At 34.2% G+C, this 144,179-nt stretch overlaps 11 protein-coding genes across 21 annotated transcripts; 4 read left to right on the top strand and 7 right to left on the bottom strand.

Moving 5' to 3' along the window:
• Positions 1–3,747: 3,747 nt before the first annotated feature.
• On the top strand, positions 3,748–7,038 carry LOC127110502 (ras-related protein Rab7). Its single transcript, XM_051046103.1, has 7 exons — positions 3,748–3,975; positions 4,208–4,234; positions 4,343–4,442; positions 5,449–5,595; positions 5,881–5,961; positions 6,115–6,260; positions 6,712–7,038. The coding sequence occupies exons 1-7, from the start codon at positions 3,923–3,925 to the stop codon at positions 6,779–6,781; spliced, it is 624 nt and encodes a 207-aa protein (XP_050902060.1). The 5' UTR covers positions 3,748–3,922; the 3' UTR covers positions 6,782–7,038.
• Positions 7,039–27,373: 20,335 nt separating this feature from the next.
• Positions 27,374–28,075, top strand: LOC127110501 (uncharacterized). The gene has a single exon (XM_051046102.1). It carries the CDS (start codon positions 27,492–27,494, stop codon positions 27,858–27,860), a length of 369 nt encoding a protein of 122 aa, XP_050902059.1. The 5' UTR covers positions 27,374–27,491; the 3' UTR covers positions 27,861–28,075.
• Positions 28,076–31,107: 3,032 nt separating this feature from the next.
• On the bottom strand, positions 31,108–34,025 carry LOC127110499 (glyoxylate/hydroxypyruvate/pyruvate reductase 2KGR). The gene is made up of 2 exons (XM_051046101.1): positions 33,443–34,025; positions 31,108–31,815 (listed from the first exon to the last, which is right to left on the bottom strand). The coding sequence occupies exons 1-2, from the start codon at positions 33,863–33,865 to the stop codon at positions 31,297–31,299; spliced, it is 942 nt and encodes a 313-aa protein (XP_050902058.1). The 5' UTR covers positions 33,866–34,025; the 3' UTR covers positions 31,108–31,296.
• Positions 34,026–37,492: 3,467 nt separating this feature from the next.
• Positions 37,493–38,159, bottom strand: LOC127110545 (uncharacterized mitochondrial protein AtMg00810-like). Its single transcript, XM_051046122.1, has 2 exons — positions 37,842–38,159; positions 37,493–37,738 (listed from the first exon to the last, which is right to left on the bottom strand). The coding sequence occupies exons 1-2, from the start codon at positions 38,157–38,159 to the stop codon at positions 37,493–37,495; spliced, it is 564 nt and encodes a 187-aa protein (XP_050902079.1).
• Positions 38,160–40,081: 1,922 nt separating this feature from the next.
• On the bottom strand, positions 40,082–40,648 carry LOC127110544 (uncharacterized). Its single transcript, XM_051046121.1, has one exon. It carries the CDS (start codon positions 40,646–40,648, stop codon positions 40,082–40,084), a length of 567 nt encoding a protein of 188 aa, XP_050902078.1.
• A 19,942-nt stretch (positions 40,649–60,590) lies between these two features.
• LOC127110497 (rop guanine nucleotide exchange factor 12) lies at positions 60,591–70,911 on the top strand. 4 transcript variants are annotated; one of them, XM_051046097.1, is made up of 8 exons: positions 60,591–61,201; positions 61,437–61,553; positions 61,711–61,865; positions 61,962–62,036; positions 62,134–62,403; positions 62,495–62,608; positions 69,940–70,146; positions 70,252–70,867. In XM_051046097.1, exons 1-8 carry the CDS (start codon positions 60,910–60,912, stop codon positions 70,498–70,500), a joined length of 1,479 nt encoding a protein of 492 aa, XP_050902054.1. In that variant the 5' UTR covers positions 60,591–60,909; the 3' UTR covers positions 70,501–70,867. The 4 variants fall into 4 exon arrangements, with proteins under 4 accessions (XP_050902054.1, XP_050902053.1, XP_050902055.1 ...); XM_051046096.1 differs by lacking the exon at positions 69,940–70,146 and adding an exon at positions 62,921–63,182 and having other exon boundaries at positions 60,592–61,201; positions 62,495–62,815; positions 70,514–70,867; XM_051046098.1 differs by lacking the exon at positions 69,940–70,146 and having other exon boundaries at positions 60,593–61,201; positions 62,495–62,815; positions 70,252–70,911.
• LOC127110498 (F-box/kelch-repeat protein At3g23880) lies at positions 63,472–72,652 on the bottom strand. 2 transcript variants are annotated; one of them, XM_051046100.1, is made up of 3 exons: positions 72,594–72,645; positions 64,010–65,232; positions 63,472–63,805 (listed from the first exon to the last, which is right to left on the bottom strand). In XM_051046100.1, the coding sequence occupies exons 1-2, from the start codon at positions 72,630–72,632 to the stop codon at positions 64,012–64,014; spliced, it is 1,260 nt and encodes a 419-aa protein (XP_050902057.1). In that variant the 5' UTR covers positions 72,633–72,645; the 3' UTR covers positions 63,472–63,805; positions 64,010–64,011. The 2 variants fall into 2 exon arrangements, with proteins under 2 accessions (XP_050902057.1, XP_050902056.1); XM_051046099.1 differs by lacking the exons at positions 63,472–63,805; positions 64,010–65,232 and adding an exon at positions 70,765–71,130 and having other exon boundaries at positions 71,335–72,652.
• Positions 72,653–81,915: 9,263 nt separating this feature from the next.
• LOC127110495 (F-box/kelch-repeat protein At3g23880) lies at positions 81,916–83,963 on the bottom strand. Of its 3 annotated transcripts, none has more exons than XR_007797305.1 (3): positions 82,983–83,963; positions 82,631–82,792; positions 81,916–82,359 (listed from the first exon to the last, which is right to left on the bottom strand). XR_007797305.1 is itself a non-coding variant. In XM_051046091.1 (3 exons), exons 1-2 carry the CDS (start codon positions 83,872–83,874, stop codon positions 82,633–82,635), a joined length of 1,017 nt encoding a protein of 338 aa, XP_050902048.1. In that variant the 5' UTR covers positions 83,875–83,963; the 3' UTR covers positions 81,916–82,359; positions 82,631–82,632. The 3 variants fall into 3 exon arrangements, 2 of the variants coding, with proteins under 2 accessions (XP_050902048.1, XP_050902047.1); XM_051046091.1 differs by having other exon boundaries at positions 82,631–83,535; positions 83,761–83,963; XM_051046090.1 differs by having other exon boundaries at positions 82,631–83,963.
• Positions 83,964–91,566: 7,603 nt separating this feature from the next.
• Positions 91,567–92,866, bottom strand: LOC127110543 (uncharacterized). Its single transcript, XM_051046120.1, has 3 exons — positions 92,684–92,866; positions 92,245–92,485; positions 91,567–92,144 (listed from the first exon to the last, which is right to left on the bottom strand). The coding sequence occupies exons 1-3, from the start codon at positions 92,864–92,866 to the stop codon at positions 91,567–91,569; spliced, it is 1,002 nt and encodes a 333-aa protein (XP_050902077.1).
• A 1,877-nt stretch (positions 92,867–94,743) lies between these two features.
• Positions 94,744–96,456, bottom strand: LOC127110496 (F-box/kelch-repeat protein At3g23880). 5 transcript variants are annotated; one of them, XR_007797308.1, is made up of 3 exons: positions 96,299–96,456; positions 95,181–95,342; positions 94,744–95,046 (listed from the first exon to the last, which is right to left on the bottom strand). XR_007797308.1 is itself a non-coding variant. In XM_051046092.1 (2 exons), exon 1 carries the CDS (start codon positions 96,410–96,412, stop codon positions 95,183–95,185), a length of 1,230 nt encoding a protein of 409 aa, XP_050902049.1. In that variant the 5' UTR covers positions 96,413–96,456; the 3' UTR covers positions 94,744–95,046; positions 95,181–95,182. The 5 variants fall into 5 exon arrangements, 2 of the variants coding, with proteins under 2 accessions (XP_050902049.1, XP_050902051.1); XR_007797306.1 differs by having other exon boundaries at positions 95,131–96,456; XR_007797307.1 differs by lacking the exon at positions 95,181–95,342.
• A 34,158-nt stretch (positions 96,457–130,614) lies between these two features.
• On the top strand, positions 130,615–133,829 carry LOC127110506 (protein CURVATURE THYLAKOID 1C, chloroplastic). The gene is made up of 7 exons (XM_051046108.1): positions 130,615–130,771; positions 130,909–131,028; positions 131,915–132,009; positions 132,111–132,197; positions 132,331–132,393; positions 132,604–132,641; positions 133,587–133,829. Exons 2-7 carry the CDS (start codon positions 130,926–130,928, stop codon positions 133,639–133,641), a joined length of 441 nt encoding a protein of 146 aa, XP_050902065.1. The 5' UTR covers positions 130,615–130,771; positions 130,909–130,925; the 3' UTR covers positions 133,642–133,829.
• The last annotated feature ends 10,350 nt before the right edge of the window (positions 133,830–144,179 follow it).

Raw genomic sequence — 144,179 nt, 5'->3', positions numbered from 1 at the left:
AAAATGTAAATAATGAATTCTTTTCTCACCCCCTCATTCTATTTTTAAAACAAACATCTAATACACATAAAAAGGGCTCCATAGGAGTACCTAGGACACTTTGGGTGCTAATATCTTCTCTTTGTGCAACCAACCCCCTTACCTATAATCTCTGACATTTTATTAGTTTTGATTTGAAAACTTCTTATCTTTGAGTTTTGTTCGCACTTTCTCCCATTTCCTTTGGAAATAATAAAAGCGCGGTGGCGACTCTAGTTTTATTGATGTTGAGTTAACCAATAGCTCAGTGATCATGAATTTACCGCTACAGATATGTAGGCCAGTAATCCTCTTTTGCTACCACTGAAAAGCTATTTTTGTAAATATTGAAGAGGCTTGTGACTTTGTAAACGTCGGATAGTAAGTAGGATGGATCCCGTCGAACCTTTGAACATGCCATTATAACATGGGAGTAGAGCATACGAAAGACTTGGAACTTTCCGCAGTCGCACCAACCTCTATCTAGTTCCACTATATATTGTCCCCTCGGCATGCCTTCCTTGTGATCCATGAACTCAACGACGCTGTACCAACCTTTAGTACGGTCAAACACCGTGATCACATGTGTGTTAGCTTTGACAACTTCCTCTTTAGTGAATTTCATTAAAGCATCACTGAACAATTGCCCAGATTATAATACTGAACTCCATTTGGAACGTCTGATCTCAAACAACGCCCCTAGCCTAAAATAGGTTGCTTGCACTAAAGCGGTTATAGGTAGGTTTCAGATGCCTTTGAAGACAAAGTTCATTGATTCCACAAGATTTATTGTCATGTGGCCCCATCGTTGACCGTTGTCGTATGCCGTAGTCCATTTCTCCAATGAAATATTATCGATCCACCTTACTACATCTGCGTTTGACAATCTGATGTCTTTGCGATAATGCTTGAAAGAAGGTTATATTAATATATACCATGTGTTGACAACCTTCTTCCACAATGTTTTATCTTTGATCTCCCGCATGAAATTTTGAGCGATATGTCTAATGCAGTAGACATGCGTCGAAGGAGGATCCTGCCAGCCATTATCAATATTTTTATAGGCACTCACAATTGAAGGGTGTCTGTCTGAGGTCAAACATAAGTTAGACTGAGGAGCAACGTGCAATCAGATATTTTTTAGGAAAAAACTTTATTCCTCAGCAGTCTCCCCTTCAACTAGTGCAAAGGCGATTGGAAAAATATTGTTGTTGCCATCTTGTGCCACTACCATTAGTAGCATTCCTTTATATTTCCCATACAACCATATACCATCAATTTGTATTATAGATTTACAGAAAGCAAAAACTTTGATGCATAATTGATATGTCACACTTGAGTGTACCATCACAGTTGAGGACGTCTACATGTTGTTAGGTCTACCTATCGATGGTAAGGCCGTAAATTCCAGAATTAACCAAGATAACTCTATATGCGAGGAATTGTTGGGTGCCCCTTTGTGTGAAGACACAACTACAAGACAAACTTCGGGTCAACCTAAGGGTCAAGGTATTAATTTAAAATATCTTAAACACTATTATTCTAGTATAACATTAAACGAAGAATCTACTGAGTATGAAAAGATTAATAAAGCTCGATGTTATATTATGATTCTATTTGATAATTTTTTATCTCCTGAAAGTACTGGTAATACGGTAAATACTATGTATTTGTCGTTGTTATGAAACATAAATAAAGTAGGCATATATAGTTGGGGTTCAACTATTTTGTTTCATCTATATAGTTCATTGTGTAAAAATGCCAAAAAAAGTACTTGTACATTTTATTCTTGCACTTATTTTCTACAAGCATGAGGTTGGTCAAGAATGTTGTCACTCATCCCGGTCAATGAGAAGCCATTCACATTCCCCTATGCAACAAAGTAAGTTTATCTTAAATCTTCTAATTTGTTAGCCTTTATATTACAACTAACTATAACTAATATATTTTCAATCTTTTCGTAACTAATATATTTTCAATCTTTTCGTAACTAATATATTTTCAATCTTTTCGATCTAGGTGGTCAGTTAAGGGGATGAGCTACAACAAGTGTCCCAAACACGCTGTAGTAGTCTATCTCGATCTTTTAGACCATATTGGACCAGACGAAGTATTACTACTAAACAACTCTACTTTTGATTTAAAAAAATTATCCAATTACATATCCTCTAATCATGTCAAATTCTTATACAGTTTATCTGAAGACCGTATCTGAGTATTAATCATCAGGTTAACCATGATGATGCTGCAGTTTGGACAACAAAAACACCAATCATCTGGTTCACTACTATGGAGATACACCAGAGTGACCATGTAAACCTGCAGTTCGACATGCAATAACAAATTCCAGAACCTCCGACGTGTTTAAGAGATTGGTATCAATAAAGAATCGATGGCCAATGAGATTATTCCGATTGGAGAGACTTCACAAAAGAGATGTGTTGTCATTGGAGGAATCAACGACAACACATCTTAAACAAACCAATCATACATGGTGCTAGACCAACTTAACATTGGCATGATTTAGGTCGGTTACAATGTCACTGTTTGTGTCTGAGTCAAGGTATTTGATTGATCCATGCCAACGAGTTTCGTTATCAAACACCCAACAACAAATCCCCGCCCAAGAACAATGTCAACCACCCAAATCCAACGACCAACCTCACACTATCACCCTACCATATACACCCAACCACACAACCAATTCATGTCACACACCCAAACTCAAAACCAGGAACCAAACCCTAACCACCAAAAACCATACACAACCACCTCAACTGTCTATAGCCCGAATGATTCATACAATTCAATCTCATCTCATCATAGCCCTCCACTTATGAACACCCAAATATCCCAACGCCACAACACTCAATCATTGTTTGACTTTATTACACCATAAGAACCATTGCTTCGTTTCCAAAACGATTCAATGTTCCAATTCGGGCAACAATATCGTCCATAAACCACCCAATTACAACGACTCAACTACGACAACATGGACACCTAACTTAATTACGGCAGCGCCGTTGGCGGCAACACCTCCAACTATTAGGGAGAAATGATGACAAATTTATCAAATACCGTTGGACCTTCCACCGGACCTTCACACCAGTCACCATTGCATCATGTCAGCACTCAAAGACCCCAAATACCTCAGGGAAATCGTGAGAGACCTCGAAGGCAGGCTAACACACCGAGATGTGAAACATGAGGGCGTTTCAATCGGGCGAGTCATTAATTTTCTTGTTAATTGTTATGTATTTTAACTATATATCATAATATTATTAAGTATTTTTTATTTACCTATTTATTTTATTTATTTATAAGTATAAAATAAAAAATAAAAAAAATACATAAAATTTGTACCACATGCAAAGACGCATGCACATGATAGATAGTAAGCATGTGTCAATTGCATTGGCTTCACTACATGCATGCATGCGTTAATGGTACTATCACTTCTGCTCAATAACAAAATACATGCGCCAAACTAACTGACGCATACTTTAAACGTATGCATGAAACATGTTTATTTTTATTATTTAAGAAATTAAATTGAAATAGTTGGTTATTTAAAAAAAATCAAACGATGAGAGATGTAAAAAGAAAATTAGAAATAATCAAGCATGGAAACTTCACTTAAAAGTCATTCAAAATTTAATTTATCAAACAATACATTAAACTTATAGAAACATAGTAACAAGTGAGGGCAATTTGGGAAATAAAAGAGTGATTGGAGTAGCATTCATTGTTTCGTAGGTAAGTACAAATTCAGTCTTCCTCCATCTGTCTTTCAAAACTTACTTTTCTTGCGCAAAAATCTCAACAACATCACAATTCTCTCTGTTCCAATCCAATTTTCTTCCTCTTTCTTTTTTTCACAAGATTTTGATTTTGATCTTCCATGGCTTCTCGCCGCCGCATGTTGTTAAAAGTCATAATCCTTGGAGATAGCGGGTAATATTCTCCTCCTCCTTCTTCTTAATTCAAATTCCCAATTTTCATTAATCGATTCTTGCTTAAAAGGGAATTATTAGGAAAAATAGAAACTATTAATGAGCATTTTGGATATTTATTGTGAAAAATTACTTTTTTATGTTATAGATTCAACAGATTTGCAATTTTCTTCCTATCATCAATTTTAGAGGCAAATTTATTGACTTTTTTTTTTTTAATTTGTGTTTTGCAGGGTTGGTAAAACATCATTGATGAATCAGTATGTAGAAATCTTGGATTTTGATTAGTAATTTCTTGAAATGTTTGACAATTTTTTTTATTGATTTGCATGATCATGATTGTTTTGTTTTTATTGATTTGCATTTAGGTATGTGAATCGGAAGTTTAGTAATCAGTATAAGGCTACCATTGGTGCTGATTTTCTCACCAAAGAAGTTCAATTTGAAGATAGGTTGTTCACATTGCAGGTGAGATATGCAAAAACACAATTTGATAGATTTCATTGCCACTTTTTATATAATCTAAGGTGAAATTTAGCTTAGAGAAGCCATGCGTGATCGCTTAAGACCCGTGTTCTTGGTTTCCATTTCCCCTGGTAATATAGTTAAATAAACATTAGAGAAGATATTATGGAAGTTTTTGGAAATGCATTTTTGAAATAGATTGGATGTTTATCAAAAATTTCAAAACATGTTTATAAGAGTTTTTCGGAAATTTATTCTCTCTAACAAAACAATTGAGCCCAAACCCCTATCTTGTAAGCCCTGTATTTGGAGTTGCTGGTAACTCCTACTCGTCGCATACCATCATAACTTTGTGGATGTTCTCCTTCGCTGCCGTAAGCACTGATGTGAAAGGATCGATTTTTCCTCAATGGAAATGGCAGAGATCTTCATCCGATTAAACCTTCAGCAGATCCAAATCCAGTTTTGCATATTGTGCTTCTAGCTGGGAGCTCTTTAGTTTTGGGAATTGAAATAAGTAATCATTGTCTTTTTGAAGAGCTAACCAACCTATTAGTTTGTTTGCTGCTTCAAATTCGGCTGATATGTTTTTATTTCCAGTTACAAAAGGTTTTGTTCTTCAGATTTCATGAATAGAGAGTTATGAATTTTGTCCACCTCTTCTGCTTTGATGGGAAAACTATCAGATTAGGATTTGTTGTCAATACTAACATATTATTGTCAAGGTTAGGCAAGTGAATGCAAAGAAATATCCTAGTTTTTTGTCGTAAAATTAATGTCATTATGTGTATGAACTATTAAATGACGTCCATTATGCATGATATTTGATGATGGTTGCAACTAGTTCACTTTCTACATGATGAAATATCAATGTATGTTTGGTTGTATCTTTTTTGCAATGATATTCTCAGATTTAATGTATGATATAAATTAATTTGTCTAAGATTGAAATCTTCTCTGATGTAAATAACATGTATTTATAATTTTTGTATTTCTATTGTACACGCAGATATGGGATACTGCTGGTCAAGAGCGGTTTCAGAGTCTTGGTGTAGCTTTCTACCGCGGTGCTGATTGCTGCGTCCTAGTTTATGATGTTAATGTCCTGAAATCTTTTGAAAACCTTAACCATTGGAGAGAAGAGTTTCTCATTCAGGTAATTTTGTTTAATCATTAGAGAAAAGGGGATATGCGCTGCCAATGTAAACTAGTTTTACACAACATCCAATGAGAATTCAGCATTTTGCAGTTACTTCTAAATTGCAGTTACAAAGTGGTCTTACGCAGCCATATCACGAGTTCTCATTGGATGTCACTGTTAAACTATTTTACACTGACCCTGTGACTCTGTTAAACTCAAATCAATACTAAGCTTTGTTGTATTTTCACATCTCTTTTACTAAAGAACATCAAGAAACTCTTGGATTTTTTTGATTTTCAGGCTAGTCCATCTGACCCCGAAAACTTCCCGTTTGTTGTGTTGGGAAACAAAATAGATGTTGATGGTGGGAACAGTAGAGTTGTAAGTTACTCTTATGATTTTAGAAAATGTTATATAGATATCACATTTTCTTAAACAAAACAAAAGCAAAACATGTTCTCTTAAATCAAACTATCTCTAAATTTTCTTCTACAGCTTCCAGAAGATGTGACATGACTATCTCTTTTTTTGCAGATTTCTGAGAAGAAAGCAAAGGCATGGTGTGCTTCAAAGGGAAACATACCATACTTTGAGACCTCTGCAAAAGAAGGATTTAATGTTGAAGCTGCTTTCCAGTGTATAGCTAAAAACGCACTCAAGAATGAACCTGAAGAAGAAATGTGAGTTTTCTTGAACCGGGTTTTTCTTTATGCATGCCATTCTTCGTTGGATTTGGCACCTCTAAAATGAGTAATTTACTTCAGAGGGTAAAGTAATCTCAACTGTTGATGAGAAAATCAGTTATTGATTTTACGGACACATGCATTACAAATCATGGATGTGTTTGAATTCCAATCACTGATTTTCTCATCAACAGTTGGGATAGAGTAACTAAATCCTTAATCATTAGTATATTATTTACAATTTCTTACTTTTAAAGCTTCATCTTTACTCATCAAAAGCATGGTTATCATGATTCAGTATCTTGCAATACATGCAATCGTATCTTAATTCGATACATAACTAAAATCCAATCGAGACAAATTTCTTATAGTCTCATAATTTTGCCATGTCACTTGCTTTTATATAAAATTGTCATATCTTTAAGGTGGCTTTTGTTGATTATACCAGGTATCTGCCCGACACAATCGATGTGGGCAATGGTGGACGACAGCAAAGATCTACCGGTTGTGAATGTTGAGTAGGGAGTTCTGTGATTGTTTGATGCCAACATAGAAGTGTCCCTCAATGATTAGCCAGCAGCTATTTTTATTAGCAATGGTAAAAGCAAGGACAAATTGCAAATTCTGTTTTGTATCTCAGTAGTGTGGGTTAGATGTTCATTTTTATTTGTCTTGATCTCTAATGTTTGTCAAAATATATACTGAATGAGGAAATGTATACTGGTGAATTTATTGCGTGCGTTTGGGAGTTATTTATTGCAATTGATGTTCATAATTTTTTGGCTTTGGGTTAGTAATGCGAATCCATATTAGATTTGTGATTGGTTGAGAGTGTATCAAAGGTTTCCATTTATTTATTTTTCTAGTAATAAGATGATGCAACACACCATTACAGAATATTCCTAACCCTCCTCCTCTTTATGATTTTCAAAATAAAGATGCCAAAGCATGTAGGATATTCCCAAATGTTTAACTGGATTCCACTTATTGGATGCATGGTTCTGCATTGATAAAAATTGATTTTGTAAAATTGATTTTATTTAAAAGTAACTGGAATATTAAGTGATCTATGTTTAAATATATTTATGTAAGATGAATTGAATAATAATTTTTATCATAAAAATTAATTAAAATTTAAAAGCTAAAAGTTCCAAGTTAAAATTAATTTTTTTAGTCTTTAGATGAAAGTTTCCAATTAAAATTAATGCATTTGTGGAGAGATGGTACTCGGAGACCTCGTCATTTCATCTCACGCATGGTGATATGTCTATCACACTCGACGATGTCTCGTGTTTGCTACATCTGATCAGGGGAAGACTTTTAGATCATGAGAGGATTACCAAAGACGAGACACTCGAGATGATGGTAGATTATCTAGGGGCTGACCCAAGGGAGGCGAATGAGGAGTTGGATAAAACCAGGAGTGCTCATGCTAGGTTTGAATACCTGAAAAAGATATATACAAATGAGATCCTGAGAACACAACAGGCTACAGGTGATGATGAGCGGGTGACGTTCCACGGATCGCATGCTATGAGAGCATACCTTATATATTTGGACGACACTTCGATTTTTGTGGCCAACAGTGCCACTTATACAAATGTCGTCTACCTACGGTACTTCGAGGATTTTGAGCGGATCCATGAGTACAACTGAGGGGTCGCTTGTTTGGTCTACCTGTACTCGAAGTTGAGTGAGGGTTGTATGTGGAAGACGAAGCAGTTCACAAGTAGCGTCACACTACTAACGATAATAATTATTGGTCTTTGAATGTTTCTTTGTCGTTTTTATTTCATCTTTGCAAAGCTAGCACTGATAATTCGTGTGTTTTAAACTTTTCATTTCAGGCTTGGATCCTCTAGCACTTCCCGTGCATCTCCAGCTGAGAGAGTGTTCTAACTTACACTGAGGATATGTCGTGTGCTACTTCTTTTTCCCCACTCCGAGGGAACCAAGCGACTGAGTCTTTCAGAGTCCATCTTGACTGCTTGGTTGCCGATGACATGCATTTCAACAACTATGTTGATCACCGTGAGATGCATTCATTTGATGAGATAGTGCTATACTCTAGATGGTTGCATCTCACTGCTCCTCATCTGCCCGAGCATGTCATACGGAAATTCGGCTACACTCAGACCATTCTTAGACACCATGTTGTCTCTGCTCCTTCTGCTTTGATACATAGACAGATAAATTACATGTTTGATGATTATAAGAGTCATATAATACCAAAGGAGGCACATAATACCATAGGTGAGAACGACTAGAGCTACATCAACAAGCATATCAGAAGGTTCTTCAGAGTGTCACATCCGTACATGATGCATGCTGCTCCAGGAGATTCTCCGAGGCCAGCTCATCAGAAGATACTAGCGGAGGAACAAACACAGTTAGATCATGCTGATGATGTCTTGCGTAGATGTTGCATAATGGAGATTGCGCATGCATGCATTGACACATGTATCTTCCATTATGGGTATGATGTGAGGCAGGTCCTAGATGCCATCATGACGGAGGCACGAAGGGCATTGATGTATCAGAGACAGCGCATGAGGACGAGGGTGATTGATGGACGAGGAGGTAGAGGAGGCATATGAGACTCCACAATATTTTAACATTCAATCAGAATTTGGTGCATCCGGAGATGCGTCTATGGAATATGGGGGCATTTAAGTATTTTCACATGGTGACTAAGAAACATAAAAGGTGCATCATATGTGTATTTTAATACACTATATTTTTCTTTCTACTAAGACTTTTATACGACTTCTCATATTTTTTAATTGATTTTAATAGGTTTTTGAAAGTTCAGTTGAGTTCTGCTTATTTTTTGAATAAGTGCTTATTTTCTGAATAAATAATTATTTGCACCATCTCGCTGTGTAGATCTTAAGTTGAGCGTCGCATTCTAATATGCCTTAGAAAGCTGAGAGGATAAGCTAAATTTTTTGTGTTGAAGTCAGAAGCAAATGCGGAGTTCAAAAGAGTTGCATAATTTGTTCTCAATTCAAACTTAAGAAAATAGAAGAAAATACTAGTTTTTTTGGCCGATTTTGTATTTCTTTCGGGTCGGTTGCTTTTAGGCCCGAATTCCCTTGCTCTATTGAAACAAATTAGTAGTTTTAAGACTATTATTTAGTATTCATGAAATAAGAAATAAGGATTACGAATTCTATGGAGATCTAATTCTCAAAGAGTTGATCTGCTGTATTCGGATTCCACTTTGAGATTTTTATAAATTTCAGTTTAATTTCGATTTCTTTTCAATTCTTTCTATAAACTCGTTTTCTTAATTAGATTATTTTCATTTGCTTAATTTGATTGTTTCTTATAGGACGGAGTTGATTAAATTCAATTGTTTGTATGATCCTTAACTATAATCATGTTAGCGTAGATTTTTCGTTATCGTGTTTGATTAAGTCATGTTTGTTTAATTCGCAATTGCTTAAATATGTTTGCTTAATTCAGAAATTAGAAACATGCAACATATAATACCAATTGCGCTTGTCAACGGGTATTGTAATAGAATAAGATCAAATTCGCTTATGGGATTGGAATTATAAGAATCGGTGATAAGTTGGAAATCGGTAAATAAAGGATGCCCCCCTAAAAATATGAAATTCCTTATTTTTCTTTTTCCGTTTTCATATTTTCAAAAAAATCAGAATTTTTTTTGGAGTCCTATTTTGATTTTATTTGATTTTTAGTGATATTTTCATATTTTATTTTATTTTATTTTCCATTTTTTCAATTGTTATTCTCATTAGGGACATTGTTGGTATTTTCATAATTGTTGCATTGCTGACTCATGATGCATGACTACTAGTGATTATGATTCTGTGTTCTCCCATAATTTGCTTGATTCTGATTTTGAGTTTGATTATTATAATATGTTTGAACAAATAACATTAAGAGAACCTGTTGCACCAAATGTAAATTATAATGCACTTCGTAATGAGTATCTTGAAGTTGTTACATATTTTGAATTGAAATCTGGTTTAATACACTTGTTGCCAAAGTTTAGTGGTCTTGTAGGTGAGGATCCGCATAAGCATCTAAAAGAATTCCAGGTTTTGTGTTCTACACCATTAAGGCCTCAAGGAATTACCGAAGATCATGTCAAGCTCAAAGCCTTTCCATTCTCACTACAAGGTGTTGCAAAAGATTGATTGTATTATCTTGAGCCAAATTCTGTTACAAGTTGGAATAACATGAAGAAAGTCTTCCTAGAAAGATTTTTCCTTGGTTCAAGAGCTGCTTCGATCAGAAAATAAATATGTGGTATTAGACAGGTTGACATGGAATCATTGGCCAAATACTGGGAGAGATTAAAGTAGTTAGTGTCGAGTTATCCTCACCACCATATTTCTGAACAATTGTTAATCCAATACTTTTATGAAGGACTGTTACCTATGGACAAAAATATCTTGGATGTTGCTAGTGGAAGAGCATTTGTTGATAAAACCCCAGCTGCAGGTAAAACCTTAATTGAAAACATGTCACTCAACTTCCAACAGTTCATAACCAGAAACAATCATGTGGTTCAGACAAAAGGAGTGCATGCAATTCAAGCTTCTTCTTCCAACAGAGCCCTAGAAAGCAGACTTGATGAGCTAACCTCAATTTTTAAACAATTAGCATCAAGTAAAGCTCAAACAGAAATGTTATGTGTTATTTGCACTTCTCCTGAACAACAAACTGATACGTGTCCTACCTTGCAAGAGGGTGTAAGTACTGATTTGCCTCAAGCATATGCAACAAGCGTCTACAATCCTCAGATCAATAATCATTATATATACCATTCAAACCTTTGATATGAGAATCCAACCACACAACAGCAACCTAGGCCGCCACCACCATGTGAGTTGGATTTTCCATTTAGAGGTGTTTTGTATGATGTCAAAATTAGGAGGAACTTTAGCATTTTTGTACATTGGACGATATCAACTGTGAAGACAAGCTTCCAAAATATTTGGATGAAGACAAGCTCATCGATAAAGACAAGCTAAACAATGATATGATCAAATAAGGAAAAAGAAAAAGTGCTTAAGACTTGACTTCACTTGCAATATTGGATTAATCAAACTTTTAGGTATATGAAATTCTTGACTAAAACAATCTTAGTGCTCAAGTTTTTTTAATCATGCATTAAAAATACATTTTTGATTTAGAACCTTGATAAAACATTTTTCAAAGATCATCTAATGTCTTGGTTATATCTCTAGATGATACATGATTTTGAATCAAATGTTTTAGCCAATTTTCATATTTTTTAATGACGAAAATCGACCGCACCTTGGTAACAACTGGTTGCATCATAAGCGTTTTGGCTACTGACTTAGGCAAAATTTCATTTTCCACTAATGACAATCGATTGCCATGTTTATGCAATCGGTTCTCACAAGCTAAATTTTTAAATTTTTTAATGTTGAAACTTGGTGCAACCGATTGTGATTCTGGTGCAATCGATTGCACATGTATGTTTTCTGAAAAATACCTTGTTTGAATGCACCTTTTCATCATATCCTTTCATGGCATCCCTTACATAATTTCTCTAATGAAATTTCAGAATTTCTCTAACCATTGCCATGACTTTTGAATGATTGCTTTCATCACTATAAATTCATTTCAAATTTTCATTTTTAACTTACCTCTTTCATATAAATCTTAAAATCTCTCTACATATCTTTCATCAGTGTCATACCCAAAATTTGTCCAGGTTTAAAAAAAATCATACATTTCTACTTTGTATCATCTGTATAGCATAATATATCCTTCATCATAAATAACACTCAAAATGTTGGCCTGAATAAAATTTCGGACATATAGACAGATCGGTTGAATCATTTATCAAATGTATGTAAAATAAGCGAAAATAAAGTTTTGAAATCGAGCTTGCAGACGTCAGTATCATTAATCTACGATCCACATAGTTTAACCTGACATACTCATTTTCATTTTTGACTACTTTTTCGGTCACATTTTGATCAGTCTGAGTCATTTAACCAATTATAATTTTTTTCAAAATCTAATCATTTTGACACAAACATTTTTCGATCAATTTATTTTCGTTTTCAATTCAAAATATTCATTAGAATTAATTAGAATCATTTCTGTGTTAATTTGATTTCAATTTGTTGTTTGGTTATTTATTGTAATTATCAAAATTTATTCAAAATAATAATAATTAGAGAAAAATAAAACCAAAAGAAGATGTGCTTGTCATTGGATTCTTAAAAAAAAAACTCCACAAAATATCAAAACCATAATTTATTATCTGCAAGCCGTAGACAGCTGTAGCAAAAAGAGAGGAAAATATTAACCCAATCACTAGTACACTCCAACGGTCACATGAAATTGCAAAAGAGAATCTTTTTCTCTCTCAAACGCGTGGAAGAAGGAGGCGTGGATAGATAGCATAAAGGAAAAAATAAAGAAATTGTTGCATGGAAGATGCTCCCTCCATTCACTAATAATCAATGTTTTAAAAACCAGACCGGAGATCGAACTAGTGAAACTTGCAACTTGGTTGACGTAACACCAACAATCTCAAGTAATGGGAGTTGGTACCTATAGGTTTTGTATTAGAACCAACAATCCCATAATCAAATTGTTTATCCTCCTTCTTGCCCATTTCTTGTATTAGAGCAAACAATAACAACAATAATACCATGTTGCCTTCCAATAAATTGTGTCCACGATAACACTTTGGTTCAAAAGGGAAATATATGTTAGTTAAAATGTGTAAGTAAAACCATGTAAGTAGGACCTATAGTGTGTTGAATTACTCGTAGATTCCATAATTCGATTAAATTTTTCAAAACTTCATATCAAATATGTAAGTAAAATATATAAAACCAATGGGTGAAGGATTGAGTAAAATCTTTAGGAGAACCATCACGTTGGAAGCATATAAGGAGAACATGCTCAATTGAACTACCTGATTTTTTAGGTGTGGAGAAATATCTGGTATATCAGATTTATAAATTTTTTGATAAATCTAAAACCCATACAAAATATTTTTAAAAAAACCGGTAAAAATTCATACTGATTTTTCAAAAATCCAATAAAAAACTCATTTTATTTTTTTAATAATCCGATAAAAATACATATTTTTTCTTTTGGATCAGTAAAAAACTATTGAAACACTTTTGAATAAGGTAAATAATAACAAAAGTAGTTTTTGTCATTATTGAAAAATATGAGGTGTCAGATAGACTTCTCATGCAACACTAATATAATATAAAGGCAATTTCTTTTTTCACCCTTAGATGTTCTTACAGACCCTTGGCAAAAAGTAAAAAATGCCCATAGTTTTTCAGAGATGCATCTCCGAACGCACTGTTTCTCCATTTTTCCAAAATTTAATTCAGAGATGCATCTTCATATTTGTTTTAGGATTTGCTCGTAGACACATCTCCGAATTGCATCCTTATTGGTTTTCGGAGATGCATATCCGAAACTTTCCTGCATGCTAACTAATGTATTTATCTCGTATTATTTCAGGAAAAATGGCTGCAATCAACGACGACAAAGTAAGACTCGACCATGAGACATAGCACGCGTCCGTTGGACGTGAGAGGGATAAACTTCATAGTGATCAAGAGAGAGTTAGGCGGGGAACCGTCTCTAGGCCTCATGAAGGGAATGATCTACTTCTAGGAGATACCAATCATAAGGGTCCTCATCCTAGTGGCATGTCTCTCCCGATCAGGTAGACCGGGAGGAAGCTCCTACTGCTGCATAAGGTGTTCCTCCACTTGCAGACCCTTTCTAGGAGGGCAATCTGACATCTCCTTACTGATATACTATATAGGTCATGTTGTTATGCATGTCGGTGCTGAGAGGTATTTTTGTTAACGATTGTTATTTATATATTTTAAACATTTTCCCTACGACTGATATTTTGTTTTTTTAGTATTTTAACAGAAGCACAATTGTTTGAAGTCTATTAACCATATCGGAAATATTCTAAAGCTTAATCAACCAAAGGATCATTAGTTATAGAGTGTCATACACTACTCTGGTCTTGCAGACCTGTGTTGCTCTAGTTACAAAACTATTAGCCATGACAAGCAATATGCTTTTGCTGAGAGATGACATAAGGAAACATCATATTTTCACTTCCCTATTGGTGAGATGACGATCACCCTGGATGATGTTGCTTGACTTTTACACCTTTCCATCAGGGGGATGTTACTTGATCATTCCAGGTTGTAAAGAGCACCAAGAGGGCATTTTTGAGAGCATTGTAAGCCATTGGAGACCAGTTCTTCAAGGATTTTTATATGCAATCTTCATCTTATTTGTTGGTATTTGATTGTATCATGATGAGTAGCTAAACACCTATAAGTTAGATTTTGTTTGATGAACTTATTTGGAACCTGTTGGGACATATGTTTAATTTGTAATTGCATGAATAATTGGAGTTATGTTTCTATTAAATTATTTCTTTTTCTTAATGCTTTTTATGTGAGATACTTTTTTAATCTGATCTTGGGCACATGGGGAATACTGACCATTATTCTATGTGTTGGAACTAGGGTAATTGTTGTACTTATGCTGGTTGAATATGGATAGGAGACCCAGAGTAGTGGCATTTAAATTAGCGTTCTATTGCATCACCTCATTTCACTTACACTGGTTGAATAAGGATAGGACACCCCAAGTGGGAATTAATGAGCTATACACCAAGGGATTAAGTATAATGGTTGTGTTAATTCGTCATGTAAATATAATAACTTTTTCATTCATATAATATATTAGACATCAACAGGGGAGCAATAAGGGATTCTATACAAAACTTGAGTGCTTTCACATTATTTTAGAACAAGTTTTATTTTTCTCATTCAAACCCAACCCCCCCCCCCCCCCCCCCCTCAATTGTTACTTTTTATACTTTCACAACTATTGTTTTGTTAAATAGCAGTCCCCATGGGATCAAATCTTTTTATTATTGCGATATTATTGATACACTTGCCGAGAAAGTCATCAGACACATATAAGGAGAACATGCTGAATTAAACTAACTTGTACTCAATTTCCAGATACCTCGGCTAGTAAGATTTGAGTAAAAAATTCCATTGTTTACTTTTCCTTCTTATGTGAGTATCCATACAATTTTTATTTTCTATAATTTGCACTATTTCTGATGTAATCTATTGGTTTGATGAATACACATTGAGACACTTGTTTATGGTAAACTATGATCCTTTTCAAACTAACCCTTATATTATGTTTATATCCTTTGCTAACCACTCTGAGTCTAAGCCCTTTCTTTCGGTGACATAGCCACATATATTAGCCAATTGACTTGAAAGATTAAATATTTCCACCCTCTCTTTGGAGTTAGGTAGAAAATTTAATTCCTTTGTCATATGAAGAAGAATAAGTTTGGGGTTGCTCTTGGAAGTGAGCAAAGTTTAAGTTTGGGGTTGAGGTACTAGAGAAAAAAATGGTCAAAAATTCAATTTTTTTTGAGAAAATAAGAAGTTAAAGATAACTTATTCAAAAAAAGGGAAAAAGAATGATAAGAAACATAGAATGTTAATCTCTAGTACAGTGGCGGAGTCAGATAAAAAAATTTGGGATGACTGATCCGCTGTCGCGCGCGGATCAAAACGAGTAATTTTGTAAAAACGTAATACAGCGACAATTAAACTCGGATATCGTCTCAAGGATTCTTGTTTGTAATAATTAAACGTAATCGAATGGGGGGGGGGTTGATTTGGTGTTCAATTACAAAAATGCATAAAATAAGTGATTATGAAAAGTGATTATTTGAATAAGCTGAAACGAATCAACCCACTATATCATCTTCCGACTTATCATTGATCCCTATAAAATTCCAATTCCCTAAACGAGTCTGATCCTATTCGATTACAAAAGCTACTGACAAGCGCAATAACAATTATACGAAGTATGCCCCTGAATTCCGAGTAAAGCAAACGGATTAAAACTATTGCGAATTAAGCAAACGCAATATGATCGAACGCGATAATGCAAAAGCTACACTAATCACGAAATTGATTCAAAAGCAGACAACAATCAAATTAAAGAATTCTATCATGTAAAAACAATTAAATTAAGCAAGTAATTGTGATTATAGATATAATTCAAAGGAACAGATTAATTGAAAATTATAAAAGAACCTCAAAGTGGCATCCGATTATAGTGAATTGATTCTTGGGAAATTAGTTCTCCATAGTCATTCTTTGCAAGCTCTCAAATTCGTACATGAATAGTGATTTTCCCGTCCCCCTCCAATGGTGTACGGCTACTAGGTATATGGAAAACAAGGAATTTGGTTTACAACCCAACTGGGTCGAAAATATAACCCAGACCCACAACATGATCCAACACTAAAATAAAATTCTAATGCTGTAACTTGAAACGAAATTCTGGAATTTTGAGCTCTGAATCTGACTTCGACTCCAACACGAAAGTCGTAGCTCTCTCTCTTAGCTTTCCGGCGATTTTTAGAACGCCTCAAACGGATTCCCGGAACTCCAGTTATGATCGTTTCCGCGCAGACTGCTAAAGCTGAAAAATAAGTGCGAAAATTAAATTAAACTAAAAATAAAATAAAATATGAAAACATAATAAAATATAAAAATAAACAAAATAAAATAAAGAAATGCCTAAGTAAAAAGTAGGAGAATTGTGCATAAATATGCACTTATCAAATTCCTCCGGACTTGAACTTTTGCACTCCGAGCAAAATTGAAATAAAACAAAGAAAACACACACACATCAATAACTACTCATTCCAGGCTACAAGTCTTTTTCGGTTAAGTTTGCATTGATAGGTACTAATCTTGCACACTAAGGATATTGTAAGAACACTAATCCACAGTTATGCAGACATAAACCTCCTGAATACACAAATCAACTCGAATCATATTATTATACTAAAGCCTAACTTACTCATCCTTCTTTTGCCCTTTTTCATTCAGGCGCAATCACATTAAGCCCGTTATCTCCACACACTCATAGCAAGGCGACCGGTTAGTGACTCTGATCCTTTTCTGCACGGGGTTCTGGTACTTAAGTGGCATAACCCTTTGCTTACTCACTTGTAGTTGCGGGGGCTCGGACCGTAATTCGTCCTACCAAGTTCAGCACCAAAAACCGCTGAACCAACTAACAACGAGTCAAAAACTTTTTTTTTGAAGGTTCTACAACCGTTGAGTTAAGTGACCGGGTGAGGGTCACCAAACTTAGAAGGTGCATTCCTTTATTTTTTTCTTTTTTTTTCTTTTTCGGAACACTCACTTATATTCATCGGCTTCCCTGCGTAGAGTGTGTGTGAGATGGTGTTGACTGCTGAAATAAACTACTCAAGAGCTGTCAGAGAATGAGAATTTAAGGCTAAAACATAATAAAAATTCAACTCAATTTCCATATGCAAGAGACTTACGGTGTTAAAACAATACCGATCTTGTGAATTTTTCTCAAGTCTCCGCAAACTCGACTCAAAGTAATCTATAGCCTAAAACTTTCAAGAAGATGCAATTTTTTTAGAAAGAAAACAAAAATAAAACAAAACAAAGAACAAAAACAAAGAAACTAAAGTATTCTCTCCCCCACACTTAAAATATGCATTGTCCTCAATGAAAGAAACAAACATAAAATAAGAGAGAGAAGAGAGAGGAAAGAACACACCCGAGTAGTCAAGGAGGATAGGTGATCACATAAGCAGCCTTTCCCAAAGAGATATATTCTACATTTTCTTCTTCCAAAGTGGGGTTGTCATGGACTAGCTTTGGGTAATGTCCATTGAACTTGAAATTTTTATTAGTATCTTCGCCTTTTATTCCAGGATCAAAGAATCTTCTAAAAGTAAAAGTGTCAAATGGACACGTGAAGGTGATATGACTTGGAATGTTAGCCAATGTCCAACCAAATATCTTTTTATGCTTTCTTAAAATCTGCAAAAGCTTATTTTCTTGATCGAAATCAAGGTTAGAAGAGATAATAACAGGGAGTTTCTCATTACTCTCCAAGTAAGCATATTTCAGGTTCTCAGGGAGCTCTTTTAGCTCTAAGGACGGGGGCTGCTCGGTGGATGGAGTGCTTGGGGCAGCCGGGAATGCAAGAGCATAAACTACAAAAACAAGTTTATTGGTAACAACTTCACTTGTCGGAAATGTATCAGCCTGTAAGGCAACATCAATCTCAGCATAGACAACACAAACGTTAGTGTCAGTACAATCAGAACATGAATAAATATCATCAAAACCAGAGAGAGATGGAAAATCAAGCGCAAATAGTTCAGAACTAGAGTCATCAACTAATTCAGAAATCAGCTCAATATGAAAAACGGAATGCTCCTCCAAAGGATGTTTCATGGCATCAAAAATGTTAAATTTTGCGATAATGTCGCCAAACTCCATGGACATGCTTCCATCATCAACATCAATTTTAGTTTTTGCCGTTTTCATGAATGGTCTTCCTAAAATGATTGGAGCTTTGCTGGACCTTGTTTCTCCCTCCATGTCAAGAATGTAAAAATCTGCAGGAAAAATTAAATCGTTAACTTGAACAAGGACATCTTCGACTATGCCGGCAGGGCGGGTGTTACTCTTGTTCGCCAACTGAATGATTAAACCTGTAGGCTGCAAAGGACCAAGACAAAGGTTATTATAAACAGAAGTAGGCATAACATTAATGCTCGCTCCTAAATCAAGCATGCAGTCATCGAATTTACTATTTCCGATGGTACAAGGGATAGCAAAAGTTCCCGGGTCCTTGCACTTTTGTGGCAAGACCAGAATAGTGAGGGCTGAAACATTCCCTTCGCCCGTAAATTTTTCAGATGAAGGTCGAGGCTGAATAAAGGAAGAAATATTCCTTCCCAAATTGACTCTCTCACTTCCCTTCATCCTCCTCTTGTTGGTGCACAAATCCTTCAGAAACTTAGCATACTTAGGAACCTGCTTAATCACATCAAGTAACGGGATGTTTACCGCAACTTTTCGGAAAACATCTAATATCTCTCTTTCTTTGTCTCCCTCCTCAATTCTCTTATTTTTCAGAACTCTATGTGGGAAGGGGACTAGTGGTACGTGCTCTTTTTCTTTAATTTTTTCAGTTTCGACCACAACAGAAGAAGGAGAAGGAGGTTCAACAGACAATTCAGAAGTAGGAAGTTCAGAAGTTACCTCAATAATTTTTTTATTTTTTTCAGGGGTTGATTTTGTAACTTTTCCGGATCTCAAAGAAATTGCACTCACATTAGCATTAGGACCATTTGGATTGATAACTGTTTGGGCTGGAAGTTGGTTCGACCCTTGGGCTTGCATGTTATTCATTTGAGTAGCAAGTTGTCCCATCTGCGTGTTCAAGTTCTGGATGCTAGCATCGGTCCTTTGTTGGAACTGAAGGTTGTTGACGGCCATTTGTTTAACAAGTTCCTCTAAAGAAGGTCCGGAAGGTGTAGGGGCAGCCACTTGAGGTGAGTTCTGTTGTAGGCTGGTTTGCGGGTTTCCATATCGAAGGTTGGGATGGTTCCTCCAATTGGGATGGTATTTGTTGATGGACAAGTCAGGAGTGTTGTTGTACCTGTTTTGATTGTAAAGGTTGGCTGCATAAGCTTGTGGCAACTCAGTAATGGACTCGTCTCTCAGAATAGGACAAGTATCGGTCGGGTGCTCAGGAGAAGTACGAATGCCACACACAGTTGCTGTTTGAGGTTTTGCTACTGCCAGTTGTTTGACTAAGGTGGTGAGTTCGTCAATTCTGGTCTCTAAAGCCTTGTTGGAAGAAACTTGAATTTGACTCACGCCTTTGCTGTGAACAAAATTATCTCTAGTAGTGAACTGTTGAGAATTAAGAGACATATTTTCAATAAGTGCTTTGGCAGAAGCTGGAGTTTTATCGACTAGTGCTCCACCACTAGCAGCATCAAGAATATTCCCGTCCATCGGTAACAACCCCTCATAAAAGTACTGGATGAGTAGTTGCTCTGTGATCTGGTGTTGAGGGCAGCTAGATACCAAGTGCTTGAATCTCTCCCAATACTCGGTCAACGACTCATTACCTTGTCTAATACCACAAATCTCCTTTCTTATTGAGGCAGCCCTGGAGGCAGGAAAGTATCTCTCTAGGAACACTTTTTTCAGGGCAGTCCAACTTGCAATTGAGTTTGGCTCGAGATAATAAATCCAATCCTTTGCTGCACCCTGCAATGAAAAAGGAAAAGCTCGAAGTTTGATATGGTCTTCAGTTATTCCTTCAGGCCTCAACGGTGTAGAGCACACAACCTGAAATTCTTTGAGATGTCTATGTGGATCTTCACCTGCAAGACCACTAAACTTTGGCAACAAGTGTATTAAACCCGATTTTAATTCAAAAGGAACAGCAGCAGCATCATATTCAATACACAAACCATTGTAATTCACATCGGGAGCAGCTAACTGCCTTAAGGTTCTATTATCAGCCATTGTCAAAAACAAACACAATGAAGGAAAACGATTAAAATAAATTTAGAAAAATAAACTAACACCGAAATTAATCTAATAACGTCATTTAAAATTTTTGAGAATTTTTTCGGAATTTTCTAAAACTATCAAAACAGAAAAAAAATCATAAAAAATAGAAAAATAAGGAATTTTGATTTTTTAGGGTGTCGTCCATTATTTAGTTCCTAAATAGAGGCTTTTGATCCTTGATTTTTTCCTAATAAATCGACAAAAAATAGGAATAATCTGACACGATTTTCCTAAAAACAGATTTTTTTCCTAAACCGCAAAAACACCCGAACGCAAGTTGGACGAAACTGTGGGGAAACTAGGACCTATACGCTTAGACACTAAACCTATGACTCTAAAAACGATTAAAAGAAACAAGAATCCCCGGCAACGGCGCCAATTTGATCCGCTGTCGCGCGCGGATCAAAACGAGTAATTTTGTAAAAACGTAATACAGCGACAATTAAACTCGGATATCGTCTCAAGGATTCTTGTTTGTAATAATTAAACGTAATCGAATGGGGGGGGGGGGGGGGGTTGATTTGGTGTTCAATTACAAAAATGCATAAAATAAGTGATTATGAAAAGTGATTATTTGAATAAGCTGAAACGAATCAACCCACTATATCATCTTCCGACTTATCATTGATCCCTATAAAATTCCAATTCCCTAAACGAGTCTGATCCTATTCGATTACAAAAGCTACTGACAAGCGCAATAACAATTATACGAAGTATGCCCCTGAATTCCGAGTAAAGCAAACGGATTAAAACTATTGCGAATTAAGCAAACGCAATATGATCGAACGCGATAATGCAAAAGCTACACTAATCACGAAATTGATTCAAAAGCAGACAACAATCAAATTAAAGAATTCTATCATGTAAAAACAATTAAATTAAGCAAGTAATTGTGATTATAGATATAATTCAAAGGAACAGATTAATTGAAAATTATAAAAGAACCTCAAAGTGGCATCCGATTACAGTGAATTGATTCTTGGGAAATTAGTTCTCCATAGTCATTCTTTGCAAGCTCTCAAATTCGTACATGAATAGTGATTTTCCCGTCCCCCTCCAATGGTGTACGGCTACTAGGTATATGGAAAACAAGGAATTTGGTTTACAACCCAACTGGGTCGAAAATATAACCCAGACCCACAACATGATCCAACACTAAAATAAAATTCTAATGCTGTAACTTGAAACGAAATTCTGAAATTTTGAGCTCTGAATCTGACTTCGACTCCAACACGAAAGTCGTAGCTCTCTCTCTTAGCTTTCCGGCGATTTTTAGAACGCCTCAAACGGATTCCCGGAACTCCAGTTATGATCGTTTCCGCGCAGACTGCTAAAGCTGAAAAATAAGTGCGAAAATTAAATTAAACTAAAAATAAAATAAAATATGAAAACATAATAAAATATAAAAATAAACAAAATAAAATAAAGAAATGCCTAAGTAAAAAGTAGGAGAATTGTGCATAAATATGCACTTATCAATGACCGCTAACGTAAAATAAAGATTATAAATAAAATGTAAATAGTATTTTAAATAAAACATTAAAGTTAAAATAAATACAAAGTTAATTACTAAAAATTTAAATTACATGACTTAAAACTACCTCAAAGTAATGCTTTACGCGTTCCGAGTGACTTGAAATCGTCAATAATTGACTCTGAACTAATGCTTGCACTAATCTCCTTTTCAATATATACTGTCATGCTATCTCCAAGAAATCCATCATCCATCTTGTTTCTCAACTTAGTCTTAATAATTTTCATTGCTGAAAAAGACCTCTAAGTTGTGGTCGTAGAAACGGGAATAGTCATGATAAGACGAAGTAGTCTATCAATCAAGAAGTAAGTTTCAGCCTGTCCAGATGCAACCAAACATGAACATAGTTCTTGAATAGTTGATAAATTATTCAAGTTTGATGCTTGACGAGCAACAAATAGAAAATGTTGGAGTTGAAATTGCAAATTATTCTTCTCTTGATTACTAAAATTCATAGGATAATATTTTTCAACTAAAGAACAAATAGTATCAATGCTAAAAGCTTTATATCCATCCTTAGGAGATAAAGAACAAGAAAGAGTTAACAAATCCATTGTCTGCTCATCAAGTGCAAAATAAATATAAAATCAAATGCCTTCAAGTAATTGTAACAACTATTTGCATCCCCACGTGTAACATAACTCCTTCTATCTTTTGAATTTTTTTTAAAAACTAAACAAGTTGCTTCATACATGTTTATCAAACTAGAAATTGAATCGTAATGTAATCCCCAACGAGTATCTCCAGCTCGTTTCAATGTACCAACTTGATTTGCACCTTTACCAGTTACAATCTCATCAATCTCTAACAAATAAGCAATTTCTTCTAATTGGGCAACTTGTAACTCATCATGACGCTTTGTAGAAGAACAAACAACATTCACAACAAAGATCAACTTCTCAAAAAATTTATGAACAGATTTGACTTCTCTTGATGATGTAACTAATGCAAGTTGCAATCGATGAGCAAAACAATGAACATAGTATGCATAAGGACAATCCTTCATAAAGAGGGCTTGTAAACCATTCCATTCTCCTCTCATATTGCTAGCACCATCATACCCTTGGCCACGAATGTTAGAAACATCAAGGTTATGTCGAGAAAGTATATCACATATTGCTTCCTTAAGAGTTAAAGACGTGGTGTCTTTAACATGTGCCACATCAAAAAATCCCTCTTGTATTAAACCAACTTTATCAACAAATCTTAATACAAGAGCCATTTGTTCCTTTTTTGACTCATCACGAGCTTCATCAACAACGATACAAAATTTGGAATCACCAATTTCCTCACGAATACTCTTTTTCACCCTACTAGAAAGAATTTGCAAGAGCTCTTTTTGAATTTGATGTGAAGTATACTAGCAATTTTATGGAGCATTTTCCAACACAACTTTTGCAACTTCATCATTGTAGGATGCTAAAAGTTTCAATAACTCAAGAAAGTTACCTTGATTTCTTGATTTGCTACTTTCGTCGTGACCCCTAAAAGCACAAGCTTGTAGTGTTAACCAACGAACAATGTCAATTGAAGTCTTGAGTCGTAACCGACTATTCATTCTTTGACTTGAACTTTGCACTTGAATAACATTTCTAATATGACCATCTTGATTCAACAAGTCTTGACAAGCTTTCATTGCATTGTTGTGTGGTGAGCAAGGATCCTTCCCTATGTGTTTAAGAAAGGAACAATGTTTTCCATTCCTAACTTTCTTCCAATTTCTAAAACTCAGAGAAATAAAGACAAGTGATCTGGGACATCCACTTAGTTTTTTGCTAAAAAGGTAACATGGTAAGCAATATGCAGCATCTTCAGATGGTGAATATTATAACCATGATGGAAATATGCTAAACCAAGTATGTTGAAACCTTCTCGGATGATCCTCGTTACCGGACAAATGATAGTTTTCTAAATGAATTTGATATGGACCCCATTTTAGATAAGCTCTTCGTATTGCATCCACTTGATTTGGTGGATATTGCCAAATCGGAGGACGCTTTCTAGGATCACGTTCCAAAGAATTTTCAAAACCATGATGCTTTTCAATTGTTTGATTCTCAAGAACTGTTTCAGATTCGGATGTAGGGATTATAATTTCTTCATCTCTCTCTTCTCTTTCAATTTCACATACTTTCCTTTTGAAAAAAGAATCAATTTTCCTATTATTCATCTTTACTCTTCCTATAATATCATATCAGATCCAAAAATCAATTTAGAGAACATAAAAATTAAAAGAGAAAAAAATTAATAAACTTAATTAATCAACTTTAATCCGTTTTCAAATACCGGCAACTTCACTATTAGAAATTAGCAGCAACAATGATTAAATAAACCTTATTACAGTGTATAACTATATTTGTAAATTACAGTGTTATGAATTGACTTAATAAACCTCATATAGATTATTTTAACACATCAAGAAAGAAGAACCCTAAAAATCTCAAAAACACAAATCAAGCAATCACTTAAATTTGTTACTTTTTATAAAAGAAGAATGAATAATTTTTTTTACCTGATAGATGCCGATCACTTTAATCTGTTCCGATTTCGGTGCCGGTAACAAACCCATATGAGAAAGAAAGGAAAGGTATGAACTTTTTACCTTATGTGTATTTTAACCTAACTTTGAATGAAAAATAAAAAATAAAAAATAATTTTAATTTAAAATAAGAATGTTTTAGTAATTTAATATATATGAATTAAAAAAAATAAAAAGTTTATATATATATATATATATATATATATATATATATATATATATATATATATATATATATATATATATATATATATATATATATATATATAATTTAATTGAAATGCACTGACAGTATTTTACAGTTAATTACAACCATTAATTTGTTAGAGAAGTTTGACTTTTATTACAATCACATATAAAGTAACACAAATAAATGATTGTAATGTATTGACCGTATATAAATTTTTACATTGACAATGTATAACAATTATATATATATATATATATATATATATATATATATATATATATATATATATATATATATATATATATATATATATATATATATATATATATATATATATATATATATATATATATATATATATAATTGAAATATACTGAGAGTGTAAAAGAATCAAGTCGTTGGATATTAAAACAAGTTTGACCTTTATTTTAAAAATTTATAAAATAATGTAAACAAGTGATGGTGATGAATCGTTAGTGTAAATTTTTTGACACCGATAATGTATAGTAATTAATCTCTCTATATATAATTAATGTTAACTTTTTAAATAAAAAAATAAATTCAATAAAAATATTAATACAAAAATATTTTATATTTATCTATATCAATATTTATATTAGTGTTTATTGATAATTATTTAATCAATCTTATCCGCGCATCGTGCAGAAAGACATCTAGTTTCTTTAAAATTTACCAAACTAAAATCAATTTTGTAAAAGTTTTAAAAATAATTTCACACAATTCATCCCACCCTTTTATGTATAAAGTCATTTGGTGAATAATATTTTATATTTACATTCCCACTATTTGGAGAGATCCATTAGGCTGTTGTTGGTCTAAACTCTTCGATCATGATGATGATTGACCCACATTGCTAACATGGACGGATCTATGTTAAGCGGCTGGGGGCTATTTCTCCACTATTTACTATTCGTTCTCATAATAGCACGTCAAGTCTAACTGATTCACTCTTGTGATTTTTTAATTATTATAAATAATTATTTTTTTTTAAATACATTATCATATTAAATGTTAAATATATAAAAAAACAAATTTATTTATTAGAGTAACCAGAGAATATATGGATTAATAAAATCCATATATGAAAATTACTCTAATATGAAAATCATCAACCATCATGTATAAAAATTATGTAAGATAAATAAATAAATAAATAAATAAATATATATATATATATATATATATATATATATATATATATATATATATATATATATATATATATATATATATATATATATATATATATATATATAAATTGATCACTTTCAAAATAATAGTTTGTATAAAATAATTATATTTTCTAGAAAAAAAAACCTATGTTCTATTTAGAACTATAATTTAAATATATAATGTTATTTATTATCTCTCATAATTAAATGTTCTTGGTTCCTCCTTGCTTGCGACTCTTATTGAAAGCATTTGCATAAGTTAAGTGTAGTCTTGAATTTTTTTCAGTGATTTTAGATATAATGTCTCACCGTACATGTTAAATTTGTCATGGAACTTAAGAGCTGATTAATCTCTTTAAATATGATTTGAATGTGGGATAACTAAATTAATAAATACATAAAAATATTGTAGAGAGGATAAAAATACTTAAAATAAGTTATTTATATGGATCTTTTAAATGATTTACAAATTATGGACTTGTGTTATTTATAAACAAAATTATCTTAATTGACCTATAGAAATGTTGTTTTATTAAACTATTTGATGTGTAACATGTGAATATTCATTCGATGAGGATACATGACGATACATTTAGCTCATTATCTTTTATTTTGTGGCATGTTTCATCGACCTTATCTCATATATGAGGCATTCTGTTGTTGTTTTGTAATATTTTAATTCTATAGTATCTGGTTCTATCAACAGAAAACATGATCGAAATGAACAATTGTCAAAATATATTGTATTTTGACCTACTCTTAAGTCTTGAATACCATGGTAAGTAATTGACTTGAGAAACAGTTTATACATTTAACTATTGAAAGATTTTCTCATTAACGAATCATATGCACATGAACGGGACAACTAATAAACTAGACAAAACAAAACCTCACCCCAATCTACCACCGCATCTTCTATTTTTCTTTGTAGAATGTATTATTATCACTTTATTATACGATTTATAATAATTGATTATAATCGAAAAACTTAACTTAAAAGTTAATCAGCTTTTCATCTCTTTAACTTAACTTAAAGTTAATCATCTTTTCATCTCTTTAACTTATACATTTTATTATCGTAACAAAACTTGTAGATTTAACTTTTAATCATTGATGTGTTTTTCTAATAAAATTGATATGTTTTTTATATTGAAATGGGTTATAAAAATTATAACGGGCCAAAAACTTAGAAGCCCAAAAAAGAAAAGCCCACACACCATCACCGCCTTTAACGGTGGTATATCAAAGCGAGTAACCAGGATTCATTCAAACCAAAAAAAATGGAGTCCACCGAAAACCAATCAGGTTTGCTGCACCAGATTATACCTCCTCGTCTAGAAGATGCAGGTCTCGAAGATCCCGCGCTTCCGCCAGAATTAATCCACGAAGCGTTTCTCAAAGCCGCCGCCGCGGTGAAATCAGGCGCCGCCTCAATATTCTCCGGCGACGATGATTGCCTCGACGATCCGACGCCCACCGAAGACGATGTCTCCGATGTTGTGGATGTGATCGAGCCGGAGAATGAAGCGCCGGGACCGTGTGTGGATGGATTGCAAGGGTTGGATATCAAAGAGGAAGAGAATTTGAAGGAAAGTGAAGAGAAAGAGAAAAATGAGAAGAAACCTATCTTGGTTGGAAGCTATGCTTGAAAGAAGATTAAATTTTGGCTTTTAGATTAATCTCTTTGTTTTATAATAATGTATGTATTTTATTTTGATGTGTTAAAGTAGTTTGGTGTATGAATAGGCAAAGTCTTAATGATTGTATCGTAAGTTGTAACTGGTTTCGTTTTGTATTTGTTTCTAAAATAATACAGTAATTTATATATTATTACAAAAAGAGGTGACAGACCATATGTCCGTTACGTGCTCCTGTATCAAAAAGAGTTCTTAACATTAATTATAAAACTACTTGAAAATAATTTATAATTTATATACAAGTAATTTATATTTTTTTATTTTGAAAATAATTTATATAAATTTATTTATAGGCATTTATTTTTTATGAACACTTATAATATAATTTATTATGATTGATTAATAGTATACATTATTTTTATATCCTCAATCTATTTCAATTGATATCAATAGAATATATCAAAATAATTTAAATAATTTAGTTTAATTAGACGAAATACATAATTATTATCGGTATATCATTTTTTTTATTTAAAAGTTTTATAATTAAAATTACTACTTTCTTTATGATGTATCCCATGATACTCATCCAATTTTATATGTTAAAAGTGATTAAGCAAAATGTGATAATACTAATAAAGAATGCTAACAGGATTGACATATGAGAGTCACATGTATAATAATGTCCAATTCTCACTATAAATCAAATGTGAAATTTAGATTCACGACGATGATGGCTTGTCGAAAATAGTTTGATATCGATGATGACTTAAGTTCAATATTTTTTTTTGGTATTGATGACTGATCAAGAGTCTCTTGTTGAGACTACCCTTACTTGAATATGTCTTATTGTCGATTGGTCAGGCAATATAGTTAATTTGTGAACATATTTGTTTTGGTTTTGATACATTTTTTACATTTGTGTCAACATCTCAAAGAATGTGTGACTCTTTACGATTACATTTTGATCTATGTTCTTTGTGTGTCTCGTATTATTGAGATTCCAACATCTTTAAGAACAAGTCATTGACCAAAATATAAATATTCATGTCCCTATCCCAACAAGCAATCTTCATATCAAAATGGAGGTGGAGTTATTACCTCAATAACGACGTGAATAGTTGAGAAGTGGGCATACACGAGAAGATGAATGGGGAGTCAAACTTGGTGAGGCTGCGGGTTGAAATTCTCACTCAACCAAGCATAATTATTTGGAGGGGGTCTGATTTGCTGAGAGCGAGGGTCAAAGTTATTGCTCAACCAAGTATAAGAACTTGGAGGGGTTCAAATTGTTGAGGTTGGGGGCCATAATTCTCACACAACCAAGTGTAAAAGTTTAGCAAAAAATTGACTTGTTGAAGTTGATGGATATAGTTCTCACTAAACTAATTGTAGGAACTTCAATGGGGAATCCAGCTAGATAAGGTTGAGAGCCGCTGAAATTCTTACTCAACCAAGTGTAGAAGCTTGTAGGGAGAATCCATATTGCAATCTTGTATAACCGAAACATGTAACATTTCCATATGAAAACTCATCAGCAAATATGTATATAAATTCATCGGAAGATATGGAATTAAACTGAACGAGGTCATTTAATTGGTTAAGTTGGTTGGACGAGAATTCATCTTAGTTATGGATCATTTGTCTTCATATAAGAGCCTTGAGAAATGGTTCCCCTACCACCTCTTGAACAACAAAAACAAAATACAACAAATATAAATTGAATATTATTAATTCGAAGAATTATGACTTAATTCAACTCATCTAAAGTGTCTGATATTTTTTCTAAAATATCAAGTGTCACGGATCTTCTCATCATAATCCATATGTATTTTTCTGAGTTGTCTAGACCCTACATACTTTAACTTAATGTAAAGGTCCATTACTTGATGTAATACAACTATATAAACCATTGCATATAAAATTAGATCTCATCCGCTAATTAACCATGTCTTTGATGTATTTTTTGCATAATTAATCATGACTTTAATGTTTCTTCATAGTAAAAACTATGTATGGAGATTTCATCATCTAATTAATCTTTATTTCAGAGTTTCCATACTTTTGAAATTGTTGTCTTTTATTTGCATCTTTTGGTCCCTTAAAATAATTTAAGATTCACCTGAGAGACTTGAAGTTCCCTCGGGTGGGACCCAACATATAAATCTCAGGCGCGATTGAGGTCTAACATAAGAGACTTAGTCTAATCTTGTCTAAGGGTTTGGTAGAAGTCTCACCTGAGACGTCTGATATCTCACCTGAGGGAATCCACGCCTAGTCAATCTGGTTAGTCACACTATATCACCAAAAAATTTAGGGCCTCAGGACTCTGATGCTCTATAGTCTAAAAGCATTGCGCCCTTTATAAAGTCCTTGTGCTTGAGAGATTGTGTAGTGATATATTTGTAAAAAATCTAGCAAAGGTGAGAGGGATGTAGCCCTTAAAAGGGACGAGGACCATATATCTTCCCCCTATGGGAATCACCTCTCTCTAATGTGTTTCTCACCCGTCCAATTATGGGAAACGTGGAGAAAGATGTTTATTGTACACAGAGAAGTCAGATTCAATGGTTGATCTACGTCTTCTTAGAAAGTATGAATTTAACGGTCCACCATTGACTAGTGGGTGATTATCATTCTCAAAGAAACTCTAATCCCAAGAGCCTCTATAAATACTTCTCCTCTAAACCAAAAATAGGAGATCACATTTTATCAAAGCCTAACACTTATACACAAAGCTCTTCCAACAACATGAGAGGAGATCACATTTAAACAATGCAAACTATTAACCAATGCAAATTTTTAACCCCATGTAAATCGTAGTGATAACTCTGAAAATGAAAAAGAAATTTAATTTTCACCATGTATTGACTCACATATGTAACACTTCATAACTTTCTTTAGAAAAAAAAGGTTATTTTAATAAATTTTCATCTTCCTTGTTATCTATTTCCAAATACGATAATTATAAAATCATTTTGAAATACAAGAGCAGAAATAAAAGATACCAGTAACTTATTAAGGAATAGTGTAAATTCGTAGTAACTTATTAAGCAAGTGTGTTGCTAACCTCATGAATTTTAACCAATAAAAAATGTGTTGCTAACTCATAAAAATATATCAATTGTATATGGATATTTATATCTAACCAATTTGTTCCATAATCACCATTTTTATTTCTAAGCAATAAAATTTAGAGCCAACATAATAACGTCAGCTATTTCACTAGATACTTTCTTGCCTAAAGGTCAGACAAATCTCATTAATAATCAGATTATGTGTTTATTATCGCAGCAAACCAAACGCATTTGAATCAAAGCAACAACTTGTATCCAAGGTCCAAACATACATTAAGATGTCACACAATTAAAATGTACTGGCTTATTCTTTAAAGCATCTATCGTAGCTGATGATGCAACTGAATGGCTAACAGATCGGGCATGAAGAATTAAACCAATGGACTTAACAGTGGCTTTCCAAGGAAATGAGCCTCCAGGTTTCCAAGAACAAGGTCGGCCATGGCAGTTCGAGTTTCTACTGTGGCGCTTCCAACATGAGGCAACAAGACAACATTGTCTAGCCCAAAAAGCTCTTCAGGAACATGAGGCTCGTTTTCAAAAACATCGAGTCCAGCTCCACCCAAACGACCTTCAAGCAATGCAGAGACAAGCTCTGGCTCATCAACATGCTTACCTCGGCCGATGTTAATTAGAAAACCCTTTGGACCAAGTGCATTGATGACCTCTCGGTTGATGATGTGATGGGTTTGCTCTGTAAGAGGGCAGGCAACGATCAGTATGTCGCTGTTGGATGCTAGCTCAACAACACTTGGATAGTACTTGTATTTTGACTCCTGCTTTTGAGTTCTGGAATAGTAGCTTATTGGACAATTAAAACCTTCAGCTCTCTTGGAAATTGCTGTGCCAATTCTTCCCAGCCCAATAATACCAACATTTTTCCCAGAGAACTGCAAGGAAAAAAACAGATGAAAAAAAATCAATTTCTTATTGGAAAATGGAGGGGGGAATTGTAAATATTGAAAAGTAGGATGTTTGTCAAACTCTAGAACCTGTACAACTACAAACTAGTTGAGTTTCTCCAGTATATACAAATATGACATTTTTAAGTAAAAGCACATGTCATATAGTCAAAAACATTTTGAAACCAAGTCGCATAACTCGGCCTGTTTCTAGGATGTACCCATTATTGAATTCATATCATGCAATTCAACGAGACTCACATCTCCCAACTCCATGCGTTTCAACGAATTGAATTGAGCATCAACGGATTCAATTGAGATTCACGCTGAGAGGTCCAGTAGAGATGCATTCACATTCTGATTTCACATCAAATCAAGAAGTTTGATTTCACATCAAATCAAGAAGCAAATTACATGAATCATAAGATGCTGGGGACACTGGTGAGAAAGGAACAATGTCAAAGACAGCTTCATTTAGCAGGGAGGCATTGAGAGGGATAAAAATGTAGAAACCCTACGGTGAAACATGTGATATTGGTTTCTAATGTTTGTTTTTTAATAAACTCACTTGAGTACAAATTAGCGAGTCTGAGCAAAAGTGTTACGTTTTTAATAAACTCACTTACTTGAGTATAAACTTGCGGGTCTGAGCAAAAGTATGAACGAGTTCATATAACTTCAACTGAGTTAGCTAAAACACGAGTTTGTACATAGTTGAACTCAATTTTTCTATCTTGAAGCATTAACTGATACATGTCAACTTGTGAGTGGAGATAAATGGATCCTAATAGCTTGCACTACTATAATCCAAACATTGATATTTCAAAAAATGCAGCCACAATTGTGACTGTGACGTCATGGCAAAGACCTCCAAGACTTTTTGTATTACGGCTGCAGTTGCGAGCCACAATTCAAAATTATGTTTCTAGTTCTACCTAAATCATTTATAGTGCAAGTTTGGATTGACGGTAAGATTTGTGGAATAACTGCAAGTTTCCAAAATTATATTAAAAATTATACATCAAAGTCTTAAGAAAACCATGGTACCCTGCGATTTCGCCAAATCAAGGTCAATCCAAATATACGATTAACATCGGTTTCACCAATACTACTCGTTTTCACGGTATTAAGAGTGGACCATAAAGACAACAAGACTTAAAACTGAAGCCATGGTTATTCATACAATCAGCATTCAATGTTGTAATTTCAACAAATCAAATTTGCTATTGTTCCCCAATAAGCTATTTAGTACAAAATATTGTCAAATAGCACTATCATAGACTTGTAGTTTATGAATCACAGACACCGGAAACCCGACACCAACCCTGTCAGACAGTAATAATTTGAAAAAAATGCAATTATAATTTGAAAAACAGAATAAATTAAATGTAATCACAAGTGTAGGGTGGATTTCAGACACCCAACACAGACAAACATTTTTTTCCAGAGGGGTTGGTGCTACAGAGCTTTAGTATTCTTGCATGGCATAATTTGAACAAATCTAATTTCCATGATTTAGGATTCACAATTGACAACATGATTGAATTAGACCGCAAATTTTCGCAATATGAATTCGAAAAACATCAACATAGAAACATGGCGATTAGAATTTTACCTTAGTAGTCAACTTATAATCACCACGCTTCCAATTTCCAGTTCTAACAAACCGGTCACACTCGCAAATCCTCCTCAAAAGCGCAAGGATCAAACCAATAGCCAAATCAGCCACCTCATCAGTCAACACATCAGGAGTATTCGTAACACGAATGCCTTTCTCCTTACACTTATTGAGGTCAATCTTATCAACACCAACGCTAAAGCTCGAAACAATTTCCAGCTTCGGTAGCGAGTCAATAAATTCAGAATCGGCACCGGCGCCGGAGCTTCCGACAACGGCACGGATCGACGCGGCGTGTTGAGTAAAGAGATTCGATTTTTGAGGGAAATCCCATACGCGGAGAAGGTTGTAGCGTTTGTTGAGTTCTTGTTCTAGGTATGGCAATACTTTAGCGACGAGGAGAACGGAAATTGATCCCATTACTGTTAGGGTTTAAGAAATGGTGTTGCGGAGGGTTCGATTGGGGAAGGCGCGTGTGGGTACTGTGAATAGAGGAAGGTTATGAAGATGGAGATTTGGTTTTTATGAGCCTCACGAAGATGCTGATTCAGATGATAACAAGATTTTAAAATTGCCATGACGATCATGAATTATTATTAGTATTATTTATTTATTTTGGTCAAATTATTACTATTATTTTTTAAGAGATTATTTCAATTAATCTCATTTTTTAAATAAACTAAAATATAAAATGATAACGAAATATTTTAACGTACCCTCTGCCATCTCTGTCATCCCAAGATTCCATAAATTTAAAATAAAATGTTTTGACGTACTCTATCACATGAATCAGAAGAAGATTAAAAAAAACATAAGTTAAAAGAAGAAAAATAAATAAAAAATATAATCAATGAAGATTTTAAAAACATAATATTATATGCAATTCACTCATCACATACACACGATCTTATTTGTAGCATACTCCTAGCAAAATACTACACCCCGCATAATCTAGAAAGGTTTAGTTGGCAATTTGAGTCATTATGTACTAATTGGAGCGTTAAAATGAACCATGTAGACATAAATTTAGGATGTTTAATAAAAGAGAATTACAAAGAAGTATCTTGACGAAGATTCGAAAGACTTTTAGTCTTTTATGTCAAAAAGTATGATGTTTTAGAGAAAAGAAAAAATATGGGTACATTAGTTTTAACACATATAATACATATGTATATATAAAATATACTAATTTTATTATTTTATTATTTTATTTTACTTAGCGTCGGTACAACCAACATTTTGTTTGTTGTAATATACGGTATGGCTACGATGTATGAAAAAAAGGAGGGTAAGAATAACACAACTCTTTAGAGAATATATAGTTTTTTTTGAGACTTTTGATAAAAAAGGAACCACGAGTACAATTGGTTGCGACCAACAAATAAATGGCTAATCAAAACATCAACATTATTGAACCGTAAATTCGTATTAGCTCGAAAACATACTCCCCAAAATAAATAAATAAACACAAGTTCCTACACGATATAACAAACCAGAAAGATTGGTTGGGATATCTGGTCCATGAGAGGGGGGAGCCTAGTTAGCCACTCCAATTTTGTATAGGATGATATATTTCACATTGAGTTTGAAGGACACTAAAATATCCTTTGATGGCTAAACATTTCTAGTGGTCTCGTGAGAAGTGATCTTTAGGGACGAAACTCGATCAATAATCACTAATCTTCTAAAACCAAAGAAATCATTGATGATAGTAGGATAGAAAGAAAATCAATGACCTTTAAACATGGACCTTTTAATAATATCTACTTTCAAAATTGTTGAAACCACTTTAAATATTTACAATAAATTACCTCACGCGATTATGATATTAAGGTATTATATTAATCAAAGTCTTCAACAATTGAACATCATTAAGGAGATCCAAGCAGACAGTACTCTTTTAGGATCCAATCTTTGATGATAGACAAACTTCTATTATGCAACACTTTCCTTAGAATGGATTTACACATTATCAAGAGGAACACATGGAATGTTCTTATGGAGCTTTTTCCCATCGATCAACATTTTCATAAATCTAGCATGCTTTATAACACACTCATCAATATACCCTTATTCTTCAATGTCACCTAAGATGTAAGACTTTAAGTCTTATTCTTCAATGACACTAGGAGGAGACTTCTTTCTTTTTACATACTTCGTAGTCTTATTTCTTTCTAGATCTCTTCTTCTTCTCAATACTTTTCTTCTTCTTTACAACATTATTTTTCTTCTTTTTTAGCACTCATATTCTTCTTTTCCATAATATTTTTCTTATTAGGAGTAGACTTCTTCTTTTTCTTCTTTGAACCAACTAAGGAAGACAAACGTTCATCTACCTCTAACACATTCCTCCATCTTCTAGAGGTTCTGAAAATAAGAGATATGTGGAACATTTCTTCATTAACATCTTTGTTGACATTCACATTGACATCTTCATTGACTTCCTAATTTCCATCTTCATTTATACCATCATTGAAATATTTATTGACGTCTTCATTCACATCCTAATTGACTTCATCATTGACATTCACATTGACATCTTCATTGATAGCTTCGTCAGACACATGGTTCCTAGATTGACATTCAGTGATGGGAACATCAACATCCAAAGTGAGTGGGTTAATAATAATCTCAATAGTGTTTCCACTAGGGGTTTATAACACTCCATAAAATGATTTATCATTTGATCCAAACTATCAGACTCATTTTGATTCTCAATAACCTCGTTTCTACCCTCAATTTGATATATTATATCATGATTCTTATTAACAAGAATCAAATTCTTGCTAGTAATAATAAATTTAGTGGGATTACATTGAACAATCCCGTGAGGGCCTTTGATTAAAGAAATGGATATTTTAATGTTGTTTGAAGCTAATGGAAGATCATTAATCACTCTAGGTTCCTTCCCAACTTCACCATATCCAAGGGGTTTAGAGACGTCAAGAGTTTGGTCAAACATGGATAATGGGATACAATCAACAACCTTCTCTAGGGACTTCTTTTTGAACTCTTTAGACTTGACGGGAGAAGAAGCACCTTTGTCAAGTTGTAAAGGGAAATTATGTTAATTGAAATAAATATTACTTAAAAAAAGTAGCGATATCCAAAAAATATGATATATGGATATATAATAAATATATAATATATTTAAAAAATTAAACACTAAAAATAAAATAAAAATTAATATTTATTTACATAATAAATTAATAAATTATTTTAATTATATTTCTTTAAAAATTAATTAATTAAATTTTTGAAATACATATTTTTGGGACTCAAGGATTAGAACTGGTATCCTTTGGCTTGCTGGATACTTGCATTTAACTACAGTACCGCTACAATTCATTTGCATTTCAATGCATTTGAATTATATTTGAAATATTATCTTTTGTCATTAATTATTATTTGTGTTTCAAGTAGTTCATGATAACCAAATCATCTACGAATACATAAGTTTTATTTCCAACCACTAATAGAAAATGTATCCTCACATTTAATTTCTCCATTCATCTTCAACACCATAACTCATCATCATCAATATCATAAATCACAACCACCACATTCACCAGTATCACCATAACTCACCCCACCTTCATCATCATTATCCAATTGTTAGTGTTTGAGGCATTTTTAATGAGGAGGGAAAGAAAGAATAAGGAAATAAGGATTGTATTATTGAATTGAATGATAAAACTAAATTACAAAGTGTCTATTTATATACACCTAAGTGGTTTTACTACTAAGTAAAATAACAAACTAAGTAACAAACTCTAAACCCTAATTAGCTTTGGGCTTGGGCCATACAACTCAACTTAGATTATATCTAATATCTCAACATACCCCCTTATAATCCAAGTTGTCGGAACACACTAATCATTATCGATCTGAACTATTCCTAATTTCTTTCTCAATGTTAGGAACTTGTCGATCTTCAATCCTTTGGTGAAAATGTTGGCCAATTGTGCTTCACTTGAGCAATACCTTACTTCAAGTTCACCTCGACTCACCTTCTCCCTTAAGAAGTGAAATCTAGCTTCTATGTGCTTACTTCTTCCATGCAAAAAATGGATTCTTCGCAAGATTTATGGCTGACTTGTTGTCGATCTGCAGTACCAGAGGTTTTTTCACTTCGACCTCGATCTCTTCTAGCATATACTTGAACCAAATTTTTTGACACATAACATAGGATCCTGCTATATATTCAGCACCATGAGATTGGGGCATCAAATACTTGAAAGAAATATCCAATAGTGCTTCTTCGATCTTCCTTATCTCCACATCAATCAACATCTGAATAACAAGTAACCATAACTTCTTTGCTTTTAGAGTATCGTTGAAATAAAATTCCATAGTTTTTCGATCCTTTTAAGTATCTTAGGATTCTTCTTACAACCTTCATGTGTGACACCTTTGGTTCACTCATACATCTGTTCACTAATTCAACTGAGAAACATATATCAGGTCGACTGTTGCACACATATCTCAGAGATCCGACAATTTGTTTGAACAAAGTTGCATCGACTTTGTCTTCCTCTCCATGCTTCTCCAACTTCATATTTGGTTTAATAGGCGAAGATGCAGGAGTTGAATCATCCATCATGAATCTCTTGAGTATCTCCTTGACATACTTTCTTTGATGTAGCATCATACCTTGCTTTGACATTTGAAGTTCCATGCCTAGAAAGTATGACAACTTTCCCAAATCCGACATTTCAAATTCCTTCTTCATCAGCTCTTTGAACTTTCACAAGTTCTTCAAGCTATTTCCAATTACTATCAAGTCATTAACATATAAACATATGCTTGTTATATCTTGTGCCACAACCTGAATATAGACACCATACTCAGATTTGCATTTGACGAATCCCAATTCGACCAAGTATGAGTTGATCTTCTTGTTCCATGCCATAGGTTTCTGCTTGAGACCATAAAGCAATTTGTGGAAATTGTATACTTTCCTTGCTTCCTCCTGAATCATAAACCCAAGAGGTTGTGTGACATACACGTCTTCATCTAAAGGTCCATTTAAAAATGCAGATTTCACATCTAAGTGAAATGTCGACCAACCTTGCTTACATGCCAAGGCTACCACTAGTTGACAAATTTTCAATCGTGCGACAGGTGCAAAGACTTCAGAGTAGTTGAGTCCTGCTCACTGAATAAATCCTAAAGCTACCAGTCTCTCCTTATGTATTATTATCGACCCATCAACATTGTGCTTCAACATAAACACCCACTTCACTTTGATAGCTTTTGTATGTGCTGAAAATTCGACCAACTCCCCACGTGTTGTTTCTTTCGATTGCTTATAACTCTTCGACCATAGCAAACTTCCACTTCATATTCTTTAAAGCCTCGTTATAGTTGATTGGTTTAGCACTAGCAAGTAAAGCAAAATGAACTAGTTTTCCATCTGTTGTGACTTCATCATCACCAACCACTTCATAGTCTTGAAGTCTTGTTGGACAAGCTCTAGTTCTTTGAGGTCTCTGACTAGTGTTAGCCATAACCTTTCTGAATTTGACTGTGTTGGGTATGTCAGCAATAACTTTGAATTCAACTGGAATATCAACAATATCTTCAACTTTGACATCATTACTTACTTTGTCGAAATCATAGCTCATCAATGGCTTGTCAAATATATTACTAGAATTCCAATCCTAGGTAGAATTTTCATCAATCATAATATCTCGACTAATGATAATATTTTGATTAATTGGATTGAATATCATGTATGCTCCAGTCTTATGATATCCTAGGTTCACTCTTGTCATCAAGCATCCTTCTTCTTGCATCAGGAACATGCTTGTAACACATAGAGCCAAACACCTTCGGATGACTCACTAATGGTCGTTTTCCACTCCACGCTTCTTCAGGAACCTTGTTCTTTAGCTTCTTGGTAGGGCACTTGTTCAGTATATAAATAGCAATCGAAACAACTTCACCCCATAAGGATTTGGCAAATTCTTTTGCTTTAGCATGCATCTCGCCATGTGCAATATGGTTCTGTTTCTTCTTTTTGCTATTCCATTATGTAAAGGAGTATAAGGAGAAGTTACCTCATGATCAACATCATGTTTTGTACATAATGCTTTAAATATCTTGGATGTGTATTCGCCACCTCCATCTATTCGTAGAACCTTGATATTCTTTTCACTCTGGTTTTTAACAAGCATCTTGAATCTCTTAAAGATTTAGAATACTTCGTCCTTTCTCTTGATCACATAGATTCATATCTTTCGACTAAACCCATCGAAAAACGAAACAAAATACTTGTTTCCACCAATTGTGTGCTCTTCAAAAAGACCACATACGTCTGAATGTACAACTTCGAGTTTGCAGGAGGATCTCATTGGAATAATCGAAATGAAAGACTTCCTTGACTGCTTTACAACTAGACAACCTTCACAAAATTTGTCGGGAATCTCAAGACTTGGTATACCAATTACCATATCTTAAGTGATCAGTTGATTGAATGACCTAAAATTTAGATGGCCAAACCTCAAATGCCATAACCAACTATTTTGATGGTCGATAATTGTTTTCAGACATTGTACCTAAGTCGAACTGATCATGGTCTTAAATGTTATATTCTTCAACAAAATAGATTTCAAGACCAGGTTATTCTGGATGTCAAAAATATCTAAGGGTCCATCTTTCATAACTACTAAGAACCCCTTTTTCGACTAGTTGTCCAACACTTAGCAGATTGCACTTCATTCTAGGGACATAAAGTATGTCTTTGATCAAGGCTTTCGCTCCATTACTCCTTTGAATAACTATGTTGTCAGTACCTTCAGCTTGTAACAAGTTATTATCAGCAAGTTTGACCTTGCTCTTCTTGGACTCGTCGAAATCTACTAACCATGCTTTTCGACCAGTCATGTGACTCGAGCAACCTGAGTCGAGGAACCAGATCTTGGATTTGACATGGTCATTTGCAACTGCATCCATAACCACTATATCATTTTTATCCATTTCCTTCCATGTATAAACAATGTTGGGCCAAGTGACCACACTTTTCACAATTATATCACTGCACACCTTTTTTCTCTTCTTTATCTTTTTTATAGGGATTTCCTTCTCCTCTTTTCGAGGATTCAAAAGCTCTATCATCAACCTTATTCTTGTGAGGATTCGACCAAGACTTCTTGCCACGAGTCTTGTCGATTTTGCCTTTGAACTTGTTGGAACCACCATTCTTCTTCCATGACTGAGCTTGTAGTGCTTGTATCAAGTCTTGAACTCATTTCCTTTCGACAATCCTAATCTCGTGCGCCTTCAACGAACCAACCAATTCTTCTAGTTTTAGGGTTTCAAGCTTGTTGGATTCTTGAATAGCTATGAGAACATGATCAAAGTGAAAGATCAACATACACGTGACCTTCTCAACTATCATCTTTTCAGTTAGGGTTTCACTACAATCCTTCATGAGATGGACGAGTTTTTGCACCTTCGACAGATAGCCTGTACTCTTTTTGTCTTCTCCCATCGACAACAATTTATATTGTCGTTGCAAAGTTTACAACTTGACAACCTTGACTTTCTCGCATCCTTCATAGTACTTGACAAGGATACCACATGCCTCCTTCCCCAATTCAGCATGAGTGATTCTATCGAAATTAGTCGCATCAACTGCCGATTGGGTGTAAAACGCCGTCTTGCAATCCTTCTTCTTTGCATCTTTGTGAGCGGTTCTCTATGTGTCGGTTGCATCTTCACCAACCGCAGAAACACCATTAGTAACCACTTCTAGAGTTTCATAAAATCCAAATAGAGATTGCATCTATTTTCTCTATCGAAGCTAATTCTTGCCATCAAGAGTTGGAAGAGATTTTGGTAAGTTTCTGTTACTACTCATCTTTGCAGCGATTGATCAACAACAATCGAAGATCTCTGACGTGTGATTCTTGAAAACACGATCAAGAATCTAACCGGAGCTCTACACTAACAAATAGGTATTAGAGTCGTGGTTCAACTTTGTGGGGGAGTGGGAGCTGGATCCGATGTTGGATCCTGTTATAGGATGTAGGGGGATCACACTTGTGGGGGAGAATGTTGAATGCAAGTGTTAGTGGTTAAAGTACCACATTGCATATGAATAAGTAGAATGTTGTATTTATAAGAGAGATGGCTCATTTACCCAACACCTTAAGGTTTTGGGTTGAGATGTGGTGTTTCCCTCTCTTGTGGTCCTGAAGCATTAGTCACACTGTTGTTCCCGACTCTTCTGGACTCCCCAACACCAACATCATATATCACCAACAATAAATATATATTTTTTAAATTAAGCCAACATTAGTCAAAAAAATCTTCATTAGCCTGTTTTTAGTGAAACACCAAAACCAAATGGATCAAAGTTAAAATTCACATAAGTAGCTCTTATTTAAATCCATAAAATAGATACATAACTAATTTTAAAATAAATGAAAATAAAAAATCACCAAAGATGAAACATAAAATTCAAAACATAAAAGCGAAAAAACTTTATACAAAACCACCAAAATCGATAATGCAACATCGAAATAGATAGCAATTGAAATAGATCTATAGAACACAATAATTAGAACTTAACCGAAATAGATGAAATCAAAAGTCAAAATAAGAAATCTCCAAAATCAACAAAGTTGAAATATATGGAATCAAAATCAGGAACATTATAACTTGCCATTGTCACCATGCTCACTTTAAATTGAAATTTTAAATTGAGATAGAGGAAAAATAATGGGTTAGAATCAAAATTCGGGGATGAAAATAGTGTAAATAAAGAAGGAAAAAGAATTAAATGAAATTCATTTGGTTATTTGAGATGAATTTTGGAGTAAAATAGAGAATGCACAATATTTATGAAAATGGATTTTCTGGATTTGTTTAAGAAGATATAGAGAATGCATAGTACTTATGAAAATAGTTTTTTTTTGATAAATCAATAATGATTTGTTTGTTTACCGTGATTCAAACAGAATTGACATAAATGTGAATGGAAGAAAGCCGAGAAATTAAATTGAGTTGACTCAAAGCACCCATGAGAATAGAATGAGACCTTAAATCAAATAGAAATATTGTAATGTTACATAAATTATATTTGTAAAAAATATATATCTTCTAAAAAGGAAGGTATTCATGTACGAACAAAATAATTGGAATTGAAAAGGAAGAAATTCCTATAATCTTAATCAATAGAAACTAAAAGCAACACGCTAAATCAAAATCCATTCGCAAATATATATATATATATATATATATATATATATATATATATATATATATATATATATATATATATATATATATATATATATATATATATATATATATATATATATATATATATATATATATATATATATATATATATATATATATATATATATATATATATATATATATAATTTTCGACTTTGTAAAAAAGATGAGATTGATAGATGAAAAAAAATAAAAAATCTTACCTTTTCTCCTTTGCAACTCTGACACACAAATGCGCTGATGGATGAACAAATCAACTGAAATTGAAATTGAAACGAAATGATTGTAATCAACCTAAAATGATTTGCAAAGCTATATACTATTCGATTTTTGATTTTGTAAAAAATGATGAGATGCGTAGATGAAGAAAAGAAAACACATACATTTTCTCCTTTTGAATTTGAAACTCCGCCACACCAATGCACTGACGGCTGAAAATTGATTATTATGGGAGAATCAAGGAGATTTAGAGTTAATGGAAATAGTGAAATACATTGAAAGAATAAAAGAAACCGTAAAAAGTGTCTTTGGAAAGATGAAATTGTGTTTATTGGTATTTGTAATTGAAAGGGATACAATGTGTTTACTAACGAATATGAAAGAGTTTATTGGTATATGAAATTGTGTCTCCACACCTACTAAAGTTGGGTTCATAATAATTAATATATTTTCCTTTAAAATAGAGATACAATGTAATAATTATTAACATTAGATTAACAAATACCAATAATGCAAAAAGACAATTAGAGACTTGAATAACCATGATTTATTAATTTTAATTAGGTTATGACGTAAATTTGGTAGTAGTTAATTTTTATATATTAAAAGTAGATATTGTGCATATTAAATGCATTGAACATATAATAATTTCTTTATTTGAAACTCTTAACGAGTGTCCAGGAGCACTGGTTAGCATGAAATGTGTTAACATACTCCCTATCATTGCAAGATCACATAAATTTGAAATGTGTTAACGTATTCTTGGTCACTGCAAGATCACAGAAATTTGAAATGTGTTAATGTACTCTCTATCATTGCAAGATCGCATAAATTTGAAAATAAAAAACAATTAACAATAAAATAACAATGAAATGTGTTAACGTATTCCCTATCATCTTAAGATATAAAATTGAAAATAAAAAACAATTACCAATAAAATGTACTTTTTATCACATCAATTATTGAGTTTTTTTTAAATAACCATGTTTTTCAAATTTATATGCCAAAATAACTACGGGACTCATATTTTCTAATTGCACTATGAGAATATGTAGACACAAGAGTTTGAATCCTTTGTGAGCACATTAATTGATAAACTATTTTCCTCTTAATTAAAATCAATCGCAAGCAACCTTTCAATAATAACATCCATCCGCGCAAAGAACAATCAAAGCGGTTTCCGTTGAGTACAATGAATGTGAGGGGTACTAATACTTTTCCCTTGTATAACCGACTTCCTTACCCATTTCTCCTCCCTTGGATTTTATCGATATTTTCATTTTTCTTCTGAATAAATTAAGTTCCATGGCGACTATGTTGTATCTTCGAGCGTGCGATAGACTCATGTATTTTTTTGCGGTGCGACAACTAACAACTCTGGTAGGGATTGACTGAAATGTTTTGTTGAGGAAATAGATTGACACATACGAGCGTTGGAAATTTATTAACACAAAGGAGTGTCAAAAGTCAATACAGACGAGTATTAGAAGGGTAAGATTAGCATGAGTGACTGTAGGAAATCAATATGGATGAGTATTGAAAAAAGAGTGTCAACACGGACTAGTGTTGAAAATCAATACATACTAGTATTGAAAAGAAAATTTCAACACATACGAGTGTTAGAAATCAATACGGACGAGTACTAAGAAAAGAGTGTCAACACGAACAAGTGCTGGAAATCAAAACGGACGAGTATTGAAAAGAGAATATCAACATGGACGAGTATTAGAAGTCAATACGGACAAGTATTGGAAATCAATACAGACGAGTATTAAAAAGGTAATGTCAACACAGACGACTGTTAGAAATCAATACGGACGAGTACTGAAAAGAGAGTGTCAACATGGACGAGTGTTGGAAATAAATACATACGAGTACTGAAAAGAGAGTGTCAACACGAATGAGTGTTGGAAATCAATACTGACAAGTATTAGAAAGAGAATGTCAACACAGACGAGTGTTAGAAATCAATACAGACGAGTATTGAAAAAAGAATGTCAACACAGACGAGTGTTAGAAATCAATACAGATGAGTACTGAAAAGGTAATATTAACACCTCCTCATTCAATTCGCATGGCTTATGGTTTTATTCATTTGCATACATTTGTCTATGTGATCATGCATTTATGTCATTCATCTGTATTTGCATATTATACCAAATTTAGACCAAAGGTTCGACAATAATGGATTTATTTAATTTAAATGGATATTTTAAGGAGGATATTATGTGGTAATTATTCATGTTTATTTCTCATATTACTTGTGGTATGGATCATTTCTTTTCATGATTAGCTGGGAGATTGGAATGATTGTTACTTAATTCAGATGATTGCTAGAATTCAAAGAAAAAGACAAAGTTGAAATAAAAGGAAGATTTCATTCATTTATTGGAAATTCACGGTACAATGAATATTTTTAGAGATACAAATCAAAAGAATGTATTACAATGAAAGAGAGAAAAAATTACATATTTTTGGTACAATTAACTTTTTGGTCAAATAGTTGACTTTTTGGTAAATTGTTGACTTTTGTTCAACTGTCGACCATTGACTCGGTTTTGACTTCTAAATTTTCCTAGACCTATTCTACAAGCATTTGATCAAGGGATTCACCATCATTCAACCCAAATAAATTGTGTAATGATTATGTCAAGTGCTAATTTCCAACAAATTTCATCTTCCATAAAGCTTCACTTCCATGGTTTATTTTTTCAACATTGTTTCAAGCCCAAAAATTCAGAATTTGACCCATGAATTTACACCACTCAAAAGTGCTTATTTTCAATACAAAATCACTTAAAGTCATGGGATGATTCACTAAAAATTCAAGCCAAGAGTGGTAAAAAAAATCAAGACAAAAGCGTCCAAAATCAAGTTAATTATCACACTCCTGGTCCAGACACCTCACTATGGGTTTAAACAATACAATCTTGGTACAAATACCAACTTAATGACACCTTCACCTTATTCATAAACTTTTTCAATTCATTTACCAAAAAACAATCTCCTTCATGAATGAGAAATTATAATACATTCCTTAACAGTCAGACTAAAAGCTTAAAGCATCCAAACTTGGATCAAATTAGTTAACGTCAAAGCACTTCTAGGATATGATTATAACATCGTTTCCTAAAAACAACCAACAAATACGTAATTTTCTACCATGAACTACATAACTTTTATTCTCTCATTGCACTATGAGAATATGTAGGTACAAGGGTTTGAATCCTTGGCGAGCACATTAATTAATAAACTATTTTCCCCTTAATTAAAACCAATTGCAAGTAACCTTTCAATAATAACACTCATCCGTGAAAAGAACAATCAAAATGGTTCTTGTTGAGTATAATGGATGTAAGGGGTGTTAATACATTCCCCTTGTATAACCAACTTCCTTACACATTTCTCCTCCCTTGGGTTTTATCGATATTTTCCCTTTCCTTTGGAATAAATAAAGTTTGGTAGAGACTCTGTTGTATCTACGAGCGTGTGATGCGCTCAGGTATTTTTCACAGTATGATAGTTGACGACTCTACTGAGGATTGACTAAAACGTTCTATTGGTGAAATAGATCGACACAGACGAGCGTTGGAAATTGATTAACACAGACGAGTGTCATAAGTCAATACAAACAAGTATTGAAAGGGTAAGATTAGCATTATCGAGTGATGGAAATCAATACGGACGAGTATTAAAAAGAGAGTTCAACATGGATGAGTGTTGGAAATCAATATATACTAGATTTGGAAAGAGAATGTCAACATAAACGTGTGTTGGAAATCAATACAGACGAGTACTTAGAAGAGAGTGTCAACACAGACGAGTGTTAGAAATCAAAACGGACGAGTATTGAAAAGAGAATATCAACACGGAAGGGAGTTAGAAGTCAATACGGACGAGCATTGAAAAGGAAATGTCAACATGATCGAGTGTTGAAAATCAATACAGACAAGTATTGAAAAGGTAATGTCAACATAGACGAGTGTTGGAAATTAATACAGACGAGTACTGAAAAAAGAGTGTCAACATGGACGAGTATTGAAAAGAGAGTCTCAACACGAACGAGTGTTGGAAATCAATATGGACGAGTATTGAAAAGAGAATGTCAACATGGACGAGTGTTGGAAATCAATACAAACGAGTATTGAAAAGAGAATGTCAACACAAACGAGTGTTAATAATCAACGCAGACTAGTACTGAAAAGGTAATATTAGCACCTCCTCATTCAATTCACCTGGATTATGGTTTTGTTCATTTGCATAGATTTGTCTATGTGATCATGCATTTAGGTCATTCATCGGCATTTGTATATTATAACAAATTTATGCCAAATGTTCGACAATAATGGATTTATTTAGTTTAAATGGATTTTTCGAGGAGGATATTATGTGGTAATTGTTTGGATTTATTTCTCATATTACTTGTGGTGCAGATCATCTCTTTTCATGGTTAGCTGGGAGATTGTAATGATTATTACTTAATTCAAATTATTGCTTAGATTCAAAGAAAAAGGCAAAGTTGAAATAAAAGAAAGATTTCATTCATTTTTTGGAATGGTACAATGCATATTTCTTGAGATACAATTAAAAAAGAATGGATTACAAGGAAAAAGGGTAAAAAATTACACTCTTTTTTGTATAGTTGACTTTTTGGTCAAACAATTGACTTTCTGGTCAACTGTTGAATTTTATTCAACTTTCGACCATTGACTCGGTTTTGACTTCTGAATTTTCCTAGACCTATTCTATAAGCATGTGATCAATAGATTCATCATTATTCATCACAAATAACTTGTGTCATGATTATGTCAAATGTTAATTTTCACATTGTTTCAAGCCCGAAAATTCAGAATTTGATTCTTGAGTTTACACCATTCAAAAGTGCTTATTTTCAACACAAAATTACTTCCCAAAAGCACTTAAAATCATGAGATGATTCACTAAAAATTTAAGCCAAAAGTGGTAGAACAATCAAGGCAAAAGCATTCAAATTCAAGTTAATTACTAGTGATCATTTGCCCTACATTCCAACTTGATATTTTTGCTAAACTCAAACATCATTGGTCTCTAACTACCTCATTCTTCACAACCATTCTATTACCCAATTAACCTTTAACTACCATAACCATTAAACTAACACAAATAACTTCCAAACAAACACAAATCCTAACTTCCATTTTTTCATTCAATCCTAACCATTCTTAAGAATTAATCCAAGGGTTGAAATTGGTGATCTGGAACTAAGGATTAAATTAATTTCTAACAATTGGTAAACCTATTATTTGGATCACAATTCAATGGTGATCATTCATTTACAAAGTCTATATAAACATGTCATTTTTCATAATTTTGGCCTTAACTAACCTAACTTAGAAAATTCACAATTAACCATTACTTTCCCACCATTTTTTCTTCTCAAATTCTCTCTCTCAATTCATCTTCTCCCTCACCATCACCAAAGTTCATCTTCATCACCATTTAGAACTTCACATTGAAGTTCTAAAATGGTGGAACTTAACCACTGTCATACCCCAAAATTTGCCCATTAATATTTCAAGACGTTTTTCAGGGCACTCCGACCCATTTTTACGGCACTGATCTTAAAGGAACGAAGGCTCAGCTCACGAATGAAAATGGCCCAAACTGGCCTGTTCGCTACACGCTCGCCTAGTGATAACATGAAATTATATCATATTTTAAGGCTTAATTCAATTAAATTTTATCATCATTTATTTCAGGTCACTTTATATTATTGGATATTACGCGGTATTTTTCTTCCTATTTGTCTCAGGTGGCTTATTTGGAAACACAAGTAGAATTGGAGGAAAAGAGGTGCAAAAAGGAGGAAAAACGAACCAAATAGCAAGGCCCAGCCCAAAATACAAGAACTCGGGTATTGCACCTGTGACGAGCGTCACAGAGGCTGTGACGAGCGTCACGCCTTGCGCATCCCTGTGACGGACGTCACACATGGTGTGACGAACGTCACACCATTCCCCTACTTTTTGGGCGCCAGTAACGCCTCAGAGACTTGAAGAGACTTGAGGAATGTTGGGCCCTATATCCACGCGCACGTTGAAGACCTTTTGGCAACGGGTTACTGAAGCATATATAAATAGCCACGAAGAAAACCTAAAAAGGGGAGGCTTTTCCACATTTTTTTTCTTTTGCCGTTTTTGCTTTTGCATAGTTTCTTTTCCAGTAGCTTAGTCATTGTTGATTACACTGCTCCCCTTGCAATTTCCCATTTCCTTTTTAGCATTTAGTTAATTCTTTTCGCACAATAGTTTCTGCAATGGAAACTATTGCGCACCTTTTTACCGAATCTAACCTTACGTTAGGATCTAGTTTATTTCCTTCGTTTTAATTTGTTGTTTAAAGGAAGCCCTGAAGGAAAAGCCGGCGGCACCGCTCAACTCAATCCGGCATCAACCCTAAGAGTGCCAATTCAAGGTTACAATTCAATTGCAAACAGGTTTGCGTTACTATCGCCGCTTTACGTTCCGAATTCCCATGTGATATTATAATTGAATTCATAAATATATTTGAGGTTCTGTATGTAGACTTAAGTATGCCTGGATACCTTGAATTGTTGTAATGGATGCCGCTGTTTTTTCGTTCTGTTTTGATCTTTGCCCTTCTGACCTGTTTTATTATAACCATGCTTTGTTTACCTGATACTATTACTGCTTTGGTGCAACTCCTCGATTACACCCTGCTTTGGTATGCTAACCCGTTTGTTGAATTTTGCAAAGGTTCATATGGCCCAGGAAAAGATTGCCGTTAGGTCTTCCACTTTATTTGTGGGATACCTTGTGGAGATTCGCCCTAAATTACTTGATTAATTTTAATGTGTTAATTTTAATGTATTAATTTTAATGTATTAATTTTAATGTGGAGATTCATCCTAATTACCTAATTAACTTTAAAATATGGCTTTTAAATATGTGATCTTGGACCTCTCTTTTGCCTTACGATAACACGGTATTACGGTCATGCCCCGCGAATGTAGGGATACACTTAGCAAAGACCCTTCGGTTAAATCATCATAAAATAAATCATGGTCCCTCGGATGTTGCCTTCGAAAATACGATTTTGTCCCCCGATGACCCTTCGGTGTAGCCTACGGTTAAATGATGATCGTCCCTTCGAATGCTAAGGTATCCTTACAACTGTTGCCTTCAATGACCTATCGATGACCCTACGGTGACCCTTAAACATCCAAAGGGTAAAATTACTTACTTCTCAATAGTAAGGACAGTTTTACCCTCATAAGGATAGGAAATGCCCATAACGACCTTAGGAAGGTATAACTCTCAATTACTGGATCATAACCTAAAACATTTTCCACCCCTCACACTTTACACTTTACAAATCCTAGAAAATCACCACTTGGTATACATTCATACTAGAATCATTACCGAGTCATATTTTTCTAAACAACTTTCAAAACTAAACGAGATAACCACTTTGTATACATTCATACAAGAATCATTACAAAGTTAAATTCTCTTTTCAAAACCTTTTCTAAACCGCTTTCAAAATTAAACGAGATAAATACTTTGTATACATTCATACGAGAATCATTACAAAGTTAAACTCTCTTTCAAACATTTTTAAGCAATCCACCGACACTTTTTCAGACAAAAAGATAAGTGATCCAGCAATTAAGAGCCCATGGATAACCATGGATACAAAGGGTGCTAACACCTTCCCTTTGTATAATGTACCTCCCGAACCCAAAATCTATTGAGGTCTTTCCTGTTCTTTTCCACCTTTCCTTATTGGATAAAAGAAAAGTCGGTGGCGACTCTTGCTATCCGCGACATTGCGATAAAAAGCAAAACACCCCAAGTCAGTTCACCGTATGACAACCACAATTCAATTTCCGCAAATTATCAATCAACAATTCATATATTATCATCAACAATCATCATCTAAAGTTCATCAAGATTTATCAACAATTATCATCCAAAGTTCATCAATTCAAGCTTGTTAATCAATATTCTACATTCAAGATTCATCTTATATATCATTCATCATAAAAATAATCATCAAGCTTGAAAGTTAATTGGATTAAAGGAACTTATTCTTGAAGTATTTCAGGTTTCTCTTCAACACTCTGATTTTCAACACTCATCAGAGCAAATCTCCACTCCGTCGGTAATTTGTCATCTCTTCCACACTCTTGCCATGAATTATTAGATGTTTACTTGTTGATTAATTTAAGCTACTATTTTGGAATTGCTTATTAGATCAATCACTTATTTTTGCATAAGACACATAAATTTGAAAATAATAATTTTTTAATTATTAACTATTAATAACATGTGAATATATCATTAAAAGAGATTTTTTGTCATGATTCTGAATATGTGATTATTTTTTCACGAGTCATTATAATGAATGTGAATTAATCGATTTTTTATACACTTTGTTCTTGACTTTTTCTCCCGATTCTTCAAAATTCGCGGCTCATTTGCAAAATTCGATCACATATTTGGATTTCTTGTGAAAAATAAAGTATGTTGATAATTATTTGCATATTGTTTATTTGATTTGGAAATTTTAGTGGATTAAGCTCTTGAATGCATGAGAGAAATAATGAAGAAATGAGTAATAAACCCATAATGTACAGAATGTTGACACATATTCTGCTGACCTTTTTCCTTTTCTCTTTCTCTCTCTACACCACATGGCACATTGTCACTGGTTCTGCCCAGTGAATAAGACAAAATAGAGAAAGCACAAAAATGTTGATCACATGCATGCATGTATAATGTGCAACCAAAATCAAGGCCGTCAGATCTTCATCCTTTCCATCTTGCAGACCATATCTCTTCCATGTGTTGACTTCCTTTCTGGACTATTGATCGTGTTTTGGTGACTTTTTGGACCCTTTTTACTTTCAACGCCCCCTATTGGACCTGCACCCCCTTGTTGACTTGTTTTTTTCTTTGTTTCTTCTCTTTTTTTTAATTCATTTAATTCATGGAAAAAATACACAAATGTCTATGAATACACATTTTTTTAATTAAAATAGATTAATACATAATTAGTGTTAGATTTAATTAGGAATTAATTGGATTTTAGACTCACTAATTTTTCTTTAATTTTCTTAATCATATTTTTAAAACACATAAAAAAATATTAAGAATACACATTTAAATAAATATTTTTAATAGATAAAATTAATTTTAATTGGATTTGTTTTTTTTAGAATTTAATTAATTAGGATTATATTTTAACTAAGTTTAATTGCTAATTTCTTTTTAAGTTTATTTCATGTTTACTTAGACATTAGAGTTGACATGATTAAATTTTAATTTTTAATGCCTTATAGCTTTTCCATAATTCCATGTGCTTAATATATTTCTAGCATGATCTTTGTCCCTTAATTAATTGATCAAATTCAACCTTAATCAATTAATTGCACTTCATATTGGACCTTGTCTTAGACTTGTCTACAATTACATTACATGCTCCCATTAAAATTCTTATTCATTCAAATGATCATAAGTCCCTTGATCATTTGAGTGAATTAGTCATTTACACTCACACTGTACTTGATTTATCAAACCAAGTCAAGCTTCATATTCAAGGCTTTGAAGGCTCTCGACATCAAGATTAGATCACTGGATATTCAAGCACAACAAAAAGATTAATCTTCAATACTTGTCAGGTATGATGTGAATTGTGCGCCACGATCCTTAAGCAACAAAGAAGAATGAGAGGGATTATTCATATCCTTGTTCTGAGTATCTTTGGACACGGGTCGTAGACCCCTGTTATTCAAAGTTTTCGCTTCAATTCATAGACTTTAGCGCAATTCAAATCGAATAACTGTCAAGTCTTCTTCTCCATATACAACACTTCATACTGCAAGAATCAACATCAACAATACACTTCCCTTTGGACCAAACACTATATTATTTGGACTTCCATACATTCTTTGGGTTAATCACCTCATGGTTAAATGCCCATCTTTGAATCATAACTCTCTATTCATGCATGTATATCTTGTTAGTCTCATGCTTAGACAGACCATTCCATATTTTCCTTGTTAGTCTCATGCTTAGGAAAACCCATCATGCTCATGTATATATGCCTTGTTAGTATCATGCTTAGGCATACTCCTTTTTCCTTTTATGTTTTCTCTATAAGCTCCACGCTTAGGCAAACTCTTTCTTCATGCATGTCTGTCTTGTTAGTCTCATGCTTAGACATACCATTTCATACTTGCCTTGTTAGTCTCATGCTTAGGCAAACCCCTTTCATGCATGTTTTCCTTGTAAGTTTCATGCTTAGGAGAAAACCACTTATTGTAGGTCTTGATCCCTGGGTCTAGGAAAAATCCTACAATCTTGCATTGGCCATATCATTTATTGGTGAACTCCACGCCTTTTGGTTCAGACGTACCTATCTATGGTTTCAAAAAACACAACCATTGGTCCAAATAATACTTCCACGACATCTTAATACCACTTTCCCTATTCAAGCAATTATGTTTCAATTCAAGTAGGTTCTCTTTCTTTTTCTTTTACTCATGTTCAAGCAACTCTTTCTTTTTTCTTTTATCACACAAACTTTTTCCAAAAATAACTTTCTTTCTTTGCATAAAATAATTGTTATGATATGTTCCTTAACGTATACACACTTCTAGGTTACGATTATAACCGTTCCCTACAATCAACCAACGCATTCCTATTTTCTACCATGAACTACGAAGCTCTGATTTTCTCATTGCACCATGAGAATACGTAGACACGAGATTCGAATCCTTGGCAAGCACTTTAATTAATAAACTTATTTTTTCCCTTTTATTATTTGCAATTAACCTTTAGATAGCAACACTTATTCGTGCAAAGAACAATAAAAATGGTTTCTCTTGAGTACAATGGATGTGAGGGATGATAATACCTCCTCCTTGCATAACCGACATCCTTACCTTTTTTCTCTTCACCTGAATTTTATCGATATTTTCCCTTTCCTTTGAAATAAATAAAGTTCGGTGGCGAGTCTGTTTTATCTTCGAGCGTGCGATGCGCTCATATATTTTTTGTGGTGCGACAGGCAACATGAGATGTATGTAGTTTTGGGATAATGTTACTAGAGCTCTTCTCAGTGTAAACCTGAGCATAACAAAATAGGTGCAATCAACATTCAAAAACAAGATTGTTCAAGTCATTGACCCTCAGCTGATATCCCTCATTTACGATGATGTCTCTGCTAGAGACATTAATCTACAAATTCAGTGTGTGGATGCAATTATGGGAGTTGGCATGTCCTGCACTGCAGGCAATCCAGATGATCAAATTGGCATTAGAGTTGTTGTTCGCCAACTAAAATTTGCTAGGGACTGTCTTCTGAAAAAATCTGATATCAAAAGTCCTATTGAAAGCTATTTAACGAATAATGCAGAGATTGAAATATAAGAAAATAATATATACTAGACAATAGAGGTGATTTATGAGAATTGGAGTGCTCTATGCAAATTTAGAAAAAATATGTCTTATTAATCCGACAATATAAATAACACTCTCTTTCCATTTTTACTGCAAAATCATTAATGTTTCATTAGCATAAGAAATTGATAGAAATCAAAACAATAATATGATAGATCTGCTATAGATCTGCACCGATAACATTATATATAATGATTCAGAAGTTCATTAAGTGACTTACTTGAATCACTAGTATAACTAAATATAGTTGAATACATGGATATGGTCTTGTAACTAATGACAAATGAAATAGTCAAATTTTATAAAAAGTCAACAAAAGACAATAACAGTCAAAAGTCAACATAGATAAGAAATAGTCAACTTAAACCGTAAAAGTCAACAACATGAGAATATCCGTGATAGTGAATGATGTTTAATTCAAAATTGACTATTGAACCACTTGACTAATGAAATGCCACTTGACCTGACGAAATGCAATGTCTTCTTATGATGCCTCAGATAAGTTCGATATTGTTACAAGAAACGATGAATGATCTGATGACATATATACTATGAAGGCTAGAGTGAATAATTTAGGGTTAGCCTAAGTCAGATAAAATAAAATAAAAGTAGAATAAATTTTGGAGTATAACATAGCGCAACAAGACATTACCTCATTATTTCTTCGATGATTAATTTTAGAAAGCCAAATGGATTTTCTTTCCTTAAAAATTTCAATATGGAATTTTAATATTTTACCATAAATTTTTTATGATAATGTTTTAGAACAATACATGGGGTATTACAATATATGATTGTTTGAGTTGAAATAAATGAGATAAGAAAATGATTTTGAATTATTTCCTATAAATGTAAAAGCTTCTCTTGTATTCTTGCTTCTGATCTCTCTACCCAAACACGTCATGAATGAGAGAAAGAGAGAATAACATAGAGGTTGAAGTGAGTACCGAGGATCCATGTTCATGGATTTTCTGATCTTATTTAATTCAAAACTAAAAGATTTGTAGTGCTCAACTACAAATTTTCAATGATATGACAGGGTGGAGAACTTATGACACCCTATATAATGGCCATAAAATCTAATAAAAGAGTAAGGTACGTGCTGGTGGCATCTTTACAAAAACAAAGTTTAGTAGAATTTATAAACTATTGGACATTTTGGACTTCACGAGTAGTAGTACTATAATTATCTTATAATAAGGGGTTTTCCTATCATTTTCATATATAACATTAAAAAAAATAGGAGTGACCAATTGGTCGGTAAAGTATAATGAATTAGGCTCCCACTTCTACACGGTGACAAAAATGAGGTTGAATTTATTTTTCATTTAATTTTAAAGTAGTGTCTTTTTATTAAAACTTGCCTATTAAAATAAATTTTAAATTATATATATCTTTTAAAAGTTATTACGCCACTATTAATGATTGTCAAACACTACTTCAATTATTATTTTCACTATTATTTCGACCATCAGTTTAAAAACAACATGTCATTATCAACCACAAAATCGATCACTCTAAAAATAACATGATCATTATCAACCACAAATATTTATCATTTTGGGAATCATGATTTAATTATGTAGGATGTCGTAGTTTAGTTTTGATAAAATATTCGCAAGTTGCAAGTATTTTATAAAATTTTAAGCAATGCCATAATAAAACTTTGATTTTTTCAAGTATTTTATAATATTTAGATATTTTGATTTTAAAAGAATAAAAATAAGATGTTCAACTATTTTATAAGAAAAAAGGATTGGAGTAATTTTTTTTAAATATGACATATAGTAATTCATAATTAGGTGGTTGTTTATTACATCTTAAGTATTTCTCCTAAATCTTATAAATGACTTGTAAATGACCTTATCCGGAAGTTAACTTCTGGACGCATCCTATATCATGTTATACTTATGATTTCATTTAAAAAATGGTTAAAAGATGTGTTCGAAAAATAACATCCAAATAAAATTACATGTAGAAAAAAATTGTCTATATTATTCATAGGAAATGGTAGACTTCTGGTGTTACTATGAAGTTTGATGCAAAATAACAATTCGTAGAAAATTATTGAATAAATTTCACGAGAAATTTAGATAGCTAGATGTTAACTTACCCGCAGAACATTCTGCTAGTATTTCATAAAGAAATGTTAAATATTAACAACAGTTACAAAAGTATTCTTTTAGATTTTTATAGGATTTTTGAGAAATATACGGGGTGTAATGAACAATCCCTTTTAATTATATAAGAGAAAAAAATAAATTAAAGCATTACATACCGAATCAAACTCATAAATTTAAGGGTTTACTCATTACACCCCATGTGTTATTTACGCAATTTGGCGAAATTTTAAAAATAACCCTCAATTCCGGATTTTAAAATCCATACACATTTAACATACAAACCATATTTTGATATTGGAAATAACTTTTAAAGTTAAATATTAAAAAACTCCATAGATTGGAATCCGGACGCGCCTAACAAATCACATCCAAATTAGATTTATGACCACACAATTTAAAAAAGATATAGATTCTAAGATTCAGATTTTATCCAGAGATTGAAATCCATATGTTTTTTTAAGTAAACTCGCACTTTTCCCTCTCCCTTCACATTTTCATTTATGCAAAAAGAGCAAGAATAGAGAATACTGAGAGCTGTGATTACAGAGTTTGTTCTCTTTATTTTCAAGCCTTCTCATAACTTATATCCATTGCATTAAATTTTATCACATCTCTACTCCACTACATTGCACTTATTTGAAGTCCATCTCTATTGCATTGGTAGGTTACTCATTCTCTTTCCTTTTTTGATTTCACATGCATGTATTACCTTAATAGAACATATGTATGATAATTTAGGCTTAAATGAAATATAACTTTTTTTGTGTGTTTTTCCTAAACTTACTTGTATCGAGTTTTTGAGCACAAGAGCTTAGGGTTCACATGCTTTGTTATTAGGTATTGGTTCTGATTTGCATGCGGTTTGGATTGTACAATTTGGACCCTTAGTCCAAAGATTGAAGAAAAAATCTCTCTACTGTGCTTGTTTGATTGCAGACTGACAACCAAAAAAGATTGAGACGTCGTAGAGTGTCCAAACATGCTTATATTCATAGGGCAAAGCTATACCTTCACGACTTGTTGTTGGAGAGAATTATTTAGCTAGTAATGGGTCGTCTTCATGGGTTCACGTGTCTTTGGTATCCTCTTCCTGGATTCACGTGTCTGCTGCTGCCCCAGAATCCCCTCATGTCCCAAAAATCGCTGCTGCCCTAGATGGCCCAGGGGGTTTCCTAGGAGGCCCCTCATACCTTTCATTAATTCCACTGTATCTAGACCATGCAGCTAGACACATATGGGACGGAGAGGTAGTATGATTTTTTTAATTACTCTTTTAAACATTTGGGTTATTATATTTTAATTGTCTGATGATGTATTTATTTTAATGCAGTATTATGATATGTTAAAGTGTATCAGCCTTGGTTTGAAGGTTGCAAAGTTGGTGCAACCTAATGAGCCATGGTTTCAAGATGCCATGCAACTATTTGGGTTGGACGATATATGCAGGATTATCTATGTTTATATTAATAATGGCTTATTGTCTGCTTTTGTGGAGTGATGACATGTAGAGACGTCGTGATTTCATCTTCTGATAGGTTAGATTTCAATAAAACTGGATGATGTCTCATGTCTTCTTCATCTTTCGATCCAAGGAAAACTATTAAACTACTATATGACCATCAAACTTGAGGCGCTAAACATAGTGGTAACTTAATTGGAAGTTGATCCAAGAAAAACTCAGCAGGAGTTAGATGACACAAGAGGATATCATGCTAGGTTTTCATTATTGGTTGATCTATATGAGGGCCACTTGGCTATAACTGTGGGCGCCTATGGTGATGATGCATGGGTGGCATACCATAAAGCATATGCATTGATGTCATACTTCTTAGTTATGGCAGGTACATCCATTTTTGTGGACAAAAGTGAGACCTATGTTGATGTTATATACCTTAGATATTTTATTGACTTGGAGGGGATCAATGAGTATATAATTTGGGGAGGGGATCAATGAGTATATAATTGGGGGAGGGGATCTCTTGTTTGGTGTACCTCTAATCCAAACTAGCGGATGGTAGTATATGGAAGACTCAACAATTGAGTGGAAACAACTGTCCATTTACGGTTTCTTTTAGACCTTTACTAATATTAACATCATAATACATATGCTACATTATTCTGTTACTAATATTTAATCTAAACCCTTTCAAGCATATATTCACCAACATTTCCCATGCATCGCCAACTGAGCATATGTAAATAACTATTTAGAGGCCTTGCCACGTGCGAGGTCGATCATCCCACTCAGAGGGAATCAGGCGACCAAGCCATTATGAGTTGCTCTTGACTACATCGTGTTGGATGATATTAACTAGTTGTCGTACGATGATCACATTGAGACATAACTCTTAGAGGTGATGGCATTACACTCTGGATGACTAGCATGTGGGGCTTAACTTATGTACCCCCGTCTACCTCAACGAGTCATATGCCAGTTTAGGTATATCCAGGGTATACCCAGAGACACCATCCTTGTTGCTCCTGCCACTTTCCTCCAAAGGGAGAGAGGGCATAACTACGACCAAGTTTAAGGAAGACACTCCTCAGATGACCACTCTACATGCCATTTTAAGAGAGACATGATATGTGTTGTAGTACCTGTGGTGGAGAAGGAACATGAGCGTTAGATATACGCAATAATACAAATTTATTTTGTATATTTTAACATTTTGTATTATACTTTGTATTTGGATTGCTTATGACATTGTGACATTTTGTATTTGACATTGGCGTGTGTGTGAATATATATATATATATATATATATATATATATATATATATATATATATATATATATATATATATATATATATATATATATATATATATTCTTATGTTTTGATGTTATTATTGAATGACAACTATATAATGACTTATAATGTAAGTTTATTAAAATAAATTCAAATTTCATCTAACTTACTATCAAAAAGTGAAAAACATTATCAAAGGAAAAATCTAGAGATTGAAATTCGGATGTATGATATAAAGATGAAATTCAGACTTCATTTGCAATAAAAATGGAGAGTATTCATAATTGAGATTAATTACTATACACTGTCAGAGTAAAAAAATTTATATCGTCGATTCATCACCATCATCTGTTTGTATTACTTTATAGATTTTTAAAATAAAAGTCAAACTTCTTTTAATATCTGACGTCTATGATTAACTGACAGTGTAAAATCCTTTTACCCTGTCAGTGTATTTCAATTAAATTCTTCATAATTTTGTTGGAGAATGAATGCGTCCGAAGATTAGAATAAAACCAAATAAATAAAATTATAATAATTAAAATAAAAAGTAATAGTATACTTTTAGAGTCTAAACAAATATTTAATTTTGGTTTATTCAAATTACGAGGTGCGTTTATTTTTTTTTCCAAACATAACTCAATATTATTAGTATTAATTTGTTTTGAACTATGCAAAATTAATATTTACATAAATAATAATTTAATTATAATAATATAAAAAATGAGTATTTAAATCAATTGCATTATCTTATATTTAAAGTAATGTTTTATTTACTAGACTTTCTTAAAAAAATACGAGTTCTAGACAAAAAGAAATGAATAAGTAGTATTAATAATACATATATTTATCATGTTAAAACAATACAGTTGATATATATACATCTATAATATAGGTTGAGCAGCAGGTTTGAATCTACAACATTCCATTTCCCATTGTTCAATTGATGAATTCTAATTGAACTTTTTTTTAAAAAAGAAAAAAAGTTTTTTTAGCAAAAAAGATTGTGTATTTTAGAATAAATAATACTATGAATGCCATTTATATTTAAAGACAATTAATAGTAAAGTAAGATAGTTGTACCTAAATAATGAGATGCCAATCTTTTTCAAGTGTTTGACATGTGATGTTGATTGATGTAAGCTTTCATGTCTGTCTTCCCTAGTCTTTAGCATCATTTGACTCTCAAATTAGAATCTTAACTCCACCACCCAATTTAACAAATCATTGCCAAAACACAACATCAAGAAAAGTGTAAATTTTATTCATTGTTTCTTTATTTCTCCCAACTCTTAAACCCATTAATTAATTTCTAACAACATGCACCCCACGTTCAATGAAAAAAAACCATCACAAACCACTCCATCAAATAATCACATCCAACCTTTTTCTCAATTCTCTTTCTCCTAAAAAAAACCAAAAATTAAAAAAATAAAAAAATTATCCCCTTTTTGTTTCATTTGGCTTAATCTCCCCCTTGGCGTTTTCTTCTCTCCCTTGCATTGCAAGTAACAAAATTTTCTATAGGGAGTTAAAAATGGAAGAAACCCCATGTTTTATTCTTGCTTATTCTTCATCATCATCCCTTTAGAATTTTCTTTGGAAAATATTTAATAGAAAAAAAGGGAGAAATTTTTTAAGAGAATATTAAAAGGAAAATGGTTAGAGCAATTGATCAAGAACAGGAAACTTACAAATCCAAATTATTCCATTTTAAAGGAATGTTTGAGAATACAGGGAGGCATACAAAAAGTTTAAGCATTGAAAGTGCTAGCGCATTAGATCCTTCTTCAGAAGATGATCCTGTTTCATCAAGAAGCCAAGGATCAAAACCTCTTCAACATGATCCTCTTCCTAACAATCCTCTTCCTAACAATCCTCTTCCTAACAAGTCAAGGACAATCAAGGAGGAAATTGTAGCCAAAGAAGCCAAAGAAAAGATATTACTAGGTAAATATGTATTATTATTATTATTATTATATCTAGATTTCTGACATATCATCTGCACGCAAGTGCGGAGATAAATCCCTCATGATGATAGAGATTCATTTAAGAGATTGACATCTCTGATGTATATTTTTTCATATGCATGAGTCAGAGATCGAACTTGTTAATCAATGTGATGCATATTATTGAATTTGTTTTTATATAAGTTTAATATTGTATATGGTTGGATTTAATTCAGAAATCGAACAGATGAAGGAGAGATTTGCTAAACTTCTATTGGGAGAGGATATGTCTGGTGGAGGAAAAGGTGTTTCTTCAGCTTTGGCATTGTCAAATGCATTAACAAATCTTGCTGGTATGATGTTATATTTTTCTTTCTGTTTGAGATAAGATGAAGTGTTTGCAATATATATTTCTTGAATTTTGATGGAGAAACAATGTGTTTTTTCCTTCCATTTTCAGGAAATGTTTCAAATTATTTAAAGATCTTTTCTGACTGAGAATTAATGCAGCTGCTGTTTTCGGAGAACAAAAGCGTCTCGAGCCAATGGCGACCGAAAGGAAAGGGAGATGGAGAAAAGAAATCGACTGGCTTCTTTCGGTCACTGATTACGTTGTTGAAATGGTTCCAACTCAACAGAAAGGCAAGGATGGTTCAAGCATGGAGGTAACAGAAAAACTTCCCTCTAATCTCCTGTAATATTTGGTTCATCGTCATTTCTTTTCTTATGTCAGATAGTAACAATTATCTTTGATTGAATAGATTATGACAACGCGACAACGAACCGATCTTCACATGAATATCCCCGCCTTGAGAAAGCTTGATACAATGCTTATTGTAATATCTCAAATCTTCAACTAAATACGATCATTATTTTTTAGTTAAATATATTTTTAGTCCTTCTGATTAACCCGAGTTTTGCGATGATGAGCAGGATTGTCTAGATAACTTCAAAGACCAAAATGAATTCTATTATGTATCGAAAGATGCGGACGATCCGGATAGGTCAAAAGGTAAAAATGAGGACAAGTGGTGGTTACCAACACCTAAAGTACCTGTAGATGGTTTATCTGATGGAGCAAGAAGGTTTTTGCAGTATCAGAAAGATTGTGTGAATCAAGTACTTAAAGCAGCAATGGCTATAAATGCTCAAACTCTATCAGAAATGGAGATTCCTGAAAGCTATATCGAATCCCTACCTAAGGTAAGTCAAGAGAATTAGGAAATATTTGAATTTAAACATTTGAGAGACGGCGAGAACTTATGAATTTTGGTTTTCTTTCTTCATTTTATAGAATGGAAGAGCAAGTCTAGGGGACTTGATCTACCGTAATATTACCGATGAATTTTTTGATCCCGATCAATTCCTAGCGACAGTGGATATGTCATCGGAACACAAAATTCTAGACCTAAAGAACAGAATTGAGGCATCAATAGTGATTTGGAAGAGGAAGATGAACCAAAAAGATACAAAATCAGCTTGGGGTTCTGCTGTGAGTATTGAGAAAAGAGAACTCTTTGAAGAGAGGGCAGAAACTATCTTACTTCTCTTGAAGCATAGATTTCCAGGGCTTCCTCAATCTTCATTAGATATAAGCAAAATCCAATTCAACCGAGTAAGTACATGTTATGGCAACGTCTCTATCGAACCGAACATTGTAATCAATTATTGTGTTATTGTTTAACCTTACTGTTCTGACAAGTTAAATTTATTTTGTCAGGATGTAGGGCAAGCTATTCTTGAAAGCTATTCAAGAATATTGGAAAGTTTGGCATTTACAGTACTATCGAGAATCGAAGATGTTCTCCACGCAGATTGTCAAACGGTAAGTCCGTCACAAGGAAGAAAAAGCAGTGTAAGAAATCCAGTTCCAAAGCCAGACAAGTGTCCAACACTAAAAGAAGACGCCGAAAGGAGCAGCAGCGCGGAACCACTTGGTTCGATGACACTATCGGATTTCATGGGTTGGAACAACGAGCAAGGTGAATCAGATATGAATAAAAAGGATTCCCTTGCTAATTCAGATGATTCGGACAAAGACGTTGATAGTGGAAAGCTTAACAAACTTCCAACTATAGTGACTGATAAGAAAGTGTCTTACCTTGAAAACATAGGAGGCATGAGAAGTCCAACATCACGCCATTGATTAAGCTAAAAAAACAATGGCTATAGCTTCAAAAGATGAAGAGAAGAGAAAGACGATTTGTTTATTAACTCTAGATATATCAATTTTTTCTTCTTTTTTGTACATAAAAAGATGAAGATACAAAATCAAAAAGGGTTTGAAACATTTTGTCATTCATGATTACCTCCTTGTAAGAGGGATTTGTTGCAATCTGGCAGATACAAAATGTGATTCTTTATATGAATTCACATTATTTCATTGTAACATAAAAAAAAAAAAAAACCAGATACACATATTCAGCCTATGATACCAGGAGGATTAGTCCTTTATTCCAACATGTAATCAAACACTGAACAATTTTCCTTTCACCTTCCATCATGTGTAATAATCTCCAACATCCTATTCTTCTATTTTCAGCTCAATAATGAAGCGTCTCATGTGATGATTCTTGACAATTACTTCCACCAGCAACCAAGAAAACTGATAAAGCAGTAAAAAAAAATGGCATCCAATCGCATAAAGGTCAGCGAAACATGTGAAAGTAGATAGTCATTAAATAAATAAATAAAACACAATCAACCTAAGCAATCATAAAACCGAGTATTCACACAATCTATTACTATGAAAACAATATATATGAATTTACATAAATTCAAACAAGTAAACCATAGATCATGTACTTACATTCAGCAAACTGAAATTAAGCTTTCAACATAACGCTGGGCCAGGCTCAAGTATAACGAATTGTAAGTTCCATCATCAATATTAGTTTTGTGCGCTCTAACTTCTATTTGCCGCATACTATTATCTCTCAAATTATAAAGAATTGCTGCCTCATTTTTAGAACTACACAATACCAATGTATCACCATCCTTAGAAAGAAACAATGGCAAGATCGAAACATCATAGTCTAATTGAAGAATGTTATAACTAATTTTAAGAAATAGAATCCAAGACTCTTCAACCCCAAATTTCTTCATCTGCCATATAACAATATCGGTTTCCTTATAAGAATAACACAAACAAAGGCATTCTTCCAACACACCAATAGTTGGCTCTTGGCGCGGCAGCTTATCAAAAAAACCCCGAGGCAGCCGATACGTATTGTACGTCTCCGTCCCCAGATCTAGCGAAACAATAACAAGGTCTTCAACAGTAATGTCCCTCACACAAAACCTCCAATTGTGGCGACGGACCCAACTTTGAATGGCCAACCAGTTAAAAGTGGTATTTAAAAACACACAACCGTATTCATATCCCTTATCTACACGCTGTCCACGCCATTCCATACCAAGAAGAGCAACCGGCAAACTTTCAATATTTCTCCAAACATTATCACCAATAGTGAAAACTCTCGTCTCGGTAGTATAACCATGATCAACAGAGCGCGACGCAACCACTTTAAACGTGCCTGTGGAATCATCCCAACCAAAACTGAAGACGAAACCGCGTACATCACAAAAATGGCCAATGTTTCTAGATATTTTTCTAGTGGCTGGGTTCCATAATCGCAACCAGTAGTCTTGAAGTTTATTAGCCCTATTAGTGAAACGATAACCAACGAGACAGATCAATCCATTGCAGGAACCAGCCATAGACCATTCTTTATCCTTTAAATTTAAAAGATAATGAGAATCAACAACAAAGTTAGCAGACGGATTATCGACTAAACTGCTTATAGGGTATGGAATGATACTCCAATCACGGCCCACACTAGGCTTTACGTGATTAGTGATTAATGTGAATTGCTGATTTGGTGAGGATTTGGATTTCTTGAGGTGAAGTTTCACAAAAGTAGGATCGTCAATGAGAGTGTTCCAAAAATTACTTACACACTTGAATCGAACAAGAGATTTTACAGGGAGTGACGAAATGATCTGGGAGATGAGATCCTCGGGTATAAACACCTGCGTCTCAGTCTGCAACATGGCTGATTTTGTATTCATAGGAGCAGTTTCGATTCAGTACCTATGTTATTCTCCTATTTTATATATATAAAGAAAATTAGGTCATTTTTTATTTATATTTTCATTCAAGGTTTTAACAACAAAATAAAACTCATGCTTTTTACTATTTTTTATTAACTTTTTCTTTTTCGTAACAATATATATATATATATATATATATATATATATATATATATATATATATATATATATATATATATATATATATATATATATATATATATATATATATATATATATAAGTTTTATGTTATTGAAAAGAATTTTGAAAATATAAAGATTATTAAGATATTGAAAAGTTGTTAAGTTATTTAAAAAAATAGAAATAAAATTAGGACTAATTCAGTAAGTTTTAATTTTCAGGTTAAAGTAGTTTGGATTGCTTTTGTTAACGTTGTATACTAGACTGTTTTTTTTAATGCAGGTATTTAGGGGTGAATTAATCTTAACCTGCAGAACAACCTAGGACATGATACGATGGAAGATTAGTGGTCGGTATGGGCAACAACCTGCCATTCTCTTTGGTTTTGGACGAATAAGAAACTCTATGACGAGAATTATGCCATGCCCTTAGTGATGGCGAATGATATTTGAATTTGAACGATGCAATACAACATAAGCATGAAGCTTCATCAGCGTCTCAATGCCAGTCGTCAAATCATGCATCGGATTAACTAAACTCTGTCTTACGAGGATTTGAGAGTGATCAATGTTGATGGAGCTGCTAATAAGGATGGAAAAGCTGGTTGTTGGGGAATTCTTAGGGACAATTCAGGCATTTGGATTGGAGGATTCTCCAACAACATTGGCCTTTGCAGTAGTCTGGTTGTTGAATTATGGGGTGTTCTTGAGGGTCTCAGATTTGCTATGTGGAGTGGCTGAAAGAAAATCGAGCTTCAAACGGATAACAAGATAATCTCGGAGGCAGGGGATTCCAGAAAACCAATCATCAAGGAAGAAAGTGGAATCCTACACCAAATTAAAGAGTGTTTGAATAATAATTGGGAAGGCATCATAAAACATGTGCACATAGAGGTCAATCAATGCGCGGATGTTATGGCTAATATGAGTTTGCACCACGATCTTGGCCTGCAGATTCACTGGGCTTGCAGTCCCCTGTATTTCTGTTGTTCAACTTTGTTTTCCTTTGGACTTAGGCCCTCCATATATATATATATATATATATATATATATATATATTCATCTAATTTTTTGTTTATGTAGTAAAATTTAAGCTTTTTCTAAAAATCTAACTTTTTTCACTAAAGATTTGAGTGTTACATTTTTTTCGTTTTCTTTTTATTGATTCCTTTTATTTAAAAATTATATAAATGTTTCTAACAAAATAAAATTTACAATTTCCCCTTTACTTTTTTAATAATATATTCTTATTCTTTTTTATTATCATATTTTGATTAAGAACAAATAATATAAAAACTTCTAACAATAGAAAACCCATGTTTTTTCTTTTTTTATAAATTTCTCTTATTTTTTCTTAATAATATATTATATCTAAAAGTTTCTAAACAATTTTGGATGGAAGGGTCACCCACTTTCCAAGAATAATCAACCAAATAAGTATTAACAACGGCTTTTCGAAAATGTTGTTGAATTTTTTTTCTTTAAGACGGTCACTAAAGATTCCAATAAGAGAATAATGGATAAATGTACTGACGTGGATGTGTCAGCTTTAAAGAAGTCAAGAGAGGAAGTGTTTACTTAGAAGAGTGATGTAGGAGGTTGGTTGCATGTATCAAAAAAGAGAAATCGCGTGTCAGAAAACATTTTAATATTTTACATAATTTCCTGATTTATTTTTGTTTTGGAATAAAAGCTCATTAGGGTCTCTTTAATCCCATTAGGGTTTCTTTTTTCTGTATTTAAACACTTTTGGCGTGAGTCAAAGATCATCTTTTAGTTAATAAAATTTAGTATTTTCTTTATCTAGTGGATTCCAAAGCTTATCTGATAGGTTTTGTGTTTGCAACCCTGTGTTTCTATTCTAGGTTTAGCACTTGCTAATCCCTTTTTTTCCGACTACTTTAGGCGACATCGGAGCATGTTTTCTCCTATTTCTTTTTGTAACTTGACCAGTCATGGGAGATCAACTAGTAACCAGAGCAGATCTTGAGGGAATTACTGCAGATTTTACCGTGGCTCTAGCTATTTTGACTAAACAGATGGAGAATTTAGCAAATCAGGTGAACAACGTCAACAACAATGGGAATCAGCGAAGAGACAGAGGGAGGAGAATGAAGTTAGGGTTCCGCGAGGTGTCAACAGTAATCATGTTGTTATTATTGAAAATTAAAATTCTGAAGAAGAAGAATGCTACGAGGAAGAGGTAGTTGATCATGGGAATCGACATAACCATGACTATCGAGTGAAGGATGATATTCCATTATAAAAATGGAACAATGGGAGTTGAGGAGTTTCTGGATTGGCATATCAATATTGACAGGTTCTTCGACGTTATGGGTGCTCCTGAGAATAAGCAAGTTAAGATGGTGGCGATCAGGATGAAGAGTAATGTTGTTGTCTGGTGGGATAAAATTATTATTCATAGGCAAAGGTAAAAGAAGGGGAAAATCAGATCATGGTAAAGAATGAAACAATTGATGTTGGAGAGGTTTTTACCAGAGGATTATGGACATGTTATTTATAAAATGTATATTGAGTGTATTCAGGGAAAGAGAACTGTAACTGAATACACAACTGAGTTCCTACGTATCTCTGAGCGTAATGAATTGGGATAATCAGAGAGCGAGAAGGAAACTCGATACATCAGTGTCTTAAAGAGATCTTTGTAGGAGAATATGGGTTTGATAACTGTATTGATCGTGGTTGAGGCATTCGATTAAGCGTTGAAGGCATAATTGATGGAGAAATCCCCTCAAAAGTTCTCATCTTTTAGAAGGTATTCACCCTAAAATAACTTTGAATCAACATGTGATAAGGAAAAAGTGCAACAACCAGGGATTCCAACCTTGGGAATAAAGGAGCAAGCATGTGTAGTGGTGTGCAGCAGGGTAAAACACCAATCCAGAGGTAGAATAATCCATATGCTAAACCCACTAGAGACACGTGTTATCGTTGTAACGGAAGAGGTCACAGATCAAACATTTGTCCAACAAGGAGAGTCTCTGTTGTTGCAGAAGAAAAGGACGAAGATAAGGAAAGAGAAGATCTTGCAGTTGAGAACGATGAATATGTTGAGGTTAAGTTTATAGAGGAACAATATGATGAGCGGGTAAATTTTGTTTTTACAGAGAATTTTACTCGCATCCAAAGATGAAGGGCAACGCAAGAATTTGTTCAAAACATATTGTTCTATCAAGAACAAAATGTGTAATCTGATCGTGGATAGTGGTAGCATGGAGAATCTGGTGTTGTAGAAATTGGTAGATTATTTAAGTTGTCCATAGAATCCTATGAGAAGTCATACACCCTCGATTGGGTAAGCAAGGGCTCCCAAGTTTTAGCAAGCTAGCCTGCAGGGTGTAACACCCCGATTTAATTATTTGCTTATTTAATTATTTATTTAATTTAATTGAGTATTTTATTTAACTAATTATTTTGTGAATATGTGAAATGCTTGGCCGATGATGATATTTGAGGTATTTTGTGTTAATTAATTGGGTTAGTGGGAATTGATTAATAATTGTTTTACTGAATTTTTCTGGAATTACAAGAAAGGGGGATTTTTCATCTATGGGTGCTTAATTCATGATAGGGTGGAGAGGTTTCCCTTAACCTCCAAAATTGTTTTCTCTCTTTTGTTGATTTGTGTTATATGATGAACAATTGGTTGAAATTTTGTTTTATACCATGTTTTGATTGCAATTTCGTGCACTATTTTTATGTTGATTGTGTCATATGTTTTTTGTTCATAAACATAAGTTTGGGTGTGAAATTAGGGTTTTTAAAGCATGAATAAAGTATGATTTTTATGATTAAATCAAGAGAACAAAGACAGTAACAATTATCTTTGATTGAATAGATTATGACAACGCGACAACGAACCGATCTTCACATGAATATCCCCGCCTTGAGAAAGCTTGATACAATGCTTATTGTAATATCTCAAATCTTCAACTAAATACGATCATTATTTTTTAGTTAAATATATTTTTAGTCCTTCTGATTAATCCGAGTTTTGCGATGATGAGTAGGATTGTCTAGATAACTTCAAAGACCAAAATGAATTCTATTATGTATCGAAAGATGCGGACGATCCGGATAGGTCGAAAGGTAAAAATGAGGACAAGTGGTGGTTACCAACACCTAAAGTACCTGTAGATGGTTTATCTGATGGAGCAAGAAGGTTTTTGCAGTATCAGAAAGATTGTGTGAATCAAGTACTTAAAGCAGCAATGGCTATAAATGCTCAAACTCTATCAGAAATGGAGATTCCTGAAAGCTATATCGAATCCTTACCTAAGGTATGTCAAAAGAATTAGGAAATATTTGAATTTAAACATTTGAGAGACGGCGAGAACTTATGAATTTTGGTTTTCTTTCTTCATTTTATAGAATGGAAGAGCAAGTCTAGGGGACTTGATCTACCGGAATATTACCGATGAATTTTTTGATCCCGATCAATTCCTAGCGACAGAGGATATGTCATCGGAACACAAAATTCTAGACCTGAAGAACAGAATTGAGGCATCAATAGGGATTTGGAAGAGGAAGATGAACCAAAAAGATACAAAATCAGCTTGGGGTTCTGCTGTGAGTATTGAGAAAAGAGAACTCTTTGAAGAGAGGGCAGAAACTATCTTACTTCTCTTGAAGCATAGATTTCCAGGGCTTCCTCAATCTTCATTAGATATAAGCAAAATCCAATTCAACCGAGTAAGTACATGTTATGACAACGTCTCTATCGAACGGAACCACGTAATCAATTATTGTGTTATTGTTTAACCTTACTGTTCTGACAAGTTAAATTTATTTTGACAGGATGTAGGGCAAGCTATTCTTGAAAGCTATTCAAGAATATTGGAAAGTTTGGCATTTACAGTACTATCGAGAATCGAAGATGTTCTCCACGCAGATTGTCAAACGGTAAGTCCGTCACAAGGAAGAAAAAGCAGTGTAAGAAATCCAGTTCCAAAGCCAGACAAGTGTCCAACACTAAAAGAAGACGCCGAAAGGAGCAGCAGCGCGGAACCACTTGGTTCGATGACACTATCGGATTTCATGGGTTAGAACAACGAGCAAGGTGAATCAGACATGAATAAAAAGGATTCCCTTGCTAATTCAGATGATTCGGATAAAGACGTTGATAGTGGAAAGCTTAACAAACTTCCAACTATAGTGACTGATAAGAAAGTGTCTTACCTTGAAAACATAGGAGGCATGAGAAGTCCAACATCACGCCATTGATTAAGCTAAAAAACAATGGCTATAGCTTCAAAAGATGAAGAGAAGAGAAAGACGATTTGTTTATTAACTCTAGATATATCAATTTTTTCTTCTTTTTTGTACATAAAAAGATGAAGATACAAAATCAAAAAGGGTTTGAAACATTTTGTCATTCATGATTACCTCCTTGTAAGAGGGATTTGTTGCAATCTGGCAGATATAAAATGTGATTCTTTATATGAATTCACATTATTTCATTGTAACATAAAAAAAAACACCAGATACACATATTCAGCCTATGATGCCAGGAGGATTAGTCCTTTATTCCAACATGTAATCAAACACTGAACAATTTTCCTTTCACCTTCCATCATGTGTAATAATCTCAACATCCTATTCTTCTATTTTCAGCTCAATAATGAAGCGTCTCAAGTGATGATTCTTGACAATTACTTCCACCAGCAACCAAGAAAACTGATAAAACAGTAAAAAAAAAAGTCATACGATCACATAAAAGTCAACGAAACATGTGAAAGTAGATAGTCATTAAATAAATAAATAAAACACAATCAACCTAAGCAATCATAAAACCGAGTATTCACACAATCTATTACTATGAAAACAATATATATGAATTTACATAAATTCAAACAAGTAAACCATAGATCATGTACTTACATTCAACAAACTGAAATTAAGCTTTCAACATAACGCTGGGCCAGGCTCAAGTATAATGAATTGTAAGTTCCATCATCAATATTAGTTTTGTGCGCTCTAACTTCTATTTGCCGCATACTATTATCTCTCAAATTATAAAGAATTGCTGCCTCATTTTTAGAACTACACAATACCAATGTATCGCCATCCTTAGAAAGAAACAATGGCAAGAACGAAACATCATAGTCTAATTGAAGAATGTTATAACTAATTTTAAGAAATAGAATCCAAGACTCTTCAACCCCAAATTTCTTCATCTGCCATATAACAATATCGGTTTCCTTATAAGAATAACACAAACAAAGGCATTCTTCCAACACACCAATAGTTGGCTCTTTGCGCGGCAGCTTATCAAAAAAACCCCGAGGCAGCCGATACTTATTGTACGTCTCCGTCCCCAGATCTAGCGAAACAATAACAAGGTCTTCAACAGTAATGTCGCTCACATAATAACTCCAATTGTAACTCCAATTGTGGCGGACGATGACACGGGCCCAATTTTGAACGGCCAACCAGTTAAAAGTGGTATTTAAAAACACACAACCATATTCATATCCCTTATCTACACGCTGTCCACACCATTCCATACCAAGAAGACGAACCTGCAAACTTTCAATATTTCTCCAAACATTATCACCAATAGCGAAAACTCTCATCTCGGTTGTATAACCATGATCAATAGAGCGCGACGCAACCACTTTAAACGTGCCTGTGGAATCATCCCAACCAAAACTGAAGACGAAACCCCTGAAGCCGAAATCGCGTACATCACAAAAATGGCCAATGTTTCTAGATATTTTTCTTGTGGCTGGGTTCCATATTCGCAACCAGTAGTCTTGAAGTTTATTAGCCGTACTAGTGAAACGATAACCAACGAGACAGATCAATCCATTACAAGAACCAGCCATAGACCAATCTTTATCCTTTAAATTTAAAAGATAATGAGAATCAGCAACAAAGGTAGCAGACGGATTATCGACTAAACTACTTATAGGGTATGGAATGATACTCCAATCACGGCCCACACTAGGCTTTACGTGATTAGTGATTAATGTGAATTGCTTATTTGGTGAGGATTTGGATTTCTTGAGGTGAAGTTTCACAAAAGTAGGATCGTCAATGAGAGTGTTCCAAAAATTACTTACACACTTGAATCGAACAAGAGATTTTACAGGGAGTGACGAAATGATCTGGGAGATGAGATCCTCGGGTATAAACACCTGCGTCTCAGTCTGCAACATGGCTGATTTCGTATTCATAGGAGCAGTTTCGATTCAGTACCTATGTTATTCTCCTATTTTATATATATAAAGAAAATTAGGTCATTTTTTATTTATATTTTCATTCAAGTTTTTAACAACAAAATAAAACTCATGCTTTTTACTATTTTTTATTAACTTCTTCTTTTTCGTAACAATATATATATATATATATATATATATATATATATATATATATATATATATATATATATATATAAGTTTTATGTTACTGAAAAGAATTTTGAAAATATAAAAGTTGTTAAGTTATTGAAAAAATATATTCTAATTCATATTTTAATTAAGATAAAATGATGTCTGACAAAATATAATTCGTGTTTTTTTAATGTTTTATTGACACTTCTTATTTTTTTCTAACAATATCTTATATATAAAGATTATTAAGATATTGAAAAGTTGTTAAGTTATTTAAAAAAATAGAAATAAAATTAGGACTAATTTAGTAAGTTTTAATTTTCAGGTTAAATCAGTTTGGATTGCTTTTGTTAATGTTGTATACTAGACTGTTTTTTTTAGTGCAGGTATTTAAGAGTGAATTAATCTTAACCTGCAGAACAACCTAGGACGTGATACGATGGAAGATTAGTAGTCGGTGTCGGCAACAATCTGCCATTCTCTTTGGTTTGGACGAATAAGAAACTCTATGACGAGAACTATGCCATGCCCTTAATGATGGCGAATGATATTTGAATTTGAACGATGCAATACAACATAAGCATGAAGCTTCATCAGCGTCTCAATGCCAGTCGTCAAATCATGCATCGGATTAACTAAACTCTGTCTTACGAGGATTTGAGAGTGATCAATGTTGATGGAGCTGCTAATAAGGATGGAAAAGCTGGTTGTTGGGGAATTCTTAGGGACAATTCAAGCATTTGGATTGGAGGATTCTCCAAGAATATTGGCCTTTGCAGTAGTCTGGTTGTTGAATTATGGGGTGTTCTTGAGGGTCTCAGATTTGCTATGTGGAGTGGCTGCAAGAAAATCGAGCTTCAAACGGATAACAAGATAATCTCGGAGGCAGGGGATTCCAGAAAACCAATCATCAAGGAAGAAAGTGGAATCCTACACCAAATTAAAGAGTGTTTGAATAATAATTGGGAAGGCATCATAAAACATGTGCACATAGAGGTCAATCAATGCGCGGATGTTATGGCTAATATGAGTTTGCACCACGATCTTGGCCTGCAGATTCACTGGGCTTGCAGTCCCCTGTATTTCTGTTGTTCAACTTTGTTTTCCTTTGGACTTAGGCCCTCCATATATATATATATATATATATATATATATATATATATATATATATATATATATATATATATATATATATATATATATATATTCATCTAATTTTTTGTTTATGTAGTAAAATTTAAGCTTTTTCTAAAAATCTAACTTTTTTCACTAACGATTTGAGTGTTACATTTTTTTCGTTTTCTTTTTATTGATTCCTTTTATTTAAAAATTATATAAATGTTTCTAACAAAATAAAATTTACAATTTCCCCTTTACTTTTTTAATAATATATTCTTATTCTTTTTTATTATCATATTTTGATTAAGAACAAATAATATAAAAACTTCTAACAATAGAAAACCCATGTTTTTTCTTTTTTTATAAATTTCTCTTATTTTTTCTTAATAATATATTATATATAAAAGTTTCTAAACAATTTTGGATGGAAGGGTCACCCACTTTCCAAGAATAATCAACCAAATAAGTATTAACAACGGCTTTTCGAAAATGTTGTTGATTTTTTTCTCTTTAAGACGGTCACTGAAGATTCCAATAAGAGAATAATGGATAAATGTATTGACGTGGATGTGTCAGCTTTAAAGAAGTCAAGAGAGAAAGTGTTTACTTAGAAAAGTGATGTAGGGAGGTTGGTTGCGTGTATCAAAAAAGAGAAATCGCGTGTCAGAAAACATTTTAATATTTTACATAATTTCCTATTTTATTTTTGTTTTGGAATAAAAGCTCATTAGGGTCTCTTTAATCTCATTAGGGTTTCTTATTTCTGTATTTAAACACTTTTGGCGTGAGTCAAATATCATCTTTTAGTTAATAAAATTTAGTATTTTCTTTATCTAGTGGATGCCAAAGCTTATCTGATAGGTTTTGCGTTTGCAACCCTGTGTTTCTATTCTAGGTTTAGCGCTTGCTAATCCCTTTTTTTCCCGACTACTTTAGGCAACATCGGAGCATGTTTTCTCCTATTTATTTTTGTAACTTGACCAGTCATGGGAGATCAACTAGTAACCAGAGCAGATCTTGAGGGAATTACCGCAGATTTTACCGTGGCTCTAGCTATTTTGACTAAACACATGGAGAATTTAGCAAATTAGGTGAACAACGTCAACAACAATGGGAATCAACGAAGGGACAGAGGGAGGAGAATGAAGTTAGGGTTCCGCGAGGTGTCAAGAGTCATCATGTTGTTATTGTTGAAAATTAAAATTCTGAAGAAGAAGAATGCTACGAGGAAGAGGTAGTTGATCATGGGAATCGACATAACCATGACTATCGAGTGAAGGATGATATTCCATTATAAAAATGGAACAATGGGAGTTGAGGAGTTTCTGGATTGGCATATCAATATTGACAGGTTCTTCGATGTTATGGGTGCTTCTAAGAATAAGCAAGTTAAGATGGTGGCGATCAGGATGAAGAGTAATGTTGTTGTCTGGTGGGATAAAATTATTGTTCATAGGCAAAGGCAAAGGAAGGGGAAAATTAGATCTTGGTAAAGAATGAAACAATTGATGTTGGAGAGGTTTTTATCGGAGGATTATGAACATGTTATTTATAAAATGTATATTGAGTGTATTCAGGGAAAGAGAACTGTAACTGAATACACAACTGAGTTCCTACGTCTCTCTGAGCGTAATGAATTGGGAGAATCAGAGAGCGAGAAGGAAACTCGATACATCAGTGTCTTAAAGAGATCTTTGTAGGAGAATATGGGTTTGATGACTGTATTGATCGTGGTTGAGGCATCCGATTAAGCGTTGAAGGCATAATTGATGGAGAAATCCCCTTAAAAGTTCTCATCTTTTAGAAGGTATTCACCCTAAAATAACTTTGAATCAACATGTGATAAGGAAAGAGTGCAACAACCAGGGATTCCAACCTTGGGAATAAAGGAGCAAGCATGTGTAGTGGTGTGCAGCAGGGTAAAACACCAATCCAGAGGCAGAATAATCCATATGCTAAACTCACTAGAGACACGTGTTATCGTTGTAACGAAAGAGGTCACAAATCAAACATTTGTCCAACAAGGAGAGTCTCTGTTGTTGCAGAAGAAAAGAATGAAGATGAGGAAAGAGAAGATCTTGCAGTTGAGAACGATGAATATGCTGAGGTTAAGTTTGTAGAGGAACAATATGATGAGCGGGTAAATTTTGTTTTTACAGAGAATTTTACTCGCATCCAAAGATGAAGGGCAGCGCAAGAATTTGTTCAAAACACATTGTTCTATCAAGAACAAAATGTGTAATCTGATTGTGGATAATGGTAGCATGGAGAATCTGGTGTCGCAGAAATTGGTAGATTATTTAAGTTGTCCATAAAACCCTATGAGAAGTCATACATCCTTGATTGGGTAAGCAAGGGCTCCCAAGTTTTAGTAAGCTAGCCTGCAGGGTGTAACACCCCGATTTAATTATTTGCTTATTTAATTATTTATTTAATTTAATTGAGTATTTTATTTAACTAATTATTTTGTGAATATGTGAAATGCTTGGCCGATGATGATATTTGAGGTATTTTGTGTTAATTAATTGGGTTAGTGGGAATTGATTAATAATTGTTTTACTGATTTTTTTTGGAATTACAAGGAAGAGGGATTTTTCATCTATGGATGCTTAATTCATGAAAGGGTGGAGAGGTTTCCCTTAACCTCCAAAATTGTTTTCTCTCTTTTGTTGATTTGTGTTATATGATGAACAATTGGTTGAAATTTTGTTTTATACCATGTTTTGATTGCAATTTCGTGCACTATTTTTGTGTTGATTGTGTCATATGTTTTTTGTTCATAAACATGAGTTTGGGTGTGAAATTAGGGTTTTTAAAGCATGAATAAATTATGGTTTTTATGATTAAATAAAGAGAATAACATATTAGACTAGTAGGAATTAACATGCTTTTGCGTGGGAATCATGTGGGTATTGTTATTGGATTGTGTATAGGTGTTTGAAGGTATTTTGACGGCTTTTTGCAGGTTCTGCCAGAGCAGAACGAAATTTTGCTTCTGTTAGCAGGGTGACGAACGTCACCCATATAACACCCTGTGAAGCGCTGACGTGAATCAGGCACATGACGGGGATACCGTCATGGCCTCTATGCGATCATATTCTTGCCAGGTCGTCACCAGTGTGACATGTTGGATGATGGGAAGGATGACAGGTGTCATCCTGGTGACAGGTTACCCTTCATCGAGTCAGAATACATGTTCTGACCTGCTGAGTTAGGTTTTAAGGGTGGCTTTATCGTGGGATCAATGATTTGGCTACTGTTTGGTGTTTTTGTGTTGGGCACGAGTTACTTAATTAAATTATGTGATTAATTAAGTGATATTATGCATAAATGTGAATTATGTGTAATTATGAGTATGTGTAATTATGCTGATTTTTGTTGATGAGACGTGTGATTTGAGATATGTTATTATTGATGCAGTAAAAATATATTTTATTTACAGTGAGAAAGGGGTTGTATTGCATCTGCTGTTATTGAGTGATTATGTATAGTCAGAGTAAGGTTGTATTGCATATTTATATTACATTCATCATATGTGTCATTGTTGTGAAAGAGGCATGTTCGCTAGTTCAGAGTGGGGACTTGTGACTTGTCCCAAGCCTTGAGTGGGGGCTTGGAGCTCAGAGTGAGGGCTCAGGGTTCACATAGATTGGGACCCGGTTCGTATGAAGAACCAAACGTTGAGGCAGTACCACATGCATATAGAGTTGAGTTTTGAGTCCAGTTCAGAGTGGGACCGTGACGAGCATGAGTCGAGTCTAAAGCTTTCCCCTATGATCAAGTATATACAAGTTCTTCTTTTGACTAAGCTGGCTTTGGCGGGATATACTATAAAATTCCGTTCTTAATGTGTGTCGTGATTAAGGTGATTCATATCTGATCAACCCACCTCATTGTCACAACGGATACGAAGACCATTGTGGTGAAAATGGGTTTGTTAAGTGTTTTCTGGATGAAAGAATGGTTAATGCTTGCCACTCTTGTGCTTGCTAATTTTTATAGGGTATATTCTCCTGTGTTTGATCCTTCGTCACATGCACAATCTCATATGTTTTAGATGAACACAACTTATCTTTGACCACAATTACATACTTTTGCAGCAATAGAACTTTAGCATGTCCTTCCCCCCTTCTGTGGAACCATATAAAAAAAGACAACATCCATCAACCTTTGATAGTTGGTATCAACATTCTTGAGGCTAAAAATCATGACTTCATAGTAATATTTGCAGTTACTAGACATGAAGGGGGGTTTTGCACGCATCCATGAGGTCCGTCTTGATCTAGTTATACCTAGAGTAGACGTCCATGAAAATAAGTGTTCTATACCTTGATGAGTCACCAATTAACCTATTAATGTTGTATAAAGTATATGGGTCTTTGAGATACACTTGATTAAGGTCCGTGAAATATACGCGCATCCTCAATTTTCCTAATGTTTTCTTCACTAGTACTTCCTTTTCTATCCAGGTGAGGTATTTGATTTCTCTAATGAACCTGGACTCCATTAATTTGTTTTGCCTATACATCAATGTCCACCCTTCTTTACTCGTCAACCTTACATTATCTCTAAATTAATGGTTTGGCTAAGGCGTTGAGAGTGAGGCGCTGACATATAACTTAGGTATCAATCTTGGCATGTCTGAGGGAGCCTAGGAGAACAAATCTATGTTTCTCTAGAGCAAGACAACCAATTATTCATCAGCGAGGTTCTCCAAAATTCTTTCCAGTCCTATATAATCATGCCTTTCCCCTATGATTTTGCTTTGGGATATAGGTCGACAAAGTTACTACATGGACGTTTGGCCTCGTTGCAGTGCAGACGACCATTATTTCCTTTTTTATCCTTAAACTATTTTCATAGCATTTTTAGTTATTTCTTAATCTCCTTTCACAATGCCTATCATTCCATTCTCCAGATGGTACTTCACGGTTAAATATAGAGTTGATAGGGAGACCTCTAACATGTTGAAGGATGGCCGCCCAATGATGATGTTGTATGAAGAAAGGGCGTCCACAAATAAGTATCTTACCTAATCATCTTGGTGTTTTTATGCACCTGGAACACAATTTTGAGGGAAATATAACCCTTGACTTGAACTTGTTTTCTCAAATAGGTGACTAAAGAGCCTCTGAATGGTTGCAGACTGTAAAACTAATTACACAATTTTTTTGAAATAAAGTTAGTAACAATATCTATGTCGGCCAGAGCATTCAACTATTTAAAACTCTTAAATAATCTTCAACTTTTATGTCACCTCTATCACACTCATCATACTCTACCACTTCTCTTGCACTCATGATGTATGATGCCTATGGAATCTCAACGACCTCTATTTACGTCTCTCTCAATAAATCATAGTCGAAATCTCGTTTATTGGTACGAGGTTACTCTTCCAATACCAGAGAACCCGTAATCGTCGGTCTCTTAAAAAATGGCCATTGAACGCTCCCGTCTTCCCCGTACTCGCACTATCAATCCTTCTAATTTTAATAGTAGGAAGAATATGGGGTGAGCAAAGCCATCTTGGAAAGAGTTCTTATAGACACCCAACTGTCCTTCTATACACCTTTTACATCATAAAAGGAGAATAAGATGCCTATAGTAGGCGTGGTCTCCAAATTCCCACATATAGTTTCGAACTCCCTGACGAAGGCCCAACTGTTTGGGTATATTTGAGAGGGGAGACATTGATGGTTTTGAAGACCTCAAACTCAAATACAATGAATGAAATCTCCACTCCCAGGCCGTAAATAACACGAGTGTGTATATAGAAGAACTCGTCCCTTGGGACTTGGGTAATCTTCAAATTAATCCTCTCGCGCTCAACATATGGTTCTAGTGTGACGTCGCTTTTGTCTCTAGTGGTAGACTATACACGCCCTAAAGAAACGAGGATATGATAGCCTCAATAGTGTAGACAGATTCAATGTCATCAACCTTGCAATAGAAACAATTGATAATGGTATCACCATTGATGATCATGTTTGTCCTAGAAAAGAATAGGGCAAAACAAGGTCACTATCACTTCACTCATTGAAATAGGACCTACTAGAAGTATAGTTGTAACTACCAAACATCCATAATTCTACATGATTCTAATCGACCCTCCCATCAGGGTGCCTTGAATTTGCTATGCAATATTTCCACATCTAAAAAACCTCCTTATGTGTCATATGCTTTACCAAAGCATCATTTTCATCAAACTCTTAATAATCTCCATCGCTAAGTCGTGAAAAGGAAAAGAAGGACCAAATTTCAATACTTGTGACTTGTTTTACTAAATAATGAAGATAAACTTGAAGAAGGTTGTGCAATCCTAAATAAAGTGCAAAGAGGAAATGCAAAAGGAAATAATGGAGAGAAAAAACCAAGTATTAAAGGGTGAGACTTTTCCCTAGGCCGAGTAAAATCATCATGACATAGCCACTGGAGTCTTAGATGCAACTATAGGGATAAAATATCAACGATATTTATTTTGAGCATGAAAATAGATCGATGGCATAGATTGCTCGCTCCTTCCCAAGACAGTTTCATCATTATACCACATAAAATACATTATTAATAATAAAACCCAATCGTCACTCTTATCTTAGTCGCAACCTCCTTACTACGGAATTTCACGCCCATAAAAACAAGAATTGACCCCAAATGACATCGTCCCTCATGGTCTCGTGCTTTAAGCAATGTGAAGTGGGATGTCTATCTGGAAGCACATCACCCCTCCAAGCCTCGTGCTTGAGGAATTGCGAACCATAATAACTCAGATTCAGCCTCAAAGATCCCGACTCGCCAATTATATAGCTATGAGTAACACGAAACAAATTTGGATGCAAAAGGGTGGGGTCATGTGGCAAGCACTTGATCTAATCCAACCCAAGTCAATACTCCGCGGTCACATAACTTGGAGAACATGATGAGTCACCTGTAATGGAAGTAACTGAAGTCATCCCGATTCTCATAGACTAGCTACATTCCGTATCTTTAAGGATGACTTATTTCAGTCACCCCACTATCAAGTCAAACCCAGGGGCGCATGGTCGGATTCGTAGGAACCAGAATCGATCTTCTCAACGATCCTTAGACCAAGTAATTGAGCCTGTAAATACCCTAACTAGATAATTGAATAATCCATTCACTAGCTTACCTATCATAATACAAAGCCCTCTTGTTCATCTATGGTAAGGAGGGTAACTTTTATTGTACTTATGGCAACTACATTTTTATATTATTAATTGTCAGCTTCTTGTGATGAATTAAAAATCTTTTTTGAGTGAGAATTAATGATTTTCTGTGAACAAAATCGCCGAAGGCCAATGGCAATCCAAAGGAAAGCAATCCAGAGAAAAGAAATTGATTAACTTCTTTTGGTCACCGTTTACGTTGTTGAAATGGTTCCAACAAACCAAAAAACCAAGGATGGTTCATGCATGGAGGTAAAAAAAAACCCTCCTTTTTATCTTCTACAATGTTCAGATCATCATCTTTTCTTCTTATATCTAATTGAACAACTATCTTTGATTGAATAGATTATGACGACGCTATAATAGACCAATCTAATGCTTATGGTAAGATCTCAAACCTTCAGTATAATATGATCATTATTTCTTAAATTAAATATGTTTTTAATCCCTCTAATTAACTCGAGTTTTGATTTTAGACTCAATATCCGTTTTTTCAATCTCTACAATATACGGACAAATCAGAAAATTTATAAGTCAACTCAATTGATAGTTGTGAAGGAACATCAGTTGCAAGATCGTGGGTTTGAACCCACGACATTGCAGTTGTTTAGCTTTAAAGAGTGAACTCCAACTAGATTGATTGAAAAAAAAAATTATATAGATAACTTTTCTTTATATTTCATATATAGAATTTACTAGTTTATTGGTGATTAGCATGATTGTCTAGGTAACTTAAAAGACCAAAATGAATTCTATACCAAAAGAGGTTGATGATTCGGATAGGGTCGTTACCTACACCTAAAGTATATTTAGATGGATTATGATTATCTGATAATGAAAAAAAAGGTTTTTGAAGTATCAGAAAGATTGTGTGAATCAAATACTTATAGCAACAATGACTATGAATGCTCAAACTATATCAGAAATTGAAATCCTGAAAGCTATATTGAAGCCATACCTAAGTTATGTCAAAAGAATTAAGAAACGTTTGAATTTATCTACTGACATAAACATTTGAAAGACTGTTTGCGAGTACTTAAGAAACTATATTACTTCTCTTGAAGCATAGATTTCCAGGGCTTCCACAATCTTCATTAGATATAAGCAAAATCTGATTCCACCGAGTAAGATCATGCCATGTTTGCAGCTTGATCCTTGATGCTTTTCAGTACAATGTTGCCATGCCAAAGTATTTATCGAACCGAAGCATCTAGAGTGAAGCATCTAGAGTGATTCTTGACAGTTTCTTCCACCAGCAACCAAGAAAGCTGATAAAACAATCAAAAAGCATGTTGCAAAACAATAAGATAACAATCACCGACTCAAAAAACACTCTTAAATTTCAAACAAACACATATATGTATTCTGTGAAAGTCAATGTCGGAAAAATGCCAAACCTTTTGGGTATTCATAAAACAAGTATCCACACAATCAACCAAAGCATTCATAAAACAAGTATTCACACAATCTATTCCTATGAAAACAACATATATGAATTTACATAAATTCAAACAAGTAAACCATGGATCATGTACTTACTTTCAACAAATCGAAATCAAGCTTTCAACATAACGCTGGGCCAGGGTCAACTTTAACCAATTGCAAGTTTCATCATCAATGATAGTTTTGTGCACTTTAACTTCTATTCGCTGCATACTATCATCTCTCAAATTATAAAGAATTGCTTCCTCATCATGACAACTGCACAGTACCAATGTATCACCGTCCTTAGAAAGAAACAATGGCAAGAATGAACAATGTTGAAGATTGTTAGAACTGATTTTAAGAAATTGAATCCAAGACTCTTCAACCCCAAATTTCTTCATTTGCCATATAATAATATTAGTCCCTGGATAAGAATAACATAAACAAAGACATTCCTCCAACATACCGATAGTTGGCTCTTCGAGCGGCAGCTCTTCGGGAGGTAACCGATACGAATTGTATGTCTCCGTCCCCAGATCGAGCGAAACAATAACAAGGTCCTCAAAAGTCATATCCGTTACATAATAAGTCCAATTGAACCCGATGTCCTTGTGAATAGCCAACCAGTTAAAAGTGGTATTTAAAAACACACAGCCATATTCATATTCCTTATCTATCCGTCGTCCGTGCCACTCCAACCCAAGAGGAACAACAGGGAACTTTTCAATATTTCTCCAAACATTGTCACCAACAGTGAAAACTCTCACCTCACTTGTATGTCCATCACGAATGAAGCGCGACGCAACCACTTTAAATGTGCCCGTTGAATCATCCCAACCAAAATTGAAGACGAAACCTTCTGAATCACGAAAATAGCCTATGTTTCTAGATATTTTTCTAGTGGCTGGGTTCCATAATTGCAACCAGTAGTCTTGAAGTTTATTAACCCTATTATTGAAACGATAACCAACGAGACAGATCAATCCATTGCAGGAACCAGCCATAGACCATTCTTTATCCTTTAAATTTAAAAGATAATGAGAATCAGCAACAAAGGTAGCAGACGGATTATCGATTAAACTATTTATAGGGTATGGAATGATACTCCAATCTTCGTCCTTAAATATACACTTAATGTGATTAGTGATTAATGTGAATTGTGTATTTGATGATGTTGCTGATCTTTTGAGATGCAATTTCACAAAAGTAGGACTGGAAATGAGAGTGTTCCAAGAATTACTTACACACTTGAATCTAAGAAGAGGTTTAACAGGAAGTAAGGAAATAATCTCGGTGATGAGATCGTCGGATAAGAACACCGGCGACGGAGTCTTCGGCGTGGCTGAGTTTGCATTCATAGGAGCAGTTCCAATTCAATACTAATGCAGATACTTCTCAGGTTTTATTCATAGAAGATTGTCGTGATAACTCTATCGTGATACTAACCCTAGACTATTTTACAAATCTCAGTAATATATACATCAACCCTTATTTATTTTCTTTAATTTTATTTAGAGAAAATAAAATAATGCACAAATTAATTTTATACTGACCACTAATGATCAATATTTTAAAATTAAGACCATTTCTGATCGGTTATTTATAGATTGTTATTTTTCTATTCTATCTTTTATTTATAATTATTTATACAGAGCATAATATTTGTTTGTTTATTAGTTTATGATATAGATATACTTATGAAATTTATATCAAACATTTTATTTCATGAATATTAATTTTTTAATTTTATACGGTCTGATCATCGATCTATTGATTCGATCAATAACTCAATAACTCAGAGTTTAACCGGATCGATGATTGGTCCGAATTTTGAAATATAACTTATGACTATCGTGTATTTTATTAAATTAGATTAAAAAATTCTAAATTATTGATATAGAAAATTAATTTTTATTAAACGACATGTAATTATTTTATATTGTCGGTATCTTCATTAAACACAAGTTTTTATTTTAATGATCATTAAAAATTTAATTAATATATATTATAATATAAAATAATTAAAAAAATATTTCAAACCTTACTAAAAAAAAACTAGATTGTATTCCAGATTTAAATTATAAATTAAATATAAAATTTTAATAATTGTTATATAAACAATTAAAAAATTTAAGTTAAATTAAAAATTAAAAAAATTATTTTTCTCAATGATAATATAGAATATATATATATATATATATATATATATATATATATATATATATATATATATATATATATATATATATATATATATATATATATATATATATATATATATATATATATATATAATTTTAGAATATATTTTAATTCGTGTATTATATTTTATATGTCAATAATATATTGCATTTTTATTGAGTGCATTCAAGTTTGTAACTATTCAGTTCGGGAACTAAAAACGAATGCAATTGAAAAATTGATGATCTTGAATGGTGACTTCAATCTCCTTAGCGGCTGCGTGGGATGGATATGCATTGTTACCACTCTAATGACCAAGTCATTTTAAGATTTAAAATGAGTATAATAAAAAGTGGAGATCAAAGGTTGTACCTTACTCTTAGCGTGTTAACTGATTTTTATACCTTAGGTCAATTAGAGTGGATTTGAGGTGGATTGAGCCTTTGGTCGGTCTAGAACAATTGTCTCAAAGACTTTGTTGGACACTGGAAGTCTTAAATAACGATGACCTTCCTCTAAGATGGGCTCTAGAATAGTTGAAATGGTATGGGGGACAAGAGCATAAAATGCTTTCTTGTCCTAGGAACATGTTGATACCTGCTCCTAGCACGTCAACCCAGTGAAAAATGCTAGTGAATGATTCCCTTATCTAAGACACTTGAGTAATTTTGTCACTTCATTTTTTCATGGTGGAGCAGTGTGACGATTTCCCTTGGATTGATACCTTACCTTGGACAAAGTTTTGATGGGTCTGTGCATGGCTTAAACATACCTGTATCAGTTGGCAAGATTCATGCTTCAAATATTCAAATAACTTTGCCTTTCAAACCAAGCTTCATGCAAACCTTATTTCAGTTGATTGTGGACCTAATTGCATTGCTTCATGGGCCTGCACATGCCCATGCAAGCATGTACATTGCATTGCCAATTTTGGAAGATTTTTTAAGTGTGCAAATAACACTTCCTTTTGCTATAAATAGAGGTCAAATGCTTCAATTCAAAGGACCTTGCGCGCCAGCTTTTCCCCCAACCATTCAAACCCTCTCAATTCAAAGGAAAACTTGAGAAATTTCAATTGAAATTTGAGTTTGAATCTCACTGTTTGGAGATTCAAAAACTTCAGGATCCAAAGCTTTGCATTACTCTTAAGCCACTTCTACAAGCTCCATAAGCAAGATCAAGCACGAATTGAAGCAAGAGATATCCATTTCTGCACATCATTGAAGGTATTTTTCCAGATTTTTCTTCTCTTCGATTCTCTCTCAATTCTCATCAATTCTCTTGGATCCTTGGTTGTCTTAAGTCCTACCAATGTAGGCAAGAAGATTGAGTTGCTTTGAGGTTAAATCGAAGCAACTCAGTTGACACACCTCAAAATTCAACTCCACGTATCTCTCTCTATATTTAGAGTTAGTTAAAATTGAGGTGATATTCGTGATCTACGCCATTTTTCTTTAAGATCATGTCCTCCTTTTTCATTTATGATATGGTGATGATTGAACTAGTTCGGCCATGGTCATCGGAGAAGATGATCGACCTTTGCCTCCGGCGATGAGTTGGAAATGTTCAGAGCCATTGATTTGTTTTAAAACATTTTAATCTGGAGTGCTCATTGTGATTACCAAACGTGTGGACAGTTGACTAGCGCGCATCATGGAACGCGCGCTCTCCACCACTTGATCTGCCACCTCAATTGATGAGGGAGATCAAGTGGTCCACGCTTTTTTATTATCTAATTTTTATTTTTATTCCTTTGATTTTCATTAATTCATATTAATTTTAATATTGATCCAAAAAATATGAGAGTTTCACCAATTTTTTTTTAAATAAAATCCTCTTTCACTTTCTGAATTAAAATTATTTTTTGGATCATTATTAATATTTTTTATGATTTAATTGATTTTGTGATTATTTTTAATTGTTAAAAAATACTTTTAAGTTTCCAAAAAATCTAAAAAAAATTCTCCAAGGTCCTTTGACCTTGTTTGACCTATGATAAATCTCATGGCATTTTCTTTGGTGTTTTGATGAGGTTTTAGGAAATTGACCAACCATATTTAATTTAATGGATTATTTTTAATATTTTTAATTGACCAAATGCCAAATTAATTGTGTTGAGCCATTTTAATTGACTTTGTGAGTTTGACTTGTGTTGTTGGGCATGGGTCAAGGTTGATTTGACTTTGTTAGGTTAAGATCATTAGATTTAGGGGATTGATGGAATGTACATGTCATCTCCCAAAATGAATGAATGATCTTAACTTGGTAAAAGTCCTCCTTTGTCCAATTTGTGTTTGATCCATTCCTCCTCCCTATTCATCTCATTCCCCTTCTTTATGCATTCATGTCATGGACCTATGATATCTCAATATCCTAAGGCTAGTTGATTGCAAAATCAACATAAGTATGGATGAGATTAGGTCCCCCCACTTTGCATATTATTTTTGTGTGTGGTATGTTTCATGAGGATAGTTCATCATACTATGTCTTTAACATGCATTAACACCAAAATCTTATTGCCCGACCTCAAATAGTTGTGACTTCTACATAAGTCCAATTACGATTCCTTAACATATAGCGCTAAATTTTGACACAAAAGGCATAGTATTCTAGTTAGTGAGATTGTAAGTCTCCCCTCTTTCATGGTATTGTGTGGAAACTTGGCATTTTTTCCTTCCTTGGGAAGATGTCTTGGTTCAAAGATCCATGCTTGTGATAAGTGGGTTGAGTGTTCTCCAAAGAATGACTTAAACAAAACAAAAGCAAAAGCAATACTAACTTCTAACTTATTAACAACTAACATTTAATTTCAAGTCCTTTATCTTAGTGCACTTTATTTTTTGAGCTTTATTCATTTGCCATTACTCATACCATTCTAATTGTTTATGTTAACGTCATTTTCACTTTGTCCACTTGGACCATATTTTGTGATATATTTTGTTTATGTATATTTTGTTTGTTTGTATGGTCTTTGACCATTAATGTACATAATAAGAACAAAAACCGTAAAAAAATATCTGGTGTGGACTGTTGGTTTGATCTGAGACAATTGGACTTAGAATTTAGGAAACACTCCCTATGCAAAGGACTTGGCCAATGTCAACTTTCATGTAACCAAGTGCTTGTGATTTGGAACTTCATCTGATGCATTATTGAAGATCCATGTGAATTCATCTGCAACATAATCATTGTGTAGCTGTTATTTTGAACTTGTGACTTATGCCATCTTGGAATTCATCTGCTACATGGGCAAACTTGAAGAAGATCGTGGAGTTGCTAAGCTTGGATGTGGCCGTCTTTATTTGATGCCTTGCTCTTCAAGTTGTTATATTGTGTGTTGCTTGATTCTAAAGTCCAAGGGAAATTTGGGTTTCTATATGACATTCTTGTCTGTTGGATTGCAACCCATTGGTCAGATCTTTTCAACTCTCAACTTTTAAATTTGTGCTTAGGATTAGTCTCTTCATCTCCTCCCCACTTATTTAATTTCAAAATCTCTCCCTCCTTTTAAAATCTTCTTTGCTTGTGTTTGTTTTCTAAAAACTTTGACTATTTTGCAAAATAGAAACTTTGGCCTTATGCCATTTCATTTTTAAATTTTTTTCTTAAACAAACTTGTAAATGAACTTAAATATACTTGACTTAAAATTTTCAAAAGGCAAAAAGAACTAACTCATTCAAACCATTTTCAGGCCTTTGTGCCTTTCAAACTTAAATTTTTGTTAAAAGCAATGCATCTATTTTGAAATTGATACCACGAACTACGAGGTTTTGATCCCTCATTTTTATGTTGGTACGTAGGCACAAGTCCGAAGGTCTTGTCAAACACAAAAATATAATTAATGAATTCTTTTCTTATCCCCCCATTCTATTTGTTTGTAAACATCATTTGTACAAAAACACATATGCACACAAGAAAGGGCTCCCTAGGAGTACCTAGGACACTTTGGGTGCTAATACCTTCCCTCTGTGTAACCGACCCCCTTGCCTGTAATCTCTGGCATTTTATTAGTTTTGATTTGAAAACTTCATATCTTTTGGGTTTTGTTCGTACTTTCCCCTTTTTCCCTTGGAAACAATAAAAACGCGGTGGCAACTCTTGTTTATCTGATGTCTAGCTTATCCATAGCTGGATGATCATGAATTTACCGCTACAAGGTCCACAATTGTACTAAAATTTCTATAAACTCAAAGTATCTATGTATTGAGAAACGAGTGAGGAAATGTACGTATGCGTTCCACATTTATGAATCTCAAGAATTTTACATTCAAGTTATTCCTGCATTCAAGTTACTTTCTGTCATTTTACCTTTAAATTTTTACATTTTGATTTCAGTCACTTTATTTACAAAGCTTTTTTCGATTTTACTCAAGTTTAGATCATTATCTGTCAAACACTGCTCTTTGATTTCGATAGCAACATGTTCAAAAACCACAATTCAACCAATATGTTCCAAGGTATTTTCGAGTTTGATCCTTTAAGTATTAATAGAAACTTTTTTTTACCAAATTCACCAATAAACAAATTGGCATGCCCAGTGAGACCGTTTTTATCTGAAGTTTTAGTTTTCATTTCACATTGTCATTTTTGTTAAGTTCCCCATTTTATTGACTTCTTATTTTGTGAGTGTGCATGAGATTGAGGAGTGGTAGGATAACTAAGTGAGAAGTTAGGAAACCTATGAGAAAACAAGTCAGAAGAACGACTATTCCCATATATAACAATGGAGAATAACCATCTAATAGCACGGGGCAAGCACGGTCATTGCTACGTTCAACGCATGTGCCAACCTGTATAGGGTTGACCTGTAAAAGTCATGTGTTGCTTATGTGGCGACCTGTAGAGGCGACACATTTAACAGAGCCTACATACTTTAATAATGCAGTAAATGACTTGACCTATATAGCGGATGTGTCGACACATAGACAAAGATTTTCTTTTATGTGTCGACCTGAAATATGCATGTGTCGACCTATAGTTCAATTTTTCACAAAAAAATGTTTTTAATGCATGCAAGCTTTTCCAACTTGTTTCCAAATCTTTTTATGCTTCTTAATACTAAGATGCACATCAAGAATCAAAAGATACAGTCCAACATCCATTAACGCTAAATTATCATAATTCTGACATCATACAAAATACATCTGATGGAACGTTGAACTCACAAATTGAATATAATTTTATTTTATGAAGAAAAAATGTGATTTGTTTAAAATTGAGAGTAAACATTAGTCTATGAATAATAACATTTGTTACTAAGAAATATTGATAAAAATCACGCGGATTTTATTGATATTTCCTAAAATACATAATTTTTAATAACATTATATTAAAAAATGTATAAATTCCAATTATTTTTAAAATGACATTATATTCTACTCACAACTAAATATTACATTACATGTATTAAGTATTCATTATTTAGTATTTTGTATATTTTATACACCTTTTGAGTATATTTTGCATTGTATTTAAAAAAGAAACAATTTTATTATTTACATTAAGTGAATAGAATAAGATTTAATTTAAAGAAAATAAAACTAAAAGTGAAATTTGTTTAAAATAAGAAGTGGCCTTTTTTAAACTTTGAATCATAATTTTTTAAAGAAATATTTAGAAAAATGTTTTTCTTTCTAAAAATGAACAATTATTTAATTGTTATAAAAAGTGTGAAAAATCTATTTTATTTTATGAGAAGAAGAAATTATGATATAGTAAAATAAAATTTATTTATTACCAAAAATAGGAGTAGAGTATTTTAAGTAAGAATAATGAGTTGAGTGGTTATTTCAAACTATTAGATTAAAATAATATTAATCGTTTTAAATGGGTGTAACTATTATTAGTCTAACTAGTAAAGGACCCGTGCGTTCGCACGGGTCGCGCAAGTGCAATAATTTATTTTAAAAAAATTAAAATATAATATATTTTTTTGTTTATATATATATATATATATATATATATATATATATATATATATATATATATATATATATATATATATATATATATATATATATATATATATATATACATATATATGGTTGGATAAACGTACACAAATTTATTGCATAAGAGTTTTTTTTAATGTAATGGATGTTAAATGATCAATAAATGAGTTCAAATAATTTCCATAAATAACTTTTTCCAGTTTGGGACATAATAAAGTAAAACATTATTAATTTATAGTAATATAATTTGCTTAATTTTTTTCTATACTATATTAAGGAAATAATCAAAAAATATAATACAAAAATATTTTTATAATTTATTGGTATATTGATATATAATAAACATTCCATTGTTAATGTTATGAATAAACATTCCATTTATCATTGAAATTTTGGACATAAGAAATAAAAATATATTTATTTAGTAATGGATGAAATTTTCAAATCTGTTACTAATTTGAGGTATAAAAGCGCAAATATTAACCTTCATAATAAATTATTATTTAACCAAAATACATAAACCATGTAAAAGAAATACCACAACCTCATTTGTTTTAAAATATAGTAATGAATACTACCAAATGTTGAAATTAATTGCAATTGATACAATAAGGTTTAATGCAACAAAAAATATTGAAACAAAAGGTTCACAATTTTAGTTAAAATTGTGATAAATAAGTCCAACAACAAAAATGATTTAACTTCGTACAATTCTTTGGTCCTTAAAAAACTGGGTTTATACAAAACCTGCCCGCAACCTTTTAGGAAGTGATGATTCATTACCCTGTAAAAAACAATTACATCCATATAAACAAATGTTAAAACATAATGTATATTTTATACAACTCATTCAATAAAATTCTAATAATAAACAATGACATTTGTTGATATAATATAACTAATGAAAAACTTACATTCTATAAGTTTTCAAAAACTTCTTTGAACACGACGTTTGTTGTAGAATTCAATGGATGGTTATCCTTGTCATGGATTAATATCTTAATCCCTTTTTTGCTTTTGACCCTTGATATTGCAACATATAGTTGACCATGACTAAATACACTTCTAGGCAAATACAATCCAACATAATCAAATGACTGACCTTGAGATTTGTTAATTGTCATAGCATAACATATAGTTATGGGAAATTGTCTTCTAGTCATTTTGAATGGCCACGGAGATTGTGTTGGAGTCATATCCATTCTTGGAATATAGATAACCCCTCCAATATTCTTTCCAGATATAATCTTTGCCTCGATAACGTGGTTTGTCAATCTTGTAACTATAAGCCTTGTTCCATTGCAGAGACCTTCAGGTTGATCAATGTTTCGAAGCAACATAATAGGGGTCCCAATCTTCAATTTAATCTTGTGGTTAGGTAGACCGGAAGTTGTAAGTGTATTCAAAAATTCCGGGGTCAAAACATCAAAAGCTTCATTTCCTTCACCGTCAAAAGTGTCTACAGAATCTGAACTTAAATATTCCTTTTCTTCACCTTTGGGAAAAAATTTGAAATTTTATTATTATAAATCTATGTTAGTACATATAAATATATGAATGTATCTATAAATATATTTACAATGGATAACGCATACCTGATATGAATCCCAAAACGTATTGATTTATGATGTCAATCGTTTCAATTGTTCCTGCCAATATAGCTCTTGATTGCAAAAATTCTGGATTCTTGTAATTGTTAAGAAAATTCGGATATGTTTCACTAACAATGGCTTCTAGTGGATCATCATAGTTAGAAATTAAGAAATCATTTGGAATAGGAATATCCGTGTAACCATCGTTAGGTTCTTCCAATTTCCCATCGCCAACTTTTAATATCTAATTAGAAAACAATTCTAATTCAGATGTACTTGAAGTATTGCCGGCTTGTTGGAGTCGCATGTTCTTTGTAAGCTTCAGCACAACACAATGATCCCAGATGTATGATGAATTTATTGTAGAATGTATTATATCTGAACGGCTGCCCCTTGGTACAACTGGTAATATTTGCCGAAAATCTCCACCAAATACAATTACTTTCCCTCCGAATAATTTGTCAGAACAATTGGAACGCCTCATTATGTCTTTAAGGGTTTTATCAAACGCTTCAAAACAAAATTTGTGTGTCATTGGAGCTTCATCCCAAATTATCAACTTTGCCATTTTTAGTAGCTCTGCACGATCACTACCTTTATCGATATTACATGTAGAAGACTCCATTGTAGGTATTGGAATCTTGAACATTGAATGAGCCATTCGACCTCCTGGAAGTAGTAGTGAAGCTATGCCCGATGAAGCAACAGTTAAACAAATTTGTTTCTTTGATCTTATGTAGGAAGCTAGAGTTCTCCACATGTAGGTTTTCCCTGTGCCACCGTATCCATACAAAAAAAATACGCCTCCTTGTTGCAAAAAAGTGTAGGTCCAAATGTTGGTTTGTTTGCTGGTCCGGCCAGGTTTTGGACTTGGTCACGGACCTGGTCCCTTGGTCCAAAAGACGATCCATTTGTTGGTTCATCCTAGAAACGGACCAAGAAATGGACCTAGCCTCTTAGGTATGAAAAAACACGTGAACATGCAATCTTACGATGCAACATGATAAAATGGACTCAGGGGGTCACGGGTGTCAGTTGACTTTGGTCAACTGGTTGGCCAAAAAGTCAATTGTAACAAGAATTGGCCAAAAAGATGGAATCTTTGCAATGAACATGGATACTTGTGAGAAAATGGACAATGGTGAATGGAGATGACACCTATATTGACTTTGAATGAAAATGAAATGAACTTATATGAACTAAAATGACTGTGGATTTAATAGACTGTAAATAACTGATATGATGAATGAAAATAAACTTTACTAGATAAGACAATGCCTTCAAGCCATATGAAATATGTCATGCTACTAGACTAAATCCAATCAAGCAAAACCAACCAAATGATACTTAATCAAGCAACAGATTGTTACACCTTGAATGAGTGTCCCTTGATCAAAGCACGAGGATCATGAATAAGTAGGCCTCTGATGAATTGTTGAACAAACCAAATGAAGTTCCATAAATGACTAGATGAATCTCAATATTGAATGCGCAGATGGGGGTATGATAGGGCCACCACTGGAAATTAGGGTTTCAGAGACTGACCCCAATACCAATGAATTAAGGTTTCCCCTATGTTCCATGAAGAATATCTACAAGATAAAAAGTTCCAATACAAACATGGCCATCACATGAACCCTAGCTTGGGGACTCAACCTTCCCTCCATGCCTTGTATGATCGAGGTCCTTGAATCCATGATTTTGAGTGTTTTAAATGCAAGTGGAATGCATTATAATACTATGGGCATGTAGATGAGATGAATGCTTATCAGGATATGCAAATGAGTAGTGTTAGTGACCTAGATGATCATTTTGAATGGTAGAGTGAACTTTGGGGCATGACACAAGTCAATCACCATCATCAAAGAGTTGGAATGATATCACCACCAACTTCAACAAACATTGACATTATCATCGTCAAAACATCAGGATCATTAGCTTCATAGTTGTTCTTCTCGTTAAACTTTCTAATTTGTCTTAATAGTATAATTATATTTTTGTGACTTAATTATTATTATATAAAGTTCCATATTCTTAAATGAATTGAAATATCAAATAATCATTGAAAATTTTCCTAATTACCTTTTTGGTCAAATGTCAATTGTATACCTACATTATCTGCGATTAATCTTTGGTTCTTAATTACACTCTAATATCCTCAATCCATCCTAACTAAGTCTATGATTATCTATACTTAATATCACGGTTAATTAATAGAGAAAGATTGTGAGATGTTATATACAATACATAATAAATTAGTAAAAAAAACTCTTCTAACGAAACCAATTATGATTTTATATTTTTATAAATTCAATTCTTGTAATGACCAATAATAGTGTCCTACCCTAAAAACACAGAATATGAAAAGTCCAACACCATGCCATTGATTAAACCAAAAAATCAGAGAAAAGTTAAAGCTTCGTAAGAGAGAAGAGAGAGATTTGTTTATGATCACATCAATTTTTTTCATTTTTTACATAAAAAGATTAATACACAAAATCGGAAGGGTTTGAAGCATTTATTGTAGTCGGGGAGATACAAAATGTGATTCTTTTTATGAATTCACATTAGTTTCATTGTAATTAAAAAAAGCAAATACATATATTCACATTGTTCCAGCATGTAATCAAACACAGAACAATTGACCTTGATTCTGTATTACATAGTCGCTTCCTATTATATGTCATTTTCCTGTCACCTTCCATCATGTGTAATATCTTCAACTTCCTATTCTTTTCTTTTCAGTCCCTGAATGAAGCATCTAAAGTGATTCTTGACAATTTCTTCCGCCAGCAACCAAGAAAGCTGATAAAACAATCAAAAAGTATGTCAGGATTTTAGTTCATAGAATTAACACTAGAAAAAACAGGTTTATGAACAACATCAAACCTTTGGTTATAATAATATAAAAACAAGTAAACCACGGCTCATGAACTTACTTTCAACAAATTGAAATTAAACTTTCAACATAATCCAGGGCCAATTTCAAACTAACAAAGTTGAGAGTTTCATCATCAATACCAGTTTTGTGCACTTTAACTTCTATTGGTTGTATACTATTATCTCTCAAATTATAAAGAATTGATTCCCTATTATTCAAACTGCACAATAGCAATGTATCACCATCCTTAGAAAGAAACAATGGCAAGAATGGACAATAATAGTCTAATTGAAGAATGTTATAACTAATTTTAAGAAATTGAATCCAAGACTCTTCAATCCCAAATTTCTTCATCTGCCATATAACAATATCAGCTACCTCATAAGAACAACACAAACAAATACATTCCTCCAAAACACCAAAAGTTGGCTCATCAGGCAATCGATAACAATTATATGTCTCAGTCCCCAAATCGAGCGAAACAATAACAAGGTCCTCAACAGTCATGTCCTTTACATAATAATTCCAATTGAACCGTAGGTCCTTGTGAATAGCCAACCAGTTAATAGTACTATTTAAAGACAGACAACGATCATACTTATCACCTATACGTCGTCCACGCCACTCCAAACCAAGAGGAAGAACCGGGAAACTTTCAATCTTTCCCCAAATATTATCACCAACAGTGAAAACTCTCACCTCGCTTGTACGTCCATCACGAATGAAGCTTGACGCCACCAATTTAAACGAGCCTCTAGAATCATCCCAACCAAAATTAAAGACGAAACCATGTAAATCACGAAAATACCCCAATTTTTGGGATATTTTTCTAGTAGCTGGGTTCCATAATCTGAACCAATACTCTTGATATTCAGTAGTTGGATCAGTGAAATTATAACCAACCAGACAGATTAATCCATTGCAAGAACCAGCAATAGAGGATTCTTTATTGTCTAATCCGTAATAGGAATCAACGACAAAGATAGTCGACGGGTTATCGAGTAAACGACTTATAGGGTATGGAACCATACTCCAATCACTTTTGTAGCTATAATCTACAAGTTTGAGGTGATTAATGATTAATGTGAATTGTGGATTTGGTGATGTTTTTGATCTTTTGAGATGAAATTTCACAAAAATAGGATTGGAAACGAGGGTATTCCAAGAATTACTTACACATTGGAATCGAAGAAGAGGTTTAACGGGTAGTAGTGAAATGATCTCGATGATGAGATCTTCGGAGAAGAACACCGACGACGGAGTCTTTGACGTGACTGATTTTCTATTCATCAGAACATATCAAATTCAATGCCAAAACAACTGCTTCTCTTTGATTCAAGTCATATATATATATATATATATATATATATTATTAGTGTAAAAAAAAATTTCACTGTCGTTTCATCACCATCAACCATTTGTATTATTTTATATATTTTTAAAATAAAAATCAAACTTATTTTAATATCCAACCGATAGGATTAACAAATGGTATAAAATCTTTTTATATTGTTAGTGTATATCAATTAAACCCTATATATATTAAGTTATCCAAAAGAAATGTAAGGAAAAAATTAAACTTAATTTAATAAATTTAAGAGTTTAAAAGGAATGTATCGAAATTTTACAAAGTCATATAATGGTAAACATGTGATGTTGGAGAAATTTAATCTTTAATTTAACTACTTATAAAATAATATAAACAGATAATAGAGATTAATCGATAATGTAAAACTTTTTATAAGATATTGTATATTAATTAATCTTTAAATTTAATTTATTACTTATTTATTTGTTTTTTAATTATTTAGTAAAAAATATCCTATTCTTTTAATTACTATTTATATCTATTTTCCCTTTAAATCCATTTTTCCGTTTTCTATTGATTCTCTTTATTTAAAATTTATATAGATCATTATTAACAAAATGAGTTTTACATTTTTTTTCTTTTTTACTTATTTTTTTCATACTTTTTTATGATATTTTTTAAATATTTTTTTAGGATATAGTTGGTATGCATTAACAATATTAAGATATTTTTTATGGTCAATAAACAGATCTTAAATAATAAATAATGTTTGACTTTTATCTTTAATACCTATAATATAATAACTATAAATTGTTTTAAGGAATGTTGGTGTGTAGGATTTTTTTACAATCTTACTCTATAAGAAGGTCGATTCAATTAATTTGAATATTTTATTTGAATTTAAAAAGCGAGCCTAATAAGAATATTTGCCGTATGGTTTGGTCGATTATGAAGGAAAAAACATATTTTATCTATAAAAAAAATTATTTGCAATTTGATTTAATTTTGAATAATTAATTAAAAAAATAAAATCCTAGTCAATTTCATATAAATAAAATAAGAATTAATTCAACTTTTATTTGTATCAATTTAAATTTGAACCCCTCTAATTATACCATATATATTACACAATAGTTAGTTTATTTTGGATTTATATTTGTACTTTTTTTCTTACCAAATTTATAGTTTTAAAGTTATACATAATATTACTTTTTAATTAATACTTTTGGAATAAAAAAAGTACAAATAATATATAAGTTTTCTTAAGTACACCACTAGAATTATTAATTTGTTTCTCTATGACGAGTATTAGAATCCCAACTGCCTTCATTAATTAATTAATTAATTAATTAATTAATTAATAGGCTAGTTTTTTTTATTGCAAAAGATTAAGGGTGTCTAGCTCATTACACATTAAAACAGTATAACTTTTCATAATTATTGAAGTAGGAGAGTGTATTATTTTTTTGTTTGGAGATCCTATAAATATTGAGGTCATGTGCTATCACGCACATCAACATGCATGGGTGCATAACTATTAATCTAATTTTTTAATTAATATTTTAATAGATTAAATATATTTATGAACCTTTTAAGTATTTTAAATTTTATTTTTAATCAAGCAAAATATTTTTTTAAAGAATAATCATCTTAAATTTTCCATTCACATTTTTGATCTCTAATACTAAAATTATCATTAAATCAGCTGCTAAGTAATAAACGCTAAAATCGTTGTTAAAATTGTCGCTAAGTTGTAGGAGAGACTGACAATGTAGATGAAATTTTTTAAAAAGATTATTATTTAAAGAGAGACTAAAAACAAAATTTAAGATATTTAGAAGGACCACAAACATATTTAACACTATTTTAATTAAGATAAAATAATATTACAATTTTTAACTATAAAATAAAACTCATACTTTTTTTTATTATCTCCTCTTACTTTTTATTAACAATATCTTATATATATATATATATATATATATATATATATATATATATATATATATATATATATATATATATATATATATATATATATATATATATATATATATATATATATATATATATATATATATATATATATATATATATATATATAAAAGTTATTATATAATTGAAAAGAATTTTGAATAAGTTAAGTTATTGATTTTTTAAAATCATATTTTGATTAAGATAAAATAATATTAAAAATTTTAACAAAAATCCCATGTTTTTTAAGTTTTTATTGACCCCTCTTCCTTTTTCCTAAGAAAATATTATATATAAAAATTATTAAGCTATTGCAAATAATTTTAAATATATGAGAGTTTTTAAGTTATTGAAAATACTTTTAGAGATAAAATTAGGACTAATTTACTAAAATATAATATTCATTTCATTTTTTATTTATATAGTAAAATTTAATCTTTCTCTCATGAAAAATCCAACTTTTTACGGTAACTTTAAGCGTTATGTTTTCCATTTCCTTTATTTAAAAATTATATAAAAGTTTCTAACAAAATAAAATTTATATTTATTTTTTCTATTTCCCTTTATTTTTCTTTAAAATATATTTTTATAATTTTTTTATTATCCTATTTTGGTTAGAAAAAAAATCAACAAAACAAAAACATGCTTTTTCTTTTTTATAAATTTTCCTTAATTTTTATTAACAATATCTTATATATTAAACTTTAAGCAATTTTAAGTAGAAGGGTTACCCATTTTCTAAGAATGCTAAACCAAAGAAGTTTTAGTGACAACCTTTCAAAAATGTTGTTGAAAAATCTTTTCCTAGGATGGTTACCGGAGATTCCGATAAGGGTATAGTGAAAAAAGGTATCAGTCGTTGAAGGTCCAACTTTAAAGAAGTCAAAAGAGGAGATATCTATTTAGGAAAGGATGGATCTTGGAGGAAGTGTTCACACTTCTCTTACTTACACCCTTCAACCCTTATTTGTTGCTTTGGGTATATGAGTAACAAATATCTCGAGGGTGCTCTTCAGAAAAATGATTATGCATACTTTTCTAGGATGACTCAGACGTCTAGTTGACATGCGATGAAGGAGTTGTATTACAATTTATTCATGTTTATTTGTATGTAGTATCACAACTTGATTATTATTTTGAATAACTAGAATCACAACCTGATTTGAGAAAGGAATAGAGAGAAAAGTACGATCTTCTTCAAGAGTAATTGGTCGTGGTGTAGAGACTTCATTATCCAAATCATCCTCAAAGAAAATCGCTCGGTCAGATTCAATGACTCACGCATAATTATTAGGACAATAAATCTTGCAACCTCTAGACCCAATATTGTACCCTATGAAGAAACCACTAACAATCTTCATATCAAGTTTCTTCTCTTGAGGGTTATAATGTTCTACTTCAGCTTTATAATCTCAAACATGAAAATGTCTCAAACTTGGCTTCCTACCTCTGAAAGTCCATAAGGAGTATCTGACATAATGTATTGAGCCCCAATCCCACATCTATCAAGAAATCTAGCAAATGGTCTTGGATTTCTTTCAGTTTCATCATATCTACCATAATATTCTCCTCCTCTATCAGACTTTACACATTTAACTTTATTTTCTATTTTTAACTAATGGTAGCTTTAAAATATTTGAAGGCATCCAAGGAACTAGACTTGTTTTGGAGAAGTTCTGTCCAACCAAATCTAGAGAAATCGTCTATGAAAGTGATAAAGTACCAATACCCATCCATAGCGTTAGGTGTAATAGGTTCACACATGTCTGTGTGAATCAACTGTAGAACATCTTCACATCTATTCGCTTTTGTATTCCTGATTTTGGAAGTGAACTTTCCTTTGAAGCAATCAATGTAAGTGTCAAAATTATGGAAGTCGTGATTAGGGAGAATACCCACCTTAACTAGTCTTTCAATACGATGTCTGGAAATGTGCCCTAAACGTCTATGTCATAACATCGAAGAACTCTCATATTATTCATTGCACTTAGCCCAAACAACATAATTATGAAACATCTCATTCATATTCAACATATACAAACCATCACGCAAAATTCTTGAACCAACAATGACGGAATTAAAATAAACATCAAGTTTTCCATTACAAAAAACAAAAGAGTAGCCATATTTATCCAAAGCTGAAATAGAAATCAAATTCCTTTTCATTGAAGATACATAAAGTGCATCTTTTTAAATTAAAATATGTCTAAAGATAAAAATAAGGAAATAACTCCTATCTTTGTCACTAGTTCTTTAGCACAATCTCCCATAATGAGATTCGCCTCAACCTCACTTGATTTCCTCATACATGAATAGCTACACAATGGTAAAATAAATTTTGTTAATCTTTGTGGTTCCATATTTTTTATAGTACTCGACATTGTCATACGTTGCGGCGTGCCATAAATCAATTTAATGAATGAAATATTGTATTACCATAATAAAATCATAGGATTGAAGGTGATTATATTATATTAATTTAAAGAATTAATTTTTTTTAAAGTTTATTGTATTGAAGAGAATTATATTAATATTTGTCCTATTTTTTTTCAATGTTATGGACTAAATAGATATCATGAGAGATTTAGATATTTGTCAAGTGAAAGATTAATAGTATAAGAAAAAAATGTTTTCTTTTAATGTTTAGTATTATTATAATAAATTCATAATATTGAACATGTTAAACACAATCAACCGAATAAAGTTTTTTAATATAGTATGATATTGAACATGTTTTTCAAATTTGAATGACGAATATTACCGAAATGCTAGACCTTAATGATATCTTTTTTACACTGACTGTGTAAAAGAATTTACACTGTGTATAGTAATTAATTCCAAATGATTTTGATTGACAATGAACTTTCAACAAGAACGAACCGTGTGTATTGAAGTTAATTGTTCAAAAATTTCATAGGAATACTAGGAATGCTAGACCCTAATGTCTTGAGAGTGACTATTCAAGGATTCAAGGAATGCAAGAGTCCAAGAATCAATTTCTATCGTATTTGCTTAAAAAATACTTTTATGTTATACTTAATTGGGAGAATTATTTGAATCGAGATGAAAATAATTTAATTGGGTTTAGATTGAAGTATTTGGTGTTGGATCAAGATTTTAATTCGTCTTATTATTGTTGAGAGTGAGGATATGTTGAGATGGTACTTGAAGTATAAATGGTGAGAGTTATGTTTATGGTGGTGAAGTATTATGGAAGGAGAATGAAGGTTTTCCGACGAAGGACAGTTTGGAAGAAGGGGAAGTGATGTTTGTTGATGATGATGATTTGTGTGTTATATGGACAAAAGGGAAGGTTAGATGTGGTAGATGATGGTGACTATCTCTTTTGATACTCGATTATCTATATATATTTTAAGTGAAAAACTCTAATGAAAATTGAATATTCTAGTTTTGATTTTTATTACCCTCTTTCGAGTACATGTATGTTTATTTTGTTTGAACGGTTGATTGATATTTGTTTAGATGTTATTTGTGTAAACGTGTGCGTTTTCCCGCTCATCCTTCATTTATTTTTGTGTTTGTTTTCTAAAACTAGAGGCTAATATTTAGTCGATGTAGTTTACAATATGTGTGTTAGTTAAGTTGAAAACTAAGATTGGATAACCTGCATGGTCACTTGTTCTGATGATATAAAAGCAAATTATGACACTGTATATAAATTTTAGGATAGCTTATGCTTAAAGTATGTGTTGTGGGAATTACTAAAGGGATAAACAGAAATATCAAAATGCTACTGATATTGAAAGTGTGGCTTCAGTTATTTATATGGCTAGCTAATTCTAACTTGGCTAGAATGTAACCTGTTGGATTAGTTGAAATTATGAGATATTTGAAATTATGGGTTATTTTTAGTTTATAGAAAAAGATGTGAATACATAGCTAATGAAATTAGGGTAGTTTTTCATTTCAAGAATTGGGCCTACTATTTACAACTCACTGAAATAATTATTAATGAGACCCATTTCATTATTTTAAATTATATGTGATGTGCATTTCCCTCACAACCATCGGGTTTTGTGTTTTTATGAAATTTTAATTTCATATCATATCATAGTTTGTGTGAAATATAAATATTATTTATCTTTTACATTATTATTACTTAATATAAAAATATAAATAATTATTTTTAATATTACCGGTTGACCTCAGTCAAATTTCAATTAAACCTTTAAACTTTAAACCGATAAACACACCGATCTAATGTTCAATTCGGTTTTAATTACTTGACATTAGGAAAAACATATTATACAAACGTCACTATTGTATTATCTTATATTTTTTAAACTGACTATTTCTAATTCAGTTTATTTTAGTAGTTATTTTCGATTGACATTATCAATTAAATCAATATTTAAGATATTTTGTTAAATCATAGTAATGACTTAAAATCATTCCTCAAACTATAAAGAAACTTTTATAAATTAAAATGAGTGATTTCACTTTGGCGGTAATCACACGTAATTATTTATAGAATTTCTTGCATAAGAATCAATTTTTTTTGAAAAAGAATCCATGAACCATTCATGAATTTAAACAATACACAACATTCCCAATAAATTGATTGACTTTCCAAAGGAGAACAATTGTACGTAGAGATTGTAGTTAATTAAGAATATAACTATTGGAGATATTTTGGCCTAAGGGATTTATTTGCTCAAAGGAAATCAATTTTTAAACTCGATATATGCTCACTGAGTAGCTTATTCTTGAAATTTATGGATAAAATTGTTGAAGGTGTTTTGGTTTAGAGAATTTATCTACCCAAAGGAGATAGATTTTTGAACCTAATGTATGCTCATTAAGTAACTCATTTGAGGTTCTGACCTTGGTTGTGATATGGGTTTGCGCATTCCACCCAAAGGGGATTGCGTGACAATGTTAGCCTCTTCGTGATAGCTTATGTTCATTAAAGTTATATCTTGCATTTATCATTTGTTCTAATGCATTCCTATTTTGCCTCGACAATGACTTTCTCTATGAACAATTGTTTTGTTTTTATTATTTATGTAAATTTTATGTTGAAATCTCAAGTTAAGATGGTTTATATAAGTTGTCTTTGGATTGTGATAATATTTCCTCATACTTGAATGTTGAGAACTCAATTGCTAAAAGGTCCAAAATTAGAGAAAACTCCTCCTTGTTATGGCATGAGCGTTTAGGCTATATTTCTAAAGAAAGAGTTGAAAGATTAATTAGAGATGATATTTTACCTTCCTTAGACTTCAATGATTTGGGGACTTGTGTAGATTGTATTAGAGGAAAAATTACTGAGACCAATAAGAAAGGTTCAAATAGAAGTTTAGACCTTTGAGAAATTTTTCATACAAATGTTAGCGGCCCTCTTTGTCCTACTATTTGTGGTAATAAATATGTTATCACTTTCATTGATGATTTTTTCGGATTTGGCTATCTTTATTTGATCAAAAAAAAATCAGAAGCACTTGAAAAGTTTAAAATCTTTAAAATTGAAGTTGAAAAGCAACGAAGAAAGGTGATAAAGGTGGTGTGTTCTGATCGTGTTGGAGAGTAATATGGTAGATATGACTCTATTGGGAAACATACGGGGAATTTTGAAAAATACTTGCATAATTGTGTAATTATTCTACAATACACCGTGTTTGATACTCCTGAACAAAACGGTGTAGCCGAAAGGCAAACCCGCACTCTTAAGGATATGATGAGAAGCATGATGAGTAAGTGTAATTTACCAGAATATTTGTGGGGTGACGCTTTGAAAACATCTCTATATATACTAAACAGAGTTCCTAGTAAATCAGTTCCAAAAACCACATTTTGAGCTTTGGACATATAGAAAACTCAGTATGAATCATCTATGTGTCTGGGGCTGCCCCGCAAAGGCTAAAATATATAATCCCTTTGAAACAAAGCTTAACCCCAAAACTAGTCGTTGTTTTTTATTGGATATCCAGATTGAGCTAAAGGATACATGTTCTTCTGCCTTGGTAGAGGTACTAAATTGTGGAGTCCATGCATGCAAAATTTATTGAGCTTGATGTTATCGATCATGTCGTTGTATATGATAATATTGATTATATTATTACTGACATTGTTTCTTTTCCATTGCCTAATTATGATAACACTAGCTCATCCACTACTTGTGGATGTTTTTCTCCAAATGAAAATGTGGTTGAACCACTTGTTAAAAATGTAGTTGATTCTCCTGTTGTGGCTGAGATTGCACAACCTGTTGAACCAGTTGAGCAAATTCATGTTAGAAGGTCAGTAAGACAAAAATGACATGTTATCCCTGATGATTTTGTAGTTTATCTTAGTGAGGATGCTTATGATGTTGATATTGTTATTAATCCTGAAAATTATCTCGAAGCTATTACTTGTTTTCAATCTAGCATGTGGACAGGTGCAATGCATAATGTAATCAAATCCATGGTAAATAATGATGTTTGGGAACTGGTGGAGTCCTTTGTATTTGTAACCACATAAGGTTTTATGTCAATGAAGGATATAATAATTGTTGTGATTCAATACCGTTTGACTTTTGTTGGATGGAGTCATATTCAGACAATGCACCTGGAGTCATGCATTTTCTTAAAATGCGGCCGCATTTTAGGAATTAGTCATTAATCCGAGAGTAGTTTTCAAAATTTGTTTTAAAAATAAAAATCACACAATTAATTTTTACAAAGTGGGAAAATGTTAGATTTATCTAACATTTTATGGGCTACAATCAATTGTTATTTAATTTGTGAAAAATGGGTTATTCATGATTTTGATGGAGCATAAATAAGTTATTTTATTAGTTAAGTGGTCTTTTTTAATTAAAGGTTGAGTATCCAAAACGTGATTGTTGTGGACAAAAGTGTGGGCTTTAACCCTTGTCTCATAATGGGTATGGAATAGGGTATATATATTATATGACTAGGTCCCCTATGTAATTACATGAATCAGAAACGTAACTGACGACTCCACAACTTGTCCCATTAAGAATTATGAACAAGAGTGTGAGATATAAAGGAAGATATGATCATTCATCTTTTCGAGATTCCGAATCATAGCTTCAACAAATAAGTATTAAATCGATAAATATTTCCACTTCCAGATATACGACCTTTTGCTTGTTTCGCAAGTCATCGTACAAAAGCTTAACATACAAGCTAATGCAATGGCTGAATTTCATGCTAAAGAAGTATTTTCTTTATCTTTTGCATCCACCAAAAATGCTTCCACAAGTTATCTAATAAATGGAAATATGACTATATACCTTTTGTTTGTTGGCTGAGTTTCTAGTGCAACAAGTGACTTACCTTTTGTTTCTTCATAACGCAAAAAGAATAGACCGACAAATAAGTTTTATGACTTATCTCAAGTCGATGAGTGTAAAAGGCAATTTCCCAATGCACAGCCAAGCAAATTGTCATTGCATTGTGTCATACCCCAAAATTTGCCCGTTAATCTTTCAAGACATTTTTCAAGGCAATCCAACTTTTTTTCAAGACATTGACCTTAAAGGAACAAAGGCCCAGCACACAGGTGGCCCAATCCAGAAAAGGACTTAAACTGGCATGCTTGCTAGGCGAGCAAATCCTTCGCCTAGCGAACCCTTCGCTGCACCACTCGCCTAGCGAAGCTTGCGGATACCAGAAATTTTGGGCTTCATTCTGAGCCCATCAGGTCACAAAAATTATTATAAATACCAAGACCTCATTCAGAAAAAGAGAAGGCTTTTGGACGAAAAAGAAGGAGAGAAACACAAACGGCAAACCCTGGAGGCTAACCAAGAGAATTCAGAGCAACCCTAAGGGAAACCCTGAAGGAAACTCATCTGCACAAAGGTTACCTCCGCCCAACTCAATCCGGCACCAACCCTAAGAGTGATCTGTCAATTCAATGGTGCAATTCAATTGCAAACAGGTTTGCATATCACTACCGTTTTATTCTTCCAATTGGTAATCACTAAATACATGATGCATTATGATTGAACTTTTGGACATGTTGTTAGATTTTTGCAGGTGGTTTAAGTATGCATGAATGTGTAAAATAATATCTTGAATGTTTAACCATGTAATTTCTGTAATGAATGCCTTAGGGTTTGGAGTTTCTGGAATCATGCTGCTATCAAACTCAGAACCCGCAGCCGTTCGCTAGCACATCGCTAGGCGAACATGCAGCGAGGGTTCGCTAAGCCTTCGCTAGGCGAGGCAGTAGCGAACTTGGCAGTCGCTAATTTTTCCCGTTCTGTTCTGTGCTTATCTAATATAAGTTATTATAACCGTGCATTGTTTACCTGACATTATTATTACTCTTTTGTTTGGTGCAACCCTCGATTGTACCCTATCTTGGTATTCTAACCCGTTTGTTGAATCTTTGTGAGGGCTCACATACTCCCGAAGAAGGTAGCTTGCTAGGTATTCCACTTTATTTGTGGGATACCCTTGTGGAGATATATCCTAAATTACCTAACTGATTATGTTGCCTTTGAATACATGATCTTGGCCCTCTCTTTGTTGCCTTACGGTATTACGGTCATGTCCCGCGAATGTGGGGATACACTTAGCAAAGACCCTTCAGTTAAATCATCATGTCCCTACAAGATAAATCATAGTCCCTCGGACGTTGCCTTCGAATCTATGACTTTGTCCCTCGATGACCCTTCGATGTAGCCTACGGTTAAATGATGATCGTCCCTTCGAATGCTAAGGTATCCTTATAAATGTTGCCTTCAATGACCAATCGATGATCCTGCGATGTCCCTCTACATCCAAAGGACAAGACTACTTACTTCTCAATAGTAAGGACAATTTTACCCTCATAAGGATAGGAAATACCCATAAAGACCTTGGGTAGGTATAACTCCTAAATGCTTACTCACAACTTAAAATACTTTTTACACCTCACACTTTGCAAAACATCTATTAGAAAATCACCACTTGGTATACATTCGTACTAGAATCATTGCCAAGTTATATTTTTCTAAACAACTTTCAAAATTAAACGAGATAAATACTTTGTATACATTCGTACAAGAATCATTACAAAGTTAAACTCTCTTTTCAAAACATTTTCTAAACAGTTCTCAAACACTTTTTCAAACAAGAAAAACATAAGTGATTAAGCAATTAAGAGCCCATGGATAACCATGGATACAAAGGGTGCTAACACCTTCCCTTTGTATAATGTACCTCCCGAACCCAAAATCTAATCAAGGTCTTTCCTGTTCTTTTCCGCCTTTCCTTATTGGATAAAAGAAAAGTCGGTGGCGACTCTTGCTATCCGCGACATTTGCTTTCCAAAGCAAAAACACACAAAGTCAGTTCACCATATGACACATTGCCTCGGATCTTGCCAGGTAATATTTCAGACACGAGGAAACAAGGAACCGGACCAGCACCAAGAGAAAATAATAGTCCACTTTACATTTAGAAGACACTATTGAATATGAGCTTTCGAGTAAAATACATTTAGAATAATTCGAGTAAGACATTTTGAAATGATTATCAGTAATAGTCTTGGATATAGTTTTCATGTATGTGTCGGTGTTTCATAGATAAATATAAGAATAAGGAGGAGATGATCTACTACATATCCACTGCATAAAGAGCTGCAACAGGTGGGCCAAGTCCCATTCCAGTACCAACAAATAATCTTCCTAAAAGCATGTCCTATAGGGATTTTGTTGTTACACTGCAAAAAAGTTTAAATAATAAGTTTAGCTTTATGCATTGTTTTATTTTGATGATTCTTTTCTTTCTTTCCTAGTTAAATTAGTCCAAAGAACATTAACCTCTTATGAAAAAGGAAGATATGGTATTTAAAATGATATCTTATAAATAAACATGATAGCTTAGTACTTCCCATAGATTCCTTGCATGCGTATGTGTTTAGCCGATATATTTATCGCTTATAACCCTAGGTTTGTTGCATGTTTTTTAATTTATTGTTTTCATAGTGTTTGATCATATAAGTCTAGCTTTTATTAGAATTGGTTTTCGAAATAATTTTGCAATTGATTGTTCCGTCAAAATTGATATTAGATTTTGTTAAAATTTATTAATCAATTAAGTGTATCAAACATTTTGTTTGAAGCTTTAACCATTATTCATTATATTGTTTATCACTTCATCTCAAATCTGTTGGCATTAAACTCAAAATTTTGAGTAATTCCGAGTCAATCTTGATGAACAAGATTTAATCAACCTATCGAATTCTCACTTGTTCTTCACTCTTCATTTGAGTGAATCAACCAACCTCGATTGCAAGATTGTATCGTTGAACAATGATGATGAAAACAAGAAAAGAAAATTGAATAAGAAAGAAGATTAGGGTTTGACGGAAATTGGGAAGATAATTTCTGCAGAGTCTCTCTCTGCCCATAGCATGTGAAAAATCTCGTTAATTTTGCAACTGCAAGTGATTATAAGATTGTTGTCAAAATCGAGGTTACTCCCTCTATTTATAATTGATCTAGCTTGCTCCCTAAGCTAAAGCCCAAAAATTACAAAGACCCAAAATACCTAGTTTGGTCTAAGTCGAAATTATTTGTCAAGCAACCTGCTCCGACACTTCGACATCTAATATTACTTGACACACACTACATATTTTGACAGATCCTTATTTCTGTCGAGCACTACCTGATTCGACACAATGAATTACAATTTAACACACCACCCAATTCATTGTGCCTAAGCTATCTATATTCATCATAGATCTTAACTTCTTAAACACTTCGACCTGCACTTCCTTTGTCATGATGTCTACAATCTGATTCTCAGTTTTGTAGTGTTCCAAGTTCAGCTTCGCTTCTTCCACCTGCTCTCGAAGATAATGGAACCTCATTTGGATGTGCTTGCTTTGTCCATGCGCTATCGGATTCTTCGCCGGATTGATAGTAGACATGTTGTCGATCTTCATGTTAATCACTCCATGATTCTTCCTTGTAATCTCTTCAACCAAATTCATCATCCAAGTTGCTTGACATGCACAAAGAGAAACATCTACATACTCTGTTTCACACGACGACAATGCTACTACTGGTTTCTTTCTCGAACTCCAAGCAACTAGTGTACCATCTAGCATAAACACATATCCAGTTGTGGACTTTCTATCCTTAGCATCATTACACCAACTTGAGTTGGTGTATTCCACTAGCTTGCATTATTTTCCTTCATCAGCTACAGGAAACAAAATGCCATCGCCGATAGTTCCTTTTAGATACCTTAATATCCTCTTCGTCGCTTCTAGGTGTGATACCTTTGGCTTCTGCATGAATCTTCTCACCATACATACAATGTATGCTAGATCAGGCATTGTGTGACAAATGTATTGAAATGATCCAATGAGTCATCTGTATTGCGTTAGATCGACATCATCTTCATCTGTGTCTTTTGATAGTTGCAATTTGGGCTCAGCTGGAGTCAAAGTTGGGTTGCAATCTTGCATCTCAAATCTTTTGAGTATTTCACCTGCATATCTTCTTTGGTGCATCATCAAACCTCTACTACTCTTGTAGAATTCGATGCCAAGGAAATATGAGAAATTTCCCAAGTCTGGCATTTCAAACTCCTCACTTAGGTCATGTTTGAAATCTTCAATCTCCTTCTTGCAACTTCCTGTTATCAACAGATCATCGACATAGAGACATTGTATAATAAACTAATTATTGCTTCTTCTTACATATACTCCATGCTCAGTCACAAATTCCTTTTCCCTTAGGAAACTGTCTATCTTCTTATTCCAAACTCTTGGAGCTTGTTTAAGTCCATACAGGTCTTTATGCAGGTTGTATACCTTGCCCTCTTCGCCATGTTTCACAAACCCAACTGGTTGTGCAACATAAACTTCTTCATCTAAGGGCTCGTTCATGAATGCATATTTCACATCCATCTGACATGTGTGCTAGTTGTTCATGTTTGCTAGACCAACAACCAACCTGGTTATTTCGATTCTAGCAACAAATGCAAAAACTTCATCGAATTTGATTCCTTCCTTCTGAAGAAATCCTTTCTCCACAAGCCTTGCCTTGTGTCGAGTTACTTCTCCTTTGGGATTCAACTTCACCTTGTATACCCACTTCACATTGATTGCCTTTTTGCCTTGAGGTAATTCGACAAGTGACCAAGTGTTGTTGACTTCGATGGACTCCAGTTCCTCACTCATTTCTTTCACCCACTTCAAATCCTTCAATACCCTAGTTGCATTGACTAGTTCGACATATGCATAGAAAGCATAGTGTACCAGCTCACCTTCGTCATCGACCACATCATATGATTTAATCTCACATTCTTGCAACCTTGCAGGCATATGTCTTGTTATTTGAGGTCTGCTTGTGCTTGCTTGACCTCTGACTTCTTCTTGTTGAACTTCTCTTTCGAATTCACTTGTTGGTTCTTCACAAAAGATTATCACTGAATCCTTCTTGACATTTTCAGTCCAATCTCATTCCTTAAGCTCATCTATGATCACGTCCTTGATGATCACTATTTTCTTGTTCATTGGGTCGAACAACTTGTAACCTCTAGTCGAATTATGTCCTATTATGATCATCTGAGTCGACTTGTCATCAAGTTTTCTTCTCAACTAATATGGCACATGTCTATGTGCTATAAATCAAAATACCTTCAGATGACTCAAGCTAGACTTAACACCAGACCAACATTCTTCTGGCATAATTCGTTCTAGCTTCTTCATCGGACATCTGTTCAAAATGTATGTTGTTGACACAACTTCTCCCCATAATTCTTTGGGTAAATGCTTGCCTTTTTCGACAGATTTCTCACCATATTCATGATGGTTCTATTCTTTCTTTCGGCAATTCCATTATGATGTGGAGTGTAGGGTGACACCACCTCATGCATAATCCCTTCTTTCTCACATAATTTGTCGAAGTCTTTCGACATATACTATCCACCACCATCAGTCCTTAGAATATTGAGCTTTCGACCCCTTTGTATCTCAACCATAGATTTAAACTTGGCAAATGCCTCGATCACTTCACTTTTCTTCTTGATTAGGTAAGTCCAAAGTTTTCGACTGAAATCATATATGAATATGACAAAGTATATATTACCTCCAATCGAATCCACCTGGATAAGACCGCATACATCAGAGTATATGATTTCAAGAATTGCCTTCGACTTGCTTCCTGCATCCTTGTTGAAGTTGTTCTTGTGTTGCTTCGTCTGCACACATTCCTCACACACTTCATTTGGAATGTCAATTTCTGGTAACTCTTAAACCATATTTCTTCTCTTGGGATCTCAGATGCCTTTGAAATTAATATGGCCAAGTCTATATTGCCATATCCGTTCATCCCTGCTAGCTGCAGTTGCAAGACACTTGTGCTCCATCACATTAAGTTCAATCCTAAAGCTTATATTCTGAGATATAGGTTCCTTCAAGATTAATCTTCCACCTGAGTCGAGAACTCTCATCATCTTGTCTTTGATCGACATTTTGTAGTTTCTTTCGACCAAATGTCCTATGTTGATCAAATTTCTTTTCATGCCTAGTATGTATAGTACGTTGGAAGTTATCGACCTCTTGTCATCTTTCCTCATAATCAGAACATTATCAATACCTTTAGCTGCTAGAGTATTGACATTTGCAAATTTTACTATGTTCTTGATTGAGGGTTTCATGTTGACAAACCAATATTTCCTACCAGTCATATGTGATGAGCATATTGAGTCCAAGTACCATTGGTCCTAGAATTTTTCTTCATCTTTTGGTGTAACCATCAACAACATCTCTTCTTCTTCATGTTTTGCAAACTTTGCATCAGTTTCCTGATTCTTCTGTTTTTCAGGACAATCACTTGAGTAGTGACCATACTTTTGACAATTGAAACATTGAATGTGACTTTTGTCAGGTTTTCGACCACTACCACTTCCTCTTCCATCATGAATAATATCTCCAACATCCTATTCTTTTCTTTTCAGCCCATGAATGAAGCATCTAGAGTGATTATTGACAACTTCTTCCACCAGCAACCACGAAGAAAGTTGATAAAACAATCAAAAAGTAAAATAGAGACGAGTGAATGGAAATTGAGTCATGCGATCGATAAGTAGTTGGAAACCATTTCCATAACAATCACCAACTCGTAAGACGAGTGAAATATGTAAAAGTAGAAAAATATCAATCAACACTTCAAACAAAATCAGCATAAATGTACTTGAAAGGGTGTAAACAAAAACAAAACAAACCAATATTCTATATTCATAAATTTGCATTAGAGTTTTCGGCTTCAAAAGTATCAGAAGAGATACATTCACAAATTTCTATTGAATTCAACTAGACAAATGCAAACATAATTTGTAACAAAGTTTTGAGGCAAATGAAATAACACTTCTTGCACAATTAAACTGAGTTCAACAGGACAAGCTTCTACATACTATTCTCTACCCTAATTGATACATTTAATCATACATAAAACCCATCTAATAAATTTCAAACAAACACATATTAGTCTCATGTTCAATTGAGATAAATATACAACGATGTAAAGACAAATCTAGTGCATCCAAGAGAACTGACAACTCCTTAACGATTAGATAATAGACACTAACATTAATAAGAAAACCCAATCAACCTAAGAAAAGATTCATAAAATGGAGTATTCACACAATCTATTACTATCAAAATAACCTATACAAATTTATATAAATTCAAACAAGTAAACCATGGATCATGAACTCATCTTCAACGAATCAAAATTAAGCTTTCAACATAACCTTTGGCCACGTACAAGAATAAAGTATTGTCAGTTTTATCATCAATAATAGTTTTGTGAACATTAACTCTTATTCCCTGCTGTCATACCCCAAAAATTACCCATCATTTTTCCTAAATAAAAAAAAAAAAAAAAAAAAAATAAAACGAAAAAAAATAAAACGAAAAAAAAAAAGAAGAAAAAAAAAATAAAAAAAAATTTAATTAATTAATTAATTAATTAATTAATTAATTAATTAAATAATTAAAATAAATATATAAATAAAATATAACAAATTATTTTGGACTTGGGTCTCCCTCATTCCAAGCCCATTACCCACGAAATTAGTCTATAAATACTGAAGTTTCAGTAGAGGAAAGGACACTTGGAGTTTACACTGGGAGATTCACTGGAGAAAGAAGGAAGAGAAGCAAAACACTCTGAGGTTTCCCTGGAACAAAACCTTGAGGAAAAAGAAAGAGAGAGAACAGAGAAGGACGGATAGAAACTTTGGCATAGGAACCCTGCCTACCCGGAGAATTCAGAGTAAAGAAACCCTGAAGGCAGCCCATCTGGAACGAAGCCATCGCCGTCCGATTCCCGCCTACCCGGAGAATTCAGAGTAAAGAAACCCTGAAGGCAGCCCATCTGCACCGAAGCCATCGCCGTCCGATTCCCGCTGCCTAACTTATTCCGATACTACAAGTGGTCAATCCCTTCAACCTTGAATTGGCAAACAGGTTTGCGTATCTCTATTGTTTATACTTTCAATTGGCCATACCTACATATATAATGCATCATGATTAAATGTTGATATATAATTTGCTTTCGTATGGGAATTTAAATATGCCTGAATACCCTGAATGTTTGACCATGTTATTCCTGTGATAAAATGCCATAAAATTCAAAGTTCCTAACATGGGGCTGTTTTCAAATTCAAAATCCGTGGCCTTCGCTAGGCGAGGCAGAGGCGAACGAGACAGTACCTGATTCTTCTAGTCTGTTTTTTTTTATGTTTTTATCATAGCCATGCATTATTCATCCTATCCTATTTATTGTTGTGATATTTCTCCGGTGTAATCTTCGATTGCACCCTGATTTGGTGTTCTGACATGTTTCTTTTTTTGAGTTTCGTAAAGGTTCACATATCCCAGGAAAAGGTTATTGGCTAGGTATTCCACTTTATTTGTGGGATACCCTTGTGGAGTTTCACCCTAAATTAATTTTTTAATGTATTAATTTCTAATGTATTAATTTTTTAATATATTATTTTTAATAATTTTAATGTGGAGTTTCATCCTAATTATATAATTAATTGTAAAACTTTGCCTTTGAATAAGTGATCTTGGACCCCTCTTTGTTGCCTTACGATTACGATATTACGGTCATGTCCCGCGAACGTGGGGATACCCTTAGCAAAGACCCTTCGGTTAAATCATCATAAAATAAATTATAGTCCCTCGGATGTTGCCTTCGAATATACAACTTTGTCCCTCGATGACCCTCCGATGTTGCCTACGGTTAAATGATGATAGTCCCTTCGAATGCTAAGGTATCCTCATAACTGTTGCCTTCAATGACCAATCGATGACCCTACGATGACCCTTTTACATCCAAAAGATAAAACTACTTATTTCTCAATAATAAGGACAGTTTTACCCTCATAAGGATAGGAAATTCCCGTAAAGACCTTGGGTCGGTATAACTCTTAATTGCTGGCTCACAACTTAAAACATTTTTTTGCACCTCACACCTTTCAAAATGCCTTTAGAAAATCACCACTTGGTATACATTCATACTAGAATCATTACCGAGTTATATTTTTCTAAACAATTTTCAAAACTAAAACGGGATAACCACTTTGTATACATTCATACAAGAATCATTACAAAGTTAAATTCTCTTTTCAAAACAATTTTCCAAACAATTCACAAACACTTTTTAGACAAAAATAATATAAGTGATCGAGCAATTAAGAGCCCATGGATAACCATGGATACAAAGGGTGCTAACACCTTCCCTTTGTATAATGTACCTCCCGAACCCAAAATCTAAATTAAGGTCTTTCCTGTTCTTTTCCACCTTTCCTTATTGGATAAAAGAAAAGTCGGTGGCGACTCTTGCTAACCGCGACATTGCGATTAAAACCACAAAAAAGTCCAGTTCACCGTATGACAGAACTGGCGACTCCACTGGGGACCCTAAATATTTAAAAAGAGAGGTTACCTTAAAAACAAGATCACTTATTCAATTTGTCTGATTTATTTTTAAGGGATTGCTTGGGTATGTTATGCTTGAGTGAAAGATCCTACACCCGGATCTAGTGTACCTTAGGTAAGTAGTAAGAGATCATCGCGACTGTCCGGCGTATACTGGAATGGTCAAAATGATGGCTACGGTTAATGTGGCACTTTGGATGTCCTGATGTTCCTCATGTTAGTTGAGGAAATATTTGGCATTCGCGTGGTGTCATAAAAGCATTAACCAGACCTTTAGAACCCTAATTGACTCATCCTGGCCATTAGAAAGTAGTGAGATAACTGGCTTCGGTTCCGACTGGAGTTGGTTGAGACTCGATACTACACTCTTTGAGATTGGACTTTAGGGAAGCTTCGGTCAACCACTTGGTGTTGCACTGAAGTGGACTTAAGGAAAGGTCAATGATTCGAGATCCTTCTAGAACCCGGTTACTATTCTAAGACAGGTTGAACCAACCAAACTTCAGTGGGGAGGGTATTTACCTATGGAACTCACGCAAGCCTTAAAACCTAGGAATGATTGTTGTGTGACTTGCTTGTGCTTGTTATTTATCTAACAACATAACATCATAACATCATGGCATTGTACTAACCATTTCAAGGATTTAGGGATTTAACTCTGCTAAAAAAAACAGAAAAAACAAAAACAAAAGCAAAAACAAAAGAGAAAAGAAAAAAAAAGCTCTTTTTGTTAGTTTATGCAAAGTTAAATCCCGAAAGTCCTTGAAAACATTTCATACATTGCATTGCATCGCATAACAGGTATTCTAAAGGATCAGTGTTCTCACGATTGTCCTATCAAACAGATTCCAGCAGATTCAAACAGATTGAACAATGGCTCTCGAACAAACTGTCAAAGATCTCCAGGCCCAGAATGCTCAATTCCAGGAAATGATGCTGAGCTTATCTAAGGGGCAGGAAGAACTGAAAGCTCTTTTGATGGAGAAGAAGAAGGACCAGAAACCTGTGGGTTACATCAACCCGGGGAGAAGGCTTAAGGGACAGGTTACAGGAGTCAAGATTAGAATTCCGAAGGATTCAGAAGAGGAGACCGAGAATGATTCGGAAGATGAGAATCCTAATCTCGTCAATTCTGAGGACGACGACGAAGATTATGAACATGAACAGTACTCTCCGAAGGATGATAAGTACAAGTTGCTGGAAGAACGTATGCTAGCTATGGAGGGGCAGAAAGTGCCCGGTCTGGATTTCGAAAACTTGGGTTTGGTCTCTGATGTGGTCATTCCCCGCAAATTCAAGGTTCCCATTTTCACTAAGTATGATGGTGCCTCTTGTCCTCAGATGCATCTAAGGGCTTATGTGAGAAAGATTCAGCCGCACACTACTGATAAGAAACTGTGGATCCATTTCTTCCAAGAGAGTCTGTCTGGCACACAGTTAGAGTGGTATTATCAGCTTGAGAGCTCTAACATCCGCACATGGACTGATTTAGCAACAGCTTTCTACAAGCACTACCAGTATAATTCTGAGTTAGCGCCTACTCGGCTACAGCTACAAAATATGACTATGGGCTCTAAAGAAAGTTTCAAAGAATATGCTCAAAAGTGGAGAGATTTGGCTGGCAGAGTCAAACCCCCTATGACTGATCGAGAGTTAGTGGACATGTTCATGGGTACACTGACTGGCCCATTCTACAGCCATCTACTGGGAAGTTCCTCGTCAGGTTTCACTGAACTTATCTTGACAGGTGAACGGGTTGAAAGCGGCATTCGAAGTGGAAAGATACAGGCAGCTACTTCTGCAAGCACCAAAAAGTCCTATCAGGGAAAGAATGAATCAAATGCTGTGTACAGTGAGAGGAAGCATAACAAGAAGAATCGTGACCATACTGTTGGGGCAGTTACAATTGCCGCACCGCCATCTCAGAACTTCCAACACAGACAAGACAGGTCGAGAAGACAGTTTACCAAGATCAATATGACTTTAACCCAAGCACTGCAGAGTATGTTAAAGGCCAATTTGATTACCCTCAGAGGCCCTCCTGCAAATCCCAACACTACTTCTCCTCGTTATAATCCCAACGCCAGGTGTGCCTATCACTCCGATAGCCCCGGGCATGATACGAATGATTGCTGGTTGTTGAAGAACAAGATTCAGGATATGATCGACGCTGGAGAAATTGAATTTGATCCTCCGGCGACCCCCAATGTCATCACAGCACCTATGCCTAATCATGACCAGAATGTTAATGTTGTGGACGACAATTCTCACGTTACTGACGTTGCTGATTTAGCATCTCCTCTCCTGATCGTTAAGAAGAATTTATTGCAAGCTGGTTTATTTCCAGGTTGTGCTGAAGATTGCGATCTCTGTGTACTCCGACCCAATGATTGTTTGAAGTTGAAGAACGACATTCAACGGATGATGGATGATCGTACAATTCTATTTGAAAGGGTTCCTAAGGTGGACAACTCTATTGAAGAGGTATCTGTGATTGCTAGGTCCAAAGCTCCAGTGAAGATTACCGCTACTAGAGTGCCTGTGAAGATTACCGCTGAGCCCAAAGTGGCTCCCCTGATTATTACCGCACCTGGCCCCGTGCCATATTCCTCCAGCAAAGCTATTCCGTGGAACTATGGAGGCGACGTTTACATCCATGGCATAAAGCAAGTTGGTAGCTCTGCTAATCCTAATGATATTGTGGGGACTAGTAAAATTACTCGAAGTGGAAGGATCTTCTCTCCAGAAATCTCACCTCCCGCTCCCGAAATTCGAGGAAAAAGACCAGTCAATCCTCCTCAGTCAGAGACATCGGTCGAAGTTACTTCTGAAGATGTTGCCAAACAGAAAATGGAAGAGATGCTGAAAATCATCCGTAAGAGCGATTTTGATGTAGTGGAACAATTGGGGCATACTCCGTCTAAAATCTCAATGTTGTCCTTATTGTTATCTTCTGAATCTCATGCCAATGCGTTGATGAAATTCTTGAAGACTGCTCATGTACCTCAAGAAACATCCGTCGATCAATTCGAACATTATGTTGCTAATTTGACTGTTGACAATGGCCTAGGCTTTTCCGATGCTGACCTGACGCCAGCAGGAAAGAATCACAATAAAGCTCTGCATATCTCCATCGAGTGTGAGGGGATCACCCTGGCTCACGTGTTGATCGACAACGGCTCTTCCTTGAATGTGCTCCCGAAAGCTGTACTCGATAAATTTGACTACAAAGGCATTGAACTGAAACCTAGTGATGTTGTGGTGCGTGCTTACGATGGTGCGAAGAGTGTTGTCTATGGTGAAGTGGTTCTCCCTATCAAGATAGGACCTCAAGTCTTCAGCACTACCTTTCACGTGATGGACATTCGTCCCGCCTACTCCTGCTTGTTGGGGCGCCCTTGGATCCATGGGGCAGGTGCGGTAGCTTCGTCGCTTCATCAAAAGCTGAAGTATCCAATAGCAGGCATGGTCGTCACTGTATGTGGAGAAGAAGAGTATATTGTCAGTAGTGTGCAAGCCTTCAAATACGTCGAGATGGATGGTGAATTCTTTGAGACTCCTTCTCAGTCATTTGAAGTAGTTCCTCCACCCATTCCTGTCCTTAAGCCAACTCCCCTTGTGCCCAAGGTTGTTCGTGCTCCCCCTGTCATGATCTCTCTGAAAGATGCTCAAGCCGCGGTTGAAAATGGTGATCGTGCTGGTTGGGGTCAACTGATCAATGTATCGTACAAGTCTGATAAAGCTGGCCTGGGGTTTAACTCTGGAAAGATAGTCAAAAATCAGATTAATGCTATGGAAGATGCTGATAGTGATTGCGACTTGGATAGCTGGATTTTCCCAACAATTGGTGACGGACTCAACAATTGGAAGACTGAAGACATTATCCCGATTTCCTTTAGTCAGGAGTAATTGTTATTGTTTATTCTAGAATTGCAAATTTTAATTTTCTTTTACAATCAAACTTCTTAAAGCATTGTGTCTATGCCCGAGGCACAATGGCTAATTTGTTAGGGGTTTTGTCATTTTCATAAGCATATTTATATTCAATAAATCAATGGACGTTTTGCATTCAAATATTGCGCTCTTTGTCTTTCCTATCATCTTTCAAACAAGCTATGTTTTCTTACACACACGCACGTAACGAATTGCAGATCCCTATCCACTCTGGATCCTGTTGATAATAGTTCTACTACTGTTCATTATGACTTTGAAAATCCGATCTACCGAGCCGAAGATGGAAGTGAGGAAGATTGTGAAGTACCTGAAGAACTTGCCAGACTGTTACTGCAAGAAGAAAGGACTATACAGCCGCATGAGGAGTCAGTTGAGACTGTAAATCTGGGTACCGAGGTGGACAAGAAAGAAGTCAAAATAGGAGCAGGCTTGGAAAGCAGTGTCAAAGGAAGATTGATCCAGATGCTACATGACTATGTGGAGATTTTTGCTTGGTCTTACGAAGACATGCCAGGGCTGGATACCGATATAGTAGTGCATCGTTTGCCGATGAAGGAAGATTGTCGTCCTGTTAAGCAAAAGGTTCGTCGCATGCGTCCTGAAATGTCCGAGAAAATCAAGGCCGAAGTCATGAAACAATTCGATGCTGGTTTTCTGGCTGTTACTTCTTATCCTCAATGGGTTGCTAATGTGGTACCAGTGCCAAAGAAGGATGGTAAGGTGCGAATGTGTGTGGATTACAGAGATTTGAATAGAGCGAGTCCCAAGGATGATTTCCCACTGCCACACATTGATGTTCTGGTAGACAACACCGCTCAACACAAGGTATTCTCCTTCATGGATGGATTCTCGGGTTATAACCAGATCAAAATGGCACCTGAGGACATGGAGAAGACTACGTTTGTGACGCAATGGGGCACCTTCTGTTATAAAGTAATGCCATTCGGTTTAAAGAACGCAGGAGCAACATACCAGCGTGCTATGGTGGTTTTGTTCCATGACATGATCCATCACGAAATAGAAGTGTATGTGGATGACATGATAGCCAGATCTCATACTGAAGAAGAACATCTCGATCATTTATACAAACTGTTTGAGAGGCTGAAGAAATACAAGTTGAGATTGAACCCGAACAAATGCACCTTTGGAGTAAGATCTGGTAAACTCTTGGGCTTTATTGTCAGTGGTAAAGGTATTGAGGTTGACCCAGCCAAGGTGAGAGCTATTCAAGAGATGCCAGTTCCCCGTACGGATAAAGAAGTCAGAGGTTTCTTGGGACGTTTGAATTACATTGCCCGATTTATTTCCCATTTGACCGCTACTTGCAAACCCATCTTCAAGTTACTGAGAAAAAATCAAGAGATGATATGGAATGATGAATGTCAAGAAGCTTTCGACAAAATCAAGAAGTACCTCCAAGAACCTCCGATTCTGGTACCACCAGTTGAGGGAAGACCTCTAATCATGTATTTGACCGTTTTAGAAAACTCAATGGGGTGCGTGTTGGGGCAACATGACGAGTCTGGTCGAAAAGAGCATGCCATATACTACCTTAGCAAAAAGTTTACCGACTGTGAAACAAGATACTCACTGCTCGAGAAAACTTGCTGTGCTTTGGCCTGGGCTGCTCGCCGACTAAGACAGTATATGTTGAATCACACCACTTTGTTGATTTCTAAGATGGATCCTATCAAATACATATTTGAGAAACCCGCCCTCTCCGGAAGAATAGCAAGATGGCAGATGATTTTAACAGAGTATGATATCCAGTATACCACCCAAAAAGCAATCAAAGGAAGCGTGCTAGCTGATCATTTGGCTCATCAGGCAGTGAATGATTATCAGTCTATGAATTTTGAGTTCCCAGATGAGGATGTCATGCTTGTTACTGATTATGAAGAACCTGGACCAGAGGAAGGACCTGAAGTGGGATCCCGATGGACTATGGTTTTTGATGGATCGTCTAACGCATTGGGCAACGGTATTGGCGTCGTGATCATTTCCCCCAAGGGTGGCCATACGCCTTTCACCGCTAGACTATGTTTTGAGTGCACCAACAATATGGCTGAGTATGAAGCGTGTATTTTGGGACTCAGAGCTGCTATAGACCTAAGAATCAAGTTCTTGAAGGTGTACAGAGACTCAGCCTTGGTAATCAGTCAGGTCAAAGGAGAATGGGACACTAAACATCCGAATCTCATCCCTTATCGAGAACGGGTGTTGACATTAATCCCATACTTTGAAGAGATCACATTCGAACATATTCCACGAGAGGAGAACCAGTTGGCAGACGCATTAGCTACCATGTCATCTATGTTCAGAGTCAGATGGGACAATGAAGCTCCCCGGATTACCATTGAACGACTAGACGAACCAGCATATTGTTATGAACTTAACGTTGATGAAGTAGAAGAGAAGCCTTGGTACCACGAGATAAAAAGATATTTAGAAGCTCAAGAATACCCTGAAGGGACATCCATCAATGACAGGAAATTTCTGAGGAAGTTCTCCGCTAAATTCTTTTTGAGTAATGGAATATTGTACAAACGTAACCATGATTCGACTTTGCTTCGCTGTGTGGATAGAAAGGAATCAGAGAAGATTATGGAAGAAATGCACGACGGTATCTTTGGGACTCATTCTAGTGGACATACGATGGCCAAGAAGATTCTGAGATCAGGGTATTATTGGTCTACCATGGAAACTGATTGCCACCATCACTCCAGAACTTGTCATAAGTGCCAGATCTATGCGGATAAAGTACATGTGCCTCCTGCTCCATTAAACGTGTTGACATCGCCTTGGCCCTTTGCAATGTGGGGCATTGATATGATTGGCGAGATTAAACCTACCGCCTCTAATGGACATCGTTTCATCCTTGTTGCTATTGATTACTTCACAAAGTGGGTGGAGGTAGCCTCATTTGCTTCTGTTACTAAGAATGTGGTGGCACGATTCATCAAGAACAGCCTCATCTGCCGATACGGCGTCCCTGAGAGAATTATCACTGACAATGGCACTAATTTGAACAACAAGATGATTACTGAACTCTGCACGCAGTTCAAAATAAAACACCATAACTCTTCTCCGTACCGGCCAAAGACGAACGACGCTGTAGAAGCGGCTAATAAGAATATTAAGAAGATTATACAAAAGATGACGGTAACGTACAAAGACTGGCATGAGATGTTACCATTTGCTCTTCATGGTTATCGTACTTCGGTACGAACTTCGACAGGGGCAACTCCTTTCTCTTTAGTCTACGGAATGGAAGCCGTTTTACCAGTAGAGGTTCAGATTCCCTCTCTAAGGATCATGAAAGAGGCGGGCTTAGACGAGGACGAATGGATTCAGACTCGACTCGATCAGATACATTTGATTGATGAGAAGAGACTTGCGGCTGTATGTCACGGGCAGATATATCAGAAGCGCATGACCAGGGCATTCAACAAAAGGGTCAAGAGACAAGTGTATCAAATGGGCGACTTGGTGATAAAGCGTATCATCCTACCACAAACTGATCCCAGAGGCAAATGGACTCCCACATACGAAGGGCCATTTGTAGTTAAGAAGGTATTCTCTGGTGGAGCCATGATACTTGCTACAATGGATGGCGAAGATTTCCCGCATCCCGTGAACGCGGACATAGTTAAAAAATACTACGCATGAAAGAGACCCGCTAGATCGACGTATCTAGGCAAAAGTAAGGGCATCCCGGCGAACCAAAAGGGTTCGGGCAAAAATTAGGGATATATATAAAAAAATGTACACCCGGCAAGTCGAAAACCTGAAAAGGCGGCTTGGGCAAAAAAGGGTATCCTGGTGGACTGAAAACCTGAAAAGGCAGTCCAGGCAAAAATTAGGGATTAAAGCGTACGACTATGTCCCGTTCTCAGTCAACTTTATCCAAGTTCAAGGGATTGACCAAGCCAATCACTTCTATCCGACAGCAGGGGATGAGATGCTTGAAGACATAATGACAGTAGTAGACTTAAAATCAATAAGACTTTTCTGCATAGCTTTCTCTTTGTTTTTGACAATTTCCTCTTACTAGGATTTCTGTCTCCTTGTACACAAATTGCCTGTTCATAGGCCTCCTTTCAAAATCAATGCAATTCATTTCAAAAAAGATGCTTTTGTTTTACTTTTTCTGTTTTGTTTGCGTAAATGTCCATTGATTTAATTTGAATTAATATGTGCATTTGAATATGATAAATGTTTACCAAAATATATGCGTAGAATAGCAATAGCAATTACTACCCGACTTCAGGATCGAGGAGAAGGTCTAACCATGCTTCCAATGAATCCGCTACCAATTCTACTCCCCCAGCAAGTCTGTTATTCCTCAGAAGAAATTAGCAGTATTCCCCGGCACAGCCAGTTACTCCCCAACAGAGGTCGGCATCATCAGACAGATTGATCATCTCATCCATCCTCAGCCAAGATCTGTGGAATATTTCTACCATCAGACAGAATCAAGAACCCCCTGCCGAGAAAGGGTCATCGTTACAAATATCTCCAATCAGTAGATGGGGATTTATTTTCCCCAGTAGAGTCCCCAAGCAGAACTTCTCATACGCATAACTCATTCATTACATCATTTCACAGCATACGCATGCATACAACATTCACATTTATTTTAGCATAACACGAAACATCTCATACATCATGACATAGCATGAAGCTAACTTTTCTTTGCAGGTTATTTATCCTCCTGATATAGTCAAAATAAAAGGTTCATTCAGACAGACACCTTTATCAATCACATTCAAGATTCAGATACATATTTCAAATACAGTTCATGGGAACATTCATTCTGACAACACTTCGATATCCTCCTAACGATGGCATCTTTAAGCCCATCCCAGACATTTATTGCAAGTACAACATATACAGGTTATCAGATACAGTCTAACGTACGGTTCATTCTGATTCAGCCCAACATATGACTTCTTCAGCAACTCCAATGCGGTCTAACGTACGACCCATTTGGACCTTCAAATCCTCAGATGCTGCCTAGCGTACGGTACATTCAGGGGTGTAGTCTAGCGTACGACTACTTTCTTCTTCGGATACAGCCTAACGTACGGCTCATTCTACAACTCGGATACGATCTAACGTACGATCCATTCTGAACTTCAACAACTCCAACGCGGTCTAACGTACGACCCGTTTGGATCTTACAACCCTCAGATGCTACCTAACGTATGGTACATTTCTGAAGTGTAGTCTGGCGTACGACTACCGCTTTCATCATCAGATGCGGCCTAACAGACGACTCATTCTGCGACGGTCTAACGTACGACCCGTTCGGATGTCCATCCCCTCAGATGCTACCTAACATACGGTACATTTCTGAAGTGTAGTCTAACGTACGACTACCCCTTTCGTCATCAGATTCAGCCTAACGTACGGCTCATTCTGCAACTCAGATACGATCTAGCGTATGGTCCATTCTGATCCTTTATCCCCAACAGCATATGACACACTCCGACTCCCCAGCGAAGTCGGCAGCCTAATGGATGACTCATTATTCGGTCTAATGTACGACCCAGTGTGGCACCCATGTCTTCAAATTGGCCTAATGTACGGCTCGATCTGAAGCTTTCGTCATCAAACCTCCCGGATGGCATCTTTAAGCCCATCTCCATCAAGACCAACTGTCGATTCTCAAGTGCAAATTTTTGGGGCATTCTAGTGTTCAATAATCTTCCACCTCCAGACCACGAATGGCATACACGCCATCCTAACTCTCTCGGTTCAAGAATATTGAACAGGGGCAGCTGTCATACCCCAAAAATTACCCATCATTTTTCCTAAAAAAAAAATAAAAAAAATAAAAATAAAAAAACGAAAAAAAAAACGAAAAAAAAAAAGAAAAAAAAATTTAATTAATTAATTAATTAATTAAATAATTAAAATAAATATATAAATAAAATATAACAAATTATTTTGGACTTGGGTCTCCCTCATTCCAAACCCATTACCCACGAAATTAGTCTATAAATACTGAAGTTTCAGTAGAGGAAAGGACACTTGGAGTTTACACTGGGAGATTCACTGGAGAAAGAAGGAAGAGAAGCAAAACACTCTGAGGTTTCCCTGGAACAAAACCTTGAGGAAAAAGAAAGAGAGAGAACAGAGAAGGACGGATAGAAACTTTGGCATAGGAACCCTGCCTACCCGGAGAATTCAGAGTAAAGAAACCCTGAAGGCAGCCCATCTGCACCGAAGCCATCGCCGTCCGATTCCCGCTGCCTAACTTATTCCGATACTACAAGTGGTCAATCCCTTCAACCTTGAATTGGCAAACAGGTTTGCGTATCTCTATTGTTTATACTTTCAATTGGCCATACCTACATATATAATGCATCATGATTAAATGTTGATATATAATTTGCTTTCGTATGGGAATTTAAATATGCCTGAATACCCTGAATGTTTGACCATGTTATTCCTGTGATAAAATGCCATAAAATTCAAAGTTCCTAACATGGGGCTGTTTTCAAATTCAAAATCCGTGGCCTTCGCTAGGCGAGGCAGAGGCGAACGAGACAGTACCTGATTCTTCTAGTCTGTTTTTTTTTATGTTTTTATCATAGCCATGCATTATTCATCCTATCCTATTTATTGTTGTGATATTTCTCCGGTGTAATCTTCGATTGCACCCTGATTTGGTGTTCTGACATGTTTCTTTTTTTGAGTTTCGTAAAGGTTCACATATCCCAGGAAAAGGTTATTGGCTAGGTATTCCACTTTATTTGTGGGATACCCTTGTGGAGTTTCACCCTAAATTAATTTTTTAATGTATTAATTTCTAATGTATTAATTTTTTAATATATTATTTTAATAATTTTAATGTGGAGTTTCATCCTAATTATATAATTAATTGTAAAACTTTGCCTTTGAATAAGTGATCTTGGACCCCTCTTTGTTGCCTTACGATTACGATATTACGGTCATGTCCCGCGAACGTGGGGATACCCTTAGCAAAGACCCTTCGGTTAAATCATCATAAAATAAATTATAGTCCCTCGGATGTTGCCTTCGAATATACAACTTTGTCCCTCGATGACCCTCCGATGTTGCCTACGGTTAAATGATGATAGTCCCTTCGAATGCTAAGGTATCCTCATAACTGTTGCCTTCAATGACCAATCGATGACCCTACGATGACCCTTTTACATCCAAAGGATAAAACTACTTATTTCTCAATAATAAGGACAGTTTTACCCTCATAAGGATAGGAAATGCCCGTAAAGACCTTGAGTCGGTATAACTCTTAATTGCTGGCTCACAACTTAAAACATTTTTTTGCACCTCACACCTTTCAAAATGCCTTTAGAAAATCACCACTTGGTATACATTCATACTAGAATCATTACCGAGTTATATTTTTCTAAACAATTTTCAAAACTAAAACGGGATAACCACTTTGTATACATTCATACAAGAATCATTACAAAGTTAAATTCTCTTTTCAAAACAATTTTCCAAACAATTCACAAACACTTTTTAGACAAAAATAATATAAGTGATCGAGCAATTAAGAGCCCATGGATAACCATGGATACAAAGGGTGCTAACACCTTCCCTTTGTATAATGTACCTCCCGAACCCAAAATCTAAATTAAGGTCTTTCCTGTTCTTTTCCACCTTTCCTTATTGGATAAAAGAAAAGTCGGTGGCGACTCTTGCTAACCGCGACATTGCGATTAAAACCACAAAAAAGTCCAGTTCACCGTATGACACCTGCACACTATTATCTTTCCAATTATAAATAATTGCTCCCCCATCAGTAAGCGTATTGCACAATATCAATGAATCACCATCCTTAGAAAGAAACAGTGGCAATAATCGAAGAAAGTCATAGTCTAATTGAAGATCACGATAACTAATTTTAAGAAGTCAAAGATTGAGTAGCAAAAGTCGTTGGGTTTGATGCAACTATTGTCTAATCCTGAGTGGAAATAAGACATCATTTCGATGGATTTTGTGTCTGGACTGATGAGGATTGTGAAGAATTGTGATACTATGTGGGTAATTGTGGATAGGTTGACAAAGTCGGCTCATTTTTTTCTGATGAGACTGGATTATCCATTGGAGAGGTTGAAAAAGATGTATATCAAGAGGATTGTCAGTTTGCACAGTATTCCGTCTATTATTGTATCTGATAGAGATCTGAGGTTTACGTCGAGGTTCTAGGAGAGTTTGCAGATGGCTTTGGGTCTGAAGTTGCATATGAGTTCTACTTATCATCCGCATACAAATGGTCAGACTGAGAGGATTATTCAGTCGCTAGAGGACTTGTTAAGGGCTTGTGTACTTGAACAAGGAGGTGGTTGAGATAACTTTTGACCGTTGATTGAGTTTACATACAACAACAATTTTCATTCGAGTATTGGAATGCCACCGTTTGAGGCATTGTATGGTAAAAGGTGTTGGACGCCTTTGTGTTGGTATGAGTCAGGAGAGGGTGATGTGATTAGAACTAAGATTTTCCAACAGACCACGGAGAAGATCAAAGTGATTCAGAAGAAGATGATAGTTTCTTAGAGTCGCCAAAAGAGTTATCATGGTAGACGAAGGAAAGCACTTGAGTTCCAAAAGGGAGATCATGTGTTTTTGAGGGTTACTTCGGTAACTGGTGTTGGTCGAGATTTGAAGTCTTGAAAGCTCACTTCGCGTTTCACTGGTCCTTACCAAATTTTGCAAAGAATAGGAGAAGTGGTCTATCGGATTGCTTTGCCGCCGTCACTTGTTAATCTTCATGATGTGTTTCATGTGTCTCAGTTGTGGAGGTACATTCTGGATCCGTCTCGTATGATCCAAGTGGATGATGTGCAGGTTAGAGATATTTGATTGTTGAGGTATCACCATGCAGATAAAGGATCAAAAAATGAAGCAGTTACGTGGTAAAGAGATCACCTTGGTGAAGGCAGCTTGGAGAGGACCAGCTAGTGAAATGTAACTTGGGAGCTTGAGAGTCAGATGAGGGATTCATATTTGAGTTTGTTCACTTTAGGTAATTTTCGAGGGCGAAAATTCTTTAAGTGGAGGAGAGTTGTAACACCTTATTTTTATAGAAATTAATTATAATTCCATGTGTGTATCTAATTATCATTTGTGTGATAATTGAGATGTGTTAGGGCAACAAGGATGAGTGACCATTGAGTAGAGAGTGTGGAGATTGATTAGAGGTTGATAGATTTATTTATAAATATTTAATTGATTAAAATAATGTTTTTGTTTTATTATTTAAATGAAATAATAAAATAAAATGAAGTAATGAGTTTGAGGTGAAAAATGAGAATTGCGGAAAATTAAAATAAATAATGTAAGTTAGTAATAAGGTGAGCCTTAGTGAAATATTAGAAAGATAGGAATTAGGTTTTTAATTTAGGAGGAGAGAAGTGAAGGAAAAAGTTTAAAGTAGATGAAAGTTTTGAAATTGAAGAAAAAGAGGCAAGAGAAGAGAAAAGTAAGGAAACCCTCATGAGAGCTTTAGGGAAGAGAATAAACAAAAGTTTGCATTTTTTTGGAATTACAAGGTAAGGATGAGAATTTGGTTCAATAATAGGGATATAAATGGAAAGGTAGATGAAAGTTTAATTCTCTTTGGATTGATGATGAATGTTGATATTTGTTGAATGAAATTTATGTTTTAAAGTGTTCATGTATGTCCACCATTGATGATGTTTGAAGGTTGTAGGGATTGATATAATATATAGATAAATGATAATATGAATATAAGTAGTGATTGATTTATGTATGTTTATGACTGAATTTAAAACCATAAAATATTTTGGTGATGATTTCGTGGACGTTTTTGGGGTTAGAGAAGATGAAAATCGTGCTGAAAATTTCAGAAAAACAATAACTTTTTGTTAACGCCTTCGTGCACGGTTTTGATTGTAATATTCAACTCGTAAATCATTTTGGGACGAAGTTTGAAGCATTAGGTAGCTGAAACAGAGGTCTATAAATTTGTTTCAAAGGTAAAATATTTTTGATGATGATTTCATGGACGTCTTTGGGGTTGGAGAAGATGAAAATTATGCTGGAAATTTCAGAAAAACAACAACTTTTTGGTAATTCCTTCGTGCACGATTTTGATAATAACTTTCAACTCGTAAATCATTTTGGGACGGAGTTAGAATTGTCGGATAGATAAAACAAAGGCATGTAACTTTGTTTCAAAGATAAAATATTTTTAATGATTTTATCAGGGGTTGGTAGTAGGTGAGAAAGAAGTGTATGATATGTGTGAATGATTGGGATGATGTGTTTGATTATATTTATGGTAGTCCAAAAGGGTGGATTACGTTACACATGGTTTCAATTGTGTGATTGATTGTGGATCACTAAATATTATTATAAACATTTTGACTTTTAGATTCATTGAATAAATAAATTTTGTCTGCACTCTCTAATACATTCTCCATTCTCTTTTATAAATAAATTTTGACTTTTAGATTCATTGAATAATCGATGTATCTAGTCTTCCAAATATATTATTTAATCAATGAATCTAAAAGAGTTCAATCCCGTCCTATAAAAGAGAATTGAGAGAATATGTATGTTCCATCCCGTCCTATTTTTTTCCGAGTTTTGACAAACATAAACATTACAATAAATTATATATTTTTAAGCTTAAAATATGTCAGGTCTGCGAGTCTGTCTCCTCACTTTTAGTGGGGAGGACTAAGGTTTTAAGTCATCACTCTCAATTATATTTGTCTCGCTCCATCCTATTTTTTTTACGAATTTTTTAGATCGAGGCTTAAATATGGTGGGGATGTGAGTCTATCACCCTTATCTTTGATCATTACTATTGTCAATAATAAATAATAGATTCGTTGATAAAAATATTATTTTTTCTTTTATCTTTTTATTTTTTTTAAAGCAACAAAAGATCTGTCTTTTATATTTTTAGAAGCATCAAATATAATTTTCTATTGAACATTTTTACGTGCATAACAAAAGTCACACACTATCAATACAAATAATTATTTTTTCAGAAATTAACTATTTATCTTATAATAATATTTTTATTATTTATCACAGAAAAATATATAGAAAATGTGATAATAAATTGCTAATAATATTATAGGAAAAATAAAGTAACAATTTACTATTTATATTTAAGCTTGTAAATAAAAAGTTTTAAAAAAACTCCATCTATTTCATTTTAAATGTTCAAATTAAGTTTTGACTTTTGTAATTTATTAGGATAATGATTAAATTGTATTTGATTTAAATGATAAAAAATATCAAAATTATAAAATCAATGGAGTACTAATTAATAACATACTCAAATAGTCTCTTCAATTCTCTTTATGGTAAAAAAAAACGGGAAACCACAAATAACAAAAAAAAAACATTAATATTTTTAGTCTCTTTGTGGTGTACACTCTTTTTGGATTTGAAGCTTTTGTTTTCTCTCACAAACTCACTCATCCTTTCCACCACTAGAACAACCCAAGGTCTTTTTTTTCTTCCCCTAATTTTTTTTTATTCTTCCTTTTGATTTTTTTAATATCATTATTTGATTTTATCATTGACTTAAAATTGGGATTCCATAAACTGAAATTTGATTTTTATTATAATTATATTTTTACAGAACATTGAAAGTGTAGAATGGCTTCCATGATTGCAACCTTGCCACCACCATTGCTACTTCATCATGGTAGAAAATCATTTTCAGGGAATTTCCAAAATTTCCCTGTTTCTCTTCTTGCAGGTAACCCTTTAATGTGTTTGTTCTTTTTCTTTGCTTTTTTTTGGATGGGTCTTCCAAAGTTAATTTTTTTAATCCATATATGAAATGAAACTTGTTTAATTCTATATTTGTTATGTTAAATCTTCAATACTAATATATATGTGCTAAGAACTGAAAGTTTGACATTATTGTAGTACAGACACTTCAGATTGAAAGCGTGTCTGGTTTCAAAGACCGAGACAAGTGGTTACATTCGATTATTTCGGTTACCCCAAATTATTACATGTATCGTGTGTGATTACATTCAATTACTTCGGTTGCTTTGCTCCAAATTATTACGTGTTTGTGTTTGTGTTAGCATTGCATAGGCTTTAACATTAGTAGTGGTTCTTTTATGAGGTTGTTTCTCTGTGGTTATGTGGATCTCGGCTATTCGATAAAGATTGGATGACTCATATCTAGAGTTGTATTTTAAAGTCAATCTGGTGAAGTTAAAATACGAGTTGTCCGATTTTTGTTGAATGACCAAGATTTTCATGGCTATCTGGTTTTCCTAACTGCCAGGTGATTATTGTTGCAAATTGAAAAGTGAAAATTTTGATTATGACAGAAATTCGTTTAATCAAATGAGTTAACTGCGTGAGTAATCAGATGATAAGAGTTATTCACAGTTAAACGTGTTTGGACGAGAATAATACCAGAATGAGTGATCTTCTGGAAACTCCTCAATTGATAAATAAAGACTAACTCCGTAAAATGCTCACTTTTGAACTTCGGTAGCTTACTATGCTATGGAGCAATTATGAAAATGTTCGAGGTCCTTAAAACAACATTGATTTGAATTCGATCACTTTTATTTTCTTATGGTGTGTACTTAACTGCAAGTGCTGATATTTCGATCTCACAGGAAGACGGAATAGCGGTGCATTTGTTGTGAATGCATCTGGAGAAAGTTCTGAATCCTCAACTTCACTTACTGTTCTCAAATCTGTTCAGAATGTTGTGAGTTTCGCCTTCCATTCCCAACCTTGTCTCTTTCTTGAGAAAAACATCAAGTATTACCTATATTTATATTTGCTTTTTGTTTGTTGATGTTCAAACAGTGGGATAAACCTGAGGACCGGTTGGGGCTAATCGGTTTGGGCTTTTCAGCTGTAGTAGCATTTTGGGCATCGACAAATTTAATAGCGGTAATCTTTACCAATCTTGTACTATTTTCGAACCAAATTCGTCATTGTAGAATTTTAACAGAATTTTAGAATTTTCTATTATAATATCCTTATTTATCTATCTGCCATTCTGATTTTGATTTTTTGTGTATAGGCCATTGACAAATTGCCAGTTATCCCGATTTCGTTGGAACTAATTGGAATACTTTTCTCAACGGTGAGTCATGTCCTAAACAATGTGTAAACTCATGAAGAGTAGAACCGCCATATTGTAATAGAAAATGCATCCTTTTGTGCTGTTCCAAAAATTCGAGAAACTATAATAGATTGCGTGCGTTCATCACAAAATACATGGAGTTATAGAATATGTTTTGCAAGAAGGACTTGATAAATTTATGTAACTAACTAACTAGTCTTTCTGTTTCAGTGGTTCACTTATCGCTATCTCTTATTCAAGCCTGACCGGTAAGCATTTATATCACTTTCTTGGTTTCCAGTTTTTCTGATATTTAGCTACATCATAAAATTATAAGAAGACCTATGATTTTATAATGAAGTGAGGAAAGAAGAAGAAAATTAGTATGAAATATCAACTTTGTAGCATTAACACTTTTGAAAAAAGACATGTCAGTCGGACACTGATATGACACCGACACTTGTGATTACGTTCAATTTATTCATTTTTTTCAATTATTACCAGTGTCGCGACTGGTGCCCGTGTCTGTGTCCATGCTCCAAAGAGTATTGGTGTATAATTATACTCATAGTTAGAGAAAAGAGACCTATTGCTCACTTGATTCGTCTAGTCATTAACCTCTTGATTGGTTCAAGAGAATAGCTAAAAAAAAGGTTAGAGAAGAGAAGTTCTAAGCTTTTTCTCATTGGTTGCAAAAGCTGAGAAAGAAGAATAAATAGCTTTTTTGTTTTAGGGTATTTTGTCTTTTCAAAAATTGTAGCAACATTTATATATTCTCATTTCGGTCCAACTAACTAAGTAGAGAGAACCAACATTTCATTGGCCCGAGTGAAATTGGACTTAAAAATATTGTTAGGACGGGAGACTCCGTTAAGAGTTTCACATCGGATATTATATGGTCTAAACATGTGCTTATAAATGGAAGTAATCCTCACTCTACAAGCCGGAAACCCAACCACATTTTTTAACATGGTATTAGAGTCTGGTTTAAGATTCGGTGAATCACCTGCTATCAGAGATTAGTTATCGACAAAGCCGGTAGATCATTTAAACTGATAAACATGCCATAAGTGGTTAATAGTTAACTTCCTCACAAAGAGATTAACTGTGATTTTTTTTAGTTCATAGATTGTTAGTTTTGAAGAGTTTATTAGCTTATATTTGCAGTCACTATGCAAGCAACTTGAATTGAGTTATTTTTTTCTTGACTACAGGGAAGAACTTTTCCAAATCTTGAACAAGTCAGCTTCAGATATCTTGGGCCAGTAAGATGTGATGCTGAAATGTTGCTCCAGATTATGATTTTAAGCGCAGATTAGTATTAATCAGCGGCAAAAAGTTCACTCCTATGTCAAATTACAGTTCAAGTACATAAATGAATTGAAGCTTATGTCCACTATGTTAACTTTGTGTACAAAATTTGAAAAGACTTAAATCGATGGTTAAATTGATCACTACATAGTGAATTTGTTTTGTTTACTAAATCAGTCACTAAATAACAAAATTTTCACTTGTGTTACACAAAACCTTGACTTAATCGAGTTAAGTTTATGAAATCAGATTGTGCTTAATAATGAGATAACCTCTTATGTCACCTCATGGTACTTAGAATATTAGTAAAAATACAATTTTCAAAGAAAGGATTACAGTTTTTCAAAACCCTGGAATTGGTTTTGTTTCAACAAGTGCACGATTTATTTGTTGTGTTTACATGTTTGTTTAGTTAATATTTTAGTGTGACTGAGACTCTAGAATATTAAGTTTATTTTATTAAAGTTTATTTTATTAAGGACTATTATGTTAATCCATCCATTTCCTTTAAGGATATATTCGGGTGGGTATATCAGTTTTAGGTAAACATATTGTTTTAAGGATATATTTAGGCGGGTATATTGTTTTAAGAATATATTTGGGTGAGTATATCAAAATGTTTTTAAACAGTTTATTTTAAATTTGATTTGGGTGATTAGTGTGTCTATAAATATCACTTCTCATTGTAATTGAAGGAAAAACAATTAATAAACTCTTTTTCATCAATTACTTTCTAATTTTCTTTTAATTTACCATCATTTATCAAGTAACTTGTGATACAAGTTATCCAACAAATTGCTATAAAGAGCATCAATTTGGTCCTTAATCTCCAACCTGGTGAATGGAAACACAACCTCCAAGAAATTTTCTGTCAATTTACCAGTTGTCAAGAGAGAAAACTATGATAGATGGTGTGCACATATGAAAGTCATATTCTGGTTTCAAGATGTGTTTGAAATCGTGACTGATGGTTTATTGACATTAGACGCAAATGCTATTGAGGCACAAAGAGTTGCTCATCGTGAATTGATCAAGATGGATGAGAAAGGCTTGTTCTTGATTCACCAGTGTGTGAGTTCAAATATCTCTGAGAAGATTATTAAGCAAGAAACGACCAAGGAGGTTTGGGATACTCTCAAAAAGCTATATGGTAGAGATGAAAAGTTAAAGAAAGTGAAGCTACAATCTTAGAGGAAACAATATGAAAACTTACAGATGAAAGATGATGAAATCATTATTAAGTTCTTCTCAAAGATGGTGACTTTGAAAAATCAAATGAAGTCATGTGGAAAAAGACCTATGAATTGCTGAAGATGGAGAAGATGTTAGGGGCTCTTCCAATCAAGTTTGATCACATTGTAGTGACAATTGAAGAATCAAAAGAATTTTCGTAGATGAAGCTTGAAGAAATGCAAACATCTCTTGAGACGCATGAGATGAGGCTGAAGCAAAGAGATTCAAAAAAGGTATATGAACAGGCATTACAAGCAAAGTTCTTCAAACAGATGAAATAAAATTATTCAAGCAATAACAAAGTGAAAGCAAAATGGAAGAAGAAGTTGAATGACAACGGTGATGCTAGTAAGCTTGCAAAAGGCCAAGGTGAAACTAGCAAGAATGATGTTAATCAGAACCAGAAGACCAAGAAGAAGATTAACATGAAGGAGGTTCAATGTTATTTATGTAAGAAACTTTGTCATTATGCTAGATACTGCTACTACAATAAGAACAATGATGAGGACAAGGGTGTGGCTCAGTTTGCTCATGATGGTAGCAGTGGATCTGAAGATGTTATCTTAATGGATGCAACACATTTGGCCCCAGAGAAAGAAAATGTGGTACCTTGATACAAGTTGCAGCAATCATATGACAAGCAACACAAATTGGTTTGTCAAGTTGGATGAACCACTTAGAAGATCAACTTGTTTTGTAGACAACAACATGGTGACATCAGAAGGAATGATCAACATCAGGGTGAAAAAGAATATGGACATGAAGTTATCATCAGTGATATCTTGTATGTTTCTTCAATGACTAGTAATTTGATCAACTTAGATCAATTACTTGATAAGAATTACACAATGAAGTTCGAAGGAAAAGAACTCAAGGTGTTTGATGAAATGTTTAGGCCAATTCTGAGGGTGCCTTTGTCAACCAACATGATATTTAAGGCCATGATCAATATGTTTGATCATTAATGTCTTGCATCAACTACACCGAAGATAAAAATTGAGTTTGGAATCAAATATTTGGCAATCTCAATTACAAGTGTTTTAGCCTGATGCATATGAAGAAGATGGTGTATGGACTTCCAAAGATTGAAGTGCCAAAACAGTTGTGTGAGGAATGTTGCAGAGCCAAGCAGACAAGAAAATCTTTCAAACATGACTTGCCAATGAAATCATAACAGAAACTTGAAATTATGCACTCGGATGTATGTAGGCCATTTGAGGTAAAATCACTAAGAGACAATTGTTATTTTCTGACCTTCATAGATGAATTTACAAGACATGTGTGGATTTACTTATTGGAAAAGAATAGTGATGCCTTTAGTAGTTTCAAAAGATTCAATTTGATGGTTGAGAAACAAGTTGGACACACCATCAAGAGATTGAGAACCGATGATGGTGGTGAGTACACCTCAATTGAGTTTGCTTAGTTTTGCGACAAGAAAGGGATTGAGCATGAAGTGGTATCGCCCTACAGACCCCAACATAATGACATTGCTGAAAGGAAAAATAGAAGCATCTTGAATATGGCTAGGAGTATGCTTAAAGCAAAGAAAATGCCTAATCACTTATGGGGAGAAGCCAATTCAACTACAATGTACATCATAAACAGATGTTCAACAAAGAATTTGAACACAAAACTCCTTATGAAACCTGGTTAGGATTGAAGCCAAGTGTCGGTCATATCAAAATCTTTGGCTCATTATGCCTTGGACATATTCTTGAACAACTTAGAAGAAAGTTGGATGATAAAAGCCAAGTTATGGTCCTAGTTGGATATTATTCAACATGTGCTTATAAGTTGTTTTCATCGAGTGAAAACAAGGTAGTGATCAACAGAAATGTGGAATTTTATGAAAGCAAAGGATGTAATCGGTTGCTTGATTCACAAGATTCAGAGCAGAAAGGTGAAAGTTTAAGTCACATTAGAACTACACTGCATAATGAGGAACAACTTGAACCAACCTATCATGCACACATTCATTGAGTAAGAAGGTAAAGCAGAACCAGGACTCCATCAGCCAAGCTGAATGATTATGAAAGATTCCATAATCATGCAATCTGAGAAAATAATGAACTAACTAAAGAAACCATGATGGCTGAGGCAGAACCAATCAATCATGTGCAAGCTTTGCATGATGAAAATTGGAAAGCTACAATGGTCGAGAACTCAAGACCATTGAAAAACCAGACATGGGAGTTGGTTGAGAACATGGGCAAGAAAGAAATTTATGTAAGATGGGTTTATAAGTTGAAGCCGAAACAAGATGGTAAGATTGCCAAGTACAAAGCAAGATTGGTTGCAAGAGGCTTTCTGCAAAGACCTATAGTAGATTTCAATGAAGTATATGCACCTGTGGCAGGGCTTGAAACTATAAGGTTGGTTGTGGCTAGCAACATATAAAGGTTTGAATATGCACCAACTTGATGTGAAATCTGCATTCTTGAATAAACCTCTAGAAAAAGAAGTCTATGTGAAACAGCCGCCAGGTTTTGAGGTAAGAGGTCAAGAATACTTGGTGTACAGATTGAAAAAGCCTTTGTATGGATTGAAGCAAGCACCTAGTGTCGCATTACGCGAAAAACCGGCGGGAAAAGAAAGAAACAACAGAGCCGCCACCGTGCGTTATTTATCCCAAAAGAGGGAAAGGAAACGCTCGAAGTAAACCTAGGAAAGAACATGGTCTCGCGACCAAAGAGGATGGGTTCGGGAGTCGGTTATGCGAAGGGAAGGTGTTAGGCACCCTACGCATCCGTAGTACTCTACGGGATCCACGCACACTAGAAAGGAAAATGGTTGCTAAACACTGCTCACACTCACACACACTGGCTGAAAGAAACGAAAGAGACTGACTGAAACTGACTCGGCAGGATGTCGCATCCTGGGCCTACTTAGTCTATCAGGCATAGACATCAGAGTCGAAGTAGTTCGGACTGGGGAAACGACACATGCTTGCTAGGATATCGTATCCTATGCATACGTATCTTCTCGGACGGGAGAAGAATCAGAGCATTCGTAGCTCGGCTGACACGCACACAAACAAACACAAACACAGGCAAACGTGGAGCCTGAATGCCAATTGCTGGACTTACATCAGCATCCGAACCAAAACACACGCACACTGGAACCCGAATGCCACTCGATGGTCTTACATCAGCTTCCAAGCACACAACAACACAACAAGTTAATAGGGAGTCGGGGACTCGAGCCTATAACTGTCAAGCACACACAAAAAGAAAAGAAAAGGCGCCCGGAGAGATCAGCTCAATCTCCTGCCTACATACTTCATCTGGTATGAAGATCAGGGCGATGTAGTTCCCCTACGCAGGGATAAAGGATCTAGCCTAACCAGATAACAGAGGGAGACACAACACTAGGGAGACTACGACTCGAGCCTAGATGTTGTCGTGCAAAAGTCGACCCTAAGTTAAGGTTTCTAGCTAAATGGCACAAGGGCCAACCTATCCTAAGCAAGACTTGCACAGGAAGCAAGAGTCTCGATTGCGACTAGGGCAAGAGAAAGGGGAGGTCTCAATCGCAACGAGGGCGAGAGAAGAGAAAGATCTCAATCACACAGGGGTGAGAGAAAAGAGTTAGTGTTAGTGGTTAGTCAAACTCGGCAAGACATCGCGTCTCGTGCCTACGTATCTCACCTGAACGTGAGAATCAGAGTTGCCGTAGTTCGGCCAAACAACTCTAAGCATGGCTCACACAGGAAGCAAGCCACACCGACTTGACTTGCACAGGAAGCAAGTCAAGCACAACCTACCTTGCACAAGGGCAAGTCTAAGCTAAACCTAAAGAGGCAAAGCAAACAGGCAATCACAATCACAAGAAGCACACTCTATATACACACAAGAGGCTCACACAAGGGTTAGGTTTTAGTTGAGGGGTCATATCAACCTCAACAAACAAACCTCTGGAATGGGGTGAGTGTTGCTCTTAACCTTGCCATCGAGGGGCTAAGGTGAAGCAGATGAAAGGAGATGAGGGGTGTGCCTCATCGCTTCTATCCCTGGCCTGGGAGAGCATTTGACAAGTGAGCATGGGTCCAAAAAGTGGGAACCCTTCTATACTCGAAGACTCTGACACTGTACACTTTGTACAAGATCTTGGGTTTGTATCCCAATGCATCAACACACAGCAGTGTGAGCAGAGGGATGACACAACAAGAGTAGTGGGGGATAGATTGCATATCCCTACCTTCCACCAATTGCCTTACTTGAAGGACTTTTCCTGCTTGGGACAATTTTAAACACACACAAGCATGGCCTCTTAAGGAGGACTTCAGACAGTTTGCCCGGCCAAGTAACAGGCCGGGTCTCCAGACTACATGAAGTAACAGAGATTATACCTCAAGCAAGTTGCTAAAAAGCAAAGCAAAGCAAGTTCAGAGAACTTAAGCAACTAAAGTACCTGAAAAAGTCAAACCAATCAGCAAACAGTTCAAAAGTTTAAATCAAAAGGAATTGGTAAACAGTCAACACAGATGGTCAACTGTGCAAGGCACAAGACTCAAACACATGAGTCAAACCTACAAAACAAAGGTTAGCATATGATAAACAATCAAGTTCAAACAAGTTTGAATGATCTTTGAGGCATTGGTGCTTAACCTGAAACAGGAACTCAATTGTAAGCTCAAAAGACCACTAGGACTAGCCTAGGGTCAAGGATGAAAGAAAAAGTCAAAACAGCAAAGAAAAGTCAACCAAAACCAAAGTCAAACATTTGAGAAGCTATCACAATTGGGCCCACACTCAAATCATGTATTATGATCATTTCATGAACATTTGAAGTCAAAGTAAAGCAAAGGAAAGCATACAAAAGTCAACAGAATGACTTGCATCAAAAGTCAACCCAAGCATTTTCAAAAATCATCAAATAAATCACACTCAATCCTAACATCTAACATGGTATACATGTAAAATTTCATGGCATTTGGATGAGAGGAAGGCAGTCAATTAAAATCATGAAGTCAAACCAAGTTCAAGCATGCACAAAGAAAGTCAACAAGCATGGGTCAACTTTCAAAAAATCATACCAAATTGAAAACAGATGAGAAATGAATGAGATTAACACCAATGCAAAGCTTGAGATGTCTAGTTATCACATATGAAATTTCATGATCATACAATATGGCATGAGAATTTCCCAAAAGGAATGGCAAGGTATAGCACAAAAAGTCAACAAATGACTAAGCATGGAATAAAATTCACAATCAAATGGAAAACAGCACAATCAATTCCAATAAAAATCACACATGAACTAGACATGTAAGGGATCATTCATGCAAAATATGGGGTCAGTTGGATGCAAGGAAGCATGTGAACAAAATTAGGGAAAATGCATGATCATGGTATGACACCAAATGTGACACATAACTTCAAAAAATCATAACTCTCAATCCACAAATGATAAATGCACAAACTTTATATGGAAATGAAGGTGAATGAGTCTAGTTTCATCACAAAAAATTTCAGGGGCAATGGATATGTCATGAGTATTTCACAAAAGGAATGGCACAATGTATCAATTTGGCATACATGTTAGGAAACCAATTATCATTTAAAATCCAGCCAATGAAAAATTTATTAAAATTCATAATTAAATACTAGACACATTCATGAACATGATGCAAAAAAAATCAGAATTTTTGGAGTTGAAATGAATTAAAAATGAATTTGACAAGTTGAGGAATAAATTGGATGAAGCATGAACAAGATAGCATGGTATGGAGTCAAACAGGAGGTCAACGATGGCATTTTTGTAAATCAGGGCTCACTTATCCAAAACTCTGCGTTTTGGTCTAGGCAACGGAATGTTTTCATTGGCTGTTGCCCAATGAAACAGTAAGCCAGCCAATGGATGCACGAATTTCTGGGTTTAACATAAACCCTTAGGGTTTTAGCACAGCTGGGCAATTGTTCATCTTCATCAATCATCATGGCCAAATGAAACTCAAACACAATCATGCAAACCAACATGGTAACACAAATGTAATATTCATGCAACATAGAACAACAGCAACCAACAAGAAAATCTGGGAAATGGCTCTAGGGTTTATGCAGCAAAAGCCATGGCATTCATCATTCAATGTTCATCATCAAAGCATCAACCGTCGACACTCAAGCAGCATGGCAGCGAGACAACAAATATTATGCAACAACAGACAACCAATAAACCCAAACACAATTCATGTAACTTTGCTGGAAAACCAATTAGGGTTCATCATAACAGAAGCATATGTTCATCACCTTCATGTAACTCAAAAATTCAACATGCCCAGAATTAAAAAACGAGCATAGCAATAGCATCAGCACACATCAAGCATCACAAATGTGGTGTTCATTTTCATTAGCTCATCCTAACCTAACCAAATCGATGGAAAACATATTTATGTGCACAAGATAAAATCCAGATTTCTCATGATATAGTTAACCATTTTGGATGATACAAGTTGCATTCAAACCAGCATTCGAAGACTTACTTAACACATAGCATGGATTGGAGAATGAAGATAGTCGAAAACTTACTTGTTTTGAAGAAAAAATGAGATGCAGTGTTGTTTTGATGGATTCAGCTTGAAACAGATGCAGAGAGTGCTTTAGAATGATGGATGATGAAACTTTTTTAGCTCAAGAATGCTTAACCACTTCCAAATCTCATCTTGCCATTGTTGGAACTCGAAGAAAACAGAGCAAGGAAAGGCTGTGCAGGTGAGATTTCACACTTGGAAAAAGCTTGCCATGATGATGGATGATGAACAAAACAAGAGAGAGCTCGAGGGTTTGAAGGATTCTACAGAAATTCTCTTTTGGCCAAAAATGCACAATGAGAGAGTGAGTGTTTTTTGGTCTGTGGCTGCTGCTTCTTAGGGTTGGGAATTGGCAGAAAAATGCCTTATATTCATCTGTTTTAAGTCCTCTAATCAAGTGGTAAGTTGGTTTTACTTAAATCAAACCAAATGCAAATTGCTAATCTTGGCATGAGTGGAAAGAGAGGGTGTATGCTTGTGCAATTGGGCTTGGAAATATGCTGTACACGACCAACTAAATTGTTGTTTGAAGTCTGTTAAAGAAATGCTACATTGCCTTGCTTGTTTCCAACTATTTTGCACATTTGCCAAATTTACATTTTAATCCAAAATGGTGGTGTAATGGTGGAATGAACATGATTTTAAGCTCTAGGCAAATCACAAATGATGTTTCCAAGCATTTCCAATTGGCCAAAGTGAGAAAAAGTCAAAGAATCAAAAAGTCAACTTTGGGTCAAACTTTGATTTTTAATGAAATAGGTCAAAAAATGCCATTTTGATTGGCAAGGTTTTGGTTCATGAAATTTATATTTTTGGAAAGAGGATGAAAAATGTGGTTTGTAGGAAAAAACCCCACCAAATTTGGCCTTATGGTTTGAGAGATATGCCTCTTTGAAGTTCACAAATTGATGAAAATGAATTGATCATATCTTGACAACCACACATGGGATTTGAGAGTTCTTGGACTTTTTGAAAATGGGAGAACAAGATCTTCAACTTTCATGTTGGGCAAAAATTCATTTGAAGCTTGTATCATGATGTAAGATGAGGATCAAGAAGTTTCCATTTTTGGCAGTTGAAATTACAGGTCCACTTTCTATTTCTGGAAATTTTCTGTTTGACTTGATTTTCTTCCATGATGTTGATTGCCATGACACATGAGGCCTATTAGGATATGAATAAGCTCTCTCAAACCATTTCCATCCATCAAAACCATAAAATCAACCACAGTTGACCAACTTTGACTTTCTAGGGTTTCTGACTGTCTGAAGTACTTCTGATGAATTCCAAACCCTAATTCCTTGAGACCTTGACTTCAAATGATGTCCTAAGTTGTATGGATTCTTGATTATTGATCATGGTGCCCAAATTCCACAAGAATGGCCACCATCCACTGCAATGACTGACTGTTGACTTTCTAGGGTTTTTGCCTGGCTATGCATTGACTGATGACATCTGAACCTTCAAACCTTGACTTGAACACTTCAAATGGACCTCCAAGTCAACGTGAACTTGTTGGACAAACCCTAAGGCTTTGGCTCCTTGAGAAACACCTTTGCTTGATTGGTTGACTGATCTCCTGATCAGTTTGACCTAACTTCTTGCTTGCTTGCTCTTGAGGCAACTGGGGACAATGCAAATGTTATGCAATGTATCATGATATGCTATGACCTAATATGAGATGGTATGTACAATGATAGGTGCAAATTTGAGGTGCTACACCTAGAGCTTAGAATAATCGATAACTTTTTAATCAAGCTAGGTTTCAACAAATGCACATCAGAACATAATGCCTATGTCAAAGGTTCAATTGAACAAGACCAGGTAATTTTATGTCTTTATATAAATAACTTATTGGTTACAGGTTCAAATGAATAAGAATTGACAAAGTTCAAAGCGAGAGTGAGTTTGATATGTTTGACCTAGGAAAGTTGACATATTTTCTAGGAATGGAAATCATGGGAACCTAGCAAGGCACTCTTTTGCATCAGAAGAAATATGCAAAGGACATCTTAAAGAGATTTAAGATGAGTAGCGACAACCCTAGTATCACACCGATGGAGACCAACATCAAGCTGAAGAAGGAATATGAAGAAGAACTAGTTCATAGCACATTGTATAAGCAAATCATTATATCTTTGAGGTATCTTTACAACACAAGACCTGACATTTGTCATAACGTTGGATTGATGAGTAGATTCATGGAGAAATCAAGGTTATGTTATTAACTTGCAGCAAAAAGAATCCTAAGATACATTAAAAGAATATCAGATCATTGAGTGTTAATGCCTCATCAAACAACAAAAATTGGAGCAAGAATAATGTGGTTACTCAGACTCAAATTGGAGTGGTGATCAAGAGACAAGAAAAGCATAACTAGCTAGATGTTGCTTTGTCCTCATGTGAAGTTTCTTAGATTGGATTTTATAAAACCGTTTTCCAAAATATTGCAAGTTTTTTTTCCTAAATTGAGCGATTAATTTTGACATCCTATAACATAAACATACATTATTGAAAATCAAAACATATTCGAAATTACAATTTTTTTTTAAAGTTGTATTTCAAAAATATTTTTTATGAAAAACTATTTAAAATAGCTTCAAAATTAAATCATATTTTAAATTCTGACCTAAAAAAAATTCAATAAAGTAATAAAATATCTAAAATAATATTTTAAAAATAATTATTTAAATCAAATTTTTGTTTGAAGATTTTATGAAAAATTTCTTTA

Source organism: Lathyrus oleraceus, unplaced genomic scaffold (assembly GCF_024323335.1).
Source record: "Lathyrus oleraceus cultivar Zhongwan6 unplaced genomic scaffold, CAAS_Psat_ZW6_1.0 chrUn0001, whole genome shotgun sequence".
Classification (NCBI taxonomy): Eukaryota; Viridiplantae; Streptophyta; class Magnoliopsida; order Fabales; family Fabaceae; genus Lathyrus; species Lathyrus oleraceus.
This window is presented reverse-complemented; position numbering and strand designations above follow the sequence as displayed.

Coding starts and splice junctions, on each gene's coding strand:
- LOC127110502 (XM_051046103.1), top strand. CDS start 3,923: ATGGCTTCTCGCCGCCGCATGTTGTTAAAAGTCATAATCCTTGGAGAT. Junction 5,596..5,880: donor GAGAAGAGTTTCTCATTCAG/GTAATTTTGTTT, acceptor TTTGATTTTCAG/GCTAGTCCATCTGACCCCGA. Junction 6,261..6,711: donor AATGAACCTGAAGAAGAAAT/GTGAGTTTTCTT, acceptor TGATTATACCAG/GTATCTGCCCGACACAATCG.
- LOC127110543 (XM_051046120.1), bottom strand. CDS start 92,866: ATGGAGTCTTCTACATGTAATATCGATAAAGGTAGTGATCGTGCAGAG. Junction 92,486..92,683: donor ACAAATTATTCGGAGGGAAA/GTAATTGTATTT, acceptor TTTTCTAATTAG/ATATTAAAAGTTGGCGATGG. Junction 92,145..92,244: donor CGTTTTGGGATTCATATCAG/GTATGCGTTATC, acceptor TTTTTCCCAAAG/GTGAAGAAAAGGAATATTTA.
- LOC127110496 (XM_051046092.1), bottom strand. CDS start 96,412: ATGAATAGAAAATCAGTCACGTCAAAGACTCCGTCGTCGGTGTTCTTC.
- LOC127110498 (XM_051046099.1), bottom strand. CDS start 72,632: ATGAATACGAAATCAGCCATGTTGCAGACTGAGACGCAGGTGTTTATA.
- LOC127110497 (XM_051046096.1), top strand. CDS start 60,910: ATGGTTAGAGCAATTGATCAAGAACAGGAAACTTACAAATCCAAATTA. Junction 61,202..61,436: donor CAAAGAAAAGATATTACTAG/GTAAATATGTAT, acceptor GATTTAATTCAG/AAATCGAACAGATGAAGGAG. Junction 63,183..70,513: donor GGGTTGGAACAACGAGCAAG/GTGAATCAGATA, acceptor ACAACGAGCAAG/GTGAATCAGACATGAATAAA.
- LOC127110495 (XM_051046090.1), bottom strand. CDS start 83,874: ATGAATGCAAACTCAGCCACGCCGAAGACTCCGTCGCCGGTGTTCTTA.
- LOC127110506 (XM_051046108.1), top strand. CDS start 130,926: ATGGCTTCCATGATTGCAACCTTGCCACCACCATTGCTACTTCATCAT. Junction 132,198..132,330: donor CATCGACAAATTTAATAGCG/GTAATCTTTACC, acceptor TTTTGTGTATAG/GCCATTGACAAATTGCCAGT. Junction 132,394..132,603: donor TTGGAATACTTTTCTCAACG/GTGAGTCATGTC, acceptor TTTCTGTTTCAG/TGGTTCACTTATCGCTATCT.
- LOC127110501 (XM_051046102.1), top strand. CDS start 27,492: ATGGAGTCCACCGAAAACCAATCAGGTTTGCTGCACCAGATTATACCT.
- LOC127110544 (XM_051046121.1), bottom strand. CDS start 40,648: ATGGTGGTTCCAACAAGTTCAAAGGCAAAATCGACAAGACTCGTGGCA.
- LOC127110545 (XM_051046122.1), bottom strand. CDS start 38,159: ATGTCGGATTTGGGAAAGTTGTCATACTTTCTAGGCATGGAACTTCAA. Junction 37,739..37,841: donor CAAAGGTGTCACACATGAAG/GTTGTAAGAAGA, acceptor CTTGTTATTCAG/ATGTTGATTGATGTGGAGAT.
- LOC127110499 (XM_051046101.1), bottom strand. CDS start 33,865: ATGGGATCAATTTCCGTTCTCCTCGTCGCTAAAGTATTGCCATACCTA. Junction 31,816..33,442: donor ATTATAAGTTGACTACTAAG/GTAAAATTCTAA, acceptor TTTTCCTTGCAG/TTCTCTGGGAAAAATGTTGG.